The sequence below is a fragment of the Pseudophryne corroboree genome, chromosome 8 (assembly GCF_028390025.1).
Source record: "Pseudophryne corroboree isolate aPseCor3 chromosome 8, aPseCor3.hap2, whole genome shotgun sequence".
Taxonomy (NCBI): domain Eukaryota; kingdom Metazoa; phylum Chordata; class Amphibia; order Anura; family Myobatrachidae; genus Pseudophryne; species Pseudophryne corroboree.
In genome coordinates this window covers 375,101,769-375,245,947 of record NC_086451.1, presented here as the reverse complement: position 1 = coordinate 375,245,947, position 144,179 = coordinate 375,101,769, and the positions used below count along the sequence as shown (strand labels likewise).

At 43.0% G+C, this 144,179-nt stretch overlaps 1 protein-coding gene across 1 annotated transcript; it reads left to right on the top strand.

The window, feature by feature from the left end:
- Positions 1 to 40,511: 40,511 nt before the first annotated feature.
- LOC134949862 (olfactory receptor 8D1-like) lies at positions 40,512 to 68,882 on the top strand. Its single transcript, XM_063938566.1, has 3 exons — positions 40,512 to 40,598; positions 65,780 to 66,714; positions 68,759 to 68,882. The coding sequence occupies exons 1-3, from the start codon at positions 40,512 to 40,514 to the stop codon at positions 68,880 to 68,882; spliced, it is 1,146 nt and encodes a 381-aa protein (XP_063794636.1).
- The last annotated feature ends 75,297 nt before the right edge of the window (positions 68,883 to 144,179 follow it).

Here is a 144,179-nt window from a genome sequence, read left to right as displayed (position 1 = left end):
TCCAGGGAACAGTTGGTAGTCGGGGTAGCACTATCTCAAGAAGTGTTACGACAGCACGGTTGGATTCTCAATATTCCAAAATTGCAGCTGATCCTGACGACACGTCTTCTGTTCCTAGGGATGATTCTGGACACAGTCCAGAAAAAGGTATTTCTCCCGGAGGAGAAAGCCAGGGAGTTATCCGATCTAGTCAGAAACCTCCTAAAACCAGGTCAAGTATCGGTGCTTCAATGCACAAGGGTCCTGGGAAAAATGGTGGCCTCTTACGAAGCACTTCCATTCGGCAGATTCCACGCAAGAACTTTCCAGTGGGACCTGCTGGACAAATGGTCCGGATCGCATCTTCAGATGCATCAGCGGATAACCCTGTCACCAAGGACAAGGGTTTCTCTCCTGTGGTGGCTGCAGAGTGCTCATCTTTAGAGGGCCGCAGATTCGGCATTCAGGACTGGGTCCTGGTGACCACTGATGCCAGCCTTCGAGGCTGGGGAGCAGTCACACAGGGAAGAAATTTCCAGGGATTGTGGTCAAACCTGGAGACTTCACTTCACATAAATATCCTGGAGCTAAGGACCATTTACAATGCCCTAAGCCAAGCGAGACCTCTGCTTCAGAACCAGCCGGTGTTGATCCAGTCGGACAACATCACGGCGGTCGCCCACGTAAACAGACAGGGCGGCACAAGAAGCAGGAGGGCGATGGCAGAAGCTGCAAGGATTCTCCGATGGGCAGAAAATCATGTGATAGCACCGTCAGCAGTGTTTATTCCGGGAGTGGACAACTGGGAAGCAGACTTCCTCAGCAGACACGACCTCCACCCGGGAGAGTGGGGACTTCACCCGGAAGTCTTCCACATGATTGTAGACTGTTGGGAAAAACCAAAGGTGGACATGATGGCGTCCCGCATCAACAAAAAACTAAAAAGATATTGTGCCAGGTCAAGGGACCCTTAGGCGATAGCTGTTGACGCTCTGGTAACGCCGTTGGTGTACCAGTCGGTTTATGTGTTCCCTCCTCTGCCTCTCATACCCAAGGTACTGAGAATGATAAGACGTAGAGGAGTAAGAACTATACTCGTGGCTCCGGATTGACCAAGAAGGACTTGGTACCCGGAACTTCAAGAGATGCTCACAGAGGACCCGTGGCCTCTCCCTCTAAGAAGGGACCTGCTCCAGCAGGGACCCTGTCTGTTCCAAGACTTACCGCGGCTGCGTTTGACGGCATGGCGGTTGAACGCCGGATCCTGAAGGAAAAAGGCATTCCAGAGGAAGTCATCCCTACTTTGATAAAGAAAGGATGTAACCGCAAAGCATTATCACCGCATTTGGCGAAAATATGTTGCGTGGTGCGAAGCCAGGAAGGCCCCAACGGAGGAATTTCAACTGGGTCGATTCCTGCATTTCCTGCAAACAGGAGTGTCTATGGGCCTCAAATTGGGATCCATTAAGGTTCAGATTTCGGCCCTGTCGATTTTCTTCCAGAAAGAACTGGCTTCAGTTCCTGAAGTTCAGACGTTTGTCAAGGGAGTGCTGCATATACAGCCTCCTTTTGTGCCTCCAGTGGCACCTTGGGATCTCAATGTAGATTCGGGGTTCCTAAAATCACATTGGTTTGAACCACTTAAATCTGTGGATTTAAAATATCTCACGTGGAAAGTGGTCACCTGAACCAGCCTATTGTGGTGCCTGCGGCTACTAGGGACTTGGAGGACTCCAAGTTGCTGGACGTTGTCAGGGCCCTGAAAATATATGTTTCCAGGACGGCTGGAGTCAGAAAATCTGACTCGCTGTTTATCCTGTACGCACCCAACAAGCTGGGTGCTCCTGCTTCTAAGCAGACTATTACGCGCTGGATTTGTAGTACAATTCAGCTTGCGCATTCTGTGGCAGGCCTGCCACAGCCAAAATCTGTAAAAGCCCACTCCACAAGGAAGGTGGGCTCATCTTGGGCGGCTGCCCGAGGGGTCTCGGCTTTACAACTTTGCCGAGCTGCTACTTGGTCAGGGTCAAATACCTTTGTAAAATTTTACAAATTTGACACTCTGGCTGAGGAGGACCTTGAGTTTTCTCATTCGGTGCTGCAGAGTCATCCGCACTCTCCCGCCCGTTTGGGAGCTTTGGTATAATCCCCATGGTCCTTACGGAGTCCCCAGCATCCACTAGGACGTCAGAGAAAATAAGAATTTACTCACTGATAATTCTATTTCTCGTAGTCCGTAGTGGATGCTGGGCGCCCATCCCAAGTGCGGATTGTCTGCAATACTTGTACATAGTTATTGTTAACTAATCGGGTTATTGTTGTGAGCCATCTATTCAGAGGCTCCTCTGTTATCACGCTGTTAACTGGGTTTCATATCACAAGTTGTACGGTGTGGCTGGTATGAGTCTTACCCGGGATTCAAAATCCTTCCTTATTGTGTCAGCTCTTCCGGGCACAGTATCCTAACTGAGGCTTGGAGGAGGTTCATAGGGGGAGGAGCCAGTGCACACCAGGTAGTCCTAAAGCTTTCTATTTGTGCCCAGTCTCCTGCGGAGCCGCTATTCCCCATGGTCCTAACGGAGTCCCCAGCATCCACTACGGACTACGAGAAATAGAATTATCGGTGAGTAAATTCATATATATATGTGTGTGTGTGTGTGTGTATATATGTATATGTGTATATATATATATATATATATATATATATGTGCAATTAGAGCTGCACTGACTAATGATAAAAAATCTGAGCAGCCGGTTGCTCGTCATTTTGGAGAATATAAACATTCTGTTGCAAGTATACGTTATCGTATGATTGATTGGGTTAAAAAAACCAGTTAGAGGAGGCGATCGTAACCGGTTGTTATTACAACGAGAGGCTCAATGGATACACCGTTTAGATGTGTTAGCCCCTCGGGGGTTAAATGAATATTTAAGCTATGGATGTTTTGGATAAAGAACTTTTAGAATGTATATGATACATATATATGTTTGTTAGATGTCCTATCACATTATTATAGGTAGGAATATATTGGATAGAACTGCTGTTATATGTTTACTTGTTGCTATGGTGATGGGTGTCACTGGAGAATGAGGTAATCAAGCTCCGCCGGAAAGGAGGAGGGTTTAACCTGACTCCAGGTGCAGCATGAGTCACTGGTGTTTAGGTATATAAGGTATGTACTTTACTTCTTTCAATCATATAAACCTGACGATAGTGCTTGCGAGCACTGAAACGTTGTTGAAATTCATCTGGTTTCCAGAGTCTTTATTACAGAAAGCTGAGTGCCGCACGTTGGTAAATATATTATTGTACATGCAGTACATGTGAAGGCACCAGCACAGCAGTATTTTAAATCGAGGAGTGCCGGACCTATGCTGATTTATATATATATGTGTGTATATATATATATATATATGTATGTATATATATATATATGTGTGTATATATATATATATATATGTGTGTAATATATATATATATATATATATATATATATATATATATAGAGAGAGAGAGAGAGATATTTAGTCCAGTGAAGCTTTATTGTGATCATTTCTGCATTGCCTGTTACACACTCTGTATCTGCTGTGTGGTTTCACACACTGTGTTTCCCAGATATAACTGTCGCTATATTCTGTACCCTAAGAGGCTAGGTGTCTGGGTCCGCTAATATAGTGTGACACCGTATTTATCCAATACGTATTTTCTGCTGTGTACTAAGTCACATAATACCGTATTTTTCTGCAGGTATTGTACTTTGTCTGGCTTTATCGTACTAAGTCACTCTGTTGCATTGATATATAATGTCTAACAGAAAGGGCAGTAAATCAGTAGAAGCTCCTGCAGCATGCAGAGTATGCTCCAAGGATTTACCAGAGGAGGAAGTTTTTTTGTATGATCATATGTGTCATACATCCTCTAGTCAGTCCACAGCTCCGGTGCCTACTCAGGAGCCACCCTGGGCTGTGTTCTCTAACCTAATGGGTACTCTGGTAGGACGCCTTACGCCCCCTATGGGAGGCGGATTCTCACATCACCCGCATCGTAGTGTCATCCACTCTGCCTGTCACCATTGTCACTTCACTGAAGGAACCGACAGATAAGCGTGTAGAGGGATGCCTGAAAACTATACTGCTCAAAAAAATTAAGGGAACACTTAAACAACACAATATAACTCCAAGTCAATCACACTACTGTGAAATCAAACTGTCCACTTAGAAAGCAACACTGATTGATAATCAATTTCACATGCTGTTGTGCAATTGGAATAGACAACAGGTGGAAATTATATGCAATTAGCAAGACACCCCAAATAAAGGAGTTGTTCTGCAGGTGGTGACCACAGACCACTTCTCAGCTCCTATGCTTTCTGGCTGTGTTTTGGTCACTTTTGAAAGCTGGCGGTGCTTTCACTCTAGTGGTAGCATGAGACAGCCTACAACCCACACAAGTGGCTCAGGTAGTGCAGCTCATCCAGGATGGCACATCAATGCGAGCTGTGGCAAGGAGGTTTGCTGTGTCTGTCAGCGTAGTGTCCAGAACATGGAGGCGCTACCAGGAGACAGGCCAGTACATGAGGAGACGTGTAGGAGGGCAACAACCCAGCAGCAGGACCGCTACCTCCACCTTTGTGCAAGGAGCAACAGGAGGAGCACTGCCAGAGCCCTGCAAAACGACCTCCAGCAAGCCACAAATGTGCATGTGTCTACTCAAACGATCAGAAACAGATTCCATGAGGGTGGTATGAGGGCCCGACATCCACAGGTGGGGGTTGTGCTTGCAGCCCAACACCGTGCAGGACGTTTGGCATTTGCCAGAGAACACCAAGATTGGCAAATTCGCCACTGGCGCCCTGTGCTCTACACAGATGAAAGCAGGTTCTCACTGAGCACGTGACAGACGTGACAGAGATCTGCCTGCAACATCCTCCAGCATGACCTGTTTGGCAGTGGGTCAGTAATGGTGTGGGGTGGCATTTCTTTGGGGGGCTGCACAGCCCTCCATGTGCTCGCCACAGGTAGCCTGACTGCCATTAGGTACCGAGATGAGATCCTCAGACCCCTTGTGAGACCATATGCTGGTGCGATTGGCCCTGTGTTCCTCCTAATGCAAGACAATGCTAGACCTCATGTGGCTGGAGTGTCAGCAGTACCAGCAAGACAAAGGCATTGATGCTATGGACTGGCCCGCCCGTTCCCCAGACCTGAATCCAATTGAGCACATCTGGGACATCGTCTCGCTCCATCCACCAACGCCACATTGCACCACAGACTGTCCAGGAGTTGGCGTATGTTTTAGCCCAGGTCTGGGAGGAGATCCCTTAGGAGACCTTCCGCCACCTCATCAGGAGCATGCCCAGGCGTTGTAGGGAGGTCATACAGGCACGTGGAGGCCACACACACTACTGAGCCTCATTTTGACTTGTTTTAAGGACATTACATCAAAGTTGGATCAGCCTGTACTGTGTTTTTCCACTTTAATTTTGAGTGTGACTCCAAATCCAGACCTCCACGGGTTAATAAATTTGATTTCCAATGATATTTGTGTGATTTTGTCAGCACATTCAACTATGTAAAGAACAAAGTATTTAATAAGAATATTTAATTCATTCAGATCTAGGATGTGTTATTTTAGTGTTCCCTTTATATTTTTGAGCAGTGTATTTACTCCCTTACAGGAGCTGTACATAGGCCCGCTATTACTGCCTCTTGGGCTGCTAAAGGTATTGAAGCTTCGGTTCAGGCATTGGTGGAGGAGCTGCCTGAGAAAATCTGAAACTACCAGACAATACCTGTTTCACATTACCACCGCCACCTATTACTTTCAGAAGTTGTCCTCTGAGGCGGGTGTGTTGGCAGCCAAGGTATCGACTACGTCTGTCCTGGCTCGCCGTATTCTGTGGTTGAGGTCATGGAAGGTAGACCTGGACTCCAAAAAGATCTTGGAGGGTACTCCCCTTCTCTTGGGACATTTTGTTTGGGGAAAACCTAAATAAAATTGTGTCTGAATTAGCGGCGGCTAAGACTGCCTTTCTCCCAAATATAAATCCTTCTGCACAGAAGGCAAAAGGTACCACCTTTAATTCCTTCCGGACTCAAGGGAAAGCAAAAGGTCAGGCATACCCGAGACAGTCTCATGCTCCCAAAACCACCAAGCCCAAGGAAAAACAAGCCTGGGTGGCCCATCAGCCTGCTTCTAAACAAGACAAGCCTGCTGCATGATGGGGTGGGCCTCACCCTGGGGGACCCCAGGGTGGGAGGCCAACTTCTACAGTTCACCCAGGTCTGGTTAAAGACCGCTTCAGACGCATGGGTGCTGGAAGTTGTCTCACGGGTACGCACTCTCTTTCAAGAGATGTCCCCCTCATCATTTTTGCACCACGGTTCTCCCTTCAGACCTGTTTAAAGCGCAAGCTTTGCAAACGGTTGTCCGTTCTCTCCTGAGTACAGGAGTGGTTGTGCCGGTACCTCAGTCTGAGAGGCAGAGGTTATTACCCTATGTTTCTAGTCCTGAAACCAATGGGTCTTTCTGGCCTATACTCAACCTCAAATCTCTGAACAAGTTTGTGAGTGTGTCCAGGTTTCGTATGGAAACACTGCGCTCAATTGTACTGGCTATGGATCCCGGAGACTATATGGTATCCCTGGATATACAGGATGCATACCTGCATGTACCTATTGCCATATCGCATCAGCAGTTCGCTGTTGGCGACCTTCACTATCAATTCCAGGCTCTGCCATTTGGTCTGGCCATGGCACCTCGGATTTTCACCAAGGTCATGGCCGTGATGACAGCTCATCTCCGTCGTCAGGGTGTTATGCCGTATCTGGATGACCTGCTGTTTCTGGCAAATTCCCACAATGTCCTCCTCAGTCATCTGCAACTGACGATAACCTTCCTGGAAGCCCACGGGTGGCTTATCAATTATAAGAAGTCCTTGCTGATCCCAGCTCAGAGCATGGTGCACCTGGGGGCACTCTTGGACACAGCCAGCCAGCAGCTGTTTCTGTCTCTGGAAAAAGTCCTGAAGCTTCAGGACAGGATAAGATGTTTCCTTTGTCGCCCCAGAGTGTTCTGCACATCAAACCTGAAAATATAGCTAGCTTCCTGTAGTATGCTAATGATCATTCTGTCCTGCACTAAAGTTGCTCCAGTGTGTGCAGGCAATTTGAACTGACGGGGATTTGTTCTGATGTCTGAACAAATTCCTGACGCTCCAGTGTGTACCCAGCTTAAGTGGCTCAGTTAAATGGAGAACTCATATTTGTTAGCAAAATGAGTGGAATGTTATTTGAAAACCCATATAGTTGAATGTGTTAAAAAAAAAAAAAAAAAACCTGGTTATGTGAGGATGGAGCTCTCTAAATGAATGAGAACTAACTACAGGAACCAGCAGTATTCTTATCATAAGCACATATTCACATGGTATGTGTATATTCAAATGGTTCTTCACCATGTCCTCAGTAGTTATCAGAATGCGTAAAATTACAAAAATTAATTTAAAAATGTATGCTTGAGCTTTGCATATTCAGAATTTGAGTTAAACTGTTCTTCAGGGTCAATAGGCATCCACAGGGATGACATTGGGGTGTAGGTGGTTGAAGAATGGGCACCAAACAGTTAAAGCTTTTGAGATCCAAGCATGCTCCAGTTCCTCCTCCCCTATACCTTGGAGGAGGAGCGTGAGTCTACAGTGGCTGTACCCATCTTTTTACCCTCTCCAGTCTGGAGAATATGCTAAGTGGGAGGTTTCCCCTACGGTGGATTCTCACATGGCACGCCTGGTTTGCAGCTCTAAGTTGCCTATATCATCTGTGTTTTCCCTGAAGGAAGCTACAGATAAAAAAATAAATAAACTTAAATCTGTCTCTTCTCTTACAGGTGCTATTACACAACCAGTTATGGCTTCAGCCTGCATGGCTAAAGCTATTGAAGGCTGGGCATTTCTCCTAGAACACAGCATGCCCTCGGACGCTACCAGGGAACAGCTGTCCCACATTTCCTATATTGGGGAAGCAGCCTGTTATCTAGGACAAGCGGCATTGGATACTGGAGTCATCTGCTACATCTGTGGTTGCCCGCCAGGTCATCTGGCTATGCTCATGGAAAGCAGATACTCCAAGAAGGCCCTCGAGTCCCTCCACTTTGCTGGGGAAATTCTCTTTGGTGCAAGATAGTCATTGCTCTGGCACTTCTAAATCTATTTTTTTGCCACCCCCCCCCCCCCACCCCCCTGCATCTACCTCTGAGCCTAGGACATCTTCCATTTGGACCTTTCGCCCCCAGGGTAAAGCTAAAGGACAATACTTTCCTCCGCTGTCTGTCTCTATAAAGCAGAGGTTCTCAAACTCGGTCCTCGGGGGCCCACACAGTGCATGTTTTGCAGGTCTCACAGAATCACAAGTGAAATAATTAGCTCCACCTGTGGACCTTTTAAAATGTGTCAGTGAGTAATTAATACACCTGTGCACCTGCTGGGTTACCTGTAAAACATGCCCGGTGTGGGCCCATGAGGACCAAGTTTGAGAACCTCTGCTATAAAGCCTCCAAGCCCAGGCTAAGCAGGCTTGGATCACCAGCATTCCAGCTACCAACGCAGATGAATAACCCTCCGCCTGATGGGGCTGGCATTTTTGGGGAGAATCCCAGGGTGGGAGGCTGACTTTGGTTCGCAGAATCCTGGCGTAAAACCACCACAGACCCCTGGGTATGAGAAGTCTCTCACGGGTACGCTCTCACATTCTTGAGGCACCCACCAAACAGTTCTTTTATACAGGTCCTCCAACAGACCCGATCAAAGCCCTGGTTCTCCAGAATGTCATTCAGTCTCTACTGTATTCATGGGTAGTAATACCTGTCCCGTCGGGACAGCCAGGGAGGGGTTTATACTCTTGGTTCGGAAACTGGGCTCATCGGCCTATCCTCAGTCTCAATTTCCTGAACAAGTTTATCTGAGTGCCCAGGTTTTGTATGGAAACCCTCCACTCCATTGTCATGGCATTGGAGCCCGGGGACTTTATGGTGTATCTGGACATTCAGCATGTATACCTTCATGTGCCTATTATGCCCACTCATCAACTGTTTCTCATGTTTGCTGTCCTTCAGCAACATTACCAGTTTTAAGCACTGCCTTTTGGTCTGTCCACAGCTCCTCATGTCTTTACCAAATCATGTCTGTTATGGCGGCCTAGCTCCATCATCAGGGGATTAGAATACTCCCATGCCTGGATGACCTGCAGATTCTGGTGCACTCTCTCAGGAGGTCCTTCACCGCCATCTTCAGATGATCATTGCCTTCCTGCTAAACACACGGCTTGCTCGTCAACTGGAAAAAGTCCTCCCTGGCTCCTTCTCAAAGGATGTTGCATCTGGGAGCTATCCTGGACTCTAAAGTGCAGAGGATTTTCCTGCCAGCAGACATTTTCGCATTACAAATGCGAGTACGCAAGTTACTTCAGTCACTGACTGTCCATTCGCTCAGCAATGCAGGTCCTGTGGTCCATGGTCTCCATCTTTGACATGGTGGAATACACCCAGTTCCACTCCAGGCCCCTTCAACATCTGATCCTCTCCAGGTGGAATGGACATCATCTGATCAGGTCCCATACACTGGTCATCCCTGGAAGTTCACCTTTCCCTTGTTAGGTGGCTACAGACACCCCACTTGAACAAGGTTTGCCCCGTTCTAGATTGCAGATTGGGTGCTCTTCACGGATGCCAGTGTCCGTGGGTGGGGTGCAGAAACCGGTCAACACTCATTTCAGGGCTGTTGGATTCCCACCGAGTGTTGCCTGCCAGTCAACGTCCTGGAGCTTTGAGCTGTTTACTGAGCGCTCATTCTGGCATGGGACCTTCTCCAGGGCAGGCCTTTCCAAGTCCAGTATGACAGCGCCACTGTATTAGCCTTGCAGTGGGGCACTCGCAGTTTGTTATCAATGAGGGAAGTGGCACATATTCTCAGATGGACTGAATGTCATCTTCCGGCCATCTTGGCAGTGTTTATCCTGGGGATCCTCAACTGGGAGGTGGACTTCCTCAGCCATCACGACATACAGCACAGAGAGTGGGCTCTACACCCAGAAGTCTTCCAGCTCCTGGTGGATAAATGAGGCCTGGATGTGGACCTCATGGCCTCACGATGCAACCATAAGGTTCCCATCTATGGGTCCAGGACCAGAGACCCCCAAAGCAGCCTTCATGTATACTCTGGCAGTGAAGTGGACCTTCCAGCCGGTACCTCTTCCCTCTGGTCTCCCTCTTTTCCAGGGTTCTTTGAAAATTCAAGCAAGAAGAAGGTACTGTGCTTTTGATGGCTCTGGCCTGGCTTAGGCGCTGTTGGTTCACCGATCTACAAAGGCTCTCCATAGACACTCCATTTCCACTTCCTCTGCGACCAGACCTGTGGTCTCAAGGTCCCTGTCTGCACCCAGATCTAGCTTGTCTGTCTGTGATGGCGTGGCTCTTAAGTCTTCCCTCCTAAGATACAAGGGTTTCTCCCACTCTGTGATCCAAACTATGCTCAAGGCATGGAAACCTACTGCATATATTATAGAGTGTGGCTTATTTACTTCCAGTGGTGTGCTGCAAGACACTATGACCGTATAGTTTTTCGAGTCTCCAGGGTGCTTGCCTTTCTCCAAGTTGGGTTCAATGTTGGATTCTGCCTGACATTTTTTAAAATGCATGTCTCTGCGCTGTCAGTCTGGTTCCAGCAATGCATTGCTCCTATGCCAGATGTTTGAACTCACCTTCACGTAGTCCTTTGTATACAACCACCCCTCATCCCTTTGGTGGCTCTGTTGGATTTGCCTTTGGTTCTAAAAGAGCCCCCGTTTGAACCTCTGGACCCAGTGAGCCTCAAGTGGCTGAGAGTGAAGATGCCTTTTGGCTATTGCCTCTGCCGAGAGGGTATCTGATTTAGGGGCACTCTCCTGCCACTCCTCCTCTTTTTGATCTTTCATCTGGACACGGCTGTTCTGCATACCCGGGCCAGCTACCTTCCCAGGGTGGTATCCAGATTCCATCTGAATGAACAAATTGTGGTTATGACTTTCCAATCCCGCACCTCTCGTGGGGGAAGCCTCCTTGGATGTGGTGCATGGCCTTTGTATTTATGTGGATTATAGCAGCTCCATCAGGAAGATGGATTCCCTCTTTGTACTCATTGGGTTCCACAAGCGAGGCTGGCCAGCTAACAAACTGTTGACTCTCAGGCCAGCTAACAAACTGTATGACTCTCAGGCTTGCATGCAGGCTGATCTCCCTGTGCCGGGTACAGTCTCTGTGGGTCCTTTTGTTGGCAGTCTGCTGTAACACTTCTGTTGAACAACTGTGCAAGGTGGCCACGTGGTCTTCTGTCTACACCTTTCTTAGGTTCTATGCGTTTGATACATTTGCCTCTCAGATGCTTCCTTTTGCCACCGGATTCTCCTCTCTGCTCAGGGACATCCCCTCCCTTGAACAAACTGCTTTGGAACATCCCTGATGTCATCCCTGTGGATGCCTGTAGACTCTGAGGAAGAAAAGAGTTAGAGCAGGTATACCATAGTTAACTATTCGAGGTCCAAAGGAGCCAGGAAGTGCCCACCCTGGTGCACTTGGCTTCTATGGGTTTTTCCTCTTTGATCACTGGTTACCTTCTCTATTGTATGAGAGAGTTTCTTGTGTGTACCAGTGTTCCTTCTCTCCTATCCTGCCCCCTGCCTTGGGCTTGTTCACAAAACTGTCTGGCCCCGTCTGTGGGCAGAGTATTGGGGAGGAGGGACCAGAGCATCCAGCTTTAACTGTTTGGAGCCTGGTTCTCTCCAACCACCTACACCCCAATGTCATCCCGCACAAGTGGAGATGAAACATTCTCCTGCTGCAGGCTCCTGGAAGTGATGATGTGGCCCATGACCACTGACATCACTTCCAAAGTCATGTCCCAGAATGCCTTGCGAGCGATTTTCCAGGGTACATGCACCGGAACTACTCGTGCAAGGAAGGTAACTGGATTCCCCACAGTTCCTCCTGCCCCACACTCAACAAAAATGGGAGGGGCTGTAAATGGAAGGTTACATCTAAAACTAGATTGGTTATGATTCCCCCATAAAAGATTTTTTATTTGGCAGGTGGGTGGAATATATTAATAATCTTAGAAAAACAAAAGTGACATCGGGAGGGGGTGGGTGCTCTGCCAAGGGATCTGTTACTCTACCACCAGGAGGTGTGGAGCTTAATAATTCAGGGGATCTTATCCAACGAAGGGAAATATTTCTGATGAGAGCGGGAAGTAAAATTAAAATAGGGTCCTATGGATACAGGGTTGGTGTGCAAAACACCCCAGGTGTGTGTGTGTATGTATGTATGTGTATATATATATATATGTGTGTATGTGTGTGTGTGTGTGTGTGTGTGTGTATATGTGTATATATGTATATATATATATATATATATATAATAAAAAAGTGTTTTAATAAAATATTTAAATATAACTTTAAAAATACTTTTTAAACTTTATTAAATTAAAACATTTTCTGAACTAAAGACTGATTATATTCTTAGAGGCTTATTAAACATATACTTACTGGGTGTGGTTCATAGGGTCGACCACCCTTAAGTCGACAATGTCTAGGTTTACCACTATTGGTCATCAACAGTAACTAAGTTGACACCCAAAATAAGTTGGCACAAGCATTAGGTTGACATGGTTTTTTTGAGGGGGGGGTTTTGTGTCATTTTCTTTGTAGAGTGACCGGGAACCCCGATTAGTGCACCGTATTTGCTCGCCATGCTTTGGGCAAGGTGCCTCGCTTGCCACCACTGCTCGGCCCAGGTTACTGTTCCCAATTGTAGTCCACGTGGGTTGTAAAGTATGAAAAAGTAAAAAAAACATTGTGAAACTCATATCGACCTAGAAACCCTGTCAACCTAGAGACCGGATACCATGCTTACCATACTATTCCTTTAAACCGGGACACTCATGGATTACACGGGTTCTGTGGCTGATTAAAACCAGTGGAAATACAGGCTTGAAGTCAGCCAGCTACAAAACCTGTGTAATTCATGTGTCCCGGTTTAAAGTTGTATTATGGTCAACTTAAATATACAGGATGTTTGAAAATTCCCCCTGCAGTGAGCACTGTCTCTGCCTGCAAATCTCCTCTGCAGCTGTGGGCAGCAAGAGAGGGACAATACTTAATGTTGATAAGTATGTAACAATTTCTGTTATTTCATGTAAATAAAGTATTTAAAAACAATGATGTCCTATTACTTAGTATACATCCTCTGTCAGGAGATTTGCTTAGCACAGCCATTGCGCAGGGACTTGTTGTACTCCCTATACAAGTAAACACCCTAGTGAGCCTGCAGTGATCCCTAGATAATGTAGTCTGCAATCATGAAATAATTTGCAAGACAGTATTTGGCAACATCTGTGTGTGTCTCCCCAAGAGTGCTTATTAATTCTATTCCAATCCACAAGCATGAACAACATAATTTTTTACTTTGGAGTGAGTATAAAGGTCAATCCTCAATTGGCTTTGTCAACAGATTAATGAAAAATGTATTTACTTGCCCTAACATAACACAGAAGGGCAATTAAAGGCATCTAATTTATCAAGGTCTGTACATCTTCCTACAAATAATTTGAAACCCAGCAAATCAAGGTTTAACAGGAAAAAATTTAGAAATGTCTTGAAACACCTGCATTTTATTATGATCTTTTTTTGTGCTCTAGAAACACAGAATATTCACTATATAATCATAACATCCAATATCCAGATCAATATCCAATCACCTTCTGTACAACAGCAACCCATCTGAAATCTCTCCAATTCAACACTTAATTTTGGTCACCATCCTAGCAGTGTTCAGCGAATATAGACTTCATGTATGTGACAAGCACCAGCAAGTACAAAAAAAAACCAACCTATTTTACTAATCCGTTCCATGCTTTGGATTACAATTCTCAGTATATACATCAATAAATCATGATAATGGAATCTGTGCGGCCCAATATTTCATGAACATGTAGGGGGACGGTGAATTCAACAAATTTCTGACTGAATTGTTGAAATTCATTCTCCATAGAAATAATTTTACTTTTGACAAATTCTTTTTGCAAGTAAGGGGCACAGCTATGTGCTCCACCTGTGCCCTGACATATGCAAATCTTTTTCTCGGGAGATGGGAACGAGAGGAGGTCTCCGAAAAATTTGATCAATATACAACTCGTGTCATCCAATGGCTCAGGTATATTGATGACATTCTTGTTATCTGGGGCAGTGATAAAAGTAAGTTTTTGGAATTTTTAAACTTACTAAATGACAACTCCCTGAATTTGAAACTTACTTCGGAAATAAGTAAATCAGAAATGTCCTTTTTGGATCTAAAAATATAAAAAAATAAAACAGGAGAACTAACAACCAACCTATATAGGAAGAAAACGGCGACAAATAGTCTTTTACATGAGACAAGCTGTAATTTCCCTCCCACGGTGAGCAATATACCAAAGGGTGAGTACTTGTGACTCAGGAGAAACTGCTCAGATGAAACAACATTTAAAGAACAGGTGGGAGAATTAGGTAAGAGGTTGAAGAATAGAGGATATAGTAATCGCTACAGCAAGATAGCCAAATTCCTGGCAACACAGACAAACGGAGAAACTCTTGTCATTCCTAAGATTGAAAGGAAAGAAGAAACCGTTTAAGATTTATAGGCAAATTTTGTGCAGAGTGGAGAGAAGTCAAAAAGATCATAAACAGACATTGGTCTATATTACTCCTAGACACAGATTTAAAACACAATTGGGAAAGTCGTCTCAATGAGTTGGAGACGGAGTAAGAACTTACGAGATACCTTAGTTGTGAGTAATTTTGAAAGAACAAAGAAAAAAATGCCTAAACTAACAGTTACTTTTCCTTGTGGAGAGTGCACAGTATGTGAACATATTCTCAAAAAAGATCAGATAAACAACAGATTTGGTAAGGAGATATCGTTGCAGAATTTTATCAATTGCGAGACTGTTGGAGTTGTCTACTGTCTCCAATGTCCCTGCAACATGAGGTATGTAGAGAGCATTGAAAACAAAGTTAATAGAACACTCCAGCCATATCCACAACTCTCTCACAGATCTTCAAAAAATTTACTTCTGTGGCAAAACATTTAAAACACAATAGTGATCCCAGACATCTTAAAACTTTTGGTTTGGAAAGAATAAATCTGGGGATAAGAGGCATTGACTTCGAAAATGCACTTCTTAGGAAAGAGACTGAATGGATTTTCAGGTTAGGAACAGTCACTCCTGGTGGTCTTAATAAATTCAATAGCTTCAGTTCTTTCCTTGAGCATTGAGATATTGTACAACTGAGAATTTGACACTATTTTACTATTTACAGTTGGGAGTTCTTTATTCTAACCGAAAGCTGGGATGTTTCATGATTAGTATTGTGAAATAAATTGAATATACGGTTCACAATAAGACATGACACTTTTCATATTATATACAAATGACTATTACAAATATGCCAAATAGCGTTTATAGTGGCATGGGGGCAATATATACTTCCAGTTAGCTGCAATTTGGCAATTAGCTGTGTTCAGAATATGCTTAAGTAATTTCTGTTGTTGACGGGGAATGTGAGGTAATGGACGGGAAAACAGTATAGAAAGGTGAGGTTAGGACTAATAGACCAAGAATGTAAAAAATAAATGTATGGATTTTAGTCCAGTATCCTTTAATGTGTGGGCAACTCCATCAAATGTGCAGCAGTGTTCCACGTTGACCACACAGCCTCCAACATCTATCTGAGCAGGAGGGGTCGAATGAGTGAAGACGTGTAGGTACCAAGTACCAGCGATAGTATAATTTGTTAGAATTTTCTTTAATTCGAACTGAAATGGACCTTTTGGAGATTTACGTTTTGATATCAGACCACTCCTCAGTATTCAGAGTCTCACCCACCTCTCTTTCCCAGGATAATTCATGTGATTCTTTTTGGGGTAAATTTATGAGCAAGTAAAATTTGGTATATGGCAGAGAGCAGTCCCTTTAGTTGATTGGTAAGATTGGCACAGGGATTCGAAACTTGACTTACCTCCCATGGAGGAAGGTCTGGGAAGAGAGTTAAAAAAGTGATGTATCTGTAAGAATTGATAAAATGCAGAGTGTGGGAGGGAGAAGCGGGATTGTAGATCAGCAAATATTGGGAACGTATGAAGGGGCGCAATATCCAATAGGAAAAGTATATTTTTTATCAGTCCAGGAATCAAACGCAAGATAGTTTGCACCCGGTGGGAAGCTAAGGTTATTCCATAAGGGGGTGAGAAGGGGATGGAAGGAAACGACGCTGGTATAGCCATCAACAAAGGTCCCAAACGGATAGAGTAAATCATATGTTGGGCAATAAGGAGGATGCATGTGGGCGGTGTTTCGGTAGACGCCATAAAAGGCTATAAAAAGAGTACGTCTGAAGTGTGGCTGCTTCTAGATGTGTCCAGACTCTGGCCAGGATCAGCGTGCCAAATGACATACAGTTAAGTGAGTAGCTCTATAATATCTGAGATCAGGGACTCCCAGCCCTCCCGCGAGGCGGTGCTTTTGTAGAATTTGCATCTTTACCCTGGGTTTTCTCCCTGCCCAGATAAATTTGGTGATATCAATTTGGAGTTTTTTGAGAATTTTAGTAGGGAAATGGATAGAGAGAGTTTGCCACAGGTACAGCAGACGCGGTAATAAGGTCATCTTGACTGTCGTCATGCGCCCAAACCTGGACAGGAAGTATTTATTCCAGTTGGCCATGTCTGTTTTAATGGAAGAGAGCAATCTGGGAAAGTTGGTAGAATAGAGACCAGAATAAGTTTTAGTTAAGTAGATACCCAGGTATTTGAGCTTGTCAGCTTGCCAGGTCCATGGGAAGTAGGCCTGGAGAAGTCGAAGGTTCGCGACAGGTAGGGCCAATATTTCGGTTTTGTCAGAGTTATAGTTTGAAAGATGGCTGTAGGTAGTGATTGCCTCTAACAAGTTAGGGAAGGAGATATGAGGATCCCTAAGAGCTAGAATAACATCGGCATACAGTGCGATTTTATGATTCTGATTTCCTACAACAATACCCAATATATTACAATTCGATCTAATTCTAGCCGCCAACGGTTCCATAATTAGAGCAAAGAGCAGGGGGGAAAGGGGGCAGCCCTGGCAAGTGCCGTTTCTAATAGGAAGGGGATCAGAAGATATGCCATTGATTAAAGAGGCTGAGGGATTACGATAGAGCAATGTGACACCTTTGTAAAAGGCTCCATGTAAGCCCATGTTAATAAGTGTTTGCTGTATAAATGGCCAAGCCACCCTATCGAAGGTCTTCTCTGCATCAAGGGCCACCACCAGGGTCGAAAGGGATTTGTCTTGCGCAAGGTGGATAAGATCAATGAGGCGCCTGGTATTGTCTGCAACCTGTCTATACGGGACAAAGCCGACTTGGTCAGGGTGGATGAGGGAGGGTAGGAGTGGAGCAAGTCTGTTAGCTAGGATTTTTGCAAAGAGCTTCAGGTCAACATTTAAGAGTGAAATAGGTCTGTAGTTCATCTCCAGAGGATCTCTATCCGGTTTGGGGAAGATAATAATGTTGGCCCTGGTGGTGGCCTCGCCAAATGAACCCCCCTCTAGGACCGAGTTAAACAGAGATTGAATCATGGGGAGCAGAGGGGCCGTCAAATTTTTTAGAATATAAAGCGGTAAAGCCACCCGGGCCAGGGGCTGCCGAACGGCGTAATTGTTTAATGGCCGTCGAAATTTCCTCTATAGAAATGGGTGCATTAATCTTTGACACATCCAACTCAGAAAGCTTAGGGAGACAACAGGAGGATAAATATTGTTGTAGTTTGAAGGTGCGGTGAGAGTCAGTCAGCAGTAGATGGAAGGTTATACAAAGATGCATAATAGTCCAGAAATTGAGAGGCCATAACCATCCGGTCAAATGTAGTGGAACCGTCAGTGCATCGCAAAGTGATGATGCGGTTTAGGGAAGGAGATATGAGGATCCCTAAGAGCTAGAATAACATCGGCATACAGTGCGATTTTATGATTCTGATTTCCTACAACAATACCCAATATATTACAATTCGATCTAATTCTAGCCGCCAACGGTTCCATAATTAGAGCAAAGAGCAGGGGGGAAAGGGGGCAGCCCTGGCAAGTGCCGTTTCTAATAGGAAGGGGATCAGAAGATATGCCATTGATTAAAGAGGCTGAGGGATTACGATAGAGCAATGTGACACCTTTGTAAAAGGCTCCATGTAAGCCCATGTTAATAAGTGTTTGCTGTATAAATGGCCAAGCCACCCTATCGAAGGTCTTCTCTGCATCAAGGGCCACCACCAGGGTCGAAAGGGATTTGTCTTGCGCAAGGTGGATAAGATCAATGAGGCGCCTGGTATTGTCTGCAACCTGTCTATACGGGACAAAGCCGACTTGGTCAGGGTGGATGAGGGAGGGTAGGAGTGGAGCAAGTCTGTTAGCTAGGATTTTTGCAAAGAGCTTCAGGTCAACATTTAAGAGTGAAATAGGTCTGTAGTTCATCTCCAGAGGATCTCTATCCGGTTTGGGGAAGATGATAATGTTGGCCCTGGTGGTGGCCTCGCCAAATGAACCCCCCTCTAGGACCGAGTTAAACAGAGATTGAATCATGGGGAGCAGAGGGGCCGTCAAATTTTTTAGAATATAAAGCGGTAAAGCCACCCGGGCCAGGGGCTGCCGAACGGCGTAATTGTTTAATGGCCGTCGAAATTTCCTCTATAGAAATGGGTGCATTAATCTTTGACACATCCAACTCAGAAAGCTTAGGGAGACAACAGGAGGATAAATATTGTTGTAGTTTGAAGGTGCGGTGAGAGTCAGTCAGCAGTAGATGGAAGGTTATACAAAGATGCATAATAGTCCAGAAATTGAGAGGCCATAACCATCCGGTCAAATGTAGTGGAACCGTCAGTGCATCGCAAAGTGATGATGCGGTTTTGAGTGCGCTTTGCTAGCAGCTTCCGGGCCAGCAAGGTGTCCGTCTTATCAGACTTCTCATAGAACCTCTGGCGCACCCACAAGAGCGCCTTGACCGCCTTTTTGGTGAGAATTTGGGTCAGTTGGCCCTTAACCGTGAGAAGTTTGGAATATATTTTCTTCTTGGGGCGGCGCTGATGCAGATGGGTAATGGCAGCAAGTTCCGTCTCCAAGTGTCTGATACGCTGTGTCTCGATCTTCTTTTGGGCAGAGGAAGGGCTTATGAGGAAGCCACAAATGGTGGCCTTGTGTGCCTCCCACAACAATGAAGGAGCGATGTCTGGAGATACATTGTCATTGTAATTTGTCAGCGTAGTAGTGATATCAGCAATAGTGCTTTTTTTGAGAAGGGAATCATTTAGGCACCAGGAGCGGCTGAAGAGGGAGTTGACAGCTCAAATACCACAGTGGAGTTGTCTGACCAGGAGATGGAGAGCGTCTGAGCACTGAGGAGCATCCGGGTCATGTCACGGTCAACAAAGACATAGTCCATCCGAATATAGAGATCATAAGGTGGGGAGTAATGAGTAAATCCTCTCGCTAAGGGATATAAAGTTCTCCAGCCATCGTACAGGTTATAAAGTGACATATGAGATTGCAAAAGTTTAGACGGTTTGGTAGGGGTAACAGGAGCAGCACCAGGATGGGACCTGTCTAGTAGGGGGTCTATAGTAACATTACAGTCCCCTTCAATAATAGTCATACCAGTAGGGAGTCGAGAGAGGCTATCAAAAAAGGCAGTGAAAAGGGAACCCTGCTGCATATTAGGCGCATATATGGAGGCCAGAATGAGAGGAACCTGGTTATAGGAACATGAGAATTATGTAACTGCCCTGGTCATCCGTTATGGTATCATGAACAACTCTGGGAAGACCACGGCACAACATGATGGCAGTACCCCTCTACGTTTGGCAGGCATATTGGAGTAGTAAATGTGTGGAATTGTTTACAGGACATAGAGGGATGAGGGGATTTAAAGTGCATCTCCTGAAGTAAGACAATGTCAGATTTCCGTCTATTAAATAAGTGGATGGCCATGGCCCGTTTGGTGGGAGAATTAAGGTCATTAGCATTAACCGATCGAATGTTCAAAGTCATGGCGGAAAAGAATGTGGATAATGCAGAGTGGAAGGCAGGAAGGGAGCGGGCCGGCTAGGGAAATGGAATTGGGGAGGAAAGAAAGGAGGAGAAAGAAAAATGGGGCAAGAATCTGTATAGGTATACAGAAGGGAGTGACCCTTTCCTATATAAGGGCTGGGTCCAAGAAGGAAAGGTTAAGCGCTGTCCGGGCGCACCCTTCGGTTGGGGGCTTGGTCTATAGTAAAAGGAAGAGGAGAAACATAAAGGAAGGTATAAGAAATGCAACCAAGTGACGGGGATAAAAGAGGCTGAAAGAATTGCAATAGTGAGGTAAGTGTTGAAATATCAAGCAGCCTAGGCATAGGAAGACAATAATAGAAAACATTCAGTGACAACGTAAAATAAACAGATATAAATACTACCGTAACAATATGAACAAATTTAGGAAAAATAGAGCTAATCTGCTAATATCTATGCAATGAAACAGTAAAGATGGGGCCAGCCCAGTAGCGGGGAGCCCCTAGTAATATAGTAGGATAAGTATACTAAGTCGGACTGGTTGGTGTGGCATCTATATAGGGCCTCGCAGCGTAGCCGGCTATATTCAGAAGAGGCAAAGAACAGGGAGAGCAAAAGAAGTCTGAGTAACGTCAACAATCAGTCGACACAGTGCGATTAAAAGAATGGCCACAGCATGTCGCCGAGTGGGAAGGTCTGACCGGCAAGCGACACCAACCACATATAAACAGAGATACAGAACTGAAAATCAAAAAAGAAAACAAAATCAATTAAAAGGAAACAAACAATACTGTGAAAGAAACTGAAACAGTAGAAATCACATTTACAAAGGCAATGCCACTAAATACCAGGAAATGTTCATGCGATAGACCAGTCCGGGGCCTTGGGGGCAGAGGATGACAGCTGGTTCCGGATCGACTCGGGTATATCATCAATGATGCCAAGGGTCCTGAGCAGATCATATCCTTGAGCTGGGGTTTTGACGGTAAACATAGTTCCATTCTGAGTAACTTGTAGTTGAAAGGGAAAGCCCCACTTGTATTTGATGGAATGGTTGCGGAGTGCCTTAGTTATATTGATGAGGTCTCTGCGTTTCTTAAGAGTAGAGGGCGCAAGATCTTAAAAAAGCTGTAGCTGGGAGCCAGAGTAAGAAACCAACTGTACTCCTCTAACCGCAAGCATAATTTGCCCCTTGGTAGTGTAATAATGAAAACGTATGATAACGTCACGCGGCGGCTGGCTTGGAGGTGGTTTAGGTTGGAGGGCCCTATGGGCATGGTCCAAGTGAAGGAGGGACTTGGAGACACCGGGTACCAGCTATAAAAAAAAGGTTCTCCAGATAATCGGGGAGAGACTCAGATAACACACTCTCAGGGATGTTGCGGATGTGGACATTGTTCCGGCGATTGCGATTGTCAATATCCTCTAAGTGGTCTCTCTACGCTTCCGTATCTGCCCGAATGTCCGAGAGTTCCTGCTCAACTACAGTTTGACAGTGGCAGACTTTGTCAAACTTATGCTCCAAGGAGTCGGTACGGGAGCCCAGGTCAGCCAGTTCAGATCTAAATTCAGTTAAAACCGCCCTCATTTAAGATTGGATAATTTTCGTGACAATGGCCACAATATCTTGGGTAGTGAGTGGGGCAGTTAAGGTAGCAGTGTTGTCAGGTTCAGGTGACTGCTCTGCTGACTGTGAATACTGGACGGAGGAACCGGCCTTCTCCCAAGCGCGTAAGATACTAGGTTTAGGCGTCTGCGGATTTTTACGGTTTCTTTGAGACATTATTGGCACAGAGTCACAGGTCAATATAGTAGTGTATTGCAATACATGCAGTAGGGCCCTCTGTCACTGAGTTGTCGCTGTAATTAGGGAAACATAAACATCATGGGGATCACCAAACATCTAAAGAATCTTAGAAATGGCACCACAATCAGAGTGGAGTGCCTTGTACGCTGAAGACGCAGTTACTTGTTATCCATCCAAAGGATAAGCGAAAACAGCCATGGTGTGGGTGCTGCAACAGATGTAGAGGGCAACTAATACTGTGCATGGGAGAAAGGAAGCTCCCCTTACATCAGGATCCTGTGGGCACCCAGCCAGGGGCTCCAGATTGACAGAGGAACGTCTGGGGATAGTTGACAGGCCCTTCCAGGCTGTGTCAGCCTGTGGCAGGGAGTCCAAAATGGCCACCACGGCTCACCAGGAATGCCGCTCCCCCTGCTGATAATGTGTAGAGCCTGGCTGGGGTGTGTGTCCCCTGCCATTGGGGAGTGAGGTGGAGGTCTCAAGGGGCAGGTAAGGCTGGTAGGAAAGCCTAGAGGGAGACCAGTGGTTCCAAATTGTGGGATCGCGAGTCCCCCGCATCATGAAGCTCAGGAGGCGGGTCAGTGTCGCACCCGAGACCCCGGACCTCCGGCGCGACTAGGCCACACCCTGCAGGGACTGAGAACTCAGTCCCCTGGCTTTGCGGCTGTTGGTGGCCAGCTACGGGGGTCTCCAGGGAGGCAATGGGAGCCCAGGGTCCGGGCTTCAAGGCTTTATGCAGCTGAGCAGAAGGCTTTATGCAGGAGACTCCTCCAATATGGCCACCGCACGTCTCTCAGAGCAGACAGGCCAAGCTGTTTCCTGACACTTTCCGACAGAGAGAGTAGGCTGGGGTGGAGCATCAGGAGGGAGAATGAGCAGCCGCTCATCTGTTTCGCGTTACCGGAAGTCCGCAGCGGGAAGGCTTGCAGGTGAGGTATATTAAAGGCTCAAGCTGCAGGAGCTCCTTTCTGGCACATCTGGTTACCTCAGCAGCTAGGCCACGCCCCCACAAATATAGATTTAGTTACCTTCTATTCCCCTTTACAGTATTCACAAATGATTAACACAATATCATTCACTTTTAATTATTTTTCCTCTCTTCACATTAAGAATAATATATATAATTAATAATCATTAGAATAATTTTTCACATATTGATCTAAATGAGACCATTTATTCATATTTGCATGGGTCTACAACCCAGCAATCACTTTTTATATAGATATGTTTTTTAGTCACGTCACTGAATAATATTGTTCTTTGGTGTTTTTGTATAAACACCATCTCGCACATAATTGTTCTATATTAGAATTTTATTCTTCATCACTTAGACAATCAAGTCTTTATTTAATACAGGTTGAGTATCCCTTATCCAAAATGCTTGGGACCAGAGGTATTTTGGATATGGGATTTTTCCGTATTTTGGAATAATTGCATACCATAATGAGATATCATGGTGATGGGACCCAAGTCTAAGCACAGAATGCATTTATGTTTCATATACACCTTATACACACAGCCTGAAGGTCATTTTAGCCAATATTTTTTATAACTTTGTGCATTAAACAAAGTGTGTCTATATTCACACAATTAATTTATGTTTCTTATACACCTTATACGCACAGCCTGAAGGTCATTTAATACAATATTTTTAATAACTTTGTGTATTAAACAAGGTTTGTGTACATTGAGCCATCAAAAAACAAAAGTTTCACTATCGCACTCTCACTCAAAAAAGTCCGTATTTCGGAATATTCCGTATTTCGGATATTTGGATATGGGATACTCAACCTGAACTATAATGGATTAAATTTGTGGAACTGTATGCCTATAAGTACAATTATTTAAATTATAGGAGTACCATAAGTGGTATAAGATACAATGGGGAACTGCTTTATTCATCATTCCTTTCACCTTTGTTCCTTCTATCTGTCTATATATTTTAATGAGTGCAGAAATCTGGGAGTGAATTTTACACTGAGACTCTATAGTAGAAGTCCAAGTTCAGAGGTTAGACGGTTTTGGATATAAGATAGAATACAACTTTCTTTGTGATCTTAGGTGAATCTCCCATGCTTACAATACACAATCTATACAAACAGCAGTAGGATATATGGTTACTGAAGAACTAAAATATAATGTGTTATTTAAGGGATACATATTATGTAGATAAGTTCTTGAAAACCACAATACCATACTTTATTTAGTTACATCTTTAATTGTATTAATGTGCCGCAATTTCCCGTCATTACATCTCAATGAATGGGATTTAATATGATACCGATTTCTGATACTTATTGGCACATTATTACACAACTAGCCTTTTTATGAACTTGATTCTGCACACAATCTCCCTTTTATTTAATTTATCCCTTTTGTTTGATTTTCTTTTTACTTATTTTATTGTACTGTATTTTATTTTAATTTAAATATCTTTTCAATTATCACAATAACCCATTGTAATCTTTTGTGCCAGGAAGTCACGATTTATTAAGAGCCGACACTGAGTACGGACTATACAGGGCCTGCTATATGTGGCGGCCCCGTTTCCCTGTGATCAGTAATAGGTCACGGAGGAGACGGGGCCTGCAACAATGTATGGCTCCGATTCCAACTTAGCACGATTAGTAAGAGGAGATACTTAAGATGGTTATGAGAATGTGTGTATACACATATGGATGAAATGTAATCTTCCTAATTATTAAAATAACTTTTGGTATCTTGTCATATTAGACGACCCCGTCCCATTATGTTCAGCAATTGAATATGTAAAAGTTGGAGCGGGGTATGAGAAGCAATCACTTTAAGATTGGTAATAGACTGTGGATGAAACGGAGTCCGTCATGTCAGATGGCTCCAATCATTTTGTAATCAGTAACAGAGCACGGAGTTGACGACAACCGATGATGTTGAGCTTAGCTGTTTGGATAATTACCAGAAGCGCAAGGTTTAAATAGCGCTATCCGGAGACCATATTATGTGAGCTTTTCCTTCCTGTGACCAAACCATCCACCGGCGAAATGTACGTCTGGACCGACAACGGGCATGTCCGCTAATTGCGCATAGCGGACTGCCCCAGCACACAGGTTTATATAACGTCTCTATATTTAACTTTTTCCTTTCTGGTATCCCTGTTACTGCAGACACAGGCCACTATATAGTGGAGTGTATGGAACAGTCCTTTGGACTACTATAAGACACGACTCAAATACTGTGTATCTGCTGATCTATGTATATATACGTGCAGCTTTGCTGAGAGAGTGCAGCACCCTAGATATTTTCTATAGGTCCTTTTGGATAAATCTGCAACAATTACAATACATCTAAATACTATTGTGGAGACACCAGTAATTTGATTATATGCTCTAAATGTGTTCATTTATTAAAAACAATATAGATGATACATTTACCAGTGAATTTTGAGACAGCCTTTATAATATGATTTATTCTTTATACACATATGTGAAATTTGATTTATAGACACGATTCAAGTGCCGTGTGGTTGCGGTTCTGCACACACACACATCATTTTTGTTGGGATATTGCAACACGTTGGGTATTATTTATTGGTCCCTTTTTGATAAATTGCATTGTCAACAACAGTACTGCTTTGAAATACTGCTGTGGGAAATATGGTATAATTTTCTCATGTATGCGTTTATCATAAATAACACATGATATACAGTATAAAACGATCTATGTTAAAATATATCAGTTAAATTGGAGACCGTTTATATGATATAATCCACTCTTTGTGCACATGTGTAATTTAATCTAGGCACCACAACAGTTAATTTAACTAAAAGAGACTGCTACTCAATTGACTACAATAAGAGTAGCATTGTTAACAATTCATGTTGTAACATCTTTTCTTAAATTGTTTCTACAGAGATAGCATCTCTAATAGATTTGAATTTAATTTATTAAAGCTGTCCTTTTTGGGGGCGTGGCCACGGCGGCAAAGGACTAGGCAGCAGGATCGAGGAGCTCCCTGGATAATTAATCCTGCAACAATCCTGGGGCTCCGACCCTGCTCTCCTCTGGATTCCTCTCCTGCCTGGCGGTGCTGGGGAGGCGGCTGTGGGTGTGTGCGAGCGCTCCCGGCTCGCGTCGGCGGCCGCCCGGACTCCGGGCCTAGGCCACAGCTCAGTCCCCGGCCTCGATTTTGAAGCTCCGCCGGGCGCGTGCGCGCGCACACACGATCGAGCGCCCGAGGCGGACACAGCGTCCAGCGGCACCGGAAAGGAGCGGCACCCCACTCCTGCACCCCCAGGGCCCCAACCATAAGTCATCCTGCTCCCCTGAAGGCTGGTGCAGTGAGGGAAGAGGGGGAAATCCGTGTGCTGGGCGGCCGTTTTACCTGCAGCTCCCTGAGTTACTGAACACAGCAAGGTGCAGTGTGGGTGAAGAATGCACTGGGCTGGAGGTTTGGATACTGTCCCAGCTGCCCTGCCTCCTACTGCTTATACTGCTGGAATATCACACACTGGACATATTTATTTATACCATTGGACCCCCCTGGTCCCCCTTCTCCCTTCATTATAACATCTGGCTATCCCAGTGCCTGGCGTGCTGCTGATACTGCATTTACCATCCACTGTTATACCTTTTGACACTGAACAACGGGACTCTCATTACTGCTGGGCCTTCACAAGATGGTGAGGGGCGGCCAGAGTGCAGCCGCGGCTAAATTGGAGAAGTTTGCTCGACAGCCTGCATCTCAGTCGACGCAGTCATCTCCTAAGCTCTCCCCCCCCCCGCCAGAATGGATCCATCGGCTGGGGCCGACTCGGGGGCGAATACGCAGCCGTCTGCTCCCTCCATCCAGCCGGTCCTGGAGGCCATAGCGGCCAGCGAGCAACGTCTATCGGACAAGATGGAGAAGGTGCAGTGTGATTTATCACTGCTACGACAGGACGTCCAACGAGTACGGGAGAGGGTGGGCGAAACTGAGACAAGGGTCTCCAACTTGGAAGACCTCAGCGGTCCTCTGCAACAATCGGTGTCTGCAGTTACACAGCAAGTCACAACGATGCAAGCCAAACTCCTGGACATGGAGGGCAGACTCCGCAGAAACAACGTGAGGTTCGTAGGCCTCCCCGAAAAAGAAGGGGCACATCCCGAGGATTTCCTGGAATCCTGGCTAAAAGAGGCATACGGTGCTGAATCCTTTACCTCTCAGTTTGCAGTGGAGCGGGCCCACCGCGTGCCCTTCCGGCCTTTACCCCCAGGCGCCCCACCACGAACTTTTATAGCAAAATTCCTGCACTACAAGGACCGGGACTCCGTCCTGCGCCTGGGACGCGTGAAGGGCCCCCTGATCCGGAATGGAATCCGGGTGTCGGCATTTCCGGACTTTGCAGCGGACGTCCAAAAAGACCGAGCCCAGTTTCTTCCCATAAAGCGACGCCTTCGTGACCTGAACATATCCTATTCGATGCTGTTTCCCTCCAGATTGCGTGTGGTGGCGGACGGGGAGACTAAATTCTTCAGCTCGCCCAGGGAAGCGGCTTCCTGGTTGGACAGATATGCTCCGGGGGCCCGCCAGCTGGCTCCAGACTGACATCGGGTCGCCCTCCTCTATGGGCCTACAACCCGCAAGTATAAGTCCAGGGAGCTTCCTCTCATTTAGTGGTTCTGGACTTTGCTGAGAAGTGTTATAAACGTATAAACGCATAAGGGTTTAGGTATTGGGGTTGTTTGATCTGTACACCTAGTACAGTGTTGCCGTAGGCTTTGGATTCTCCAGGGCTAGAGTTCGGTTAGGGATCTAGGTATGCCACAGTTCGGGGAGGTATATGGGGAGGGGGGATGCCTGGGGGCCGCTGTTGGCCCCCCAGTAGTTTTTCTGTTTTATGTTTTGAATTTACGAAGCCTATATACTTGCTATTCAGAGGGTGTGGTGGGGTCGCACTGTTTTCAGGGGTTCGGCTCGGGGTCCGGGGCCTGTGGACGACGTGATTGCGTGAGTGAAGAGCCGGGGGGATGGGCGGTCGATAGGAGTGTTGCGCCCCAGCTGATGACTTGGCTGACATGCCTCCCTTAAAAATCTTGGCGTGGAATGTCCGGGGCATTAACAACAAAGTAAAGCGATGATGATCAAGAAATATTGCCCGGATATCATCTGTCTAAGCGAAACCCATTTGGAGGGAAATAGGCTGTTGTCGCTCCGCAGGCCTTGGGTGGGCTGGGCATATCATTCCTCGCACTCCTCATATTCCAGAGGGGTGTCGGTAATGATAAAGAGGACTGTACAGTTTGAGATGATCAGAGTAAATACAGATCCACATGGTAGATTTGTGTTCATAGAATGTAAATTGTTCTCACGTAATTTTTTCCTATTGTCTGTGTATGTTCCCCCCCCCGTTTTCATATGTCGTTCTGCAAAAGGCCGCCTTATTTGTTGCCTCCTCCCCCCACACCCCTGTCATCTGCTTGAGGGACTTCAACGCTGTGTTGGATGCCTCTTTAGACAGATGGAGGGCTCCCCGGGATCAAGGGACGGGGGGCGGCTCGATCTCATCGGGATCTAAATTCGCAGATTTTCTAGATAGTATGCAGTGGGTAGACGTCTGGAGGATTCGGAATCCTAGTCTTCGGCAATACTCCTGTTATTCGGGTACACATGGCTCTTTTTCTAGAATCGACCTGGCCCTGGTCTCGCCTGGGCTTCTGCCTGGCGTGACGGATGTCCGTTACGAGGCACGGGGGGTGTCCGATCACTCGCCCCTGGTGCTCTCAATAGATGGGGAATGTCAGAGGGGACAGTCATATTGGCGGCTACACCCTTCTTGGCTGGCCCAGCTGGGCGAATGCTCGGAGTTGGTGTCCACATGGGAGGGATTTTTTGCAGATAATGTGGGATCGGCCCCGGCCCCGGTTGTTTGGGACGCATTCAAGGCGTATTTGCGAGGTACAATGATTGGCAAAATTGCAGCCTGCAAGGTGGCTAGAAGGGCGATGGAAAGACAGCTTGAGACTGAGTGTAGGGATCTGGAGACGCGTTACATGACTGAGGGTACTCCTGAGCTGAAGGCCCGCTGGCTTGTGGCTCAGGAGGCCTGGCTGGCTCACCTTTCAGATATAAATGCACGTTCCCTTTTGTTTAGGGCCACTAACATATATATGCAGGCGGACAGACCAGGTAGCCTGCTGGCCCACTTAGTGCACTACGATCGACCTGGGACCACGATAGCGCAATTGCTTGACTCAGGCGGCTCCATGGTGGATGCCACCCCTGACATCGCACAGATGTTCCTCGGCTACTTCAGGGAGGTATACGATAGTAGACTGACATGCTCCACGGAGGAACTAGACCTGTACCTGACAAATATTCCCCTTTCTAAACTCTCCCCTGAGGCCAGGGACGCACTGGACGCACCTCTGACCCTGGAAGAGGTGGTGTCGGCGGTAGAGGTGTCTCCTAGTGGTAAATCCCCGGGTAGTGACGGTATTCCCACGGAACTATATAAACAGTACATTGAGTTCTTTGGTCCCCAGCTGCTTGACACGTACGTTAAAATGACTGCCACTAACAGCCTTCCTCCCTCAATGTCCGAGGCGATCCTTATAATGCTTCCAAAGCCTGGTAAGGACCCCAAGTTGTTGGACTACTACAGGCCGATCTCCCTCATCCCCACTGATGCCAAGATCCTGGCGAAAATTCTTGCGGTCCGACTCAACCTAGTAATTGAATCTATAATTCATCCGGATCAAACTGGCTTCATGCCTGGGAAATCCACATCCATTAACTTGCGCAGGCTATACACCATTTTGCAGGCTCCTCGCGACTTCCCCTCGGACGCGGCTGTGGTCTCATTGGATGCAGCCAAGGCATTCGACAGTGTTGAATGGCCTTACCTGTGGGGAGTCGTGAGGAACATGGGCTTCGGCCCAAACTTTATTCAATGGATCAAATTACTATACCAGAATCCACGCGCCAGGGTCTTGGTGAACGACTACATTTCCTCCTCCTTCCCTTTGACACGGGGCACCAGACAGGGATGCCCCCTCTCTCCTGCCCTGTTTGCCATAGCCATAGAGCCCCTCGCTTGCCTGATCAGATCGCACCCGGACATTGGGGGTATAGGTACCGGCTCCTGCACTGACAAGATAGCCCTTTATGCGGATGACTTGTTGTTATTCCTTCAAGACTACGCAGTAGAGATGCCCACTGTGCTGCGGGTCATTGAGACATTCGGTGGGTATTCGGGTCTCCGCATAAACTGGTCCAAATCATTCATTATGCCCATTATAGGCTCCCTCCCTCAGGTTCCGAAAATATCCCTGCCGCTGTGTTGGACAGTCCAGTTTAAGTACCTCGGAATTCTAATTACAAACGACCCATCAGACTTTGTGCCCTTAAACCTCGACCCTCTTGTACAGACAGTAGTGCGCAAATCGAGAGCTTGGGGTAAGCTACCACTGACAATGACGGGCAGGGTCGGCCTCATTAAAATGGTAGTCTTGCCTAAACTATTGTATGTTCTACTACAGTCCCCTGTATTCATCTTTCCAGCCTTCTTCAGGAAATTAAATAGCATCCTGTCTTCCTTAATATGGGCCAATAAAAGAGCTAGAATAAAATTAACCACCCTCACCAGACAAAAAAGGGACGGCGGCCTGGCCTTGCCCCACTTCCAACTGTATTATTATGCTGCTCAGCTATCACATATCAGTATGTGGCTTCGGGAGGGGCTGGGCTAGGTCGGGCGTTCCTTCAATGCTATTACCCGGACCTTTCCCCGGCACAGGTCCTGGTGGGGGGAAACCCTTCTAGATTTTTACCTCCTATTGTCTTTCAGGCGATGAGAATATGGCTAGCATTGAAGGGCCTACTCGGGTATGAAGGCATGGACCCTGATACTCCCCTATGGCACTCCACAATGCTTAATGAACTGAGGTCCCTAGAGGGCGGGGAGGTATGGGCTCCGTATTCGATAGACTCGCTGTCCCAGTTATATAGTGACGGTTCATTGAAATCATTTCAGCAATTAAAGGAGGAGTTTGGACTCCCGAACTCTTACTTCTACAGATTTCTACAGCTCAGGCACGCCTTGCAGGCGCAATTTGGAGATTCCCCCCCGGCGCTCCTCCCCTTTCCCATAAAAACATTTCTACATTCACTGGGTCGAGTCAAGGTGATTTCCTTCACCTACTCATACCTTCTTCAAACAATACATGCAGACCCGCTCTCGAATCTTCGGGAGAACTGGGAGTGTGACTTGGGTCCCATAGACGGGGATGACTGGGAGGGCGCTTTGGGCAATCCGAGCCAGGTCACCAAATCGCTGCGGTTTCAGCAGATACAGCTTTTTATTCTGCATAGATCATACATGACACCGAGCAGGCTGGCCAGATTCAGGTCTGATAGTGCTGATGTTTGCCCCAAGTGCGGGGCTGCCGGAGGCACATTCTGGCACCTCATATGGGAATGCCCGTTGCTGCAGGTGTTCTGGGCTGGGGTCGGGTCGATTCTGGAACATACGGGAACACAGAGGGGATTGCTGACTCCGAGATTTTGTATTTTGGGGGTGGGCGACTCTGATTCTGGGTCCTGATGGGAAAGCATGTATGCCCGCAGCATATGCGCACTTGCAAAAGTGTGTATCGCGCGGACATGGATGGCCCCCAGTCCTCCCACAATACCTGCTCTTAAAAGTTTGGTCAACTATACCCTATTAAAAGAACGATATGTATATATGAAATATAATGCCCTTACCAGATACGAGAAGATTTGGTCTCCTTGGATCACTTCCACATACTCCTCCCTTGCCCTTCAAATGTAGCGGGCACTGGCCATCGATGCAGAAGCGCTGTTTGGGCCCCGGGGCGTTGGGCCGAGCCTTTTATCTCCCCTTAACGCAGCTGTTTAATCATCTAGCTGTCACACCACACCATGCACACATTAGCTTGACTAGGCTTGAGTTTGTTTTAGAGGGTTTCGTTCGGGGGTAGTGGGGTTGTGGGCTATATACGGCTCACTAGACGGGGTAATTACACATAAGGTGGGGGGAGAAAATATTGAAAATGTTAAGTATGTGAACCATGACTTGTCGACAGACTACAAACAATATGCATACTGCGGGAAGACCGCACGGAAATGGTAACACGGGGAATGTCATTCGTACATGTATACTATCATAAAGTTAATATGAATGACTCAGAATACTGTGATTATCCACTATGATTCCTAATGTATACTGAAATGTCTGTATCTCTAATTTTATGGTGAATAAAAATTACTCTATTTAAAAAAAAAAAAGCTGTCCTTTTAGTGGGCTAATCTACTTTGTGTACAATCATCATATAGTGATTTTCTATTACAGGTAATTTTGGAGACAATTCTAAATAATACAGACATTTATCATTACTTCGTCATTGAGGGGGACGGTCTAGTACTTCTCTCATTGGCTGCGCTGTGTCATGTACACATTAGCCAAAAGCAGAAAAGAAAAATTGCCCGACTCTGTGACATTATTTTATTCTAAGGCCTTACATCAGTAAGAATCTCTCATCCCCCATTCACTCCTTTGCACATGGGGGACAGTAGAATTCTGAATATGTCTCTTTAGTCCTGTCTCCTATTTTCACACCACAGTCTTCTAATGCACAACTGCACCCAGCTGGCACAACATGTTTTGTATTGGGGAAGGATAGAACCACTGTTAATTTTATTTACTCACGCATGGGCAGACTGATAGAGATTCAGTATAGCTCTCCCCCACTCATCTAGTGCAGTAGTATTGTGCTGTCTATGGTACCATACAATTTAGAACAATTTTGACCACATATTTGTCTGTACTTTACTTTCTCCACCGAGGGGGACAGCTGAGTATTTCTCTCATTGGTTGCGCTGGGTCTAGTACACATCAGCTAAAAACAGAAAAGAAAAACTGCCCAACTCTCTGGTAAAACTGCATTTTCCAAGTACTTACACCAGTAAGAATCTCTCACCCCCCATTCACTGTTTAACACATGGGCAGAAGCAGAATTACAACAGTGTCTTGGTAGTCCTGCCTACTATCTACATATCTTTTGGATACCACAATATGTGTATACATATGAGATGGACATTTACATGTGAACATTTTTTTCAGCCTGTGTGCTTTTTAAACTTTGTGCATTTTACTTATATGTTTTGTATTGTCTTTATATTTCGCCGTGTGAAACATAAGTTTCTTAAATGTTAGTTTTTAGGCCGAATAGCAGGCCCACAAATATGTTCTAATAAAAGTATAAGTTTTATTGATCCCTTAGTTTATTAGAGTGCTCTACCACCCTTAGAGTTTATTTCAAGTTCTTTTTTGCTTTAAAAGCTTGACTATATCTGTTGTAATATATTTACTCTGTGGGAGCACCACCACTCAAAAAATGTAAAATTAAATCAAAACAAATATTTACAGTGGTCATTCATACTCAGTATTTGATATAACGAAATTAATCTAATACTGTTCTCTAGACCAGTACAATGAGATAATTCCTCTCCTTTTCCAATTCTCAGTATCCAAAACACGTTTATATTCCTTCCGAATTCAGCATGACTAGGTCTATTTACTATGCCTTGGAGAGAGATGAAGTACCAACCAATCAGCAGCTGTTATTTTTCATACAGCCTATAGCATTGCAGTTAGGATCTGATTGGCTGGTGCTTTACACATGGCTTAGGAAACAGACCCCTAAATCTGGGTCTGGGTTCCAGCAGGCACTGGGACCCTGCATCGGCAAGTGCTTACACACTACTAACCGATGCAGGGGGGCATCGCTAGCAATGTCTTCTGTCAGCCCTGCAGCAGGGCACACCAGAGGACATTGATAGAAATGGCTGAGGCATGCATATCAGGCATACACCACACTACACTATGGGGGTAATTCCAAGTTGATCGCAGCAGGAATTTTGTTAGCAGTTGGGCAAAACCATGTGCACTGCAGGGGAGGCAGATTTAACATGTGCAGAGAGAGTTAGATTTGGGTGTGGTGTGTTCAATCTGCAGTCTAATTTGCAGTGTAAAAATAAAGCAGCCAGTATTTACCCTGCACAGAAATAAAATAACCCACCCAAATCTAACTCTTTCTGCACGTTATATCTGCCTCCACTGTAGTGCACATGGTTTTGCCCAACTGCTAACAAAATTCCTGCTGCGATTAACTTGGAATTACCCCCTATATGCACCGATGTGAATGATATGTTGATCCAATCCACCAGATCAGATGACATATTGCATAGTATGTACCCAGCTTGAGAATCAGACTTCTTACAACTAAAGAGAACAAAATCCCTAGAGGAAGTACTGTAGGTGAGCAAAAATTGATTTTTACAGAAAAGATTGAAAGACTAGTCCTTTCAACGGTATAACACACAACAAATGAAGACTAGTCCTTTCAACGGTGTAACACACAACAAATGATGATAGGGAAGAACAGGTGTGCTTATCAAGCTAAAACAACTAGGCTCCAACATGTCTGGTGATATTTTACATAAATGTCAAAATAAGGAAAAGGAGGGTAGATAAAGAATAAACCGGGAGCTAAAGGGCCTGTCAAGCCAGCGACCGCTGGTAGTAATAGAATGAGAATCATCAAGCACTAGCATCATTGAGCAGTGCCTATGATATGAAGTGTGCTAACTACAGGTTCTAAGTGGAACTGTACAATTGCTCTGCCTGGTCTTTTATTCCACGGAGTGAACTGACCCTGTTCTGATCACATTAATGTTCAGAAGGGTTGTTTGTAAATTATCCCAAATTTGATTCTAAAAGAAATAAAGAAGCACATTCAAGCACATTTAAGTTTACATATTATATGGTCACTTATTCTAGGAGCAGGGTATTGGGGAGGAGGGACCAGAGCATCCTGGTATCACAAAAGCTTTAACTGTTTGGTGCCCAATCCTCACCAACCACCTACACCGCAATGTCATCCTGCACGAGTGCAGAGCAAACATTCTCCTGCTGCAGGCTCCTGGAAGGGGTGGTCTTCAGTATGCCGACTGTCGGGATCCCGGCGCACAGTATACCGGCGCCAGAATCCTGACAGCCGGCATACCGACACTTTTTCTCCCTCGTGGGGGCCGCCACTGTGCCCGCAGCGTGTCGAGCGCAGCGAGCCCACAAGGGGCTCATTTACGCTCGCCACACTGTCGGTATGCCGGCGATCGGGCTCCCAGCGCCGATATGCTGGTCGCCGGGAGCTCGGCCGCCGGCATACTATGCTACACCCCCTGGAAGTGATGTTGCGGCCTATGACCGCTGACATCACTTCCGAAATCATGCCCCATAATGCCTTGCAATTGGTTTTTCAGGGTGCATGCACCGCAACTAATTGTTCGAGGAAGGTAACCTGATTCCCCATTGAGTTCACCCTGCCCCACGCTCAACTATCTGTAAAAATGGGAGGGGCTGTAAATGGAAGGTTACACCTGGAACCAGATGGGTTATGATTCCCCTATAAAGATTTTTTATTTGGCTATAGGGTGGAAAATGGGGTGAGGGTGGGGGCTCTGCCAAGGGATCTGTTACTCTGTTACCACCAGTAGATGTGGAGCTTGATAATTCAGGGGATCTTATCCAATTCCGGGGAATATTTCTGATGCGATTAGGAAGTAAAATTAAAATGGGGTCCTATGGACACAGTGTTGGTGTGCAAAACACCCCCAGATACATATATTTTTTTAAAATAAAATATTTAAATATATCTTTAAGAATACTTTTTAAACTTTATTAAATACAAATAAATTCTGAACTAAAGACTGATTATATTCTTAGAAGCTTATTATACATATGCTTACCATACTATTCTTTCAAATGGGACACTCATGGATTATCATTTATTTATTTATTAGCAGTTTCTTATATAGCGCAGCATATTCCGTTGCACTTTACAATTAGAACAGTTATAGAACAAAACTGGGCAAAGGCAGACATAGAGGTAGGAAGGCCCTGCTCGCAAGCTTACAATCTATAGGGAAATAGGCATTGATACACAAGGATAGATGCAAGCTGTTACATAATGGTTCCCCAGATTGCTAGGTTCTTAGTGGGTTGTATGATATGATCACCCAGCAATGTTGGAAGACAAAATGTGAGGTTATGGGGACTGTACAGAGGGGATGTAACTGGATAGGGAAGCATTGAAGGTTATGTGTGTGGGTCAGGAATTTGATAGGCTTGTCTGAAGAGATGAGTTGTCAGGGAACGTTTAAAGGTTTGGAGACTAGTGGAGAGTCTTATTGTGATTGGGAGTGCATTCCACAGAGTGGGTGAAGCCCGGGTAAAGTCCTGTAATTTTGAGTGGGAACAGGTAATACATCTGGATGAGGGACGCAGATCTTGTGCAGTTGGAGGGGTCTGGTAGGGAGATATTTTGAGATGAGTGAGGAGATGTATGATGGTGCAGTTTGGTTAATAGCCTTGTATGTAAGTAAAAGTATTTTATATTTGACACGGTAGAATACCGGTAACCAATGGAGGGACTGACAGAGCGGATCAGCAGATGAAGAACGTCTGGTGAGGAAGATTAGCCTCGCAGCTGCATTTAAAATGGATTGAAGTGGTGAGAGCCTATGTTTGTAAAGACCAGTAAGGAGACTATTACAATAATCAGTGCGGAAGATGATGAGTGCATGGATTAGAGTTTTTGCAGTGTCTTGTGTAAGATAAGGGCATATTTTGGATATGTTTTTAAGATGCATGTAACATGATTTAGAGACAGATTGAATGTGTGGAACAAACGACAGTTCAGAGTCAAGGATGACACCTAGGCAGCGAACTTGTGGGGTAGGGTGGATAGTTGCATTGTCAACAGTTATGGCAATATCAGGTTGGTAACTACCCTTAGCTGGTGGGAAAATAATTAATTCTGTTTTGGAAATGTTGAGTTTGAGGTCGCGAGATGACATCCAAGATGAAATGGTAGACAGGCATCCAGTGAGACGAGCCAATACAGATGGTGATAAATCTCGGGAGGATAGGTAGATTTGAGTATCAGCGTACAAATGATACTGAAATCTGAAGGAGCTGATTAGTTTACTAAGAGAGGAGGTATAGATTGAGAAAAGCAGAGGACCTAAGACTGAGCCTTGCGGTACTCCAACTGATAGAGGTAGAGAAGAGGAGGTAGAATCAGAAAAGTGAACACTGAAAGATCGATTAGATAGGTAGGATGAGAACCAAGTAAGGGCTGTGTCCGGATTACACAGGTTTTGTGTCTGATTAAAACCAGTGGAAATGGAGGCTTGAAGTCAGCCAGCCACAGAACCTGTGTAATTCATTAGTATCCCAGTTTAAAGTTGTAGTATGGTAAACCTAAATATACAGGATATTTTGAAAGTCCCCCTGCAGTGAGCACTGTCTCTGCCTACAGATCATCAAAAACTAGCATCATTGAGCAGTGCCTATGATATGAAGTGTGCTAACTACAGATTCTAAGTGGAATTGCACAATTGTTCTGCCTGGGGCCAAATGTAATAGAGTGAGAGTTTCAAAAAGTGAGAGACTTGGTAAGGTTTTTCAGGTTTTTTTTTAAAGTGGCAATCATTTACACTGCAAACCCAGGTTAATCTTGCTGAGTAAATGAGTGCCACTTAAAAAAAAACCCTGCAAAACCTTACCAAATCTCTCACTTTTTGAAACTCTCACTCTATTACATTTGGCCCCTGGTCTTTTATTCCATTGAGTGAACTGACCCTGTTCTGATCACATAAAAAAAATAAAGTTCAGAAGGGTTGTTTGTACATTATCCTATATTTTATTCTAAAAAAAATAAAGAACTACCCTCAAGAACATATGTTTACTTTTTCTATGGTCATTTATTCTTATTTTTTACATTGGTCAAGGATTTTAAATTAAATATGAGACGACGATAATGAATGAATTAAAATCACCCACAATCTTTTCTAATTATCTGCCATTAATAATACCCAATCTTGACAGATCTAACCACATTTAAATAGGTTTATAAAGTACAAGTAGCTGTGGAGACCAGGTCCGAGGGACCTTCTCCAAACAATTCCTCACCCTTGTAAGGCAAAATCTACATATGCCTTTTTGAGTCGGCATCACCTGTCCATGGCCGGGTCCATAGGACTTGTCTAGCAGAAATCGACATAGCGTTGACTCTAGAACCCAGTAAACCAATGTCTCTTTGAGCATCTCTCATATATAAGACCGCATCTTTTATATGTCCTAGGGTCAATAAGATGGTATCCTTATCCAGGGTCTCAATCTCCGCTGATAAGGTATCTGTTCACGCTGCTACAGCGCTACAAACCCAAGCTGATGCAATAGCTGGTCTGAGTAAAGTACCAGAATGTGTGTAAATGGACTTCAAAATAAACTCCTGCTTGCGATCAGCAGGATCCCTTAGGGTAGCCGTATCTTGGGATGGCAGCGCTACCTTTTTGGATAGGCGTGTCAACGCTTTGTCCACCCTTGGGGAGGATTCCCACCATATCCTGTCCTTTGCCGGGAAAGGATACGCCATAAGAATCCTTTTGGGAATCTGCAGTTTTTTGTCTGGAGATTCCCACGCTTTTTCACACAATTCGTTCAGCTCATGAGAAGGGTGAAAGGTTACTTCAGGTTTCTTTCCCTTATACATGTGTACCTTTGTGTCAGGGACAGGGGGTTCCTCTGTGATATGCAAAACATCTTTTATTGCAATAATCAGTTTGGCTGTAACTTTGCATCATCGTAGTCGACACTGGAGTCAGAATCTGTGTTGGTATCAGTGTCTACTATTTGGGATAGTGGGCGCTTTTGAGACCCCGAAGGTCCCTGCGACATAGGGACAGACGTGGGTTGACTCCCTGGCTGTTCCCTAGCCTCTGCTTTGTCTAATCTTTTGTGAAATAAATTCACATTAGCACTTAAAACATTCCACATATCCATCCAGTCAGGTGTCGGCGTTGTCGATGGAGACACCACATTCATTTGCTCCACCTCCTCCCTAGGAGAGCCTTCTACCTCAGACATGTTGACACACACGTGCCGACACACCACACACACAGGGAATCCTCTTACCTGAAGACAGTTCCCCCTCAAGGCCCTTTGGAGAGGAGTATGCCAGCACACACCCAGCGCTAATGACCCAGGAAAAAACACACAATACCCAGATAGTGCTGTAATCTGTATATTGCGCCAATTATGTGCCCCCCCTTCTTTAAAACCCTCTTTCACCATGGATAAGCAGGGGAGAGTCCGGCGAGCTTCCTCTCAGCGCTGTGCTGTGGAGGAAATGATGCTGGTGAGTGCTGAGGAAGAAGCCCTGCCCCCTCGGCGGCGGGCTTCTGTCCCGCTCAAATATCGAAAAACCTGGCTGGGGCTCTTTATATATACAGTGCCCAGCTGTATATATACACATTTGCCAGAAAAATAGGTTTTATTGCTGCCCAGGGCGCCCGCCCTGTACCCTTACAGTGACTGCCGTTTGTGTGTGCTGTGCGTTACCTCAGTGAAGATCTGAAGTCTTCTGCCACCTCTGAAATCTTCTTTCTTCTCATACTCACCCGGCTTCTATCTTCCGGCTCTGCGAGGAGGACGGCAGCGCGGCTCTGGGACGGACGGCGAAGGTGAGACCTGCGTACCGATCCCTCTGGAGCTAATGGTGTCCAGTAGCCTAAGAAACAGAGCCTAATATTAAAGCAGGTCTGTTTCTCTCCCCTCAGTCCCTCGATGCAGGGAGTCTGTTGCCAGCAGGCTTCCTGAAAATAAAAAACCTAACAAATATACTTTCTTTCAGGAAACTCAGGAGAGCTCCCTGTAATGCACCCAGTCTCCTCTGGGCACAGTAGTAAACTGAGGTCTAGAGGGAGGAGCCAGTGCACACCCATACCTAAAGTTCTTTCTTAAAGTGCCCATGTCTCCTGTGGAGCCTGTCTATCCCCAGCATCCTCTAGGACAGGGCTGGCCAAACCGGTCCTCAAGATCTACCAACAGTTCATGTTTTCCAGACCTCCAGGAGTTCTGTAGAATTGTCAGTTAGGAATGAATGCAGCACATCTTAATTAGTAATGACTACACCTGTGCACCAGCTAGGTGGTCTGGAAAATGTGAACTGTTAGTAGATCTCGAGGACTGGTTTGGCCAGCTCTGCTCTAGGACATAAGAGAAAAGTGATGTAGCTGGGAGCCAGAGTAAGAAACCAACTGTACTCCTCTAACCGCATGCATAATTTGCCCCTTGGTAGTGTAATAATGAAAACGTATGATAACGTCACACGGCGGCTGGCTTGGAGGTGGTTTAGGTTGGAGGGCCCTATGGGCACGGTCCAAGTGAAGGAGGGACTTGGAGACATCGGGGACCAGCTATAAAATAAAATTCTCCAGGTAATCGGGGAGAGACTCAGATAACACGCTCTCGGGGATGTTGCGGATGCGGGCATTGTTCCGGCGATTGTGATTGTCAATATCCTCTAAGTGGTCTCTGTACGCTTCCGTATCTGCCCGAATGTCTGAGAGTTCCTGCTCAACTACAGTTTGACAGTGGCAGACTTCGTCAACCTTATGCTCCAAGGAGTCGGTACGGGAGCCCAGGTCAGCCAGTTCAGATCTAAATTCAGTTAAAACTGCCCTCATTTCAGATTGGATCGTTTTCGTGACAATGGCCACAATATCTTGGGTAGTGAGTGGGGCAGTTAAGGTGCTGACTGTGAATTCTGGACGGAGAAACCGGCCTTCTCCCAAGCGCGTAAGATACTAGGTTTAGGCGTCTGCAGATTTTTACGGTTTCTTTGGGACATTATTGGCACAGAGTCACGGGTCAATATAGTAGTGTATTGCAATACATGCAGTAGGGCCCTCTGTCACTGAGTGATCGCTGTGATTAGGGAAACATAAACATCATATGGCTCACCGAATGTCTAAAGAATCTTAGAAATGGCACCACAATCAGATGGCAGCAGGAGCAGAGGAGTGTAGTGCCTTGAATGCTGGAGACGCAGTTACTTGTTATCCAGCCAAGGGATAAGCGAAAACAGCCATGGTATGGGTGCTGCAACAGATGTAGAGGGCAACTAATACTGTGCATGGGAGAAAGGAAGCTCCCCTTACCTCAGGATCCTGTGGGCACCCAGCCAGGGCCTCCATATTGACAGAGGGACGTCTGGGGATAGTTGACAGGCACTTCCAGGCTGTGTCAGCCTGTGGCAGGGAGTCCAAAATGGCCACCACGGCTCACCAGGAATGCCCCCCCTCTGCTGATAATGTGTAGAGCCTGGCCGGGGTGTGTCCCCCCTGCTGTTGGGGAGTGCAGTGGAGGTCTCAAGGGGCAGGTAAGGCTGGTAGGAAAGCCTAGAGGGAGACCAATGGTTCCAAATTGCAGGAGACTCCTCCAATATGGCCGCCGCACGTCTCAGAGCAGGCAGGCCGAGCTGTTTCCTGACACTTTCCGACAGAGAGAGTAGGCTGGGGTGGCAGAGAGGGTCCCCGGGTAGTGTCCAGCAGCGGTCGGAGCATCAGGAGGGAGAATGAGCAGCCGCGCGTCGGATTCGCGTTACCAGAAGTCCGCAGCGGGCCGGCTTGCTCCCCAACTCTGCAGCCTCCACCTGGACACCCCATGGGGGACAATGAGGCTAGGAGAAATGGCAGGACCAGTCAGGATGCGCAGGTGAGGTATATTAAAGGCTCAAGCTGCAGGAGCTCCTTTCAGTCACGTCTGGTCACCTCAGCAGCTAGGCCACGCCCCCACAAATATAGATTTAGTTACCGTCTATTCCCCTTTACAGTATTCACAAATGATTAACACAATATTCACTTTTAATACCTTTTTCTCTCTTCACATTAAGAATAATATATATAATTAATAATCATTAGAATAATTTTTCACATATTGATCTAAATGAGACCATTTATTCATATTTGCATGGGTCTACAACCCAGCAATCACTTTTTATATAGATAGTTTTTTTAGTCACGTCACTGAATAATATTGTTCTTTGGTGTTTTTGTATAAACACCATCTCACACATAATTTTTCTATATTTAGAATTTTATTCTTCATCACTTAGACAATCAAGTCTTTATTTAATACTATAATGGGTTAAATTTGTGGAACTGTATGCCTATTATAAGTACAATTATTTAAATTATGGGAGTACCATACAGTGGGGATTGAAAGTTTGTGCACCCCAGGCAAAAAAAAGAAGCCAAGGAAAGATAAAACATTCTCCAAAAAGGCATCAAATTACAGATTAGACATTCTTATAACATGTCAAAAAAAGTTTGATTTTATTTCCATCATTTACACTTTCAAAAGAACAGAAAACAAAAAATTGCATCTGCAAAAGTTTGGGCACCCTGCAGAGTTAATACCTTGTACTGCCCCCTTTGGCAAGTATCACAGCTTGTAAACGTTTTTTGTAACCAGCCAAGAGTCTTTCAATTCTTGTTTGAGGTATCTTCGCCCATTCTTCCTTACAAAAGTCTTCCAGTTCTTTGAGATTCCTGGGCTGTCTGTGATGCACTGCTCTTTTAAGGTCTATCCATAGCTTTTCAATTATGTTGAGGTCAGGAGATTGTGATGGCCATGGCAAAACCTTCAGTTTCCGCCTCTTGATGTAATCCACCGTGGATTTTGAGGTGTGTTTAGGATCATTATCCATTTGCAGAAGCCAGCCTCTCTTTAACTTCAGCTTTTTCACAGATGGCATCAAGTTAGCGTCCAAAATTTGCTGGAATCTTATTGAATCCATTTTTCCTTCTACTCGTGAAATGTTCCCTGTGCCACTGGCTGCCATACAACCCCAAAGCATGATTGATCCACCCCCATGCTTAAGAGTTGGACAGAGGTTCTTTTCATTAAATTATGTGCCCTTCTTTGCTCATTCCGGCCAAAAAGTTTGATTTTAACCTCATCGGTCCACAGAACTTCATTCCAAAATGCATCATGCTTGTCTATATGTTCATTTGCAAACTTCAAACGCTGATTTTTGTGGTGAGGACGTAGAAGAGGTTATCTTCTGATGACTCTTCCATGAAGACCATATTTGTACAAGTATCTCTTTACAGTGGAATAGTGTACCACAACTCCAGTGTCTGCCAGATCTTCCTGAAGGGATCATGAAGTCAAACGTGGATTTTGACTTGCTTTTCTCACAATCCTGCGAGCTGTTCTGTCTGATATTTTTCTTGGTCTTCCAGATCTTGCTTTAACTTCCACTGTTCCTGATGACGGCCATTTCTAAATTACATTCCGAACAGAGGATATGGGCATCTGATAATGCTTTGCTATCTTCTTATAGCCTTCTCCTGCTTTGTGAGTGTCAACTATTCTCAATTTCAGTGTTCTACACAACTGCTTAGAGGAACCCATGGTGCTGATTGTTGGAGCAAGGTCAGATGAGTCTGGGCTTTTAAAACCTTTGAGATTGACATCACCTGGTCTTTCCAGACGATGATTTAGAACAATCCATGACACTGCCAGTTCTCAGCTGTCCAAACTGGGCAGTACAAGGTATTAACTCTGCAGGGTGCCCAAACTTTTGCAGACGCCATTTTTTGTTTTCTGTTCTTTTGAAAGTGTTGGAATGATGGAAATAAAATCAAACTTTTTTTTGACATGTTATAAGAATGTCTAATCTGTAATTTGATGCCTTTTGGAGATTTTTCCATCTTTCCTTGGCTTCTTTTTGCACATTAAAATGAATTTTTGCCTGGAGTGCCCAAACTTTCAATCCCCACTGTAAGTGGTATAAGATACAATGGGGAACTGCTTTATTCATCATTCCTTTCCCCTTTTTTAAGTAATGAGCCCACTTCTTCCTTCTATCTGTCTATATATTTTAATGAGTGCAGAGATCTGGGAGTGAACTTTTACACTGAGACTCTATAGTAGAAGTCCAAGTTCAGAGGTTAGACGGTTTCGGATATACGATAGAATACAACTTTGTGAACTTAGGTGAATCTCCCATGCTTACAATACACAATCTATACAAACAGCAGTAGGATATATGGTTACTGAAGAACTAAAATATAATGTGTTATTTAAGGGATGCACATTATGTAGATAAGTACTTGAATAGCACAATCCCATACTATATTTAGTTACATCTTTAATTGTATTAATGTGCCGCAATTTCCTGTCATTACATCTCTATGAATGGGATTTAATATGATACCGATTTCTGATACTTATTGGCACATTATTACACAACTAGCCTTTTTATGAACTTGATTCTGCACACAATCTCGCCTTTTATTTTATTTATCCCTTTTGTTTGATTTTCTTTTTACTTATTTTATTGTACTGTATTTTATTTTAATTTAAATATCTTTTCAATTATCACAATTATTCATTGTAATCTTTTGTGCCAGGAAGTCACGATTTATTAAGAGCCGACACTGAGTACGGACTATACAGGGCCTGCTATATGTGGCGGCCCCGTTTCCCTGTGATCAGTAATAGGTCACGGAGGAGACGGGGCCTGCAACAATGTATGGCTCCGAGTCCGACTAAGCACGATTAGTAAGAGGAGATACTTAAGACTGTTATGAGAATGTGTGTATACACATATGGATGAAATTTAATCTTCCTAATTATTAGAATAACTTTTGGTAACTTGTTATATTAGACGACCCCGTCCCATTATGTTCAGCAATTGAATATGTAAAAGTTGGAGCGGGGTATGAGAAGCAATCACTTTAAGATTGGTAATAGACTGTGGATGAGACGGAGTCCGTCATGTCAGATGGCTCCAGTCAATTTGTAATCAGTAACAGAGCACGGAGTTGACGACAACCGATGATGTAGAGGTTAGCTGTTTGGATAATTACCAGAATCGTGAGATTTAAATAGCACTATCCGGAGACCATATTATGTGAGCTTTTCCTTCCTGTGACCAAACCATCCACCGGCGAAATGTACGCCTGGACCGACAACGGGCATGTCCGCTAATTGCGCATAGCGGACTGCCCCAGCACACAGGTTTATATAACGTCTCTATATTTAACTTTTTACTTTCTGGTATCCCTGTTACTGCAGACACAGGCCACTATATAGTAGAGTGTATGAAAAAGTCCTTTGGACTACTATAAGACACGACTCAAATACTGTGTATCTGCTGATCTATGTATATATACGTGCAGCTTTGCCGAGAGAGTGCAGCACCCTAGATATTTTCTATAGGTCCTTTTGGATAAATCTGCAACAATTACAATACATCTAAATACTATTGTGGAGACACCAGTAATTTGATTATATGCTCTAAATGTGTTCATTTATTAAAAACAATATAGATGATACATTTACCAGTGAATTTTGAGACAGCCTTTATAATATGATTTATTCTTTATACACATATGTGAAATTTGATTTATAGACACGATTCAAGTGCCGTGTGGTTGCGGTTCTGCACACACACACATCATTTTTGTTGGGATATTGCAACACGTTGGGTATTATTTATTGGTCCCTTTTTGATAAATTGCATTGTCAACAACAGTACTGCTTTGAAATACTGCTGTGGGAAATATGGTATAATTTTCTCATGTATGCGTTTATCATAAATAACACATGATATACAGTATAAAACGATCTATGTTAAAATATATCAGTTAAATTAGAGACCGTTTATATGATATAATCCACTCTTTGTGCACATGTGTAATTTAATCTAGGCACCACAACAGTTAATTTAACTAAAAGAGACTGCTACTCAATTGACTACAATAAGAGTAGCATTGTTAACAATTCATGTTGTAACATCTTTTCTTAAATTGTTTCTACAGAGATAGCATCTCTAATAGATTTGAATTTAATTTATTAAAGCTGTCCTTTTAGTGGGCTAATCTACTTTGTGTACAATCATCATATAGTGATTTTCTATTACAGGAAATTTTGGAGACAATTCTAAATAATACAGACATTTATCTTTACTTCGTCATTGAGGGGGACGGTCTAGTACTTCTCTCATTGGCTGCGCTGTGTCATGTACACATTAGCCAAAAGCAGAAAAGAAAAATTGCCCGACTCTGTGACATTATTTTATTCTAAGGCCTTACATCAGTAAGAATCTCTCATCCCCCATTCACTCCTTTGCACATGGGGGACAGTAGAATTCTGAATATGTCTCTTTAGTCCTGTCTCCTATTTTCACACCACAATCTTCTAATGCACAACTGCATCCAGCTGGCACAACATGTTTTGTATTGGGGAAGGATAGAACCACTGTTAATTTTATTTACTCACGCATGGGCAGACTGATAGAGATTCAGTATAGCTCTCCCCCACTCATCTAGTGCAGTAGTATTGTGCTGTCTATGGTACCATACAATTTAGAACAATTTTGACCACATATTTGTCTGTACTTTACTTTCTCCACCGAGGGGGACAGCTGAGTATTTCTCTCATTGGTTGCGCTGGGTCTAGTACACATCAGCTAAAAACAGAAAAGAAAAACTGCCCAACTCTCTGGTAAAACTGCATTTTCCAAGTACTTACACCAGTAAGAATCTCTCACCCCCCATTCACTGTTTAACACATGGGCAGAAGCAGAATTACAACAGTGTCTTGGTAGTCCTGCCTACTATCTACATATCTTTTGGATACCACAATGTGTGTATACATATGAGATGGACATTTACATGTGAACATTTTTTTCAGCCTGTGTGCTTTTTAAACTTTGTGCATTTTACTTATATGTTTTGTATTGTCTTTATATTTCGCCGTGTGAAACATAAGTTTCTTAAATGTTAGTTTTAAGGCCGAATAGCAGGCCCACAAATATGTTCTAATAAAAGTATAAGTTTTATTGATCCCTTAGTTTATTAGAGTGCTCTACCACCCTTAGAGTTTATTTCAAGTTCTTTTTTGCTTTAAAAGCTTGACTATATCTGTTGTAATATATTTACTCTGTGGGAGCACCACCACTCAAAAAATGTAAAATTAAATCAAAACAAATATTTACAGTGGTCATTCATACTATGTATTTGATATAACGAAATTAATCTAATACTGTTCTCTAGACCAGTACAATGAGATAATTCCTCTCCTTTTCCAATTCTCAGTATCCAAAACACGTTTATATTCCTTCCGAATTCAGCATGACTAGGTCTATTTACTATGCCTTGGAGAGAGATGAAGTACCAACCAATCAGCAGCTGTCATTTTTCATACAGCCTATAGCATTGCAGTTAGGATCTGATTGGCTGGTGCTTTACACATGGCTTAGGAAACAGACCCCTAAATCTGGGTCTGGGTTCCAGCAGGCACTGGGACCCTGCATCGGCAAGTGCTTACACACTACTAACCGATGCAGGGGGGCATCGCTAGCAATGTCTTCTGTCAGCCCTGCAGCAGGGCACACCAGAGGACATTGCTAGAAATGGCAGAGGCATGCATATCAGGCATACACCACACTACACTATGGGGGTAATTCCAAGTTGATCGCAGCAGGAATTTTGTTAGCAGTTGGGCAAAACCATGTGCACTACAGTGGAGGCAGATATAACGTGCAGAAAGAGTTAGATTTGGGTGGGTTATTTTATTTCTGTGCAGGGTAAATACTGGCTGCTTTATTTTTACACTGCAAATTAGACTGCAGATTGAACACACCACACCCAAATCTAACTCTCTCTGCACATGTTAAATCTGCCTCCCCTGCAGTGCACATGGTTTTGCCCAACTGCTAACAAAATTCCTGCTGCGATCAACTTGGAATAACCCCCATAGTGTAGTGTGGTGTATGCCTGATATGCATGCCTCTGCCATTTCTAGCAATGTCCTCTGGTGTGCCCTGCTGCAGGGCTGACGGGCATCGCTAGCAATGTCTTCTGTCAGCCCTGCAGCAGGGCACACCAGAGGACATTGCTAGAAATGGCAGAGGCATGCATATCAGGCATACACCACACTACACTATGGGGGTAATTCCAAGTTGATCGCAGCAGGAATTTTGTTAGCAGTTGGGCAAAACCATGTGCACTGCAGGGGAGGCAGATTTAACATGTGCAGAGAGAGTTAGATTTGGGTGTGGTGTGTTCAATCTGCAGTCTAATTTGCAGTGTAAAAATAAAGCAGCCAGTATTTACCCTGCACAGAAATAAAATAACCCACCCAAATCTAACTCTTTCTGCACGTTATATCTGCCTCCACTGTGGTGCACATGGTTTTGCCCAACTGCTAACAAAATTCCTGCTGCGATTAACTTGGAATTACCCCCTATATGCACCGATGTGAATGATATGTTGATCCAATCCACCAGATCAGATGACATATTGCATAGTATGTACCCAGCTTGAGAATCAGACTTCTTACAACTAAAGAGAACAAAATCCCTAGAGGAAGTACTGTAGGTGAGCAAAAATTGATTTTTACAGAAAAGATTGAAAGACTAGTCCTTTCAACGGTATAACACACAACAAATGAAGACTAGTCCTTTCAACGGTATAACACACAACAAATGAAGACTAGTCCTTTCAACGGTGTAACACACAACAAATGATGATAGGGAAGAACAGGTGTGCTTATCAAGCTAAAACAACTAGGCTCCAACATGTCTGGTGATATTTTACATAAATGTCAAAATAAGGAAAAGGAGGGTATATAAAGAATAAACCGGGAGCTAAAGGGCCTGTCAAGCCAGCGACCGCTGGTAGTAATAGAATGAGAATCATCAAACACTAGCATCATTGAGCAGTGCCTATGATATGAAGTGTGCTAACTACAGGTTCTAAGTGGAACTGTACAATTGCTCTGCCTGGTCTTTTATTCCACGGAGTGAACTGACCCTGTTCTGATCACATTAATGTTCAGAAGGGTTGTTTGTAAATTATCCCAAATTTGATTCTAAAAGAAATAAAGAAGCACATTCAAGCACATTTAAGTTTACATTTTATATGGTCACTTATTCTAGGAGCAGGGTATTGGGGAGGAGGGACCAGAGCATCCTGGTATCACAAAAGCTTTAACTGTTTGGTGCCCAATCCTCACCAACCACCTACACCGCAATGTCATCCTGCACGAGTGCAGAGCAAACATTCTCCTGCTGCAGGCTCCTGGAAGGGGTGGTCTTCAGTATGCCGACTGTCGGGATCCCGGCGCACAGTATACCGGCGCCGGAATCCTGACAGCCGGCATACCGACACTTTTTCTCCCTCGTGGGGGCTGCCACTGTGCCCGCAGCGTGTCGAGCGCAGCGAGCCCACAAGGGGCTCATTTACGCTCGCCACACTGTCGGTATGCCGGCGATCGGGCTCCCAGCGCCGATATGCTGGTCGCCGGGAGCTCGGCCGCCGGCATACTATACTACACCCCCTGGAAGTGATGTTGCGGCCTATGACCGCAGACATCACTTCCGAAATCATGCCCCATAATGCCTTGCAATTGGTTTTTCAGGGTGCAAGCACCGCAACTAATTGTTCGAGGAAGGTAACCTGATTCCCCATTGAGTTCACCCTGCCCCACGCTCAACTATCTGTAAAAATGGGAGGGGCTGTAAATGGAAGGTTACACCTGGAACCAGATGGGTTATGATTCCCCTATAAAGATTTTTTATTTGGCTATAGGGTGGAAAATGGGGTGAGGGTGGGGGCTCTGCCAAGGGATCTGTTACTCTGTTACCACCAGTAGATGTGGAGCTTGATAATTCAGGGGATCTTATCCAATTCCGGGGAATATTTCTGATGCGATTAGGAAGTAAAATTAAAATGGGGTCCTATGGACACAGTGTTGGTGTGCAAAACACCCCCAGGTACATATATTTTTTTTAAATAAAATATTTAAATATATCTTTAAGAATACTTTTTAAACTTTATTAAATACAAATAAATTCTGAACTAAAGACTGATTATATTCTTAGCTTATTATACATATGCTTACCATACTATTCTTTCAAATGGGACACTCATGGATTATCATTTATTTATTAGCAGTTTCTTATATAGCGCAGCATATTCCGTTGCACTTTACAATTAGAACAACAGTTATAGAACAAAACTGGGCAAAGACAGACATAGAGGTAGGAAGGCCCTGCTCGCAAGCTTACAATCTATAGGGAAATAGACATTGATACACAAGGATAGATGCAAGCTGTTACATAATGGTTCCCCAGATTGCTAGGTTCTTAGTGGGTTGTATGATATGATCACCCAGCAATGTTGGAAGACAAAATGTGAGGTTATGGGGACTGTACAGAGGGGATGTAACTGGATAGGGAAGCATTGAAGGTTATGTGTGTGGGTCAGGAATTTGATAGGCTTGTCTGAAGAGATGAGTTGTCAGGGAACGTTTAAAGGTTTGGAGACTAGTGGAGAGTCTTATTGTGATTGGGAGTGCATTCCACAGAGTGGGTGAAGCCCGGGTAAAGTCCTGTAATTTTGAGTGGGAACAGGTAATACATCTGAATGAGGGACGCAGATCTTGTGCAGTTGGAGGGGTCTGGTAGGGAGATATTTTGAGATGAGTGAGGAGATGTATGATGGTGCAGTTTGGTTAATAGCCTTGTATGTAAGTAAAAGTATTTTATATTTGACACGGTAGAATACCGGTAACCAATGGAGGGACTGACAGAGCGGATCAGCAGATGAAGAACGTCTGGTGAGGAAGATTAGCCTCGCAGCTGCATTTAAAATGGATTGAAGTGGTGAGAGCCTATGTTTGTAAAGACCAGTAAGGAGACTATTACAATAATCAATGCGGAAGATGATGAGTGCATGGATTAGAGTTTTTGCAGTGTCTTTTGTAAGATAAGGGCGTATTTTGGATATGTTTTTAAGATGCATGTAACATGATTTAGAGACAGATTGAATGTGTGGAACAAACGACAGTTCAGAGTCAAGGATGACACCTAGGCAGCGAACTTGTGGGGTAGGGTGGATAGTTGCATTGTCAACAGTTATGGCAATATCAGGTTGGTAACTACCCTTAGCTTGTGGGAAAATAATTAATTCTGTTTTGGAAATGTTGAGTTTGAGGTCGCGAGATGACACCCAAGATGAAATGGTAGACAGGCATCCAGTGAGACGAGCCAATACAGATGGTGATAAATCTCGGGAGGATAGGTAGATTTGAGTATCAGCGTACAAATGATACTGAAATCTGAAGGAGCTGATTAGTTTACTAAGAGAGGAGGTATAGATTGAGAAAAGCAGAGGACCTAAGACTGAGCCTTGCGGTACTCCAACTGATAGAGGTAGAGAAGAGGAGGTAGAATCAGAGAAGTGAACACTGAAAGATCGATTAGATAGGTAGGATGAGAACCAAGTAAGGGCTGTGTCCGGATTACACAGGTTTTGTGTCTGATTAAAACCAGTGGAAATGGAGGCTTGAAGTCAGCCAGCCACAGAACCTGTGTAATTCATTAGTATCCCAGTTTAAAGTTGTAGTATGGTAAACCTAAATATACAGGATATTTTGAAAGTCCCCCTGCAGTGAGCACTGTCTCTGCCTACAGATCATCAAAAACTAGCATCATTGAGCAGTGCCTATGATATGAAGTGTGCTAACTACAGATTCTAAGTGGAATTGCACAATTGTTCTGCCTGGGGCCAAATGTAATAGAGTGAGAGTTTCAAAAAGTGAGAGACTTGGTAAGGTTTTTCAGGGTTTTTTTTAAAGTGGCAATCATTTACACTGCAAACCCAGGTTAATCTTGCTGAGTAAATGAGTGCCACTTAAAAAAAAACCCTGCAAAACCTTACCAAATCTCTCACTTTTCGAAACTCTCACTCTATTACATTTGGCCCCTGGTCTTTTATTCCATTGAGTGAACTGACCCTGTTCTGATCACATAAAAAAATAAAGTTCAGAAGGGTTGTTTGTACATTATCCTATATTTTATTCTAAAAAAAATAAAGAACTACCCTCAAGAACATATGTTTACTTTTTCTATGGTCATTTATTCTTATTTTTTACATTGGTCAAGGATTTTAAATTAAATATGAGACGACGATAATGAATGAATTAAAATCACCCACAATCTTTTCTAATTATCTGCCATTAATAATACCCAATCTTGACAGATCTAACCACATTTAAATAGGTTTATAAAGTACAAGTAAAGGAAAATGTATATTGAGAGAAAACATGTTCTACTTAAAATCAAGTTTGATTATTTTTGGCATACAAGTAATACAGCATTGAATTACATACTTGTTTAGCTGTGAAACTTTGTGTTACTTTCCTTTCTGGCATACAGTGTTAATTCTCCAGAGGTTCCCAAACTTGGTCCTCAAGGCACCCTACAAGTCCAGGTTTTAAGGATATTCATGCTTGAGCACATGTGACTTACTACCTCATTCGTTTTGATGAAACCTTCTGTGCACAACCATGGGTATTATTAAAACATGGACTGTTTAAGGTGGAGAAAAACAATAAGATTATCTGTCCAATCTTTCTGGTTGGAACAAAAATCTAGTAATGTATCGGAGCAAATGACAATTGACCTTTTGTTCCCAAACACTGGAATACAGACAAAAATAGTCATTCAGACAAATTGGTTAAATCTGTTTGATTTAACCAATTTATCTGAACACCAGATGGGAGCAAATGGTTGATTGTTATTTACTCACAGACATTACCAGATTTTCGTACCAACCAACCAGATTGGACAAATAATCTTATAGTGTGTATCCAGCTTTAGGGTGCTTTGAGGACTGAGTTTGGGTACCACTGTGAAGGGTATATTTACTAAGGTTCAAGTTTATAGAAGTAGAGATTTTGCCCATGGCAACCAATCAGATTCTACTTATCAGTATCTTGCACTTTCTAGAGATATTAGCTAGAATCTGATTGATTACTATGGGTAACATCTTCACTTCTATAAACCTGTGCCTTAGTAAATACACCCATAATACTCACCTTTGAAACTGTTGAGATAACCAATACATTAATACATAAAAAGATACAATTTAAAAAAACAAAAACATTTGTGTTTTTGCTTGTGTAAATGCTGAACAATGTCATGAAACTATTGTTTATGTTTTAATCGGCTATTGTGACCCATTATAAAACATTGGTAATTTCCATGTGTCAGATTTGTCTGCTGTACATAATGAAAGATTCATAGATTTATTATTATCTTTATTCAATTACGTGTATCTAGAATATTTGTATTATTATTTTAATATCAACATGCATCAGGAACTTGCAGGCAGGGGAGGCAGTGCCTCACCTGTCAAACTGCAATGAAAACAGCTGATTTTTCCACTGATCTGTGTTATAATACAGATCAGTGTAAATATCAGCTGCTTCCATTGCAGTATGAAGTTGCTGCACTCACTGCTCGTTTATAGGGACAGAGGAGAGGCAGCAATAGCTCTGCCTCCCTCTGGTAACCAGAAACTGCTTAGAGCTAGGAGGCAGAGCCGCACACCAGGCTTTAAGTCTGCATTGAAAACAATGCCAGAAGAGGCGGCTCTGACATGCGTGGTGTGAGAGGGGGCTTAAGGCACGCCCCTTCCCCCCATGATGCAGTGTAGCAGCTACCTCCTCCCCTGACTGGTGCTATTCACAAGCACTCCCACTGACTTGGGCTGGAGAGGTGTACAACTGTACTGCAGGAACGTGGCCACAGTAAGACCTTCCTCTCCCTACTGCTTGATCTCACACTGATCGAGTGAACTAGGAAGGGGTTACTCAAAGCATCTCTCTCTTATCTCCTCCAGCAGCCGAGGCTTCAGTGCCTGAGATCAGGTTGTTATCTCTAACAGCTCATGATCTCAGGATTTTTTTTAATGTGTAATAAGGGGGACGCACTCTGCCGCAATGTGTAATAAGGGGGACGCACTCTGCCACAATGTGTAATAAGGGTGACGCACTCTGCCGCAATGTGTAATAAGGGGGACGCACTCTGCCACAATGTGTAATAAGGGGGATGCACTCTGCCGCAATGTGTAATATTATTTTGTGGCCACACCCCTTCCCCATGAAGCCATGCCCCTATATTTTTGTCACACACCTACGATGCTCACTGCCCCTATTTTACATGAGCGGGGTGGGGGCGCCGCTGGTCTTGTTCTGCACAAAATGTGTTTGAAACCACTCGGCTGCACAGGCGTTAGCACTCTTGCAAAGCGAAAATACACGACTATGTGTTTGCACGGCTGCTAAAAGTAGCTAGCAAGTGATCCACCTAGGAATGACGCCCCTAGTGCAGCCCTCCCTGACATGCTCCTCTATCAGGTTCATATATGTCTGTGTAAATCTGGCTCTGATACTGGCCAGTGCCTTCCCAGCCATTTACCTCACTGCACGTCACTGACATGCGTTATACTATGTCATAGGTTCTCAAACTTAGGTCCTTAGGACCCCAAACAGTTCATGTTTTCCAGGTCTCCTCAAAGAATCACAAGTGAAATATATAATTAGCTCCACTTGTGGATTTTTTGAAATGTGTCAATGACTAATGAATATACCCAGAGGTTCAGAAATGTGGTCATCAAAGCACCCCAATGGTCCAGATTTTAAGTTTAGCCATGCTTGGTCACAGGTGATTTAATTAGTACCTTGGTCAATTGGATTAATCCCTCAGTGCTTAGCTATGGATATGCCTAAAACCTGGACCATTGGTGTGGCTTAAGTACAGCATTTTTGAGAACATCTGAAAATACCTGTGCACCTACTAGGTAACCTGGAAAGTGTGAGGGGTCGCATTTACAGTGAATGAACTTCAAATACTATGTATTGATCTGGGTATACATGCACTGTAATTTCAATTTAAATTAACTTTTACTGTTTATTGTAATGAGCTTCTTATCATTTAAGTGTTCAATTAAGTTTCTATGCATCTATCTTAGTCTTACACTGAAAGTGCATTTATGCAATAAGCTTTCTAAACTGTCTTTTTAAAGGAAATAGCTTAAATTAGATATTTAGAAGTATTTATTTATTAGATAGAAATATAGTTGTATTTTCAATTTGTTATCCTGTTAACTTATATGTGCTCTCTTCCATTCAATATGAGTGAACTTACTGAGAATGATATTTGAATCATTAATGAAATCAAAGTTGCAGTTTGCTGGCAGGAGGCATTTGGAGAAAAAGCACAAGGTCAGAGGATCAATTTGTCCCATCTCTGCTGGGACAGGACGAGAGCCATGTGACGGATGCATCTGCTTCCAAAAGGAGTGACTGCATTTTTTGGGGGCTTCTGAGTTCCATTGAAAAGTAGTGTTCTTGTGTGGTATCACAATGTTGGAAAAGTTATATAAGAGCCTTCTATTAGTTGATGGAACCCATAAAATATTGGATTGCTTTAATGCCAGAGGGTACTGGTCTGTCATCTATAGTCTTGGTTTTAACTGCATCTATTTGAATTCCTGGGAGGAAGACTACTGTACATGCCCTAAAAAGCTCATTGTGTCCCTCTTAAAAATGCACTTTTCTAGTATAAACTATAGGTGAAGTTGATGATGATCCTCTAAAAGAATCTAGATGTGTCTCCTGTGTGTCTAAATCTTTAGAGTATATCATGATGTCATCTAAATAGGCGACTACATCTTGAGCACAGCAAATCTCTGACTACATCATTAAAGTGTTGCAAGTGACTGGTACATTGCAAGAATCAAAGGCCTTTCCAGATAATCTCCCCCAACATTAGAAGCATGGATGAACTCGGAAATGAAAATAGACATTAGAAAAAATTCTGTAAGTGGCCTTTTGTGGGTAAGACTAAATAACAAGTACGTGGGTCCAGTACAAATATAGGCAGGATTAGCACATCATTATCACTAGCCACCTCAGTTGTTGGCAAGAAACACATAATGGTGGGTGGAGTCACATCGACAAAAGGTGGAGCCAATCACTTTGTGGACCTTCACAAAAAAAAGATAATGTATTGGGCTGTACAACAAGTATTCATGAAGAAAAGTAAAATTGAATTGCAAGAAGGATATGAACTAAAGGGCATTTAATTCAAGAAAATAAGGTATAAATATTATTCCTAACTATGTGAAAACATACGTTGCAACTTTTTAAAATGGTGCAATGCAATTTCGGATTAAGTAGAGTGGGGTAGGGTTAGTGAGGATGATCACAATCCATAGCAATCTAAAGTGGGGGAGTCAACATGATCTGTAGTAACTGCTTGTATCAGAGTTACAGGAGTCCATAGCTAAAGCATAGTCGGGAAGGTTGTCAGGAACAGTCCAGGTCATACAAATGGGCAGTCCGAACCTTCCTGTCCTTAAACATGGATATCCTTAAAACCTGGACTGTTAGGGTGCATTAAGGAACAAGGGCACAGATGTATTAACCTGGAGATGGCATAAGGAAGTGATAAACCAGTAATAAGCGCAAGGTGATAAACACACCAGCCAGTCAGCTACTAACTGTCAATTTGCATATTGGAGCTGATTGACAATTTGTATATTGGAGCTGATTGGCTGGTGCATTTATCGCCTTGCGCTTATCACTAGTTCCAGGTTAATACATCTGCCCCAATGTTAGGAACCACTACTGTAGCTGATAGCGTGCTAAAAGCTCATGCAGTTGTTTACCATATACTGTATTTTATTTGTTTGTTTGTTTGTTTGTTTTTTCTTGTAATTTGTAGGTGAAAAACATGAAGTTAAGATACACTTTTTTATCTCCATTTCAATTTTCAACTCCTTTGTGAGTAAATTAAAATATTAATACCCAGTGTAATACATTATCCATTTAGGTCTAATTAATCTTAAATAAACGATCTCTAAATGCACTCTACAGAGGTTTAACATCCTAGGAAATAAAATGTTTTGTTCTGTTTATAAAAATGGCCATGATGTCTACAGTAAATGTCTAGGTATTATGGGGCAAATTCAGTAAGGATTGTAAAAATAAAAAATTTGCAAAAATTGCGACCATTCACAAAATTGCGAAAGCACGCCCAAACAGAAAAACTGCAACACTAATTTAATGTTACAAAAACAAGGTGGGCTTGTGAAATGTGCAAATATTGCGAAGACCTAAAAAAAATGTATTATTTGCGTATAAATTTACAATTTTACGCATTTTTTGCTTGCATGTTTCTGATGTTGCAATTTTTGCCAACTGTGCTTTATCCTCAAATATTGCACTACCTACTTTCCTGGCCAAAACGAGAAAAAAAAATGGTGTTGCTGTTCTTGAACATATGTTTGTGTGTGTAGCGATAGTAAAAAAAATTTTTACCAAATGTATGTGGGTATGTTTTGTTAACAAAAAACGTAATGGTTGCTTAAAAAGCATAAAAAAATTGTTAGGAAGCTAAAAGACATTAAGCAGATCCTACAAAACAAAATGCTTGGAAATGTTAATTAACGTTTGCTTTTAAAAAATAGTGTGGTTGTCAAACCTCAATTGTTAGTAAGTGTAAAAACAATTAGGTTTTATAACATATTTTATAAAGAAACGTGTTACAGAGTTTAACGCATACTTGCCTACCTGACCCTCTCCATGAGGGAGAAAATGCTCTGTTCCTGGACTATCCTGGTAATGTATGATTGCCATCACCTGTGGTGAGCTAGTTAATGGATAAGAAAGGTGTTTCACCACAGGTGATGGCAATCCTACATTACCAGGAAAGTCCAGGAACAGAGCATTTTCTCCCTCATGGAGAGGGTCAGGTAGGCAAGTATGGTTTAAAGTTCCCTTATATGTTTAGAAGTTTCAATACAGCTGAATGAAGTGTTTTGTGGTCTGAGGTGTGAGCTTCTTCAGCTGGGTGTAATGAAGCAATGATTGCAGTATACATCGAACAGTCTACTACTGAGGTCAGCTTGTGCAGATTTTAAGGTAGACCTGTAGTCACTCAGAAACTGCACAACATACAGTAAATGTGCGATCAGTTGTAAAAATTGCATATGCACCGCTTACCGAACATCAGCATACGCCCCACAACACGCCCCTGCTCGTAGTTTTAGCGAGTCCAGCCCTTTAGTACGCCCCCTACACGCCTACCTTTCATAGTGCATACGCAGTTTTTGCTTCGTCTCAGAAGTTGCATTTTTTTGTGGTATATGGTGAAGATTTTGCGATTTTCCGCATTTACTGCAATTTTTGCTGCTTTGTGATTCTTGCTGAATTAGGCCCCATGTGTGATGTCACCTTTGTGTTATATAGGGCTTTATAATATTGCCATCAGCCTACAACAGCTTTCCACAAAGCTAAAAGTGCGTATCTTACTGAATGGAAAATTCCTGACCACTATTATGGTAAATATTTTTTTTTATATTTTTCCCAAATTTTGCTTCTCCAAAACGGTCTATACATCTTCAGAAGATTGGTAAACATAGCACCTCACCATTCCTGGTTATACATGATGTTACAATAAAGTGTACCTCTATGTTCTCCCATATTTCACTTACTGTATGCACCAGAAAAAACATTAATTGCAGGTACAGTAAGCAAAAATGTTTTATTATGGTATGTATACTAAATTCCAACATTATTTCTTCTCTCCAGCTGTGAAGATGAGGCTGCGTTAGGGTGTGTTTTAAAAAAAAAAATAGAAAAATTTCCACTTTACGTACCATTTTATGAGAAAATGAGTTAAATAGCATTATAGAGACTTAAATATAATTTAAAGGGTAATTCTAGGATCTTATATTTATTTAAAGCATTTGATTGGTCCCCACTAGATTTCAAACTCCCTTTCAAACTTCCTCCGAAATTCATCATAAAATGTATCTGTATGTGTTAGTAGTTTTACAATTTGCAGGTATACTCCAGAAGTCTCACTCAGATAAGAAAAACATGGCAAAAAGTGAAAACCTTTTTTACAATACTGCATATATGACTATGGTATGTGATGTTATTGGTATCAGACTGGGGGGGGGGGGGGGGGTAATTCTGAGTTGATCGCAGCAGCAAGTTTGTTAGCAATTGAGCAAAACCATGTGCACTGCAGGGGGGGCAGATATAATGTGCAGAGAGTTAGATTTGGGTGGGTTATTTTGTTTCTGTGCAGGGTAAATACTGGCTGCTTTATTTCTACACTGCAATTTAGATTTCAGATTGAACACACCACACCCAAATCTAACTCTCTCTGCACATGTAATATCTCCCCCCCCCCTCCTGCAGTGCACATGGTTTTGCCCAACTGTTAACAAATTTGATGCTGCGATCAACTCAGAATTAGGCCCTGGGACCATTGGAGTTTTGTATTAGACTGGAACCAGTGGTGTTTGGTAGTGGACTGGAACCAATGGTGTTTGGTGGTAGTTTGGAACCAATGGTGTTGGTAGCAGACTGGACCAATGGTGTTTGGTAGCGGACAGGAACCGATGGATCAAATTAGCTATGGAGATCTGAACAAAGATCAGAATGACTTCTAGAAGGTTAAGAGCTGTAGTCTGGAATCAGCGATGCTGGGTGGATACTCTGAGGAGCGCAGGTACAAAGCTCACATGCAGAGCTGTGTAACTTGTGGCACAGGCAACCTTGGCCATGTTGGTCTGTTGTTTTATACCGGTGGAGAGTTCTGTATTGACTGAGACTACCTGCTGATCATCAGACTGACCTGGAATGATGAGAATAAAATCACATGATCATTTGGAGGAATATGGACCATGAGCCATGACAGCCCCGCAACCAGCATCCTACCCTCTACAATCATGTGCTGCACCCCTGACACCACTGGGCTCAGCCACAAAGACCACCATTGCAGCACAAGCTGCGTGCCCCCAGACACCGGGGACAATGCACTGGGACCTGACCAGCAGTCGGCTAGGTAAGAAACGCGGTCTGATTCTGAGGTCTCTCCTTGTGGCTGTGACACATACCTTGCAACTTTTTGGAATGGCGCAATTAAATTTTGGGTTAAGTAGAGTTGGGTAGGAATAATGAGGATGATCACAATCCATAGCTATCTAAACTGGGAGAGTCAACGTGATCTGTAGTAACTGCTGGTGTCAGAGTTACAGGAGTCCATAATCAAAGCATGGTCTGGAAAGTTGTCAGTAACAGTCCAGGTCATACACAAGTAATTAAGTGTAAAAGGAGCACTGAGTCAAGGCAAGAAAAGAACAATCATTTATCCAATTGTACAACTAACTGACAGCTTTAAAAACCCCCAGGATGCTTGGCAAAGGGAATAATGTGGTAATCCTACCATGCACCAAGGAAATGCATGTTTTATAGTACAGAATATATAATGTATGATTTCAGAAATAAGATATTAAACAGCAATACATGGCCTGTTTAATATTTAAAAGACGTGGTAATAAAATATTCATCCTGACATAAGCTATATATCAACTTCATATACTTAATGTCTATTAATATTACATCATGGCATCACCTAAAGCAATGCATAGCTTTGAAAAATCATGAACGCCATCACTATGCAACACCTACATATTATTAATGTCACTTATGGACTGCTTAGTAACAGCTTGTGCTGGGCGATAACTAGATTGTAGTGAATGTGCCATACCTGGATATTTAGTCTGCTTTAGATACTTTGCCAATGTATGCAAACTTTCTTCTGGTTGGTTAGCCTATGCTTCTCTTGGCTGATGGATATAGGGACAGTGGCAGATATTAATACAATTATCACTTAATTATAAAACACCAACTTAAATTATTACATACCACTGTATTAAAGGGATCATAATACAAACGTTATTTGATACAATGACATAAAACAACAGGCATAGATGGTAGAGCCAAGCTCTACAAGTGGGATTACACAGGAGTATTGGGTACGGGATCTGACAGGATGCCAGCAGTCACAATACGGACAGCGGTATCCCAAGGGTTAAAATCCTTACACATTTAGGTAAGTAAGCTAATACTACCCCTTACCATCCCTACCCGCAGCGTAACACTAATCCTGCCCTTCCACATAATAGCCATCTCCCGCTCAGCCTACCCTAACCCCCCCTAGTGCCTAATCCTAACCTACCCTCCTGCAGACTATCCCGAACCCTCCCAAACATACTTGCATTCAGGATTGTGAACATCGGGATTCTGAGTGGTGTTGGTCTTCTGACTGCTGGTGTTCTGATTGCCGGGATGCCAACCACATTCTGCACAGGATGTAGAATCCTGAAGAATTGTATGTTCTGCTTAATGGTGCATGGATATTTAGAGATAAAATAAACATCTCAAATCGAGGACCAAATCAAATAAATGGTTCATGTGATAGGCTAAACCACAGCTGGTGGCTGCCAGTCATAAAATATATGGACAAACAGAGCCCTGTCCACCACCACATAACTGACCCTTAATTGTTGATACATAGCTCAATAAGAAAAATTTGGCCTAGGGTTTCAATTAAAATAAATTTGGATACTCTAGTACAGTGGTCTCCAACCTTAATTGGGGTGTGAGCTACTTTCAGAAAATAAAACCTCTGAAGGAGCTACCCCCTCCCCCCAATGCACGTGCGTTCCTGCAAAAGTGGGTGTGGCCTCACAAAAGTGGGTGTGGCCTCACATCTACAAGTAATGCCCCCCCGCATAGTGCCAAACACACAAGTAATGCCCCCCCCACAGTGCCAGATACACAAATAATGCCCCTCAGCAGTGCCAGATATACAAATAATGCCTCCCAGCAGTGCTAGATACACAAATAATGCCCCCAGCAGTGCCAGATACAATGCCCCCACCAGTGCCAGATACAATGCCCCCACCAGTGCCAGATACAATTCCCCCCACAGCGCCAGATAAAATTCCCCCCCCCCCCCGCAGTGTCCGATACAGTGCCCCACACATGCAGTGCGCGCCTCTCCTATGAAGTCCAGAGAGTAGCTGCGGTGAGGGTAACAGAGTCTCCGGTGGCGGGCATTTAAAATATGATGCTGGTAAGTGAGCCAATCAAAACTCGCGGTCCGGCAGCCAATCAGGTGCCGCCACTGCTGGTCCATGAGCTCTGATTGGCTCACCATATAAAAAATGAAGGGAGGAGGAGTGCCAGTGACTGCCCAAGCCCATGCGCTCTGTGAGCTACCAAAAATACTACGGCGAGCTACCAGTAGCTCGTGAGCTACGGGTTGGAGATCACTGCTATAGTGCACCATGATTCAATGAATGATTAGTAGTAATATATTGAAAATTATTGAAGAGTTTCCACTTAACTAAACATACCCAGCTATCTACACGACATTCCAAAAGAGTAAGCAGACATTTTCTTCTATGGGTGGTGGTGCTTCTCTATTGTGCATTGCTCTAGGACAGTGATTCTCAAGCCCGTCCTCAAGGTACCCTAACAGTCCAGATTTTAAGACTATCCATGGTTGAGCACAGATGGTTAAATCAAGTTGACTGAAGTATTAATTAAATCAGCAGTGCTCAAGCATGGATATCCTTAAAACCTGGACTGTCAAGGTGCCTTGCGGATTGAGTTTGGGAACCTCTGATCTAGGTCAGTGAAAAGTGCACATTTATATGATTGATTTACAGTATCCCAGGAAACAGGAAAATGTGTACGGATTGTAGATTGGTAAATGTAAATGACCTTTCATGGCATTATGTTTTAGCTAGTTTCATATATTAGCACTACTAGAGACACAATTTAATGGACATGAGATACAGTTCTACTAGTTTCTTATGGAGAGTGTAAGAAATATGTAAATACATGATACTGTTTTTAGTTCTGTTTTTTTTTTAACAAAGATGCATCAGTCAGTTTTACTTACTACTTCTTAAGAACCCAGCAAAAAAATCTGAGTGACTATTCATTACCTTTCTCACCATTAATATGTGATGTGTATAGATTGTGTGCTAATGCTTTTAGGCAGCTATTTAATTTATAAACCATTGGGTCACTGTCGTCTCTTGCATGTTGAATGATACTTTTACTGACCTTTAGTGTATGGTGTAGAAACAGCTTTTCTAAATAACATATCAGTGTATATAATAGTAATGCAATTCTCAGTACCTTAACTCAGGGTTTCCCAAAATTGGTCTACTGTAGCTGGTAGCTTGCTGAAAGCTCATCAAGTTGTATGCCATATATTTTATTGATAGTGAGTTTCTTTCTTTTTGTGTGTATTCTTTTTTTCTGGTAATTTGTAGGTAAAAAACATGAAGATAAGTTACACTTTTTTATTGTGTGACAAATCTCCATTGAAACATTTCAACTCCTTTGTGAGTAAATTAAAATATTAATACCCAGTGTAATACATTATTCATTTAGGTCTAATTAATCTTGAAAAAAAAAGGTCTCTAAACGTGATCTACAGAGGTTTAACCTCCAAGGTTTTTGTTCTGTTTATAAAAATGTCCATGATGTCTACAGTAAATGTCTGGATATTTTGTGTGATGTTTCCTTTGTGTTATGTGTGGCTTTATAATATTACTATCAGCCAACAACAGCTCTTTCCATAAAGGTAAAAGTGGGTATCTCACTGAATGGAAAATTCCTGACTACTATCGTAAATCATTTGTTTTATATTTGTCCCAAATTTTGCTTCTCCAAAAAAGTCTATACATCTTCAAAAGATTGATACACATATCACATCAACATTCCTGGTTATACATGATGTTGCAGTAACGTGTACATCTATGTTTTCCCATATTTAATTTATTGTATGCACCACAAATACCCTTTATTGCAGGTACAGTAAGCAAAAATGTTGGTATCATGATGTTGACTCACATCTGTGTATAAATAAATTCCAACATTATTTCTTCTCTCCAGCTGTGAAGGTGAGGCTGCGCTAGGGTGTGTTTTTAAAAAAAATTAACAATTTCCACTTTACGTACCATTTTAGAAGAAAATCAGTTAAATAGCATTATAGAGACTTGAATATAAATTGAAGGGGAATTCTGGGATTTTATATTTATTTAAAGCATTCAATTAGTCCCCACTAGATTTCAATCTCCCTTTCATCATAAAATGTATCTGTCTGTGTGTATAAATAGTTCTACAATTTGCAGGTATACTCCAGAAGTCTCACTTAGATAAGAAAACATGGCAAAAAGTGAAAACCTTAATTGCAGTACTGGATATACAACTATGGTATGTGAATATGTGTGTGTGTGTGTGTGTGTGTGTGTGTGTGTGGGTGTGTGTGTGTGCGCGCATTTGTATGTGTACATACTGTACAGAGAGTGACAGAGAGAAATCAAAGAAGTGCCAATGGACAGTCGTACCATAGGCATTTGGAAAATTGACCATCCTTGTATAAATTGTGCGCTAGCATACATCAGCAATGTTGGGGCAACTCTGTGCCTTTCTCAAGGCCTGATAAAGGACAGAGTTGTCCAAGATGTTTCATTTTTTATTCTATCTCTCTGTCTCTCTATCAATTTTTTTAACATGCTAATCTTTGCTTACCACCAATATAAATGTATTATTAAATTTTTATTAATTTAATGGACACCTAAGATAAAGCTCTGTGCACCACCACCACACAAAAAAACATACATTTTGACAGATTTGGTGAAATAATTAATAGTAATAAAGGCAAAGCTAAAACATTGTTAAATTAACCTTCAGCCTTGTATATATGGGCCTGTCAGCACATAGAAGTTATATGTTCTAAAACATAAAAATATAATTAATGGGGGGCAAATAATCACACACACACACACACACACACACACACACACACACACACACACACACACACACACACACACACACACAAAATAACTGCAGCTCCGAAAATGAGTATCTCTGCATTACTCAAATAGACAGTAGAAAACTAAAGGGTTAAAAATTACCTTATAAAGAATGCAGTATGTACTGTATCACAATTATTATCGAAGATTAATAAATTAATTTATACACACAAAGCACACACGCTTGAACAAACCAAATAAAAAATATATATAAACGCCACAGATTATAAAAAGTATGAGCTCATATTTATAGTTAGAAAAAAAACTTAAAACTCCTAACAGGATGAAAGAAATATTTTTGGGACTAGTAATTTAAATATGCAGTAGAAAAAAAATGCAATAATTAAATTCAGTGTGAAACCCCTGGACTGGTCAATGATCCTGCTGGGAATCTATTTTAGATTCACTTGGCTTTGTTCATGCTAATACTGGAATATTTCTACTGCATATTTAAACAAATACTGATGGATACTAACCGTAAGAACTTTTTCTGGAACTGCAAAAAAAACTTTTTTTGAGTCCTAGAGTCACAAAAATATTTTTAATCCTGTAAGGGATTATAAGAGTGTTTTTTTTTTTATAATTGAAAATATGAGCTCAAACTTTATATTATCCGTGGAGTTTATATATATTTTTTTAGTTGGTTTGTTTAAGTTTAAGTACTTTATATGAATTAATTAATTATTAACATTTGGTATTAATTGTGATACATACTATGCTCTTTATAAGGTCATTTTTATCCCTTTAGTTTTCTAAAGTTAAATGTTCTACAGTACCCTGTAACAGGTATGGTATCGGGATCCCGGAACTTGGGATGCTGGCAGTCCCGACACCCAGAATCCCGACACCTAAGCGGTAAATTTACTATCCCTAATCCCTAACCCTCACTCCATGCAGCCTGACCTAACCTCCCCTCCCCTCCCCCCCCCCCCCCCACAGCCTAGCCCCGACCCTTCTCAGTGGTGCCTATCTCTAACCCCCCTCCCCACAGCCTAAACCTAACCCTCCCTCCCTTGCTCACAGCCTAAACCTAACCATCCCCACAGCCTAACTCTAACCCTCCACCCGCAGCCTAATCCTAACCTTCCCCCCTTCCCACTGCTTACCAAGGTGTACTCCCAGCAGACGTTTGTTTGGGATCCCGGCGCCAGCATTTTGAGCCATGTCAGGATACTGGTACCGGTATTCCGAGCAGTACCGCAATGCCGGCGTCGGGATTCCGACTGCGGGATCCTAAATGCCATGATCCCGACTGGATTCCCCTTAAACTTTATGTATTTCTTGAATACACATTTTGTAGTATTTATTTTTTAGTCAATAATATATATTAAATATAATGCAATTTCTACAATCAAACCAATTTTGTTTATGCTGTCGAGTAAATTAAATTGGTAAACCTTTTTCTTTCAGATAAATTGCATTAATGAGACAAATCAGACAGATATCTACTTTATTATTACGGGTATTTCTGAAGCCCCAGAGCTTCAAGCTTTGATTTTCCTGCTGGTTCTTTTCATTTATCTCTTCATTCTGGGTGGAAATATGACTATTGTTGTACTGGTCTGCCTGGACCCTCAGCTTCACACTCCCATGTACTTCTTTCTGTGTAACCTGTCCACCTTGGACATATTCTCAAGCACAGTCACACTGCATAAGATCCTTATTAGCTTCCTGACAGGAGATAACACATTGTCTTTATATGCGTGTATGTCTCAGATGTTCATCTTCATATCTCTAGTGTGCAATGAGCTGATGCTGCTGTCAGCAATGAGTTACGATCGTTTTGTTGCTGTCTGTAAGCCCTTGCATTATTACACAGTCATGAGCCCTTGTTTATGTTCTTCTCTGGCCAGTGCCTGTTGGGCTTCAGGTTTTGTAGAATCTCTTCCTCTTTTTGTTTTAATTTCCAGGTTTTCTTGTTATAAATCAAGAGAAATAAACCATTTTTTCTGTGATATTGTGCCCATCATGAAACTGACTTGCAGTGACACTTCACTCTCCAACCTCTTGATTTTTATCTGTGGAACTTTCCTTTCCATCTTCCCATTTCTCTTTACCTTCATTCCTTACATATTTATTATCCAGACCATACTGAGCATTCGTTCAGGTGCAGGAAAGCATAAAGCCTTCTACACATGTTCCTCGCACCTCACAGTGGTCATTCTACTCTATGTGACCCTCATCTGTCAGTACCTAAGACCAACCTCAATGGACACTTTGGAATCTAGCAAGCTTTTCTCTTTATTTAATACAGCTGCTGTCCCCATGCTTAACCCACTGATCTATAGCTTGAAAAATAAAGACGTAAAATCTGCACTGAAGCGTTGGTGGTTTCAGTTGACCACGTAACTCTACAAAGGTGCAAATATTTGATTGGTAGCCTTACAAAAATGACTTATTTAATAACAACTGTGCTGTAACTGCTATAAGTAAGAAATTACCTTTATTATTATTTATTTAGTTATATAGCATCAGTATATTCAATTGTGCTTTACGATTGGTAACAAAACAGAATTAAAATATGACTAATAACAGAAAAAGAGGTAAGAGGGCCCTGCTCACAAGCTTTTAATCTGTACCTTACTACCCTTAATGAATTTAACTTAGCTTATACTGTTCAAAGCTAATATAAAAGAAATTGCTTTGGTTTATAAAAAAAAATATAAAATGCTACTTTAATTTACCCATGTTGTTTTCCTTAACAGCCCCCATACATTAGTAAAATATTGCTGCAATGTCACAATCCTTCAAATGCCTGGTCAGGAAATCAGGAATATTAAACATGTTTAAAAATGTTGATTCCCCCGATCCTGACCAAAAACGGTCAGGATTGGCAAATCAGGGATTTTTTAAATGCAGTATTTTCCTGATGAATCGCTGATCACTGATGGCTGCTGACTGGTAGATTTAATCGGAGGATTGGCATTACCGGTTAGGTTGCGGAATTGGAAAAACAGACATTAGATGTATGGGAACCTTTAAGCATGCTTCCCAACTGTCCAAACTTCTTCAATACAGTCCTGCATATCTGACTTCAAAAGGGGGCAGGGTATATATGAAAATGGGTGTAGCTTGTTTCCAAAGTGGCATATTGGAGTGGACATTGGATGAATGCAGGGTGAGGTTTGGTTTTAATCTGGGCAGGATTTGGCCAGAGGTGGAGTACAGTATACTGCATTCCTGTAAACATACTCTGCTATTATTTTTGTGCAGAAAACTACCCAGAACACTTAAATCCGAGGATGACAAACTCTGCACTCAGTATTAGCTTGGGCACTACTTCAATCTCAAGATGTCCAGTCCCCTTTACTAGTATATGATAGGAGGTGATTAAAGCTCAAACGCCTGGTGTTATATTGTGAGAGGTGATGTGATTAACAACGCTGACACATACAGTAAGTGTGAATAAGGCAGTAATTTGTTGAGAGTCACAGTGCTCTTTAATCAAAACATATAAAATGTCTCTATGATAGTGGTCATCTGGGAATGTTAGTTGACTCCTTTAGGTAGTACAGACATATGTCTTAGCTATGTGTCTCTCTTGGGTACAGTGTATCCTATGTAACCAGAGGGCTGGTGCAGGCATGACAGTGTGTGGTGTCATGAAGACACTTACCAGTGCTTTGCTTCTGTTCCCAGATCATGGGGTGATAGGGCGAGCTGTGTGAGCCTCCCTACCTCAATGCTGGTGACCTTAATCTGGAGGTTTTCTGTCCTGCTGTGTATACAAGTCTTACAGGAGTGAAGGCCAGATGTAGTAACTCTATAGGTCTTAGTAATGAGTGATCAGCTCCTGATGTAGAATGGCATCCAGGCCATCACGCAGTGGACTTGTCATAGGTGACTGTATCTCAGAGAGTTGTTGGTGTTACCTTGCTCTGGTGTCTCCTTGTGTTCAGCCAAACACACACTGACCATCAAGGACAAAGAGCTCTCCCAGTGCCTGACTTGCAGGTATACCTACGACTATCACATACTCATAGAAAACTTGCAAAATCACAAAGAACACTTATAAGATCACACATACTGTACTTGTTCCATTGAATTCAATTTTGTAGCCTATCACAGCTGGAACACACAAGCACACTTTGATCTTACCTGCACTCATAGAAGATCTAGTGGTTTGTAACACTCCTGAGCTAAACATTCCACCTTTAGGCCTGTAGAACAAAATTGCTAAAGCTGTAGTCGTTGAAAGTGGCTATGTGGCTGTAATTTTAGACTATCATAGGATGATGCATTATAATAATATAGACTGGCGAAAATATAGGAAGAAGCTCAATAATACAGCTGGTACCAAATAAAACACCAGGGTAGTCATATGTATAAATAGCAAGAAATAGCATCAGCCATGCTTAAAAATGTTAATTTCAATTTAATTTGACTTAGTTGTAGTGTTCGAGGCAAACACTCTGAAGTTGACAACAGATACAGTAAGAGCAAAGCTTTACAGTTTCAGGAACGTGTGCCTTGTAAATCTTGTGCTGAGACAGCTGCATTGCAAGCAGAGTGAAAAGTTCAGAAATTTTTAATACATAGTATCATCGTAGATGAGGTTGAAAAAAGACAAAATGTCCATCGAGTTCAACCTGAATTATAATTCTGTCACTACAACATTACAAAATGCATAAGTGAAATTACAATGCAATACACTCACGACTCCAGTAATTTTAAACTACAATGTTAAAAATGTAAACTAACAATTACAGAAGGAAAGAAACTGTTCCGCAACCTACTGGTGAGGCATCCAAGACACCTGTAACGTTTCTTGGAAGGCAATAAGGAGAAAAGCTAGTAGCATGGATGACTAGGATCAGAAATTATGTTATTAGCCTTTGCTATACTTCTCCTGCTACCGAAGTCTTCGCAAGCCTTCCCAATCAAAGCAGAAATGTGAGAAGACCACAATAAGTCCTCAGTAAAATGAATATCTAAGAACTTAATACCACTCACCATCTCTACCACCTCCCCATTCAAAAACAACTGCTGTGGGGTGGTTCTCCTAGATCTCCTAAAATCTATCACCACCTCCTTAGTCTTTTTACTATTTAAGAACAAATTATTTCCCCCCCCCCCCCACCTAAAAAGTTGCTTCACCTCTTGCCTATAACTGTTCTCACCCTTACTAATCAATCCTACTAGCGTAGTGTCGTCTGCAAATGTTACAATAAAATTGGACTCTGTATTGGAAATACCTATGCCAGAATCCCGACACAGCTTGAAATGCTGGCACCGCTATCCCGACTAGGCTCACAATCACGACACCAGAATCCTGACAGCCGGGATCACAAACCATTGAAGGGGGTGAGGTTAGGTTTAGGCTGCGAGGAAGGGGGTTAGGTTTAAACTGCTGGGAGGGGGGGTTAGGTTTAGGCACCTCCAGGGAGGGTTAGGGTTAGGCTGCAGGGGGGTTGTGGCTTAGGCTGCAGGAATGGGGCGTTAGGTTTAGGCGACACCGGGGAGGGTTAGGGTCAGGCTGTGGGGTGGGGGGTTGGTTTTGGCTGCGTGAAGGGAGGGTTAGGGTAATGGGGACATTGCAGAAAGGTAAGTATACTGACCTTGCCCCCTGTCTGCATTCTCACCATTTTTATGCTGTGGTCAGTATTCTGACTGTCGGCATCCTGTATTGGACCCAACCCATCTTTGGGTCAATGTCGTATTCCACTGGTGTGTACATTAACTCTGCCAAACCACCACCTGTATGCACATTTGCAACAGAAAAAAAACACAAGGGAACCCCAAACATTGTTGAGACATCAGACATGCAGAGTAGATACATTTGCTCCAGTCCCACCATGTCTTTTTGGCTGTTAAAACAGAGAGCAGCCTTGAAGATGCCAGTTGCCCTCTAAGGGGTATATTTACTAGATTTAAATACGCTGGCTCCACTCATGCTGTTAAGGGTAGCGGGAGCATCATTCACTGCTACCTCCATCAGCTCCTGTGAGATGTCCTGCTCCCACTCCAATACGCTGTGCTGCATCACAGGCAAATATGTAAAAGGACACATCTGTAGATTTTAAACCAATCTGTATTGATGTTGTGTTTCAGGGGCTAAAATGCACATTTACTAACAGACAATTTTGTATATTTATTTTGAAATGTTAGTAAATGTGCGATTTAGCCCCTAAACCACAATATTGTATTAGATTGATTTAAATCCATTTTAAATGTGGTTAAAATGTATTAAAAGCAATCCATTAGTAAGTATACTCCCAAGTGTTGAGTCTAATTTAGAGTAAAGTGTTGTTACATGAAGCAGCTTGGGGAAAGTTTTTGATCCTTCAAGCTTACTTGCAGGAATTGCTGTATCTGCAAGTACTACTGTTTTGGAGGAAGTAACATCACCAGAGGTTTAAATCATCCTATTTAATGGTGTAGGTGTGGAACACTAAGCTTCACTAGAACATTGTCTGCCAGACACTAGCACTGTTGTGTCTGTACCTAGTGACACATAAGTTGGTGAAGAAGCCATAGACATTAGAAACACTGGGGCAGATGTATTAACCTGGAGAAGGCATAAGGAAGTGATAAATCAGTGATAAGTGCAAGGTGATAAACACACCAGCCAATCAACTCCTAACTGTTAATTTACATTTTGGAGCTGTTTGGCTGGTAGGTTTATCACTGGTTTATCACTTCCTTATGCCTTCTCCAGGTTAATACATCTGACGCTAGTACTGACTCTGGTGTTGCAGAGGGGGATAAAGCCCCCATTTTCCCCTGTTGTTGACTCCTCAGTATGGTGGGTGCATGAAGTACTCAGGCTGCCTTACTGATCCTTTCCCAGATTCTGCGCATGCAGCATAGCATATACAGTTAATCCTAGGCATCAGGATTGTCACTTGTCTCATCTGCAATGCCTCATCGTGACAGGACAGATCAAGGCACAGCTTTACAGTCTGTGAAGTCACAACAGAGGGTCTGGTTATGACACTTCTGCATCACAGAGAAGAATAAGCCTCTAACCTTGTAAGTGGTATAGGCACTGGTCTGTATGTGGTAAACTTGGCCTTCATCTAGAGATGCCACCGTTGTACCCTCATGTTAACTATCTCTACCAGCATAGATAAAACACTTCTAGAAAGAGAGAGAGAGAGAGATAAAGTGAAAGAAGGAATCAGAAGGAGGCAACTTGTTCTGAGCAGTACAAAATGTAAAATACACTTGAAGCTTAGCAGTCCACCTGGGGCCTAATAGCACGTCATTGTTCTGCAGCCAAGTAACATATCACAAGGGTTTAAATCATATGCTTCTGTACAAACCCACAGTATCTCCATATCCATGGAACTAACCATAGGTTCAAGCACCATGTAATCTCATCTGTATTAAATGAATGCATAAAAACATATTCGGCTTTAACAGTACACATGGTTAAATCAGGAACATGTTGGTCCTATAGTGGATTGTCTGAGCCAGATTTGGCAAGGCCAGACTCATTTATCGGCAAATTGGGTTGCCAGTTAGTCCTTGAAAGAATAATAACATTTGCCCTCCTTTTTTATTTTTTACTTAGTGGCTGGAATCTCCCTGCTATGATCCTTTCTGTGTAATACTATACTGTGCATCATTTCCTTGACCCATTCCTTCCCTTCCTTATTTCACTGCCTTCATTCCTTCACATTTTACTGTTGTAAAACCTTTGATGACAATGTTGTATAGCACAGTTAAATCAGTAACCCTTCCTCTTTTATACCTCATATATAAGCAGGATAAATGAATGGCACAACTCATTCATATAAGGGGGATATCAGATGTTCCAATGCTTTATGTCCCATCTTCTTCCTGGTTCTGCCCATTTATCGCCTCACTCTTGGTGGCAATAAAATCATTCTACTACTGGTCTGCCTAAACCCTTGGCTCTAAACTCCCATGAATTATTATTATCCTTTATTTATAAGGTGCCACAAGGGATCCACAGTGCCCAATTACAGAGTAAATAAACAAATTAAGTAAAACAGGAAAGCAGTGACTTACAGTTGAAGACAATATAGGACAAGTAAAGGGTATGTAAACATAGCTGCATCAGAGGACGACACTGAAATTAGTATCAGGGTAGCAGAAAGGATTTGGTGCTGTAGAAGATGGTTTACAGTAAGTAAGAGAAGGAAAAGTACATGAGGGAAGAGGGCCCTGCTCATGAGAGCTTACATGCTACTTCTTTCTGTGTAACCTGTCTATCATGGACATGTCCTACAGTACAGTCACATTGCATAAAATCCTTCTTAGCTTCCTAACGGGATAAAACAGTCTCTGTACCAGCATGTATGTCTCAGATGTTTGTTTTCACATCCCTAGTGTGCAATGAACTGTTTATACTATAAAACATATTGAGTAGTCTACAAGCGCTGCAAGAAAAAGTCAGATTTTCATAATTTTTTCAGACTCCTTTATGTTCTTATGGGACAGGAACCTCCTTTAACTTGTACCTCCTTACGACGACTCCTCTATAAAGGGAATTTGAACCTTTTGACTAACCTCCTCTGAACAGGATATGTGCATCAAAAGGTTTCTTTTTTGATCCCTCCCATACACTTTTACTTCCAAAAGAATTGGTGACCATCCCATCCCTTAAAGGGGGCACTCACCTCATTATAGTTCCCTATATTCCTTGAAAGGTTTCTTTACTGTCTCTCCGTTTTAAGATACCAGCTGTTGATAACTGTACTTCAACCAATATGTGGATAATAAAAAAACGATGGATATCCAAAAAGGCAAAAATTGATTGCACATCACACAAATATATCCATAAAAAAACAATTAAAAACAAATACAAAAACCATAAAAAACACAGTCCCCCTAATGTTTTAAGAATTTGCGCCACTATATACCCTAAGGCAGGCATGTCCAAACTGCGGCCCTCTAGCTGTTGAGAAACTATGCATCCCAGTATGCTCTGACACAGCTTTAGCATTCTCTGACAGCAAAACTGTGTCAGGGCATGCTGGGATATGTAGTTTAACAACAGCTGGAGGGCTGCAGTTTGGACATGCCTGCCCTAAGGTACCGGAAACTTGTATTTTCCTCTCTTTTGGAGATATATTTTCCTGTACTTTGTATGATTTAGGGACATTAAATAAATTGTGCTATGAATAAGGATATGTGGATAATGATTTTATAAAATGGATCTAATATATGAATTTTAAACTAATGTTTTGTGATTGGCTGCTAAGGCTGCATGGGGAAACCAGGAGGTATAAATGGCCGACAGGGTTTGCTCCATGATACACCCTGAGGAAGAATTTTGAATCCAAAACGCGTTGGTGTGGTGCTACGGTGTACCCCAGGTTTGATTGGCTTTTCCACTTTTCCAATTCCCTAATAGGACCAGCACTTTGTTTTTTAGAGACCTCTTTTTTTATCTTTTTCACAGAGGAAAAATACAAGTGCCCGGTACTTTAGGATATATATAATGGAGCAAATTCTTTTTTTTATATATATATATATATATATATATATATATATATATATATATTCTTATTTGAATTTTTCCAATACAAATAAAGTACATTTCCAACACTATGGTGGTCATTCCGAGTTGTTCGCTCGTTGCCGTTTTTCGCAATGCAGCAATTACGTGGAAAATGCGCATGGTACGCAGCGCGCATGTGCATAGTAATTTAACACAAAACTTTGGAGATTTACACAAGCGCGAGTGATGTATTTTCAACGCTCGAGTGATCGTAGTGTGATTCACAGGAAGTGGGTGTTTCTGGGCGGCAACTTGGCATTTTCAGGGAGTGTGCTAAAAAACGCAGGCATGCCAGGAAAAACGCAGGAGTGGCTGGAGAAACGGGGGGAGCGGCTGGACGAATGCAGGGCCTGTTTGTGACGTTAGTAGCAGTTCTGTTAACCTTTCGTTCGCTATTCTGCTAAGCTAAGATACACTCCCAGAGGGAGGTGGCCTAGCGTTTGCAATGCTGCTAAAAGCAGCTAGCGAGCGGACAACTCAGAATGAGGGCCTATGTCAGATATCACAGTAAGACATTTCTTAGTAGAACACACAACATAGCAATTAAAACTAAATATAAATTTAACCCAACAAATACAGACAGAGGAGGAGGAAGGAGGGAAATAGGGAAAGAAACCTAAATAGCAAAGGTTGATCCAAAATATTCACTAGTACAAGTGCAGTATAGTATTACTGTACATCGCAAAATAGCATTTCAAAGGGTAAAATTGTCAAAAGCTTTGTATATATGTTGTTGGGCTTCTAGTTCCAGAGTGTCAATAAATGGAACCCATTTATTATAAAATGTCTTAACACCAAGAGAAAGATCTAGGCAAGCATATTTCCTCTCATAATATAAAAATTGAATAAGTTTCCATTTTACTTCTGAAAATCTAGGAGCGGATTTCTTTGTCCAATTAAGTAATATACATTTTTTACTTACTGTAAGAATCGTAACTAACAGAGAAAGAATACATTTCTTAACCCTGCCTAGAGACCATGCTGAAAAATGTTTTCCCAAACATGCGGCTGGTTCTGGAAATAGGTGAAGGCTAAACACAGTATTAATAAATTGTATGACTTTACAACAAAACTGTCTGAGTTTATAGCAGTCCCACATACAATGTATGAAATTCGCAGTAGCTAGTTTACATTTACAACAATGACCAAGTTCATCTTTGACCATATGTCTACGCTGATGTGGTGTAATATATACCCTGTGCAGGGTATGAACATGTACTTCTTGCAAGTAAGCAGAATTTAATATTTTTAAAGAAGATGCATAGGACTCCGTCAAATCCGATATAATTGTTAGTGAGGGAATGTCCATCTTCCATTTAGATAATAATACCTCCCATTGAACATGTTTATCCAAAGTAATAAGCAAATTATATAAATATTTCACTTTATAATCTTTGCGTGTAAGAAAATGAAATAATGTCTCCAAAGAATTGACCAGCGATAGTGTGATAACTTGTCCATTGAACAAGGAAGGACATGCTTTTTTTAAGTTACAAAATGTTGTACTTGTAAATACATGAATAAATGGGTTTTAGGTATCAAAAAGCGCTGGCAAATCATATCAAAGGAGGCTAAACAGCCACCCGTGTCAAAAACCTTACAAGATGCATCTAGTCCTTTAGATCGCCAGATCTTGAACCACAGGATTGTTAGAGAAGGCGGAAAAGAGGGGTTACCCCATAGGGGAATAAAGTGGGTATTGTTCGGGCTACTACTACAATATTAATTGACAGCAATCCAGGATTTATATGTGTCTGTGAACAAAATGTGAGTACGAAATTCTACCGGTATAAGGGAATATGGCGACTGTCGCAGGGCACTTGGTGAATATGGAGAAAAAAATTCTGTATCTAAAGAGAGATCCGTGTAGTGGGACTTGTTTAGTATCCATGCTTGAATGTACCTAAAGAAAACCGCATGTGAGTATGTTTTCAAATCGGGATAGCCCAACCCACCTTCATTCCTAGATGTAATAAGCTTAGCTTTAGAGATCCTAGGACGTTTGTTCTGACAAAGGAATTTGGAAAATATAGCATCCACCTTTCTTATATCTGAGTGTAACAAAGCAACCGGGAGCATCTGCATGTAGTAAAATATTTTAGGAAATATAATGGAGTGAATGACACCTAAACGCCCCAAAAGGGAGAGAGGTAAATCCTTCCACGCCTCAAGTTTAGTAGTTAGTGTATTAATTATAGGAAGAAAGTTGGCCGAATACAACTGTTTTAAGTTAGAGCAAATTTGTATACCCAGATATTTAATTTGAGAAGGGGCAATTGAAAAAGGTACAATTAGATCTTTCAAGAGGTCTGAGGTAGCCGCCCCCAGTGGGAGAATTTCAGATTTGGACATATTAATCCTATATCCTGAGACTGCTCCAAAATACTGAAGTAGGTGAATTAAAGCTGGCAAAGAATGACGAGGGTTAGATAGAAATATAAGAGTGTCATCCGCAAATAGACTCACTTTCAATTGCTCAGAGCCCACTCCTATTCCCATTATTAAGGGGGAAGATCATATAGCAACCGTTAAGGGTTCAATAGCTATGGCGAATAGGTGCAGCGATAATGGGCATCCTTGCCTCGTACCTCTATTAAGAGCAAAGGTCGAAGATAAGATCCCATTACACACCACTCGAGACTTGGGGGTGAGTAGACTGTAGTTCAAGATAGGAGGCATTCCTCCATTTTTTAAGCAGGGAGTTATAGGACAGTACATCCCTCCGTATAACGGCTTTTGCAGCAGGCCAAAAAAAGATTGGGTTACAGATTTCAGATCCATTATTGTGTATCTGAAATTCTTTCCACCAATTCCCCAAATTAGATTTAAAGCCTTTTACTTTCAATAAACGTGAAGGGAATTTCGTGTGAGGAGTAGAGCCCTCAGACCTCTTGAAATTTAAAACCATCCAAACCAGACTATAATCTGCCAGCACTGGGGGTTCCATATCAACTGAGGCTAGTTTAGGAAATAGAGATTCTACCACTAATATATAATCAATTCTAGACCAGGTGTTGTGGGTCAAGGAAAGGCAAGTATATTCCCTCTCTGTAGGATGTGTAGCCCTCCATGTATCAACTAAATTGAGAGATTTAACAAAAAAGGGGATACCTATTTTGGTAGCATAATCTGACGTTTTTTTGAGGGGGAGATCTTTCCAGGAAGGAAGATGAAATTAAATTAAAGTCACCACAGATTATTAATGAAGTAGGGTCCAGAGTATGCAATTTCGCCATTAGTGAGGTGAAAAAGGATTTGTTATACACATTTGGTGCATATACATTGCACAAGTGAAATACCATACCTTTAAAATCAAGACTAATGATCATAAAATGACCTTCTACATCTGAAATCGTATGTGATACCAGAATATTCTAATAATTTTTGCCCAGTACTGCCACTCCTTGGGATTTAGTGTTATAGGAAACAAAGCCTAATACCACCCAACCTAACATTTTAAATTTTTAACCTTCTCGGCCATTAGATGTGTTTCCTGAAGGCATATTAAGTCCACAGTATGTTTGTTTAAATAATTGAGCAAGCATCTACGTTTGGCAGGAGTATGTATACCCCAAACTTTAAGTGATCCAATCCAAAGAGACATATTTATAGTAAAAGTCAAAGCTCATATCAATCACTGTACTTTGTGAATATGACCTAAGAGGGTAAGGGTAGGGAAAACACATAAGGGAAAAAAAACCAAACAAAGAAAAAATAAAAACAAAAACACAAAACAAACAGCAATCGTGAGCAGTGAGAAATAATCCTCCTCGATGACTTCCAGTTAGAATTCAGTATTAGCACCACAGGGGTCACAGACACTGAACTCTGCTATAATAAAGTAAAGGATAACGTAGTGGCTCGGCCCCAGCTCTCCACCCCAGCCATTATGATAGTAGAATAATAATCCCTGAGAAGTCAGGGTGGTATAACAAGCAAACACAAAATAAAGAGTATAGCATTCATATCTTAACAGATCATATAAAGCTGCCATCTCAGCAATATGAAAACGTAGTACAGCACGCATCGGGAAACAAGTGTTCTCAGACAATAATAGTCTGAAGTGCCTCCCTCACCTGGAACCTGAGACATATCCATATTGCCTCCTTCTGCAGCTTCCTCTCTGAGAAATGCTTCCGCATCAGCAGGAGCGGTGAAATCAGAGAACTCCTTTCCATTATAAATTCTCAGGCGAGCTGGGTACAACATCATAAATTTAAGGTTGGCTTTAATAAGAGTTGAACATATTGGAGAAAAGCACGTCTCAGTCTAGAAAGTTTAGCCGAAAAGTCTTGGAAAATGTGTAAAGAGTGTTTTACCCATCGTACAGGATTAAATTTGCCGGATGCTCTCCAAATAGCAAGTGCATGAAGGTAATTCAAAGTCTTGAAAATAACCACTCTAGGAAGATGTAAAGGGCTTCTTGCAGTATCCCCCTAACGATGCACTCGCTCTTTAACAATATCAGCACATCTTCCCTCAATATGCAGCAGCTTGGGGAGTGTAGTATGTACACATTGCTCCAAAGAACCCCTTTCAGCTATTCTGGCAAGCCTATTATCCTTACATTGTTTCTTCTGGTTCTATTTTCAATATTATCTAGCTTTTCAGCCATCCTTTTGTTTTCAATCACTAAGGCAGAGACAGATTTTTGCAGACCTACAACATTATCCATATTATGGCTGATATGTTGTTCAGCCTCAGAGACCCTGCCAGCCAGGTGTTGTATCTGCGCAGTAATGTCAAACACCGCTTTCTGTAACAAAGGCGCCATGGTGGCCTGTATTGCTAATACCATCTCCTCATATGAGGAGGAACCAGTTGTTTTACTAGAAAGAGTCTCCCCCACAGCAACAGAGGGGTCAGCGATTGTTTTTTTATTAACCGGCATACCTGGAGCATTGTCAGCATCCAGCGCGAAATTGTGTTCCCCCCCGGCGCTTCTCCTGTCGTGGCAGCTGGGGTGATGTGGGTATTTTGGGAGTGGCAGGCGCAACCAAGAACTTCTCCATCGGTTCCTCTTTCCTCCGTGGAGACCGGGAGCAGTGTTTCCCTGAGGCGGACAGCGTGCTTGCTAGAAGGGCTGGCATGCAGAGCAGAGCCGAGGGGAGAAGCTGCTCACTCTCCCATGCCGGAACCGGCAGTCTAGTGGAGCAAATTCTTAAATCATTAGGGGGACTGTGTTTTTTATGGTTTTTGTATTAGTTTTAAAAAAATTTTTATGGGTATATTTGTGTGATGTGCAATATATGTTTGCCTTTTTGGATATCCATCGGTTTTTTATTATCCACATATCGGTTGAAGTACAGTTATCAACAGCTGGTATCTTAAAACGGAGAGACAGTAAAGAAACATTTCAAGGAATATAGGGAACCATAACGAGGTGAGCGCCCCTTTGAGGGATGGGACGTCACCAATTCTTTTGGAAGTAAAAGTGTATGGGAGGAACAAAAAAAGAAACCTTTTGATGCACATATCCCATTCAGAGGAGGTTAGTCAAAAGGTGTGAATCCCCTTTACAGAGGAGGAGTCGTAAGGTGGTACAAGTTCAAGGAGGTTCCTGTCCCATAAGAATATAAAGGAGTCTGAAAAAATTATGAAAATCTGACTTTTTCTTGCAGCGCTTGTGGACTACTCTATATGTTTTGTGGTTTATATTGTTTCAAGGAGTTGTGCTCTTGGGAGTTTGGTACCAAGCTGCAGTAATGGCGCAAGTTACTTTTCTTTTTTGTTGTTAAAGTTGTTTGTGCACTATTTAAAGAGTGTCTTGCTGCCGAAGTATGTTCTCACATAGGGCATGTAGGAAAGCCCAGAATGAGGATGTGTTTAAGAATCTGATTGAGACTGATTTAATTGATACTAACTTAGAAAATGTGATGTTGAAATTAGAAAAATTATTAATCAAGGAAAGGAAAATATGGTGGGAAATAGTAATGATAGAAAGATATGGTATGGATAAACTTATCCCGAGGGGGTTAAGGATGAATAAAGTACCATCTTTACAAAGAGAATCGGGTGAATTTATAAAGGAGTGGAATAGAATCTTGGAGTCTTGCTCCTTCTCCCTGATGGATTTAATTGTCAGGGAGAAGAGGAAATATTTACAGGAGATAGAGGAAGAGATAGAGACATTTAAATCTCTGGCAGAACCATATTCAGGGTCAAAGGAATACAAGGAGATGGAGGAATTGATTACTACTAGTATTAAGAAAAATGACAGAGATATAAGGACCAAAAAACAGAAAAAAATACAATAGGGAATAAAACAATAAGAATAAAGAAGAGGAAACCCGACAAGAAAAAGAGGTGGTGATAGAAGATAAGGAACCCATGATAGGCTTATCTAGACGACCCCCATGTCAACCTAACAGAAAGATGTATGATAGACGGGAGACTCAAAGCAATCTTGATAGAAATAATGGAGAGTTGAGATGGACAGGACTTCATATAAAGGGAGGTGAGGAATATATACAATACCCCCCTAGAAGGGAATCTGTGGTGGTCCATAGGTATAGAACTAAAATGACTCAGAAGGAAGGAGGAGGGAAAAAGGATAGTTTTGAGAGTAGATATGAAGAAAATTGCTGGAGAAATACACATTATAATAAAGGTGGAGAATGGGAAAATCCATATAGGGAAAATAACTACCCCTCTAGAAATTGGAGGAGAGATAATTCCTTAATGATACAGGATCCTGCACCTTCTTTTTTTAGAGAGGGTCATCCACTGACCTGCGAAATGGAGATAAGAACCAAATATTAAAAAGAGGGTAAAATGGGTGGAAAAATGGGCTCTTTTAATAAGAGAAGGAGGAAAAATAGGTTTAACAATAGTAAAAAGACAGATAATGTAAAAACTAGTGTAGAAAGGAAAGGCGTCCAAAGTACTACTTGTGAAGAGAGCCAGGAAACCATAAAAATTTACAATCTCAGTGATTACGAACAAAACTCACATGAAAAATCTGTCCTTGAAAAGGGTCTCAAATTTGCCCCAACAAATAGGTATGACAAGTTTGAGGTTTTTGTCGATATAGAGAAATTCATTAGATGTCTCACATGAAAAAGGTTTTTTGATGAGACACCTAAAAATGATTATATTGAAGCAATAAGCTCAAAACCAAAATTTAAAAGAAAGTCTACGTTTTACCCGAAGCATAAAATGGGCAGCTTCATAGTATCAGTTGAAAAATTGGTTAAAGCTGACTTAGAGAGTGTTAAATTTAAACCGAATAAAAAGAATAATTAGTCTAGAGATGAAAGGAATGCTATCAAGACATTGAGCGATAATAAAGAAATAGTCATTAAGCCCACAGATAAGGGCGGCAGTGTGGTTATCATGGGTTTGGAAGATTATAATAAAGAAGTGTTACATCAGTTGATGGATAGAGCCACATATCAAAAGCTGAGAGGGAATCTGATTAGTGGTGTAATTAGAAAAACGGAGGTGTTTCTGGCATTATATCTGACCATGGGCATTATCACAGAAGAGGAACATCTTTACATAACTACAGAAAATCCAGCTATACCAGTTTTGTATGTTCTTCCGAAGATGCACAAAAATAAGGAGAGCCCTCCAGGCCGCCCGATAGTGGCAGGTACTAACTCTTGTTTATCAAATTTATCCTGCTTTTTGGATCACATACTACAACCCGTGGTAAAAGCAACTGTGTCTTATTTGAAAGATACAATATCAACCATTAATAATCTTATGACAGTAGACTGGAAACCAGGCTTTCTATTGGTGACAGCGGATGTTATGTCCCTATACACGATAATAGATCATGAGTTGGGATTGAGAGCTATGTCTCATTTTATGGAAGAATGTGGGATGACAGAGGAAAAAAGGAATTTTGTTTTGGAGGGTACTTCGTTAATCCTTCACAACAATTTCTTCTGGTATGATGATTCATTCTATATGCAGTTGACCAGAACGGCGATGGGTACCAGGCTGGCTCTCAGCTACGCTCATTTATTCATGGCACACTGGGAGGAACAACAGGTGTGGAGTGGCAATGAGCTGGGAGCCACCCTGGTATCATGGAACCGGTATATAGACAACATATTGTTTGTATGGAGTGGGGATTGTACCTCGCTTGACACCTTCTATGAATATCTCAATAGTAGTCAATCCAATATAAGGTTGACTTTCAATATTAGTGAGGTAGAAGTTAATTTTCTCGATTTAAAAATATACATCGGGAATGATAGGATTAAAACCAGTAATTATACTAAGACCACAGATTGTAACTCATTTATTGATTACAAAAGTAACCATCATAAAACTGGCTAAGAAGTATACCTATGAGCCAGTTTCAAAGAATAAGAAGGAACTGTACAGATGTGGAGGTGTACTGGGAGCAGGCACAGAGGTTACAGAGTCAGTTAAAAGAAAAAGGTTACGATAAATAAATAATACAAGGTGCAATGGTGGATAGTGGCAGTAGCAATTGGGTTGATATGCTTAATAAGATGTCTGAGAATAAGGAAGAATCTATGTCATGTGTCCCATTTATCATGGGATATAGTAGTCAACACAGGCAGGTAGAACAGATAATCAGATGCCATTGCTCCATTTTGAGTAGAGACCTATCTTTAAAAGAATATATATATGATAATGGTAACATATGGAAAGATACGATGGATTCCTTTAAGAAAAATGAAACTTCCTGCTTGTGTTCCATACATCGGATCATGTGACCCGCACTTCCGGGGAAGCCGGTGATCACATGGATGCGTTCCACCAGTGTGATGCGTGCCACTGAGGGGAAGTCTAATGCTGGGTCCTCCAGCATACGGGAGAGAACGGAGTCTGTAGTGGAATGAAGCAGTACCACATAAAGTTGGTTGAAATGAAGTGTGTTATGGGCAACTAGAGCGGAAGTCACCGGCTGTTCTTCAGAGGAAGAATATATGGTGGGGAATCCAGAATCAATTTGGACTATCAATATGGGACATTATAGAAAAACGGATGTTCCATTGATGCAAGTACTTTAATTTAGTTTTACCAATTAACGTTTGGAGTTTGTAAATAGATGTATTCTCCTGTACTTTGTATGATTTAGGTACATTCAATGAATTGTCCCATGCTATGAATAAGGATATGTGGATAATGATTTTATAAAATGGATCTAATATATGAATTTTAAACTAATGTTTTGTGATTGGCTGCTAAGGCTGCATGGGGAAACCAGGAGGTATAAATGGCAGACAGGGTTTGCTCCATGATACACCCTGAGGAAGAATTTTGAATCCAAAACGCGTTGGTGTGGTGCTACGGTGTACCCCAGGTTTGATTGGCTTTTCCACTTTTCTAATTCCCTAATAGGACTAGCACTTTGTTTTTTAGAGACCTCTTTTTTATCTTTTTCACAGAGGAAAAATACAAGTGCCCGGTAACTTTAGGGTATATAGTGGCGCACATTTTTAAACCATTAGGGGAATGTGTTTTTTTATGGTTTTTGTATTTGTTTTTAATTGATTTTTTATGGATATATTTGTGTGATGTGCAATCAATTTTTGCCCTTTGGATATATATGTTTTTTTATTATCCACATATTGGTTGAAGTACAGTTATCAACAGCTGGTATCTTAAAATGGAGAGACAGTAAAGAAACCTTTCAAGGAATATAGGAAACTATAATGAGGCGAGTTCCCCCTTTGAGGGATCGGATGTTCACTAATTCTTTTGGTAGTAAAAGTGTATGGGAGGAACCAAAAAAGAAACCTTTTGATGCACATATCCCATTCAGAGGAGGTTAGTCAAAAGGTGCAAATCCCCTTTATAGAGGAGGAGTCGTAAGGGGGTACAAGTTAAAGGAGGTTCCTGTCCCATAAGAATATAAAGGAGTCTGAAAAAATTATGAAAATCTGACTTTTTCTTGCAGCACTTGTGGACTACTCCATATGTTTTGTGGTTGATATTGTTTCAAGGAGTTGTGTTCTTGGGAGTTTGGTACCGAGCTGCAGCAAGGGTACGAGTGACAGCAATGAGTTATGATCGCTATGTTGCTATCTGCAAGCCGTTGTGTTGTTCTGCTGTAATGAGCCATGGTGTTTGTGCTTGGCTGGCGGGTGCCTGCTGGACGCTGAGCTTTGTAGCACCTATACCTAATACTATTGTAATATCTAGGTTTACTTGTTATAAAATAAAATAAATAAATCACTTCTGTGACTTTTCCCTCTAGTAAAACTTTCTTACAAAGATATCTTATTTATTTGTTCTTTTTAATCTTGGAATTTTCTTTGCCACTATCTCCTTTCTCTTCACCTTCATCCCTTACGCCTACATTGCCCAGACCATACTGAGCATCCATACTGGGAAACAGAAAGCCTTCTATACATGTTCTTCACACACCACAGTGGTCATTCTCCTCTCCCTGACCCTCATCTACCAATACATGAGACCAGCATCCAAGGACACCCTGGATTCTAACAAGTTTTCCTCTCTGTTTAACACAGCTGCTGTCCCCACTCATCTACAGCCTGAAAAATAAAGATGTAAAATCTGTCCTGAAACATTGGTGGTATCGGATGACCACTGAACACAAAATAAAGAAAGAAGAGAAAGCTTAAAACACAGCAAATGCTGCCCTACCAATACAAAAAAGTGTCAGACCAATCAATATAAATAAACTGGATAAATGAATTTTGGACTTCAATGTGCTCAAATACTGTAGGTATAACCACATCCCTGCAAAGGTATTTAATCTTTGTCCTCAGCTATAGGGACTTCATATGTCGTGAAAAATGATGGTGATAATTATATGGGACGAAACATTGGATTGCATCTGATGTGTGGTATCCTACAAACTATTGGCTATAAGCTTAATCACACAGGTTTCATTGAAAGTTTAAACAGTAAACTAATGTGATGCCTTCAACAATCAAATCCTCATGAAGCCTTTCGATAATTGTGTCCTTATTGGAGGACATGTGATATGTGTTCCTTTATTCCTTTGTGTCGGTTGCACTCACTTCACAATAATCAATAAGGATTTGATTTAACTTTGCTTTTATTGTGTTGTGTATAAATGTGCAGGGACTGAGAGGCCTACTGTCAGCAACCGTATAAGCTGTTATACCACCTTGGGCACCATTAGATGCCATCATAGATCACACCATTTAAACTTGTATCAGCCCAGTGGCAGATGCAGATTTTCTGTCTGAGTGCCGCCTCCAAAGTGAACAATTGAGTGTCTGTGAACATAAATACTTCCGCAACATGCCTGCAACACTCCCATAACGTGTGCATAACACGGAACATCTATGTGTGTCAGTATAGCCAACTCCCAGTCATTGCCCGGAATGCCCAGCACTTCCAAGACATTTCTTATACTGGGCCTAATTCAGATATGTGCAATGAAAATATATAACTCTGCAAGGATATATAAAACAGGGCTACTATGGTGGTTTTTCCTAAGCAGCTGGAAAAAAAGATATAGTCAGTCTCCATATAGGTAACAAATAATAAGTATACAGCACTATACCAGTGAATTTTTAGCTATACAGTGCTGGTTAGAAAATTGATAATAAAATATAAATATCAAAAAAATGCAATGAAATACAGTACATCTGTATTGCTGAAATGCATAAGTACATATAAATACAAAATAAAGAAGACGAAAAAAGCAATTAAAAAAAGATGGAAAAAGACCTTGTCTCTCCTGCTGGCCTATTTGTGTGGGCTCTATCACTGGGTTATGCCAATAAATCCCAGGCCTGAATTTTGGAATGCAATCAAATGGTTGGTAAGCAAGTTTTCTGAGAAAAATATCCTGGCTTGTAATGCATAATTACCAATTTTGTGGCAAGAGTTGGGTTTCCCAATTAGCAATGGTCCAAGAACAGAGTAACCAAATATATTGCTATAATAGGATTCATGTTGTATTAACTGGGACTTTTATGTATAGAATTTTATTAGGATGTGATTTACAGCAAAATTTGTATTAATTGCTGTTAGATAGAATCACTAAATATGTATCTTATTCTTGGATTTACATCCAATTGGTAAGCTGCTTATGTATTATCTTTATTGCTAGCTGCTATATACCAATTGTTTGGTCCCTCTATACATATAAATGACTATTAGATAGTGTTTTATTAATATCTGCAGCGCTTTTGCTATTTCATGCTGCTTATCACATCCTTCTCTCAGCAAAAGTCCCAGTTAATACTAGAGATGAGCGCCTGAAATTTTTCGGGTTTTGTGTTTTGGTTTTGGGTTCGGTTCCGCGGCCGTGTTTTGGGTTCGAACGCGTTTTGGCAAAACCTCACCGAATTTTTTTTGTCGGATTCGGGTGTGTTTTGGATTCGGGTGTTTTTTTCAAAAAACACTAAAAAACAGCTTAAATCATAGAATTTGGGGGTCATTTTGATCCCAAAGTATTATTAACCTCAAAAACCATAATTTACACTCATTTTCAGTCTATTCTGAATACCTCACACCTCACAATATTATTTTTAGTCCTAAAATTTGCACCGAGGTCGCTGTGTGAGTAAGATAAGCGACCCTAGTGGCCGACACAAACACCGGGCCCATCTAGGAGTGGCACTGCAGTGTCACGCAGGATGTCCCTTCCAAAAAACCCTCCCCAAACAGCACATGACGCAAAGAAAAAAAGAGGCGCAATGAGGTAGCTGTGTGAGTAAGATTAGCGACCCTAGTGGCCGACACAAACACCGGGCCCATCTAGGAGTGGCACTGCAGTGTCACGCAGGATGTCCCTTCCAAAAAACCCTCCCCAAACAGCACATGACGCAAAGAAAAAAAGAGGCGCAATGAGGTAGCTGACTGTGTGAGTAAGATTAGCGACCCTAGTGGCCGACACAAACACCGGGCCCATCTAGGAGTGGCACTGCAGTGTCACGCAGGATGTCCCTTCCAAAAAACCCTCCCCAATCAGCACATGATGCAAAGAAAAAGAAAAGAAAAAAGAGGTGCAAGATGGAATTGTCCTTGGGCCCTCCCACCCACCCTTATGTTGTATAAACAAAACAGGACATGCACACTTTAACCAACCCATCATTTCAGTGACAGGGTCTGCCACACGACTGTGACTGATATGACGGGTTGGTTTGGACCCCCCCCAAAAAAGAAGCAATTAATCTCTCCTTGCACAAACTGGCTCTACAGAGGCAAGATGTCCACCTCATCTTCACCCTCCGATATATCACCGTGTACATCCCCCTCCTCACAGATTATCAATTCGTCCCCACTGGAATCCACCATCTCAGCTCCCTGTGTACTTTGTGGAGGCAATTACTGCTGGTCAATGTCTCCGCGGAGGAATTGATTATAATTCATTTTAATGAACATCATCTTCTCCACATTTTCTGGATGTAACCTCGTACGCCGATTGCTGACAAGGTGAGCGGCGGCACTAAACACTCTTTCGGAGTACACACTTGTGGGAGGGCAACTTAGGTAGAATAAAGCCAGTTTGTGCAAGGGCCTCCAAATTGCCTCTTTTTCCTGCCAGTATAAGTACGGACTGTGTGACGTGCCTACTTGGATGCGGTCACTCATATAATCCTCCACCATTCTATCAATGTTGAGAGAATCATATGCAGTGACAGTAGACGACATGTCCGTAATCGTTGTCAGGTCCTTCAGTCCGGACCAGATGTCAGCATCAGCAGTCGCTCCAGACTGCCCTGCATCACCGCCAGCGGGTGGGCTCGGAATTCTGAGCCTTTTCCTCGCACCCCCAGTTGCGGGAGAATGTGAAGGAGGAGATGTTGACAGGTCGCGTTCCGCTTGACTTGACAATTTTGTCACCAGCAGGTCTTTCAACCCCAGCAGACCTGTGTCTGCCGGAAAGAGAGATCCAAGGTAGGCTTTAAATCTAGTATCGAGCACGGTGGCCAAAATGTAGTGCTCTGATTTCAACAGATTGACCACCCGTGAATCCTTGTTAAGCGAATTAAGGGCTGCATCCACAAGTCCCACATGCCTAGCGGAATTGCTCCCTTTTAGCTCCTTCTTCAATGCCTCCAGCTTCTTCTGCAAAAGCCTGATGAGGGGAATGACCTGACTCAGGCTGGCAGTGTCTGAACTGACTTCACGTGTGGCAAGTTCAAAGGGCATCAGAACCTTGCACAACGTTGAAATCATTCTCCACTGCACTTGAGACAGGTGCATTCCACCTACTATATCGTGCTCAATTGTATAGGCTTGAATGGCCTTTTGCTGCTCCTCCAACCTCTGAAGCATATAGAGGGTTGAATTCCACCTCGTTACCACTTCTTGCTTCAGATGATGGCAGGGCAGGTTCAGTAGTTTTTGGTGGTGCTCCAGTCTTCTGTACGTGGTGCCTGTACGCCGAAAGTGTCCCGCAATTTTTCAGGCCACCGACAGCATCTCTTGCACGCCCCTGTCGTTTTTTTTAAAAATTCTGCACCACCAAATTCAAGGTATGTGCAAAACATGGGACGTGCTGGAATTTGCCCATATTTAATGCACACACAATATTGCTGGCGTTGTCCGATGCCACAAATCCACAGGAGAGTCCAATTGGGGTAAGCCATTCCGCGATGATCTTCCTCAGTTGCCGTAAGAGGTTTTCAGCTGTGTGCGTATTCTGGAAAGCGGTGATACAAAGCGTAGCCTGCCTAGGAAAGAGTTGGCGTTTGCGAGATGCTGCTACTGGTGCCGCCGCTGCTGTTCTTGCGGCGGGAGTCCATACATCTACCCAGTGGGCTGTCACAGTCATATAGTCCTGACCCTGCCCTGCTCCACTTGTCCACATGTCCGTGGTTAAGTGGACATTGGGTACAACTGCATTTTTTAGGACACTGGTGAGTCTTTTTCTGACGTCCGTGTACATTCTCGGTATCGCCTGCCTAGAGAAGTGGAACCTAGATGGTATTTGGTAACGGGGGCACACTGCCTCAATAAATTGTCTAGTTCCCTGTGAACTAACGGCGGATACCGGACGCACGTCTAACACCAACATAGTTGTCAAGGACTCAGTTATCCGCTTTGCAGTAGGATGACTGCTGTGATATTTCATCTTCCTCGCAAAGGACTGTTGAACAGTCAATTGCTTACTGGAAGTAGTACAAGTGGGCTTACGACTTCCCCTCTGGGATGACCATCGACTCCCAGCGGCAACAACAGCAGCGCCAGCAGCAGTAGGCGTTACACGCAAGGATGCATCGGAGGAATCCCAGGCAGGAGAGGACTCGTCAGAATTGCCAGTGACATGGCCTGCAGGACTATTGGCATTCCTGGGGAAGGAGGAAATTGACACTGAGGGAGTTGGTGGGGTGGTTTGCGTGAGCTTGGTTACAAGAGGAAGGGATTTACTGGTCAGTGGACTGCTTCCGCTGTCACCCAAAGTTTTTGAACTTGTCACTGACTTATTATGAATGCGCTGCAGGTGACGTATAAGGGAGGATGTTCCGAGGTGGTTAACGTCCTTACCCCTACTTATTACAGCTTGACAAAGGGAACACACGGCTTGACACCTGTTGTCCGCATTTCTGGTGAAATACCTCCACACCGAAGAGCTGATTTTTTTGGTATTTTCACCTGGCATGTCAACGGCCATATTCCTCCCACGGACAACAGGTGTCTCCCCGGGTGCCTGACTTAAACAAACCACCTCACCATCAGAATCCTCCTGGTCAATTTCCTCCCCAGCGCCAGCAACACCCATATCCTCCTCATCCTGGTGTACTTCAACACTGACATCTTCAATCTGACTATCAGGAACTGGACTGCGGGTGCTCCTTCCAGCACTTGCAGGGGGCGTGCAAATGGTGGAAGGCGCATGCTCTTCACGTCCAGTGTTGGGAAGGTCAGGCATCGCAACCGACACAATTGGACTCTCCTTGTGGATTTGGGATTTCGAAGAATGCACAGTTCTTTGCTGTGCTGCTTTTGCCAGCTTGAGTCTTTTCATTTTTCTAGCGAGAGGCTGAGTGCTTCCATCCTCATGTGAAGCTGAACCACTAGCCATGAACATAGGCCAGGGCCTCAGCCGTTCCTTGCCACTCCGTGTGGTAAATGGCATATTGGCAAGTTTACGCTTCTCCTCCGACAATTTTATTTTAGGTTTTGGAGTCCTTTTTTTACTGATATTTGGTGTTTTGGATTTGACATGCTCTGTACTATGACATTGGGCATCGGCCTTGGCAGACGACGTTGCTGGCATTTCATCGTCTCGGCCATGACTAGTGGCAGCAGCTTCAGCACGAGGTGGAAGTGGATCTTGATCTTTCCCTAATTTTGGAACCTCAACATTTTTGTTCTCCATATTTTAATAGGCACAACTAAAAGGCACCTCAGGTAAACAATGGAGATGGATGGATTGGATACTAGTATACAATTATGGACGGGCTGCCGAGTGCCGACACAGAGGTAGCCACAGCCGTAAACTACCGCACTGTACTGTGTCTGCTGCTAATATATAGACTGGTTGATAAAGAGATAGTATACTCGTAACTAGTATGTATGTATAAAGAAAGAAAAAAAAACCACGGTTAGGTGGTATATACAATTATGGACGGGCTGCCGAGTGCCGACACAGAGGTAGCCACAGCCGTGAACTACCGCACTGTACTGTGTCTGCTGCTAATATATAGACTGGTTGATAAAGAGATAGTATACTCGTAACTAGTATGTATGTATAAAGAAAGAAAAAAAAACCACGGTTAGGTGGTATATACAATTATGGACGGGCTGCCGAGTGCCGACACAGAGGTAGCCACAGCCGTGAACTACCGCACTGTACTGTGTCTGCTGCTAATATATAGACTGGTTGATAAAGAGATAGTATACTCGTAACTAGTATGTATGTATAAAGAAAGAAAAAAAAACCACGGTTAGGTGGTATATACAATTATGGACGGGCTGCCGAGTGCCGACACAGAGGTAGCCACAGCCGTGAACTACCGCACTGTACTGTGTCTGCTGCTAATATATAGACTGGTTGATAAAGAGATAGTATACTCGTAACTAGTATGTATGTATAAAGAAAGAAAAAAAAACCACGGTTAGGTGGTATATACAATTATGGACGGGCTGCCGAGTGCCGACACAGAGGTAGCCACAGCCGTGAACTACCGCACTGTACTGTGTCTGCTGCTAATATATAGACTGGTTGATAAAGAGATAGTATACTCGTAACTAGTATGTATGTATAAAGAAAGAAAAAAAAACCACGGTTAGGTGGTATATACAATTATGGACGGGCTGCCGAGTGCCGACACAGAGGTAGCCACAGCCGTGAACTACCGCACTGTACTGTGTCTGCTGCTAATATATAGACTGGTTGATAAAGAGATAGTATACTCGTAACTAGTATGTATGTATAAAGAAAGAAAAAAAAACCACGGTTAGGTGGTATATACAATTATGGACGGGCTGCCGAGTGCCGACACAGAGGTAGCCACAGCCGTGAACTACCGCACTGTACTGTGTCTGCTGCTAATATATAGACTGGTTGATAAAGAGATAGTATACTCGTAACTAGTATGTATGTATAAAGAAAGAAAAAAAAACCACGGTTAGGTGGTATATACAATTATGGACGGGCTGCCGAGTGCCGACACAGAGGTAGCCACAGCCGTGAACTACCGCACTGTACTGTGTCTGCTGCTAATATATAGACTGGTTGATAAAGAGATAGTATACTCGTAACTAGTATGTATGTATAAAGAAAGAAAAAAAAACCACGGTTAGGTGGTATATACAATTATGGACGGGCTGCCGAGTGCCGACACAGAGGTAGCCACAGCCGTGAACTACCGCACTGTACTGTGTCTGCTGCTAATATATAGACTGGTTGATAAAGAGATAGTATACTCGTAACTAGTATGTATGTATAAAGAAAGAAAAAAAAACCACGGTTAGGTGGTATATACAATTATGGACGGGCTGCCGAGTGCCGACACAGAGGTAGCCACAGCCGTGAACTACCGCACTGTACTGTGTCTGCTGCTAATATATAGACTGGTTGATAAAGAGATAGTATACTCGTAACTAGTATGTATGTATAAAGAAAGAAAAAAAAACCACGGTTAGGTGGTATATACAATTATGGACGGGCTGCCGAGTGCCGACACAGAGGTAGCCACAGCCGTGAACTACCGCACTGTACTGTGTCTGCTGCTAATATAGACTGGTTGATAAAGAGATAGTATACTCGTAACTAGTATGTATGTATAAAGAAAGAAAAAAAAACCACGGTTAGGTGGTATATACAATTATGGACGGGCTGCCGAGTGCCGACACAGAGGTAGCCACAGCCGTGAACTACCGCACTGTACTGTGTCTGCTGCTAATATATAGACTGGTTGATAAAGAGATAGTATACTCGTAACTAGTATGTATGTATAAAGAAAGAAAAAAAAACCACGGTTAGGTGGTATATACAATTATGGACGGGCTGCCGAGTGCCGACACAGAGGTAGCCACAGCCGTGAACTACCGCACTGTACTGTGTCTGCTGCTAATATATAGACTGGTTGATAAAGAGATAGTATACTCGTAACTAGTATGTATGTATAAAGAAAGAAAAAAAAACCACGGTTAGGTGGTATATACAATTATGGACGGGCTGCCGAGTGCCGACACAGAGGTAGCCACAGCCGTGAACTACCGCACTGTACTGTGTCTGCTGCTAATATAGACTGGTTGATAAAGAGATAGTATACTCGTAACTAGTATGTATGTATAAAGAAAGAAAAAAAAACCACGGTTAGGTGGTATATACAATTATGGACGGGCTGCCGAGTGCCGACACAGAGGTAGCCACAGCCGTGAACTACCGCACTGTACTGTGTCTGCTGCTAATATAGACTGGTTGATAAAGAGATAGTATACTACTAATATTATATATACTGGTGGTCAGGTCACTGGTCACTAGTCACACTGGCAGTGGCACTTCTGCAGCAAAAGTGTGCACTGTTTAATTTTAATATAATATTATGTACTCCTGGCTCCTGCTATAACCTATAACTGGCACTGCAGTAGTGCTCCCCAGTCTCCCCCACAATTATAAGCTGTGTGAGCTGAGCAGTCAGACAGATATATAATATATATAGATGATGCAGCACACTGGCCTGAGCCTGAGCAGTGCACACAGATATGGTATGTGACTGACTGAGTCACTGTGTGTATCGCTTTTTTCAGGCAGAGAACGGATATATTAAATAAACTGCACTGTGTGTCTGGTGGTCACTCACTATATAATATATTATGTACTCCTGGCTCCTGCTATAACCTATAACTGGCACTGCAGTAGTGCTCCCCAGTCTCCCCCACAATTATAAGCTGTGTGAGCTGAGCAGTCAGACAGATATATATAATATTATATATAGATAATAGATGATGCAGCACACTGGCCTGAGCCTGAGCAGTGCACACAGATATGGTATGTGACTGAGTCACTGTGTGCTGTGTATCGCTTTTTTCAGGCAGAGAACGGATTATAAATAAAACTGGTGGTCACTATCAGCAAAACTCTGCACTGTACTGAGTACTCCTAATGCTCCCCAAAATTAGTAAATCAAGTGTCTCTCTAATCTATTCTAAACGGAGAGGACGCCAGCCACGTCCTCTCCCTATCAATCTCAATGCACGTGTGAAAATGGCGGCGACGCGCGGCTCCTTATATAGAATCCGAGTCTCGCGATAGAATCCGAGCCTCGCGAGAATCCGACAGCGTCATGATGACGTTCGGGCGCGCTCGGGTTAACCGAGCAAGGCGGGAAGATCCGAGTCGCTCGGACCCGTGAAAAAAAACATGAAGTTCTGGCGGGTTCGGATTCAGAGAAACCGAACCCGCTCATCTCTAGTTAATACACATGAATCCTATTATAGCAATATATTTGGTGACTCTGTTCAGTAATAGCAAATACTTAATGTAACTACTGTTAAAGGACTGACACATCGAGTAAATCCACTAATCACTCTCAAGCTGCTCTATGATAGGTGCATTTGAAGAATACATACAGGTCCCATTGGCAGAGCACCCATAATTATGGTCTCTAGCTAGTGGTCTCACAACAATAATTTATTTATTCAATATGATATGGAAGTAAATCATTAATATACTCCTGTTAGAATCACACAGCTTACAGCATTGTAAAATAAGAATCATTTCTGCAAACCAAAACGAGGACTATTTAGATACTGAATATTAGTGGACCAATTTTATTCTCTACTGGTATACTCTTTGTAGATCATTGAATAACTCACTTTGAACGCTCTTATTTATAGTAAGATATATTCAAATAAAATATACTAATACAGATTTAACACAGGTAGCGAGTCCTTATTTTTAAAACTCACTTTATTAAGTAATCTACTCACAGTGTATAGGAAGTGTAATTTTTGGTGTATTGTATCGTTTTATTTCGAGTTTGGACAGTTTTAATATACAGGTTGAGTATCCCATATCCAAATATTCCGAAATACGGACTTTTTTGAGTGAGAGTGAGATAGTGAAACTTTGTTTTTTGATGGCTCAATGTACACAAACTTTGTTTAATAGACAAAGTGCTTAAAAATATTGTATTAAATGACCTTCAGGCTGTGTGTATAAGGTGTACATGAAACATTAATGAATTGTGTGAATGTAGACACACCATGTTTAATTCACAAAGTTATAAAAAATATTGGCTAAAATTGACTTCAGGCTGTGTGTATAAGGTGTATATGTAACATAAATGCATTCTGTGCTTAGACTTAGGTCCCATCACCATGATATCTCATTATGGTATGCAATTATTCCAAAATACGAAAAAATCCGATATCCAAAATACCTTTGGTCCCAAGCATTTTGGATAAGGGATACTCAACCTGTATCTATTAAAAGTTAAATTTTAAAATATCTAATGCGTGCCAACAAAGAGCCATTCTCTCTCTTCTTTTTTCTGTACAACATAACTTGTCTCTGGTAGCATCCCCGAGCATCCAGTAACAGGTGGATAATCTTCTGACGGATATAAGACAAGGTTTTTCTTTCAAGTTAATACTAATAATTATTTAGCTGGTGCAGAGCGTATCCTATCCCCCCACTACTGTTATGCTCTGGATCACTAGTCTGCTTGTAATAGATTCCTCCTGCTCCATCATCATACAGTGCTAACTTCTGCTTTTAAGGAAGCAGTAGTGATAGCAACCATATTTGTGCAGCTAAATCAAAACAGCGCCTTTGAGTGTACACTTTGTTTAATGAAGGCGCTGTAGGAGTTTTTAGGGATTTTAGTGCACATGCAATAGCATAATTTCGCTCAACTCCATGAACATCAGCATTGGCCCTATGGGAGAAATGTAATAGCCTGCAAGAAGCAAGCATTGGAGCGATTTCGGTGAGTCTGCCCAATGTTTTAAAGCAACAATAATTTAAAAGGCTTAACCAGGTTGGTCACTCAGAATACACAGCTGGAGTGTAATGGGCCCTACACACTCGGCAACCCACTGCCGAACTGCCTGTCGGCTGATATGGCCAACGGGTGACCCGGCGGTGGGGGAATGTACAGGGGAGTGAATTTTCTTCACTCCCTCAGGCACCCAGCTCCATAGCCGTGCATGCTAATATGGATGAGATTGTCCATATAGGCTTGCATGCATAAGCGACCCGGCACCAACGATGAACGAGTGCGGGGCCGCGCATCGTTCATCGGTGGTGCCTACACACTGAACGATATGATAGAGTTCTCATTCATTAATGATCGAGAACATTCATATCGTTCATTGAAATCTTTAAGTGTGTAGGGCCCTTTAGACAAGAAACATTCTCATGTGTAGCCTGCACAACATGTAAATGTTTAAGTTGATCTGAAGCCTAAAGGAATGTTGTAAAACCTACTACTGATCATTCTTTTGTTTCACAACATCTTCTTCAGCTAGTTGCAAAAAATAGGTAAGGTGGAACCAGGCTTCCCAGTAGTTTCCATGACCTGCTAATAATGTAATTTATTAAGTGCTAATAAAAACAGTAAAATACAGGAACAGGAAAATGGTTTTCCTTGCTGGGAAGCAAGTTGCATACATGAAGCAGTCAAAGCGTAATACAGGAACAGGCAAAGTGGACCAAGCTCAGGAGTGATAATGAGCAATCCCCAACCTAGCTATCTTGCAGGAAGAACTAATACCCCTTTCAGACTGACAGAGTGCCGGGTCACACCCAGGAATGTGTTCCTGGACACATTCTGGGACACAACCCGGGAATGACCCCTTTCACACTGCACTTAGACCTGGGATCGACCCAGGACAGCCCCGTTAACACTGATCCTGGGAAATCCCTGCAAATACATACATATGTCATTAGAAATGGACATTTTAAGATATCATGGTATTGCCACTCGATCTGGCCAACCCCACTCTGTTTACGGTTGTTGTCATGCACCTTCAAGAACTGCTTTTTCAGAGTCTTCATTTTATTAAAAACTTGCTGTTGTGTACGGATAATTCCTCTGGCTTCAAGTAGCTGTGCAATTTTCTTAAACAGTAGCATCCTTCACTGTGCCTGTTATCTGTCTCTTTATTTCCTCCTCCCCCTTATGCTGAGCAGCTCTCTGCTCTCTTGATCTGTCCAGGTTGCTATATTGCCTGTCTCCTCCACTTCCAGGGCTTCTCTACTGCTTTCCTGGGCTCTGGATGATGACATAATTTTTTCTGAGCCCAAGAAAGCTCCAATGAGAGGCCTTTTAACAGTCCTGTGTATTGAATACCGAGTAGGGCCCATTCACACTGCACCACATCCTGGGTCGATTCTGGATTCAACGCAGGTCAAGACCTGGGATGAAATGTCAGGATGCTATATCTGAGATATTCTTTCAAGACCATTTCACACTCAGCAAATTCCTGGGTTTATGCGCGTTCATGTGCACTAACCTGGGAAATATTTGTCAGTCTGAAAGGGGTATAAGTGTGTGTCCTTAACATACCCAATACATTGCTAGGCCTGTTGTTCTTCAGCCTGGTCATTGACTATGATAGTGTGTCAGGGAAGAAGACAGTGGCAGAAATGTAACAGAGGTGAAATGTAATATTTAATTGGCCCCTTTACATTGGGGCGGTATAGTGTAGGTGGTTTTGCACAGGCACCTGTATCTGACTGGGCTAGATTGTGCTTTTCTCCCACTTTCTTGAGCTACAAAAGCTTCAATTGTAGAGAGTAATCTTAATAAAAAGTCTGACACCCAATCATTGCCCTTGAAATAGGCTACCTGGAGAGATAAACCAAGGAGAGTCACCCCACTTTAATACAAACAATGCAATAAAAAAGTAGGTAATCAATGTGAATACAGTGCATCCGGAAAGTATTCACAGCGCTTCACTTTTTCCATATTTTATGTTACAGCCTTACTACAAAATGGAATAAATTAATTTTCCCTCAAAATTCTACATACAACACCCCATAATGACAATGTGAAAAAAGTTTTTTTGAGAATTTAGCAAATTTATTAAAAATACAAAAAATGACAGCTCTGCCTCTGCCTGTCACGGACTCCCTCCGAAGCGGCAGCACCTTCCCTGCACCTCTCTCCCCCTGAATATAACACATACTGGAGCTGGAGGAAGAGGGAGAAGGACTTGGAGGTGAGGGGGAGTGCAGGAATAATCATTATATGGGGGAATAAAGAAGATCAGTCGACACACCTGCTACCTTGCATAAGATCACCTGCAGGGCCTGCACAAGCACACTGAATCCTTTCCCTCATTACCCCTTGTTGTTAATCCTTTGCCCTACACTGGAAATTTCCTAGACTGTCATATAGTGGGACTGGTCATCCCCAGTTTTGGATAGGAAGGGTACTTCATCTCAGAGGACGAGACTTCCCAAGATCAATCTGGATTACGTATCTACACAGCTGGGCCTGGTGGATATATGGCTTCTCCACAACCCCGTGGAATTGGAATATACTTATTACTCTTCAACTCATAATTCTTTTTCCCGTATTGATTATTTTTTTGTATCCACCGATCTGTCCCCCAGGATCATTGAGGCAACTATTAGCCCCAGAACTATTTCGGACCATGCTCCTATTTCGATTGTACTACAGGGTAAATTCACTTTTGGCACTAATTCACATTGGAGATTCCCTGCCAAATTGTCGGCTTCTCCAGACTTTAAGTCTATGCTGATGGCTTCCTGGGACTCTTATCTTAATAACTCCGGCCATATCTCTGACCCTGCCTTCTTTTGGCAGACTGCTAAAGCTGTTCTGCGAGGGGATATAATTGCATATATAGACAGGACCAAGATGCCGCTTATAGGGCGGCACAATCTACACTTAGCTCCTCATTTCAAAATTTTAAATCCTCACCTACCTTAGCTAACAAGCAGAAATATAGGGATGCTAGGACCCAATTTGAACATACTTTAACACACATGGATAATAGATTCCTTATCGCGGGTAAATATAAATTCTTTCAGTATGGAGATAAGCCTAGCCGAATGCTTTCCAACTTACTTAAATCCGACAAGGGCCCCCAACATGTGACGGCTTTGAAGGACTCTGCCTCTACTGTACAATCTGAGGGGAAAGTGGTGATATTTCTGACTCCTTTTTTAGCGATCTTTATTCACATAGCGATATTGACCAGGCTAACAAAAGCTCCTTCTGGGAGACATTACAGTTGCCTCGGATCTCCTCTACTCAATCGGATTCCCTTACTGCTCCTGTTACTGTCACTGAGGAGACAGAGGCTATTAAAGCCCTTAAACCTATGAAAACCCCGGGACCTGATGGCTTGTCTGGGGAATTCTTTAAACTACTCTCCCCTAAATAGCTGACTCCCTGACTTTCTTCTTTAATTCTATTTTTTCTAATCTTACAATCCCACATTACTTTAACTCAGCCCTGATTCGTGTTCTACCCAAACCTGGTAAGGACCCTCTCCTCCCCTCCTCTTACCGCCCTATCTCCTTGCTTAATGTGAACTACAAATTGTTTACTAAATAGCTGAGGGACCGGCTGAAATTTATCTTGCCTGAAATAATTCATGAAGATCAAACCGGTTTTATCTCAGGCAGGCACTCTGTGACTAATATTCGTAAAGTTCTGACAGTCCTCCAGTCCCTGGGGGGAGTGGAGGCAGGTGATCCCACTTTCCTATTATCACTTGATGCTGAAAAGGCATTTGATTTGGTAACGTGGGATCACCTGTTCGAAACACTTCGACGTTTTGGATTTCCCGACCGATTTGTGGCCATAATACATACCATATACCATAATGCATCTACACAAATTTTCACTAATTGATTTTTATCTTAACCCTTAATGATACATAGGGGGACTAGGTAGGGTTGCCCCTTATTCCCTTTGCTTTTTGCGGCAGCTTTAGAGCCACTGGCTATAGCACTGAGAAAGTTGCCGGCTTTTTCAGGGATTTCGGTGGGGGGGGGGGGTGTTTAAACTTGGACTATTTGCAGACGATATGATTTTATTTGTTTCCAATCCCCATACATCGATTCCGGCTATTTTTGACACTATACACTGTTTTAGCACCTTCGCCGGTTACCGCATAAATGCCCATAAGTCCAAATTATTCCCTTTGACTAACATAAATGACCCCCTTTTCTATGCTGATTTCTCTTCCCAATTTACTCTGACCCCTACTAAGTTAAAATATTTAGGTATTTATATTCCTTCAGAACTTTCCCGGTTGTATCTATTTAATTATACTCCCATTATTCAAAAAATTAAAACACGTTAAGAAACTTGGAAGGATCTGAAACTTTCTCTGTTGGGCAGGATAGCGGTGATAAAGGCTGTTATCTTCCCCAGAGAAATACACAAATGAAGTGCGCTGTCAGCGGCAGCCTGTACTGGGAAGGTCAATTCCCTAAAATAATTTGGATAAAAATAAAGATAAGTACTGGTGCCGGCTGAGATCGAATATGAGATAAATAACTCAATTGATGAAGTTTAAAAATTATTATATTTAATAAACATTCATGAAAAAGAGGATATGTCACTCCTCTAAAATAAAACACAAGCAATTGCTGTACAATAAAAAATACACTCTTTACAATTTTATCCTAGTGGAAGCTGATAGGTCCAAAGTTTCGCTGGTCTGATGGGTGCCAGCTTCCTCAGGAGCTCCTGAGGAAGCTGGCACCCATCAGACCAGCGAAACACGTTGAGCTTCAGCCTGTAGGACCACTAATACCAGCACCCTCATCCATCTCCTGGCAAACTTTGGACCTATCAGCTTCCACTAGGATGAAATTCCGACACAAGTTCCTTATTTGTCTTGGACTCACCCCCTCTTGCCATCTGGTTCTCCACTGCAAAAGAGACCTAGGGGACTTATCTGGAATCCAGTCTGGTAAATCACCTATACCTAATTGAACTTGTGGGCAAATGTGGAATAGTGTCCTAGCCAGGAATTGTGGACTTTACCTCTAAAAGGGTTAATACAGTGGGATCCTACAAAGTGTATTTTTTATTGTACAGCAATTGCTTGTGTTTTATTTTATAGGAGTGAGATATCCTCTTTTTCATGAATGTTTATTAAATATAATAATTTTTAAACTTCACCAATTGAGTTATTTCTCTCATATTTGATCTCAGCCGGCACCAGTACTTATCTTTCTTGTTATCTTCCCCAAACTGGCTTATCTGCTTCAAATGCTCCCTATCACGATCACTAAACAGGATTCCCTGCCCTGCTCGCAATTAGTTTCAAAATGTATTTGGAAAAATGCTAAGCCTCGTATGCCCAGAGCCCGAACTTATGTTAATAAGCGAAAGGGTGGCCTGAGTATGCCTAATGTGACGATGCTCGCTAGATCTGCATTATTTAAGTTTGCCTCAGACTGGCTGCTTCAGGCAGACTTATTTATGAATCTGGAACTGGAGGAGGCATTATTTTTCCCTTACTCCCCAGCAGAGTTGCTTCACACCCCACTGTCTAAACTTCCCCAGGAATTTAGGACTAATATTTTATTTTGGGATACTTATAAGGCCTGGATCTCCATTCATAAGATGTTTCATAATAATCCTTCTGAATCACCATATATATATACCCTTGTAGGGCAACCCCAATTTCCCCTCTTCTTTAGATAATCGACATTTTTATACATGGAAATGTAAGGGAATATACACAATCAAGGACGTCTTCGATCCTGGTGGACAGATGCTCTCCTTCACGCAACTACAGGAAAGGTTTTCTTTGCCCCGCTCCAATTTCTTTATGTACCTCCAAGCGCGCCATTATATTAACTCCCTTAATGACCCCTTAGGTAAGCTCTACTCGAGCAATACTCGACACCCTTACATTTTGTAAATATAATCCGTTCAAGATTCGTTATCTTTACAATGACCTGATTGAGGTATCAGCCCCTTCCTGGTCCCCTCTCTCTGCTTCATGGAAGCGGGAATTCCCAGAGGCACCTACGATGGATGAGATTTCTGCGAACAGCGAATTGGTCTTGAGGGCTCTAAAATCCGCTACATTACAAGAAATACATTTACGGATTGTGAACAGGATGTATGTGTCCCCCTCCCAAAGACAACATTTCCACCCCGGTGAACCAGGAATTTGTCTTAAATGTGGAGTGAGTGGAGCTTTTCTTGCACATAATCTTTGGTTTTGTGGGAAAATTAAACGGTTTTGGTGTAAGATCCTTCAATATTTATCCCGTTTACTCAAATTAACTCTTCCAAGAGTAGTGGGCTCATTGCTGTTCGCGGATTTCTCACCCTGGATGTTGCGGTCTGACCTCGCTTCTGTGATTCCTTTACTGACTGTGATGGTCACGATAGCGAAGCAGGTGATACTGCGACATTGGATATATAAAACAGCCCCATCAGTGGGAGAATGGGAATCAGCTTTATTAGATGTACTATTTTGTGAGAGGCGAATGGCCACTTTCCAAATTGAAACTGGGGTGATGCTGTTCCATAAAAAATGGGGCACCTATATAGATAGTTTACCTCTGGACAGGCGTGACTGTATCTGGAAGGTTACAAAGTGGTATTTGACCAACCGTACGGCTGGAACTGTTACTTGATTTTTTTTTTTTGTGATCTGGGGTGTTGGTTTAATCTGTAGACCTTTATTATTGCATCGACTCCCCACTGTCAGGTCTCTGGGTTTGTCTGTCCCCGGCGGGGGCACTAGTGGGTCAGTGTTGGTGCGATGTACAAAGCGGGGAGGCAATATGAAAGTCCGGCGCATAAGCGCTGATGTTTATTACACAGGGATCACAGAGTGAATGGTATAGCAGTGAATGACAAACTGAAACCAGGCAATAAAGTAACAGTGATTGGTAATTGAATCCAAAACAACTGAAAAGTCTCTTGCAACAGAAATATATAGTGACTTGATGCTGAACGTAAATGAAATAAACAGAACTCCGGTAAGACTTGAAAAACACACAGTCTCTGTATAACAAAGTCCATATGGCCACACTAGGCCCAAGCAGGAGACAGTCTCTATGCAATGAGATGATATAACTTGCAGAGATGCACAGATGGTATGCAATTAGCAGTGCACAGGTAGTAATGAGTGAAACACATGAGGAAAGTCTCTTACTGCTTGATGAGCTGGTAACTGGCTGTGGATGAAGTCTGAAGAAAACAGGAGAGCTGAAGTGAGATGAGATGACAGGAGGTAACCACGGGGAATCGCTGGAAACAGGAACACAGGAGTCCGGAGAACAAGGCACACCGTATGTGACTCGTTGTCTGAGGCAATGTGAGTGAGCCACGGACTGGGAGTTATACCCATGGCTCTGCAGTGATTGGTCACTGAACTCTGGGTGGAGACACAGTGCTGGATTGCACACCCGGATCAGCTGAGTGCAGGAGTCATGGCAACGACCTCACAGGCAGGACGCCGGCACACAGCAGAATGCACATAGGACCAGACTCAGGGGTACTCAGCAAGGCGGAAGATGACGCTTGCGGTCCATACACACATGCAGCCGCAACTGGGGCCATGACCTCCGGAGGCCCGCACACCAGCGCGCTGGTAGGTGAGACGTAGCAGAGCGCCGATTCCTGACAGTACCCCCTCCTTTATGGGTGGGCACCGAACACCCACGAGGCTTGGCAGGGAAGAGTCTGTGGAAGGCTTGGACCAACCGTGGAGCATGGACATCCGTGGCGTTAACCCAACTTCTATCTTCAGGACCATATCCAGACCAGTCAATCAGGTATTGCAAATGACCATAACGATGTCGAGAGTCTAAGATCTTTTCCACCTCGTATTCCACGCCCCGATGAGTTTGTACTTTTGGAGCTGCTGGAAGCGTTCTCTGGAAACGATTGAGAATTAGTGGTCTGAGGAGAGAAATATGGAATGAGTTGGGAACTTTCAAAAAAGCAGGCAGTTTTAACTTATAAACCACTGGATTAATAACACTTTCCACCGGGAATGGCCCAATAAACCGAGGAGCAAATTTCATTGATGGAACTCTGAGACGGAGATTTCGGGTAGATAACCAGACTTTGTCGCCCGGTTTTAAACTAGGAACTGCTCGTCTCTTTCGATCAGCAAACATTTTATACCGTTGAGAAACTTTTTTAAGAGATAAATGAATCTTCTTCCAAATTTGAGCGAACCGCTGAAGAGCAGAAGCAGCCGCAGGCACATCTATGACGGGTAACTCTTGGAAATCAGGTACTCTAGGATGCTGTCCATAAACTGCGAAAAAAGGAGTTGTATCTGTAGAAGTATGATAACGAAAATTATGAGCAAACTCTGCCCAGGGCAATAATTCTACCCAGTCATCCTGTGAAGAAGAGATATACAGTCTCAAATAGGTCTCAAGCTCTTGATTTACCCTCTCTGTCTGCCCATTTGTTTGAGGGTGATAGGCCGTAGAGAATTTTAGTTTTACTTGTAGCGCAGAACACAGAGCCCTCCAGAACTTGGCCACAAACTGTACACCTCGGTCAGATATAATTTCTGTTGGAAGTCCATGTAACCTAAATATTTCGTGACAAAACAACTGTGCCAATTTTGGAGCAGAGGGTAACCCCATGAGTGGAATGAAGTGCGCCATTTTTGAGAACCTATCGACAACTACCCAGATGGTGTCATACCCTTTGGATGGAGGGAGATCTGAAATAAAATCCATCGATAAGTGAGACCAAGGGCGCCTGGGAATGGAATTGGGTAACAATTGGCCTGCGGGAGCCTGACGAGAAACTTTATGCTGAGCACATTTGGGACATGAAGCTATAAATTCTTGAATATCTATTTTCATTCGAGGCCACCAATACGTTTGGGAGAGGAACTTGAAAGTCTTGAGAACCCCAGGGTGACCATTAAATTTGGACGTATGAGCCCAGGACAGGAGATTTGAACGAAGCTCTGGAGAGACAAACATCTTGCCTGGAGGTGGAACTTGCGACACCCCTGTAGCTGTGAAAACCACAGGATTTAATACTGGTCAAGCAGCCTGTTCTGAAGATTCCTCATTTGAGCTCATAGAGCGAGACAAAGCATCTGCTTTAACGTTTTGTGAGCCAGGCCTAAACATTAACTTAAAGTCAAAACGGGAAAAGAATAGGGCCCACCTTGCTTGCCGAGGATTCAGACACTGCGCAGCTTTCAGGTAAAGAAGGTTCTTGTGATCCGTGTAGATGGTAATAGGGAATCTCGTACCCTCCAGCAGATACCTCCATTCTTCAAGGGCCAATTTGATTGCCAACAGCTCCTGGTCACTGATGGTATAGTTAATTTCAGCGGGTGAGAACCTACGAGAGAAAAACCCACAGGGATGAGTCTTACCATCAACGCCCACCTGGGACAGGACTGCGCCCACGCCAACCGTTGAAGCATCTACTTCCAGGATGAAGGCCTTATTGACATCCGGCTGTTGTAACACAGGAGCTGAAATAAAAGCTTGTTTTATTTTATGAAAAGCAGACAGTGCAGCGTCAGACCATTGGGAAGGATTCCCCCCTTTCCGGGTAAGGCAGGTGATTGGAGCTATTAACGTGGAGAAGCCTTTAATAAACTTTCTGTAGTAATTAGCAAAGCCTATGAAACGTTGAACTGACTTGAGTGTTGTTGGAAGAGCCCAGCTCTCTATAGCTTCCAGTTTAGCTGGGTCCATTTGAAGGTCTGCTCCGGAAATAATGTATCCCAAGAAAGATATTGAAGAAACTTCAAATGTGCATTTGGACAGCTTGCCATACAGATGATTCTGTCGAAGACGTCGAAGAACCTCTTTTACTTGTTGGCGATGAGAAACTAAATCATGAGAGAATATCAAGATGTCATCGAGGTAAACTACCACACATTTATACAGGAGATCTCTGAATACTTCGTTGACAAAGTTTTGAAACACGGCCGGGGCGTTACTCAAGCCGAAGGGCATCACTAGATATTCATAGTGGCCGTCACGAGTATTGAAGGCGGTTTTCCACTCATCACCACTTCGAATCCTGATAAGATTATAAGCCCCGCGAAGATCCAGTTTCGTGAAGATGGACGCACCTCTAACTCTGTCGAACAACTCTGTGATGAGAGGTAACGGGTAGCTATTTTTAATCGTGATGTCATTTAAACCCCGATAATCGATACAGGGACGAAGTCCTCCATCTTTCTACTTGACGAAGAAAAATCCAGCACCAGCTGGGGAAGAGGATGGACGGATGAACCCTTTCTGTAAATTTTCTTTAATGTATACACTCATTGCTTGGGTCTCTGGAACTGAAAGAGGGTATGTACGCCCCCTAGGCGGCTTGCTCCCTGGAACCAAATCAATGGTACAATCCCACTCTCGATGGGGAGGCAAGACATCCGCTGCTTTCTCACTGAAGACGTCAGTGAATTCCTGATAGGCCTCTGGAAGGCCAGACTGAGACTTTACACTTGAAGACTTGATTGGAAGTACTTGAGCCAGACATGACTGATGACAAGGGGAACTCCATGCTGTTAACTGTAATGTAGACCAGTCAAATTGCGGATTGTGCAATTGAAGCCAAGGCATTCCCAGTACGATCTCATAGCCAGCTTTAGGTATAACCAGGAACTCAATAAGCTCGGAATGCAGGAAGCCTACTCCCAGAACCACTGGCTTGGTTTGCTGAATGATGGAACCTTCAGGAATACGGCTTCCGTCCACGGCAGTGAGATATACTGGACGACACAGTTTAGACACTGGGAGATGAAGTCTATCCACTGCAGCTTGTGTGATAAAATTCCCAGCAGCACCACAATCCACTAAGGCGGACAGAGACTGGAGTCCATCTGGCATTTCCAAAGTGACAGGTAATGTAAGGTCTTGAAAAGAAGGAGCTTTATTCAAGGTCCCTAACTTGACTCCTCCTCTACAAGTTAGGACCTGGCGTTTCCCGACCGAGCAGGACAGGAACCAATCAGATGACAAGCAGCAGCACAATAGAGACACAGTCTTTCCTTTAATCTTCTGGACCGCTCCTCAGGTGTTAAACGAAACTTGTTTACCTGCATGGGTTCATCAGCAATAATAGGTAGAGACTGTACAGGAGGCATAGCTCGGTGCTTGCGAAGATCACCTCGAGAGCGTTCACAGGCTCGCTCGCGTAAACGTAGATCCAACTTGACGCATAGGGAAATTAGAGCTTCCAGTTGCTCTGGTAAGTCTCGGGTAGTCAACTCATCCTTTATGCGGTCAGAGAGACCATGCCAGAAGGCGGCAACCAATGCCTGGTTGTTCCACTTTACCTCTGATGCCAATGTCTGGAACTGGATAACGTACTGACCCACAGTACGTGTTCCCTGGCGGATCTGAAGGAGGTCTGAAGAAGCAGAGGTCGTACGCCCAGGTTCGTCAAAGATGCGTCGGAATGCGGCAACAAACTCTGTATAGTTGTTCAACAAAGCATCTGCTCGCTCCCACAGCGGGGAGACCCAGTTCAGGGCAGAGCCGGCTAAAAGGGAAACAATATAAGCAACCTTTGTTCTAGGTGTTGGAAAGTTCTGTGGTTGCAATTCAAAATGAACCTCGCATTGATTCAAAAATCCACGACACATCTTAGCATTACCATCAAATTTACTTGGAGTAGGTAGATGGATGCGAGACATTGGAACAGGAGCAACTGGAGAGCTAGAAACTGTGGAACTAGGAACAGGAGCAGAAACTGATGAGGACACTGAAGAAACTGAAGTTGGAAATGACTGTTGCAGAGTATCTAAGCGAGAAGACATTTCTTGCAGAAATTGTATAATCTGCTGCTGCGCAGCCTCTTGACCATCCAGTCGTGACACTAAACCTTGGAGTGTCCCTGACCCCACACTCTGACCACCGTCCGGGTCCATGGGCCTCAGACAAACTGTCAGGTCTCTGGGTTTGTCTGTCCCCGGCGGGGGCACTAGTGGGTCAGTGTTGGTGCGATGTACAAAGCGGGGAGGCAATATGAAAGTCCGGCGCATAAGCGCTGATGTTTATTACACAGGGATCACAGAGTGAATGGTATAGCAGTGAATGACAAACTGAAACCAGGCAATAAAGTAACAGTGATTGGTAATTGAATCCAAAACAACTGAAAAGTCTCTTGCAACAGAAATATATAGTGACTTGATGCTGAACGTAAATGAAATAAACAGAACTCCGGTAAGACTTGAAAAACACACAGTCTCTGTATAACAAAGTCCATATGGCCACACTAGGCCCAAGCAGGAGACAGTCTCTATGCAATGAGATGATATAACTTGCAGAGATGCACAGATGGTATGCAATTAGCAGTGCACAGGTAGTAATGAGTGAAACACCTGAGGAAAGTCTCTTACTGCTTGATGAGCTGGTAACTGGCTGTGGATGAAGTCTGAAGAAAACAGGAGAGCTGAAGTGAGATGAGATGACAGGAGGTAACCACGGGGAATCGCTGGAAACAGGAACACAGGAGTCCGGAGAACAAGGCACACCGTATGTGACTCGTTGTCTGAGGCAATGTGAGTGAGCCACGGACTGGGAGTTATACCCATGGCTCTGCAGTGATTGGTCACTGAACTCTGGGTGGAGACACAGTGCTGGATTGCACACCCGGATCAGCTGAGTGCAGGAGTCATGGCAACGACCTCACAGGCAGGACGCCGGCACACAGCAGAATGCACATAGGACCAGACTCAGGGGTACTCAGCAAGGCGGAAGATGACGCTTGCGGTCCATACACACATGCAGCCGCAACTGGGGCCATGACCTCCGGAGGCCCGCACACCAGCGCGCTGGTAGGTGAGACGTAGCAGAGCGCCGATTCCTGACACCCACTTCCTGACACTACATACTATTGCGTCCATTCCAAAACCACGATTTAATTTTCTTCCCCAGAATGTATGTTTGACTCCCCCCCCCCCCCCCCGGCAATATTTCATGTATTTAATCTATTCATTGTATCTTTATACTATTTCTATTTCTTTTCTTTCTATCTCTATTTCTTTCTTTTACTGTCCCTCCTTTTTCCTGTCAGCTGTGATGCTTGGTCTAATTTCTATAATTGTTGTTTTTATTGTTTGGTTTGGGGCAGTAATGCACCTAGGTGACTTATGCCCCCTTTGTATTTTTGCTATACAGCTGTGTTTATACTACTTGATGTTAATTCTTTCTATCTTTTTTTCTCTTTATATAAAAAAAAATTGCACAGCCTTCAATATTCTGCATTTTATGCATTTTGAACTTGATTATCTGTCACTGCTGAATGTCTTTGTAAATTGATCCCTTGTGACATAACTTTATGGCTGTCTAATAAAGAGAATTATACAAAAATATATATTTTTTTAAAATAATACAAAAACTAAGAAATCACATGTACATAAGTATTCACAGCCTTTGCCATGGAGCTCAAAATTAAGCTAAGGTGCATCCTGTTTCCTCTGATCATCCTTGAGATGTTCCTACTGCTTAATTGGAGTCCACCTGTGGTAAATTCAGTTGATTGGACATGATTTGGAAAAGCACACATCTGTCTATATAAGGTCCCACACTTGACAGTGTAGTATATAATATAGTGTAGTATTTAAAGTAATCACTAATATCTCCTCATGTGGCATGCCCAACACTCTGGTGTCCCTCTTCAACCCATTATAATCCTCCCATGCTCATAGGAATAATCAGTGTCTTCTACACACCATAAGTAATAAACTTACAAAAAGTAAATTCAGAAAGGCATGTAAATAACCATTTTCTTTAGAGTTGTAGGTCCATCTGCAGTTGGTATACTCCAATATGAGGTGGAACAGACCGGAAAGAAAATGAAAATCCAATTGTGTAAATCCCTGTACTGTAAGTTAATTTATTACATAAAAGTTAAAATATGAACAAACAAAAACAAGTAAAAGGTCAGTTGTCCTCCTACCAGTTGTAACATGTAACAAGCCTTGATGTATTACAGTGATATTTGGGATATTACAGTTTAGTCCGCCATATTAAAAAAGGGAGTTTTTAGTTCCTTGCTCCAAACTCCAAACTTTCCAACATGGTTAAACCTCAAAAAGATCAGTTGAGAGTGAAATGTGTTGGATGAATGGATTGTAGACCATTTCACATTGAATGCTTCCCAGATATGTCTCAGAGATCACAGTCATTCATCTTGGGAATTGTTGCACTATCTATTTGAGGGGGGTTCATCGCTTATAACAAATATATTGCAATCATCTCCACCACTATTTGCCAACATACCAGCATTTTATATTGCAGGATTACCCACTTGCCCTGACAGCTTATCTGACACAGAATTCCTGCAATGCATAGACTTCCTGGTCCATTACTTGAGGCTTAAAATGTCCATGTGTGGTTGCAAGCATGGGATAGGGCTCTTCTTCAGAGAATTTTGCGCTGGCACAGGCTCTGTAATGTTACACTTTCTGAAGCTTGATGCATGTGGGCACAACACAGTTCCATAGAATTGCAGATATCTCCGATATGTGCTGGAGACCTTTTTAGCACATATGGGGAGTCATATGTTTTCTTGGTAACAATAAATGGCAGTTTTGAGAGGTTTTACAGGATTTTACTGTTTGATACATCTCTCATATTGTTACCACTGTCACCTTTGTATCCAAGGTGAATTGTAGAAAACCTCCTAAGTGGTGGAAAGTAAACAATCAATTTCTAATTATAATTTTATAGACTGTACTCAATAAATGCTAGCTAGAACCTGATTGGTAGCTATGGGCAATGTTTCCACTTCTCCTCTCCTTAGATGTTTTAATATATTTCCCCCAGGTAAGAAACACTTTTTACAGGTACTTTGGCTTTTGCCATTACACTCTGGTGTCATGTGTGGCCTCAGCAGTCAGGTTTTGGCCACTATCACCAGCTGGCCTGCCATTAATTTTAGTTTAAGTACACCCCCACAGAGCTCTCACTAAAGCATGGAGCCTTGGATCTGAGGCTGGCTTGTCTCCCACAAACAGGTCACTAACCCAACAGCCATAATGTAAGCCAGTGCTCAAAGAGGATCAGACATCACTTTAGATAATTAAATCCGCCCAAGTCACCACAGTTCACATGACATGCTAGTGGTGGCATTCATCATTTGCCTACTTCTAAGGGCTAATACATTAAGTAATAATCAGCCAAAAGGGTGCTATATCTAACAAAAATAAATCTAAACATTTTTTTTGTAAACTATGACCTTTTTATATATTCAATATATATTTTATTTTCAGAATTGTTTTTGAAAACATAATTCAGAAGTTTATAGAAAACCTTTGAAATGTCTTTTCAAAAACAAGTTAGACAAATAAAAAAGGCTTATTTGGAAATTTGTTGTCTCGGTATACAACCTAATTAATCTTGAAAATATTTCCAGACTAACCTACTGAGGTTTTACCTTTGGAGGAATAAATCCTGTTTTAATATAAAGATTTCCATCATGTGTGCAGTACATTGGAAGGAACTTCATATTGTTTGCTGAGGAGCAGGTACATGTTAGGTGGTATTACCTTTTTGTCATCATCAACCTTTTCTTGCACGTCTACTCAGATGAAAAAAAACAAAAGTTGCTCCACATCATAAAACATATTTGCAGCGATTTCGAACAACTTTAATGTCATTTAATTAAAAAGTCAATTATTTCAATTTTAAATGATCTTTAGTCGTTCTCAATGCAGCTCTAAACTTATTCAAACTATAGTTATGCTTTGTCGTCCTGGTCCATCTGATAATGGGTGTTTGTATTCTGATTGATAGGGCCCATACATCAGCAATCAGTGGGGGCAATTTTGCATTTTGTGTAAATCGGCACTGTATGGGGTCAAAATGCAGATTTCGACCAAAATGTGAATTGTTAAATCAGGTTTTCCAACATGTTGGATTTCACCGAAAAATCGTCTGCAGATTGCTAGTGTATGGTAATAATCAGCCAATTTGCAGACGATTACTAGTATTTTATTATTAAACTGGGCACTTTCATGATTCATAGGTCTGATCTTTGGATGAAACTGTAATGTATCGGTAATGTATGGGCGCATTAGTGGATTGGAAAATCGTTAAATCAGGGAAAGCAATGCAGAATCTGCAAATCATTTTTTGTGATTGCTGAAGCATGGGCCATCAATGTAAACTTCTACACCTCTGTGTCAGTTCAACATTCTGTCTGGGGTAGCATGCTTGGTTTGTGGTGCTGTTAACATTTATTGCTAATTGTATTTATTGGAATTTAAATTAAAAAAGTATTGTATCACACACACACACACACACACACACACACACACACACACACACACACACACACACACACACACACACACACACACTCCTATCAATAGCATTTTATAAACTTCATTTAAAAATGTTCATGAAAACTACAGTTAATGCTGTTTGTTGTTTCTTAGTGTAATACCTGCATTATAAAACATGTCATAAATCAAACCTAATACAGACCATATATATAACTATGTGCACAGATACAGTCACATACAGTTATACCTAAAAGCAAAAAGTAACAAGTCAGATTTGAATCAAATTTGATTTAATCCATTTTAATGTAGTAAAAAAATGTCAATAAATATTTAAACTTGTTTATAGTATATTACCATGTTATTATTATGGCAAAACTTGAATACATAACTCGTACCTATCCCGTAAATAACAGCTAACTGGATTGTGCCCATAGAATTCCAAAAGAAAATAGCATGATAAATAACAAGAATATGCAACATATACCATTTATAGAACAATGGGGCAGATGTATTAACCTGGAGAAGGAATAAAGAAGTGATAATACAATGATAAGTGCAAGGTGGTAACGCACCAGCCAATGATTACGGATTTGAAAAATGACAGTTAGGAGCTGACTGGCTGATGCATTATCACCTTGCACATTTCACTGCTTTATCACTTATTTATCCCTTCTCACATCTGCCCCATTATATCCTGTTTATTTTTTTCTGTGTAGAGATAGACAGTTTGGATTAATGCCAAAATGTCAAGTTGTTTAAAAGATATAGGGGTCTATTCATGAAGCAGTGAAAAGAGTGGAGAAAAGGTCCAGTACAGTAGCAACCAATCAGCTTTGGAAGAAGCCTTTGTCAAGTACTTTCTATAAAATGTAATGGAGATGCTGATTGGTTGCCAACTTCTCCACTGGTCTGTTTCGCCACTATTTTTACTGCTTCATGAATAGACCCCTAGGGACAGATGCCTTGAGTATTCCAGTTTTCTAAGTTGATTTTCCAAAAGCCTAATTAGGGGCATGACCTGACTCAAGCTAGCAGTGTCTGAACTCACTTCACAGGTGACTATTTTGAAGGGTTTCAGTACTTTGCACAACACAGAAAGCATTATCCACTGTGTTGCAGAAAGGAACATTCCCCCCTTCTCTCCCAAAGTCATGGCTTTTTGGCCCTCATTCCGAGTTGTTTGCTTGGTGGCTGCTTTTAGCAGCCGTGCAAACGCTAAGCCACCGCCCTCTGGGAGTGAATCTTAGCTTAACAGAAGTGCGAACGAAAGGATCGCAGCGCTGCTACAAAAAAAGATTGTGCAGTTTCTGAGCAGCTCGAGACCTACTCCTAGCTTGCAATCACTTCAGACTGTTTAGTTCCTGTTTTGACGTCACGAACACACCCTGCATTCGGCCAGCCACGCCTGTATTTCCCCAGACACGCCTGCATTTGTATGTGACACTCCTGCGTTTTTACACACACTCCCCGAAAACGGTCAGTTACCTCCCATAAACACCCACTTCCTGTCAATCACTCTGCAGCCAGCAGTGCGATTGAAAAGTGTCGCTAGACCTTGTGTGAAACTGCTTCGGCCGTTGTGAAAGTATGTCACGCGTGCGCATTGTGCCGCATACGCATGCGCAGAATTGCCGATTTTTTTGCCTGATCGCTGCACAGCGACCGAAAACAGCTAGCGAACAACTCTGAATGACCACCCTTGTGTAGCTTTGGATGGCTTTTTGATGATCCTCCATCTGCTGAAGCATGTTAAGGGTGTAATTACACCTTGTTACCACCCCTTGCTTCAGTTGGTGGCAGGGCAAAATGAACTGCTCTTGTAGCCACTGCAAACTCCTGCATGCTTTGGCTGAATGCTGAAAATGTCTTGACATTTTTTGGGCCACATACAACATGTCCTGCATGCACCTGTCATTTAAAAAAACAAAAAAACCTGTACCCCCAAGTTGATTGTGTGAGCAAAACGTGGGACGTAATGCTTTCACAATATTTGTGGTGTTATCAGAAATCACAAATACTAAGAAGACTCTAAGTGGGGTTGGCCATTTTGCTATGACATCTCTTTTTCTAAGAGATTGTCAGCGGTGTGCCTCTTATTGAAGCCGGTGATACACAGAGTAGCCTGCCTCTGGATGACCTGGCATTGTTTGTTAGCTACTGCTGCTGAAGGCTGTTCACCCAACCAATGGGCTGTCACAGTCATGTAATCTTTAGTTTGCTGACTACCGCTTGTCCACATGTCTGTGATTAAGTAGACAGTGGGTAAAAGGACAGCGGCACTCCCAGGTCTTTGTGAATCAGGTCAATAATTATTATTTTTTTAATGTCCTGGTAGCCAAGATGGACTTTGGTACCAGGGATACAGGACCTCAATTAACTGTGTAAAACCCACTGCATTAATGGCAGATATTGGATGCAGATATAATACTAGCATCAGTGATTCACTGTGCGCCTGGGTTAGAGCTGTCATACTTGATTCCCCTTGCAAAGGATTGTTTCACAGTCAATTATTTTTGTAAAATGCTAGTCTTCTTGGTCCTCTTCTGGGATGAAGATGTATCTCCAGCAGCAGCAGCAGCATGCCTAGCACTGAAGGATTCTTCTGAGGAATCCTGGATAGGGGAGGAGTCACCTAGCCATAATAAACTGGATGCAAGACTACTGTACATCCGATCATTACTTAGGATACTGGGGGTGAAGGTGTTTGTGATGAAGATTGCAGGTGCTGAGATATAGTTGAGAGAAGGGAGCTAGCTGATGCTGGATTGCTTGTTGTTATTTTTTAGCACTAGTTCCTGATGTTGTCAAAAAATTTTCATGAGCTCACTGCAAATGTTGTAAAAGGGAGAAGGATCCTAGATAGTGAACACCCCTACCTCATCTTACTGTGATATTACAAATGCTACTGATGGCTTGACAAATGTTGTCAGGGTGTGTATAAAAATAATTCCACACATTAGGTGGACTTGTTGGTCCTATGCCCAGGTATGACTCTCTTTTATCATGTTCAAGAGTTGTTTCACTGGTGCCTGACATACACAAACAACATTCTCATACTCAACATCCTTATTAGCGCCAATGTCAGCTACACAAATACCCCCCCCTTATCCTATTGCACTTCCATGGTGGCATCCTCAATGTATATGTCATCAGTTATGGTTCTGCTGCTCATTCCCACATTTGCTGAGGAAGCAGCAGATATAGAGGAAGGTGGCATCTCTGTGAATACAGTATCAGAAAGGTCACACATAACAGTTTGTTCTACTGTCTTACAGGGTTTACATTTTTTTGCACCTCTTCTAGACTTTGTGAAAAGATCTTGCATCATAATGAGAAGCAGAAGATGCCACACTGACAGTTGCAGAACCACCACTCCTTTCCTTGCAACTGCATGTGGTGAATGGCATGTTGACAATTTTATGTTTTACTACACCAAACTTTAACTTTATTAGAGGTGTTTTTTTTCTTTACCACTGTATATTGATTTTTTTATTTTACATGCCCTGATTTGGATCCTCTATGCCCGTAAGCATTGGCTTTAGTAGATGACATTGAACGACTAGCATTGTCATCATGAAACAGACAAAATCAGCTGCGCAAAGTATCAGGGAAAAGACAGTACAATTTTAGGAGAGCCGATGTATGTATATAAATTGATTTATTAATGAAGCATAAATAGCAGTAAAAGATGACATTAAATTGTTGAATATAAAAAAGCACACCTTGACTCAGTTTATCCGTTTAAACAGACACCAAATTGTGTTGGTTCTCTATATGGAAGTCCACAAAGGAAATAGAGTCCAGCTGTTTATTAGAAAGCAATAGATGGTAGTAGCCGTAAGGTTAAATATTGGAAGTGAATGATCACTGCAGTAAACATCCCATAATAATTGAGAAAGTGATCCAGTGTTATTTACTGTTCAATTACCTCTCCTTAGGTGGGCTGGTCCAAAGCCGAGCGTCCTCGGCGATGTGTCCTGCAATGCCCACTATGCGAATGCCGCAGGGGAGAGGGAGCCGTGGATACACTGTAAGGTATAAGCCGTGTGCTGGTTTATCCGGCTGATGGGGAGCCGTGTGTTGATACGGGCGGCTCGTGAATTCAGATCCGCGGCTATACTGGGATCTCTGTGGAGATGAAGGACGGCTTGCGGGGAGAACAAACCCGCTGATGCTTTCAAATAGGATACCTCGGCAGGTGTGCAGACAGGAGGCGTGGTATCCTATTTGAAAGCATCAGCGGGTTTGTTCTCCCCGCAAGCCGTCCTTCATCTCCACAGAGATCCAGTATAGCCGCGGATCTGAATTCACGAGCCGCCCGTATCAACACACGGCTCCCCATCAGCCGGATAAACCAGCACACGGCTTATACCTTACAGTGTATCCACGGCTCCCTCTCCCCTGCGGCATTCGCATAGTGGGCATTGCAGGACACATCGCCGAGGATGCTCGGCTTTGGACCAGCCCACCTAAGGAGAGGTAATTGAACAGTAAATAACACTGGATCACTTTCTCAATTATTATGGGATGTTTACTGCAGTGATCATTCACTTCCAATATTTAACCTTACGGCTACTACCATCTATTGCTTTCTAATAAACAGCTGGACTCTATTTCCTTTGTGGACTTCCATATAGAGAACCAACACAATTTGGTGTCTGTTTAAACGGATAAACTGAGTCAAGGTGTGCTTTTTTATATCCAACAATTTAATGTCATCTTTTACTGCTATTTATGCTTCATTAATAAATCAATTTATATACATACATCGGCTCTCCTAAAATTGTACTGTCTTTTCCCTGATACTTTGCGCAGCTGATTTTGTCTGTTTCTATATTCTCCAACCAAACACCCACATAGTGTTTTTCAGCCGCGCATATATCAGGGTAATTTGATTATTAGCCTCCTGCAATTGAGGCGCTGTAGAAGCAGTTTTCGTTTTTTTCTTTTAGCATTGTCATCATGACTGGTGGCAGCAGCTACAATGACAGTATTTGGTTCTCTAAACTGATCAGAAGACCTGATGAAAGTGTCACACCAATAAAGGGCACTGAAACATAGCCTAAACTTCATGCCACTTACATTGTTATTATTTAAGATGTCAGGAGTGCTGCACCAGCTGGACAATTGTGTAACTATTCGTGCGGGCACGCAGTGCAGCAGTGATCATGCAGAGGGAGAGGTGGACACAACGCTACACACATATATATTTATATATATATATATATAGAGAGAGAGAGAGATTTCTTTTTAAGTTGCAGCTCAATTAAAACTGTGGCAAAGGGCACCAAACAGTACAAACAATAGAATGTAACTATATATATATATATATATATATATATTATATACATATACACACACAATGTTTGTTGGTCCGGCACACACTGTAATCTGCGGTGTTACCCTGGTGCCCTCTGTGAAGAAAGTAAACTGGATACATAAGACAGCGGCACTCCCGGGTCTCTGTGAATCAAAAGTGTATTTCAAAGCATATCATGATTACAGGATTCCAATGTTTCAGAACCCGAAGCTCCTTTGTCAAGGCACGGTGAGAACAAAGTGAATAAAAAAGAGCTTACCTATACAGATGAGAAGCCCGCCAGTGTAAAGGCATTTCGCCCATGATGTCTGCTCCATAAGACTTCCGGAATAGTTCCCCTGTGTCCCGAGAAGGTGACACCACTCCCCTCAGAGTGCGGGTTGCCATGGCAATGCTCTACACCAGATGGGAGCTCGCAGGGTCCATGCTGAAAAAGAAAACATAGAACATGCAGTGTTTTGCAAGAACCCGCACTGAAGTGTATCTATGTGTGGTGAGAAAGGACTGTGAATGAATAAAGTTGGTGAATTAACTTGACTATATAAGAATGTGATTGAATGTGTTCATCAAATTTAAATTTTTTTTAAAAATACACAGTTTTACAAATTCTCTTTGTATGATGATTTTAGTTTATCATTGCATGAGGTGGCAGTGCAAGTACTGGTACGTGAATGTGTGTTGAGAGAGAAGGATGGGTGCACTATTATAAGCGTAATATTGGCCAATCAAGATAAGTGGCCGTGTATACATCTAGAAGTATCTTGATTTCAAATAGGGGAAGTACAGAATCCCAACGTCTCAAAAACTTCCTTAAAAATAGGGGAATGGTGAATTCTGTTTATATAGTGTTATGATTCCAGTACTTCTGACCAGAGAAGATCTTATGACAGAGGCCAGAGTACTGGAAGGAAATGCTGGTTACGGGAGCGGGAAAGCCTAGTAACCCCTGGCGCCCTAACTCCGTTGTCTCGCCCGTGTAATCAGAAATCCCCTGCGAGACTATGGTTGCTTGAGCCCATGGCAGCCGCGTTTGAAGGGCGGATTATGTCTGCCCAACTCCGATGCCCCCTCAGGTCTTAATGGGAGACAAAGGGAAATCCGAGACAGGGTGATAACAAGGGGCCCTCTGACTAAGCAACCAGGCCAGGGGCTACAAGCTAACTAACTTAAACCAGAAGTATGTGCGGACAAACCGCCAGGGAAAAGGACAACCAAAAATCCACTAATCCGTTACTCCTATCCAGCACCGCTGGATACCAGAGTGGATTTGTGGGAGCGGAATCCTCCGCAAAAGCTCCGAAACACAATATAACCAAATAATAAATAGTAAGCGGTCAAGCCGCAACACACGGCTACGCCGCGACTCACGAACACCACAGGATGTTAAAGGTGCTCGGTCTGGACTCCAGGAAAAGATGACAACTTCCGAGTACTGGACCACTGAGGACAGGAACGACCGGATAGAGCAGGACTGGAAAACTCTCTGCAACTGACACAGCAAACAGGAAGCTATTACCGGCGTCTGTGAGAAGTCCTGAGAGTGCCTTTAAATGGGAGCCCTCCAATCAGGAGCCAGACAGGGCTAATTACAACATGCCGTGCAGCTGCATGCTGCACGGCCAGGAACCAGTGAGGTGATTAACTTAGACCCAGCAATGGGGAACGCGGTCCGACAGTGGCGTCCCCGTTGCTAGGGTCTGTGCGGCTCCGTGCGCCCGGCGTCTAGCGTTGCTAGGGAGCCGGCAGCTGTCCGCATGCGGCGTCCCTAGTTGCTAGGCGCCGGGCCGCACTGACGAGCGGACCCTCGGCGCCTAACAGTACCCCCCCCCCCCTTGAGGAGGGGTCAAGGAACCCCTAAGGCCAGGTTTCTGAGGAAATTCTCGAAAAAATGCCCTCTTGAGCCTCGGGGCATGGAGATCCTGATCCAGGACCCAAGACCTTTCTTCTGGACCATAACCTCTCCAATGCACCAGAAAATAAAGCCGACCCCGGGACAACTTGGAATCGAGAACCTTCTCCACCAAGAACTCCTGCTGACCCTGTACATCTACTGGTGATTTCCCCTGAGAGACCTTTCGAGGAAATCTACTGGAAGAAACGTATGGTTTCAACAAGGAGCAATGGAACGTATTTCCGATCCGGAGAGTTCTTGGTAAACGTAACCGGAAAGCAACTGGATTGATTTTTTTAAAAATATGAAATGGTCCAATAAATTTGGGGCCCAATCTGGCTGAGGTTTGTCGAAGTTTAATGTTGCGAGTCGACAACCATACCCTATCTCCTACTTTAAAAGTGCAAGGCCGCCGGAGCCTGTCAGAAAATTTTTTCTCCCGAAATGCCGCTTTTCTGAGAGCAAGGTGCACTTTTCTCCAAATGAGTCTGAGATGAGAGGTCAAGGTCAGCGAGGAGACAGAGGAATGTTGAAAAAAGGAATTAGCCCTGGGGTGAAAACCGAAAACTGTAAAAAATGGAGACACATTGGTGGAGGAATGACAGGCATTGTTGTAAGCAAACTCCGCCAAAGGAAGAAACTCGGACCAATCATTTTGGAGTTTGGCCGAGTACAAACGCAAATACTGTTTTAATGATTGATTAACTCGCTCAGTCTGCCCGTTGGATTGGGGATGGTAGCCGGACGTTAAAGACAATTTCATCTTTAATGAGGCACAAAAAGACTTCCAAAATTGTGCAATGAATTGTGGACCCCGATCAGAAACAATATCAGTGGGTAATCCATGGAGTATGAAAACATGGCGGAGGAACAAAACTGCCAATCCCTGGGCAGATGGCAGTCGGGGAAGAGCAATGAAATGGGCCATCTTGCTAAAACGGTCCACTACTACCCATATGACTCGGCATCCGGCTGACAGAGGGAGGTCTACCACAAAATCCATGGAAATATGAGACCATGGCCTGAGAGGAACATTTAAGGGCATAAGTTGACCGATAGGCAAGGAACGGGGAACTTTATGCTGTGCACAGACTTGACAAGAAAAAACAAACTCCTTAATGTCTTTGGAAAGACCAGGCCACCATACTGAGCGGGAGACTAATTCCAAAGTCTTAGAGATCCCCGGATGCCCGGCAACTTTGCTATCATGAAACTCAGTCAAAACAGTTGCTCTCAAAAACTCAGGGACATAAAGACGACCAGCAGGAGTATTTCCAGGAGCTTGATGTTGAAGCTGCTTTAACTGGGTGAATAAATCTTGTGTGAGACCTGCCCGAATGACTGAAGACGGAAGTATGGGAGTAACAGGACTGTTATCATGAACTGGAAGAAAACTGCGTGACAGGGCATCCGCCTTGGTATTCTTGGAACCTGGCCTGAAGGTGATAAAAAACTTGAAACGAGTAAAAAATAAAGCCCAACGAGCCTGCCGGGCATTCAGCCGCTTAGCTGATTCGATGTACTGAAGATTTTTGTGATCAGTCAAAACTGAAATGGTATGTGTTGCTCCCTCAAGCCAATGCCTCCACTCCTCGAAAGCCCATTTAATAGCCAGTAATTCCCGGTTACCAACATCGTAGTTGGATTCAGCAGAAGAGAATTTCCTGGACATAAAGGCACAAGGATGTAATTCTAGAGAGTCCGGATCCTTCTGAGACAGGATAGCCCCTACTCCAACCTCCGAGGCATCAACCTCAACAATGAAAGGCAATTCTGGGTTGGGATGTCTGAGGACTGGGGCTGAGATGAAGGCTTGTTTCAAGGCCTGAAAAGATACTTCAGCTTCACGTGACCAGTTGGTTGGATCCGCTCCCTTCTTAGTCAGTGCCACAATGGGAGCAACCAGGTCGGAAAAAGAATGAATAAATCTTCTATAATAATTCGCAAACCCTAAAAAGCGCTGAATTGCTTTTAAGTTGGTGGGTTGCGCCCAACTAAGGATGGCTTGGAGCTTCTTTGGTTCCATACAGAATCCCCGAGGGGAAATAATGTACCCTAAAAAGGATACCTCCGTGACATGAAATTCACACTTCTCCAGCTTGGCATATAGGTGATTTTCACGTAATTTTTGAAGAACCTGACGCACCTGGGTAACATGTTGTTCAATAGAGTCAGAATAGATCAAGATATCGTCTAAGTAGACGACTACGAATCTTCCAAGAAAATCACGGAGCACATCGTTAATGAGATCCTGGAAAACTGCCGGAGCGTTAGACAGGCCGAATGGCATAACCAGATACTCGTAGTGACCCGATTGAGTACTGAATGCCGTTTTCCACTCATCTCCTGACTTGATTCGGATGAGGTTATACGCTCCTCTCAGGTCAATCTTAGAAAAAATCACAGCCGAACGTAGCTGATCAAAGAGGACAGAAATCAGCGGCAAAGGGTAAGTATTTTTTACTGAGATCTTATTCAAGGCTCTAAAGTCAATGCAGGGTCTGAGTGATCCATCTTTCTTCTCCACAAAGAAGAAACCTGCACTTAAAGGGGATTTAGATGGCCTGATAAATCCTTTCTCTAGGCTCTCTTTAACATACTCATTCATGGCCACAGTTTCTGGTCCGGACAATGCATATAACCTTCCCTTTGGCAATGTGGCACCAGGAATTAGCTCAATAGCACAATCATAAGGCCGATGGGGAGGCAGAATGTCCGCATTGCCCTTGGAAAATACATCAACAAAATCCTGGTATTCCACAGGAATGGGTGCGGGAATGACAGCAGCAATTCTGAGGGGAAGCGTAATACATTCCTTATTACAGATGGTACCCCATTGTAAGATCTCCCCCGACTGCCAATCAATGATGGGATTATGAAAGGCCAGCCAAGGGTGACCCAGAACCACTGGAACTGCTGGGCAATGGGTAAGGAAAAATTCAATTTTTTCGGAATGAAGAGCTCCTACCGAAAGTAGAACAGGGGGTGTACAGAGAGAAATAACCCCATTGGATAAGGGACTCCCATCTAAACCATGCATGGTGATATGCCTACCCAAGGTTATCTGAGGAATACCTAAGGCCTTGGCCCACGTTAAGTCCATAAAGTTCCCTGCAGCTCCACTGTCAACGAAAGCCGACACCGAAGAACAGAGGCTGCCAAAGGAAACTTTAGCTGGGACTAACAGGGAATTATTCGAGGAGATAAGCTGCAGACCAAAGTGAACCCCCTCACAATTCACTTGGTCGAGGCGTTTCCCGACTTGTTCGGACAATTACGGGCAAAATGTCCTTTACCCCCACAGTACAAACAAAGACCAGAATTTTGCCTTCTGGTTCTTTCTTCAGGAGACAGCTTGGAGAGACCCATCTGCATGGGCTCCTCTATGTCCACAGGAATGGAAAAGACACAAGGGGTAGACCCGACAGGTGCTCCTTTTTCAGCCCTCCGCTCTCTGAGACGACGATCAATCTTAATAGAAAGCTCCATGAGTTTATCGAGAGTCTCAGGAGCGGGATACTGAAGGAGACTGTCTTTTATAGACTCAGATAAGCCGAGGCGAAACTGACTGCGCAGGGCTGGGTCATTCCATCCACAGTCGTTCGACCAACGGCGAAACTCCGTACAATAAATCTCTGCGGGATTCCTACCCTGTCTGAGAGCACGTAACTGACTCTCGGCAGATGCCTCTCTATCAGGGTCATCATACAATAGCCCTAAAGACCCCAGAAAGGCGTCTACAGACAACAATGCCGGATCCTCTGTTCTTAAACCAAAAGCCCAGGTCTGGGGATCCCCCTGAAGTAAAGAAATAATAATTCCGACCCGCTGAGATTCCGTACCTGAGGAGACTGGTCTTAAACGAAAATAAAGTTTACAAGACTCTTTAAAATTAAAAAACTGCTTCCTATCACCAGAAAAACGGTCAGGCAAATGCATTTTCGGTTCAGGAACGACCCTCGGGGAAGTCCGTAAAAGATCTTCCTGTGACCTCACCCGAAGGGAAAGATCCTGAACCATCTGAGTAAGTTCTTGAATCTGGCTAACTAGAAGCTGGCCAGGATTTGGCCCTAAACCAGTGGGATTCATGAGGCCGACAAATCTTCTAAACTGAATAAGGGAAAAAATCAAACCCTGTTTAATTTTAAGTTTTGGTCTGGCCGGTAATAATGTTATGATTCCAGTACTTCTGACCAGAGAAGATCTTATGACAGAGGCCAGAGTACTGGAAGGAAATGCCGGTTACGGGAGCGGGAAAGCCTAGTAACCCCTGGCGCCCTAACTCCGTTGTCTCGCCCGTGTAATCAGAAATCCCCTGCGAGACTATGGTTGCTTGAGCCCATGGCAGCCGCGTTTGAAGGGCGGATTATGTCTGCCCAACTCCGATGCCCCCTCAGGTCTTAATGGGAGACAAAGGGAAATCCGAGACAGGGTGATAACAAGGGGCCCTCTGACTAAGCAACCAGGCCAGGGGCTACAAGCTAACTAACTTAAACCAGAAGTATGTGCGGACAAACCGCCAGGGAAAAGGACAACCAAAAATCCACTAATCCGTTACTCCTATCCAGCACCGCTGGATACCAGAGTGGATTTGTGGGAGCGGAATCCTCCGCAAAAGCTCCGAAACACAATATAACCAAATAATAAATAGTAAGCGGTCAAGCCGCAACACACGGCTACGCCGCGACTCACGAACACCACAGGATGTTAAAGGTGCTCGGTCTGGACTCCAGGAAAAGATGACAACTTCCGAGTACTGGACCACTGAGGACAGGAACGACCGGATAGAGCAGGACTGGAAAACTCTCTGCAACTGACACAGCAAACAGGAAGCTATTACCGGCGTCTGTGAGAAGTCCTGAGAGTGCCTTTAAATGGGAGCCCTCCAATCAGGAGCCAGACAGGGCTAATTACAACATGCCGTGCAGCTGCATGCTGCACGGCCAGGAACCAGTGAGGTGATTAACTTAGACCCAGCAACTGGGAACGCGGTCCGACAGTGGCGTCCCCGTTGCTAGGGTCTGTGCGGCTCCGTGCGCCCGGCGTCTAGCGTTGCTAGGGAGCCGGCGGCTGTCCGCATGCGGCGTCCCTAGTTGCTAGGCGCCGGGCCGCACTGACGAGCGGACCCTCGGCGCCTAACATATAGGCTCAAGTAATTGTCCTAAGAACTAAGGCTGGCTGTATGAAACTTATGGGGTGGTAAAGAATCATGTTTATGTAAGTCTTTATGTAAAATAAAGTGTCCTTGGTGCCTTGTGTCAGCCAATGGTGAGAACCAGCTAAAAGAAAGCTTAAGAGAAATAAGAGAAAGAAAGAAGACAAAAAAGATGAAAGATCGAAAGAAGAAAAGAGAGGGAAGAATAAAACGTTCAAAGCTGTGGACATGCAAAGATGACATTAATGTCCGAATGGGTCGTAGGTCTTTGGTCCAGATCCACAGGTGACTCAGAAATGTTTTTATAGCTGATGAGGTTAGACTCTGGATCTTCATGTTGCTAAAATAGAACATTCCATGATATTCTTTCATTAAGACCATGTGGTTGAATTGTGTTCAGATTGAAAATCCAACGTGCTTCCAATTTTAATAATTGATTGTCACGGTCTCCTCCTCTAAGAGTGGCTGGTACATGGTCAATAATAATGTGTTTGAGGGATGCAAGATTGTGTCTTTTCTCCCTAAAGTGCAAGGCAACCGGTTGATCTGAGGACTTACTCTCTAAGGCTGCTTTGGTGGCTGAACGGTGTAAAGCCATGCTCTCCCTTAATGTCCTGGATGTCTGTATATTAGAGCTGTGCGGCGGGCACTTTTCGTGTTTTGTGTTTTGGATTTGGTTCTAATTCCACTTTCATGTTTTGGTTTTGGCTTGGTTTTAACAAAACCACCCTTTCGTGTTTTGGTTTTAGATCTGGATGATTTTTGGAAAAAAAACCCTATAAAAAACAGCTAAAGTCACAGAATTGTGGGGTAATTTTGCTCCTACGGTATTATTAACATCAATAACAATCATTTCCACTTGTTTCCAGTCTATTCTGAACACCTCACACCTCACAATATTGTTCTTAGGCCAAAAGGTTGCACCAAGGTTGCTGGATGACCAAGCTAAGCAACGGAAGTGGACAACACAAACACCTGGCCCATCTAGGAGTGACACTGCAGTGTCAGACAGCAGGGCAGATATAAAAAAAAGGCCCCAAACAGCACATCATGCAAAGAAGAAAATGATTTGCAATGAGGTAGTTGTATGACTAAGACAAGCGACACAAACAATTGGCCCATCTAGGCATGGCACTGCAGTGGCAGACAGGAGGGCAGATATCAAAAAAAGGCCCCTAACAGCACATGATGCAAAGAATAAACAAAAGTGCACAGAGGTTGCTGTAGGCCTAAGCTAAGCGAAACAACCACCTGGCCTATCTAGTTGTGCCACACAGTGGCTGAATGTCGAGAGTGGGCCGCAATTGTTCGGTCCACTGACAGCATCTCCAGCACGCTCCAGTCACTTTTAAAAAAAGTCTGCAATTGGTGGACTTATACGGCAGTACCCCAGGACTAATACAGCAGTACCCCTGGACTCATACTACAGTGTCACACAGGATGGCACTTTTCAAAAACTCGGCCCCAAACAGCACCTCATGCAAAGATGTCGAAGAGGTGCAATGAGGTAGCTGTATGACTAAACCAAGCGACACAAACAATTCCAACTGGAATTATATGTCCAAATCACTGGAATTAACTGGCAAGATCACTGGAATTGATAATTATAAATCACTGAAATTAATTAGCAAAATCACTGTAATTATACGTTTAAATTACTGGAATTAAATGGCAAAATCTCGCTATTGCCTGCCTAGTGAAGTGGAATCTAGATGGGATTTGGTACCGGGGACACAATACCTCCATCAATTGTCTAAATCCCACTGCACTAATGGCGGATACCGGGCGCATGTCTAACATCAACATAAGTGTCAAGGCCTCAGTTATGAGGGCTTCCATCGACACTCCGTGTCGTAAATGGCATATTGGCAAGTTTACTTTTCTCCTCAGACCATTTAAATATTTTTTTGGGGTCTTTTTGCTGAACTTTGGCTTTTTGGATTTTACATGCCCTCTACTATCACATTGGGCATTGTCCTTGGCAGACGACGTTGATGGCATTTCATTGTCTATGTCATGACTAGTGGCAGCAGCTCCAGCACTAGGAGGAAGTGGTTCTTGATCTTTCCATATTATATCCTCCAAATTTTTGTTCTCCATTATTTATTTGGAGTTATATAACACAATAGCGGCACAGGAATGACTGATGGCTGATGGCCAAGACACTACCACTGGTCTGATGCATAACAACACAACAACACTGTAAGAGACTTGTAGTTGTTATAATTATTATAACCTCACCCTATCTGTGCTGCACTACTCTCCGCTGGAACATTGTTTATGCCTCTTCATTTCTGGGAGGACGCTGCTGGTCGGTCCCCCCGCTGAAGGGAAAATTCAAGTCTCTCAGTGATAGCTATCAATATCTATTCCTGCGGATGTCAGTGCTCTTTTACATTATATAGCACACAGTGGTGCTTTCTTCATGTACCTGTACTTTTGCTTCAATGTAACATATATGGAGTAGTGCCCTGCTCTCAGCGGCAACCGTGAATATCTCTCAAGTTGCTCATATTCTTGGAAATACTCCGATCTGATTGGCCGATACTTGCAGAGCTTCTTGAACGTGTTATGGACAAATTTATTACTGTGTCGGCCCCTAAACCTCAACGTCTTAAGGGAGGTGGAAAAAGAGCGGCACCTTCTCCTGATTCCCCGTCCCCTCCGGAGCTTTGTTTTAACCCTGACCTATTACCTGATGGTTTCGGCATCATACCACCTAAGGCCCCTCCTACACCACCCTCCTATGCTGAAATTGTGAGGGCTATAAAAGAAACAGTTGAACCTCTACTTCAAATACAAGCTGACAAACTCATGTCGGCGGTCTCCGACATTAGATCAGAGTTAAATTACATGTCCCGCAGAATATCCATTAATGAGAACCACATAGGTGCCAATTTCCAGGAGATTGATGATTTGAAACAACAGGTATCCCAGTTATCCTCCTCACGACAACATATGATGTCTAAGCTAGACGACCTGGAAAACCGTTTGAGATGAAATAATCTGAGGATAGTCGGCCTTAAGGAGTCCATCAAGGGCCCTGACTTGCTCAGATTTCTGCTTTCTGATCTTCCTGACCTGCTTGGAATTCCTGATGAATTATCATCCCTTGAGATTAAACGGGCCCACTGTCCCACTGTCTGGGTCCACCGAGGGACTCTAATCAGGACCACCCTGTGATATTTCGTTGTTTAAATTTCAGACATAAGGAACTGATTTGGTCCGCAGCCAGATCCAAAGGTGCGCTGACGTGGGACGGTCAGAGGATATTTCTCTTTCAAGACTATTCGGCGGAGGTGTCCAGATCTCAGAGGGAAATGTCGGTTGTATGCTCCCAATTGGTGCAGTCGGGTACCAAGTTTGCAATGCTTTAACCTGCCAGGCTGTGCATCTTCTTGCCTCAAGGTCCTAAGGACTTCACGAATGTGGAGGATGCCAAGGCATTTCTCCTACGTGAGGCGGAGCCCCCGGAATCTTCGACAATGGAAGAAAACGAGTGAGATTGAAGATGAATTGATTGTTTCGACTTCTTACCTCGACAATCCGAGTTGTGACATTCTGCGATACAGACTGTTCTATGGTTATTATTTTCCATAAGTTAATGTCTTCTGTTTCCTTGATATCCGAAAGCTCAGGTTGGAGCCTCCGTGCTCTGTTTCACTGTTCAGTATTGGTCAATCTTTCATAGGTTTATGCCCCCTCGTAATAATGTTTTGGATATGTGGGTCTTCATTATAGTTTGCGGGGGGCAATGTTATATTGGGTGTTTCCGTATTTCTTGTTTCTCTCACAGGAGAGTATTCGCGGTTGCCGTGGTTCTATGTAATATGGTTGTGAACTCATTGTTTTGTGACATCTTGTTTATTTTGTGTCTATGTTGTTTGTCTATCACTCCTTTCTTTATTTTCCTCTTCTCTCTACCCCCTTTCGCCTAGGGAGCTGGCGAAATATCCCCACTGGCATTCTGCAGTTGGTACTTGTGAGTATACCTGTACAAATGTTCCATTTTGATGTTTTACATTGTAAATGTGGATTCTCAATTCGTGTGAAGCTATTACCACCTGTCTATTTTGATTATGGCTGCTTCTCTTAAAATTTACTCATGGAACGTCAGGGGCATACAGTCCCCTGTTAAGCGTAGGCGGATACTCACTTACATGAACAAAGTGAAGGCTGACATTATCCTGTTACAGGAGACACATCTGACTCCTGAAGAACACTTAAAGCTTTCCATGCTTCATCAGAAGCTGGTTGCTTCATCCTCTTACACATCAAAGGCGAGAGGGGTAGCTATCCTCATCGGTAACGGGATCTCCATTGAGATCCATAGGCAAAACATTGATACACAAGGCAGATTTATTATATTAGACATCACTTTGGAGGGTTCTAGGTACATTTTATGTCATGTTTACGCCTCTACTATCTACGACAAATCGTTCTATATAAAACTTACTAACTTACTTAGACCCTATACAGATACTCCTATTATCCTAGGTGGTGACCTAAATCTAGTCTCGTCTGTAGTGTTGGATAGGAAGGCAGCTTCTTCCCGCAAATATAGCCTTTCGAAGACCAACCTGACATAACTGTCCACCCAGCTTGGTCTTGTTGACATTTGGAGACTCCACAATCCTATAGAACTGGAATACACATATTATTCTGCCACTTTCAACTCATTCTTTCTCTTACACTACTTTTTTGTTTCTGACGTTTTGTCAGATAAAATCACAGATACTAGCATAGAACCAATACTAATTTCAGACCATGCACCTATCTCCATCACGCTTCAAACTAAATATGTACTGGGCTCGTCCTCTCAGTGGAGGTTCCCTGCCTGCCTGGCGGGTTCCCAACATTTCCAAGATATGTTGCTTACCGCCTGGGATTCATATTGCCTTAATAATTCCATACACAAATCGAACCTGGCTCTGTTTTGGAAGACTGCCAAGGCGGTGCTGAGGGTAGAGATTATTGCGTTTGTCAATAACTTTAAAAAGGAAATGAATTCCACCTATCGTGCTGCTCAATCTAATCTCACTTCCTCCTTTCAAGATTTCAAAGCTTCCCCCACGTTAGATCGGAAAACTGCCTACACCAAAGCTAAACAACACTTTGATCAAGTCCTAATGCAAATTTCAAATAAGTTTTTGGGGGCGGGTAAGCATAATATATTTCACTTTGGCAATAAATCTGGGAAATTACTGTCTAGTCTTCTCAGGGCAGATTCTGGTCCACATCATATAGCAGCTTTGAGAGATGGAGAGGGAAAGTGTCATTTTCAGGGACACAAAATCTCTGATATTTTTCATAAATTTTCCAAAAATTTGTATTCCCAAAACCCGATTGACACCGTGGCTAAACAAGACTTTTGAAGGGGAATATAGTTGCCCCAACGTAATCCCAAACATTCGGAGTCAATCGCAGCCCCCATCACCGCGCAGGAAGTCCTAGATACCATTCATTCTTTTAAAAATCTTAAATCTCCAGGCCCTGATGGGCTGTCTGGAGAGTTCTATAAGATTCTTAAGTAGGGAGGCCAATCCCGGGCCGTTTTTTTAATCCCGGGATTCGGGATTGAAAAACGGTCAATCCCGGGATTCCCGGGATTCCCGGTATTGCAGTAGGGACCAGTTAAAGATGTAGGGAGCAGCGCTGGAGGGACGGTGTAGGTAACATTGCGGGAGGTAGGGATGTGGTAGGTAGCGGTGCGGGAGGTAGGGAGGGGGAAGGCATAGGTATGCGCAGACACTGACAGGCGGATGCCGCTCAAGACCCCCCCCCCTCCACGGCATTATAGTGTTCTCTCACCTCCCCTGTCCTGGATATAGACTGCTCACCTGGGCGGCCCAGGTAAGCAGTCTATGTCCAGGACAGGGGAGGTGATAGAACACTATAATGCCGTGCCGTAGAGGGGGGAAAGTCCGGAGCGGCACCCGCCTGTCAGTGTCTGCGCACACCTATGGGGGTAGGTAGCGGTGCGGGAGGGTGGGTGTAGGTAGTGGTGCGGGAGGGTTGGTAGCAGCGTGGGAGGGAGGGAGGGAGGGAGGGTGTAAGTAATAACACTTACTATTAGGCGGGTGGCCGCGGCCGCCATGGACACACTGAATGCAGCGGCATTTCAAATGAAGCGCCGGCCGCCAGCCAATCAGAGCTGGTGGACCGGCAGCCAATCAGGGAAGCTGCCGCAGCAGCCGCTCCTGATTGGCTGCCGCTGCTGCAGCAGCTTACCTGATTGGTTGCCGGTCCGCCAGCTCTGATTGGCTGGTGGCCAGCGCTTCATTTGAATTGCTGCTGCGTTCAGCGTGTCCATGGCTGCCGCGGCTGCCTGATAGTAAATGTTATTACTTACACCCACCCGCCGTCCCGCGCAGCTTCCAACCCTCCCGCACATGCGCACTGTAATCCCTTGAATCCCGGGATTGGAGGCTTCAATCCCGGGATTCAAATCCCGGCATTTTTGGGCCCAAATCCTGGGATCCCGCCGATCCCGATCCCGGGATTGGCCTCCCTATTCTTGAGATGAAAGTTAGTGGCCCCTTGGCGTCTTTGTACAATTCCATTTATTCCCTCCACAAGGCCCCACAATATTTTAACTCGGCCTTGATTAGAGTACTGCTCAAACCGGGGCGAGACTCGCTATTGCCCTCCTCGTATAGACCTATCGCACTACTTAACATCGATTATAAAATCTTTACTAAACTCTTCTCGGAGAGGATAAAAAAAATGCTTCCGGACCTCATTCATGAAGACCAAACTGGTTTTATATGGGGTAGGCATTCAGTGACAAATATTAGGAAGATTCTTGTTGTTATGCAGGCCTTGGAGCTCTCTCGGGCGGGTGGTCCTGCCTTCCTGCTGTTATTAGATGCCGAGAAGGCTTTTGATTTGGTTACGTGGGACCACCTGTTCGAGACTCTCCGGAGGTATGGTCTCCCTCTTACATTTGTATCTACGCTGCAGGCCCTTTATCAAAAACCCCTCACCCAAATTTTCACCAATAAGTTCCTGTCTGCCCCTTTCCTTACCCGAAGGGGTACTAGGCAGGGCTGCCCACTCTCACCCCTCCTGTTTGTATTGGCTCTGGAACCCCTGGCTATCGCGCTTAGATGCCTTCCCACTTTTCTGGTGTTGAGGTGGGGGATGTGCAAATTAAGTTGAGTTTGTTCGCAGACGACATGCTCTTGTTTGTGCGTGACACCCTGACTTTCATTCTGGCCATATTTGATATCATAACTAAATTTGGATCTTTTGCAGGGTACAGAGTGAATGCCAGAAAATGTGATTTACTCCCCATAGGCCCCCATTTGGCTTCGGTAGACCTCACAAATATCGTACCTCGTCTCAAACTCAACACAGCTTCATTAAAATATCTAGGAATAAATATCCCCAAGCATACCTCTCAAATTTATTCTTATAATTACACGCCAGTCATCCAGAAAATGAGGCATGAATTAGAGAACTGGATTGATCTTCCCCTCTCCATCCTAGGCAGGACCATAGTGGTGAAATAAGTGACCTTTCCAAAATTGTCATATTTGCTCCAGATGCTACCTGTGACGATATCTAGTTCAGATGCTCTGGTTTGTTCCAGAATGTTTTCCAAATTTATTTGGAGAATGGAAGACAGCGCATGCCCAGGTCTCGCACGTTCCTTACTGTCAGGCCCGGGTGTTTTTGTGAATCCGTTAACCCGGGACCAACCACAGGTGTAGGTGCTGGGCTATGAAGAAAGCAGGGAGGACGAAGAAAGTTCCGATTCATATATTTATTCAAAATAACAATTCAGTAAAGAGTTAACTGACAAGTTGTTAATCATCATATTATACTGAAGTATTGCAGGAATAATATGCAAGAGAAAACTCAAAAATAAATAAAAGAAATGTTCATGAAAACATATGCAAAACAAGCTGATGAATAAATGTTGGATTGTCCAAATATAAACAAGCTTTGATGCTGAACTGCAGAATGTGATTAACTGGATAATGCAGACATGAAGAGATAACTGTAAGGATTTGCAATGGAGTTTTGAGAGTTAACTGAGAGACTGTGAAGAATTATCCTTGTTATGACAACATAGCAAATATAAACAAGCTTTGATGCTGAACTGCAGAATGTGATTAACTGGATAATGCAGACATGAAGAGATAACTGTAAGGATTTGCAATGGAGTTTTGAGAGTTAACTGAGAGACTGTGAAGAATTATCCTTGTTATGACAACATAGCAAATATAAACAAGCTTTGATGCTGAACTGCAGAATGTGATTAACTGGATAATGCAGACATGAAGAGATAACTGTAAGGATTTGCAATGGAGTTTTGAGGGTTAACTGAGAGACTGTGATGAATTATCCTTGTAATGACAACATAGCAAATAAAAAGTACTGAATTGGGTTACTTGCGGGTTCCGGAGATCACTGTGAAACTGTAGTAGAAGACAAGGTGATGAATGGGTTAAATGCAGAGTTGAACAAACGAACAGCTGAGAGAAACGGAATCCTCCAGACTTTGAATGATAGGCAGACTGACAAGGTAACCTCATGCAGGACACTGGGAATCCAACTATTTCCAATAGGAGTGCAATTAACTGACAGCACAGCGGAGAGCCGGTGGATCTTTCAGCAGTGAAGGCTGCAGACGGACCTCTGGGAACGGAGGCGATATCTGGACCACGGGAATCACACAGGAATGCACGGAGAGAGCTCAGAGCTAGAGCACAGCGTTGATACAACAAAGCACTGGCCCAGAGTAACATAATCCCAGCCTACTTAAAGGCAGCACAAGCACGGGATTGGCTTACACCTGCCCACAGGTGTTTTCACAAGTGCTCTGTATTAGCTATTTGGTCTCCAACATGGCCACCTCCTATACAGCAGACACACCGCAGTGCCTTAGGCCATTTGGTCCCCGCACTCACAGTTCCCAGACTCTGCATTACCTGTGCCATTGATCATGCCGTGTCCCCACATGGGCGCACAGCACCGCGAGCAACCGCACTGGCAACGGATGAACCCCAGAACCCGCAAAGGTGAGAGACCGGTTCGTGACAGTACCCCCTCTTCTACGGGTAGTCTCCGAACACCTTTGAACCTTGTCAGGATTTTTGGAGAAGTATTTCTGTACCAGACTTGGAGCTTGAACATCTTCAGAGAAAACCCAGGATCTCTCCTCCGGACCGTAACCCTTCCAGTCGACCAGAAACTGTAAACGTCCATATCGGAAACGTAAGTCCACAATCTCTTTAACTTCAAATTCCTCATTCTGCAAAGAGTGAACTTTAGGAGATTTGGACTGGGTAGTACGGAACTTATTGAGAATCAAAGGCTTCAGTAAAGATGTATGAAAGGCGTTAGGAATTCTCAAAGACGGTGGCAACTTGACTTTGTATGACACAGGGTTGAGTACCTTTACAATGGGAAATGGACCAATGAACTTGGGAGCAAATTTCTTAGAAGGAACTTTGAACTTGAGATTGCGCGTAGAAATCCAAACTTGGTCTCCCACTTTGTAATTCGGTACAGTTTTACGTTTTCTATCTACAAAAGATTTATAACGAGCGGAAGTTTTGACCAAGGACTTACGTACACAAGTTCAGATGCTAGATAGACGTTGAAGCTCTTGATCTGCTGCTGGAACTTCTAGGGCTGGCAATGGATGAAACCCTGGTGGAGAACTTCTTGGACTCTTATGTTGGGCACATTTATGACATGCTGCTATAAACTCTTGGACATCGGCTTTGAGACGTGGCCACCAATAAGACTGTTGAATAAATTTGAGAGTCTTTAGAACCCCAGGATGACCCATGAAGGAAGAGGAGTGAGCCCAGGTAAGCAGCCGTTTTCGGAGACTTGTGGCGACAAAGGTCTTGCCAGGCGGAGGAACTGGAGAGGTTCGAGTCATTAAAAAGGATGTAGGATTCACAATGGCTTGATTCGTGGTAGCATCATTTAATTCAGAAGAAGCAAAGGACCGGGAAAGGGCATCTGCCTTTTTGTTCTGAGACCCTGGACGATAGGTGAGTTTGAAATCAAATCGTGAGAAGAAAAGCGCCCATCGAGCTTGTCGTGGATTCAAACACTGAGCTGACTGCAGATACAGAAGATTCTTATGATCAGTATAAACTGTAATGCGATGTTGAGCTCCTTCTAGAAGGTATCTCCACTCCTCAAGTGCCAACTTGATGGCAAGTAACTCTTGCTCACCGATTGCATAATTACGTTCTGCCGGGAGGAACTTACGGGAGAAATATCCGCAGGGATGGACCTTTTTATCTTCAAAGACTTGTGACAACACAGCTCCTACTGCTTCTGTAGATGCATGCACCTCTAGTAGAAAGGGACGATTCAAATCAGGCTGTCGAAGAATGGGGGCTGACACAAAGGCTTGCTTTAAATCAGAGAAGGCTTTGATTGCTTCAGAAGACCAGTTCGTAGGATTTGCTCCCTTGCGAGTTAGGGCTGTGATAGGAGCAGCTAACGTAGAATAATTCTTAATGAATCTCCTATAGAAATTAGCAAAGCCAAGAAATCGCTGAATCCCCTTGAGAGTTGTAGGAGTGGACCAATCCCGGATAGCTCGCGTCTCTGGGATGGATAGCGGATGAATTTGTCCCCTAGGAGGGGTCTTGCCCGGAACCAGGACGACTGGGCAGTCCTATTCACGATGAGGAGGTAGAGAGTCTGCTGCTTGCTTACTGGAAACATCCGCAAGGGATTGATACACCGGAGGTAGATCGGAAAGGCTAATTGACCGAAGAGGTACAATTGTAGCTACACAGTCCTTGGTACAAGATTTACCCCATGAAAGGACTTCCATGGTTTGCCAATTAAGTTGAGGATTATGTTTCTGCAGCCAAGTTAAACCAAGTATCACATCTTGAGAGGCTTTGGGAATCACGTAGAAGGAGAGGTATTCGGAATGGAGCTCACCAACTTTCATCTTGAGACATACGGTTCGATGAGTAATTATACCATCTGGAATTCGACTTCCATCCACTGCTGTAACGGCAACTGCTGCTTCCAGAGGCTTGGTTTGAACTTTAGACCGTATGACAAAGGCTGAGGAGATGAAGTTCTCGGCTGCCCCGGAATCTAGGAGAGCTGAAACTTTCACTGTAGAACTTGGAACTTCTAATTGAATAGACAAGGTCGGCTCTTTCCCAGAACGTGATTCTAAAGTAACTCCTAGCTTAACCTCTCTTGAATAAGCTAGGAGGCAAGAGTTTCCCGGTCGGAGTTTGCAGAATTTAACTAAATGTTCGGAGGACCCACAGTACATGCAGAGGTTACCCTGTCGACGACGAAGTCGTTCCTCCTCTGTGGGGCGAGAGCGCCCAATCTGCATAGGTTCTTCAGTCATTACTGGAGACTGTGATGGAGAATCTTGTCGAGGTCTAGGATGATCACGTGGACTGGATCGCTCTGCCCTGGATTTCTCTAAACATCGCTCCCTGTAACGTAGATCAAGTTTGTTACAGAGAGAAATCAATTCATCCAGTTTAATTGGCACATCCCGGATAGTTAAATCATCCTTGATTCTTTCTGAAAGTCCATTCCAAAACGCGGCGATCAGGGCCTCCTCATTCCAGTTTAACTCTGAAGACAACGTGCGAAACTGAATAATATATTGACTGACAGGACGTAAACCTTGACGTAGACGGAGAATCTCCAAGGATGCTGAGGTGGTCCTGCCTGGTTCGTCAAAGATTCTCCGGAAGGAAGATACGAACTCTTTGTAATTCGAGAGGATAGGATCACCTCTCTCCCATAATGGTGATGCCCACTCCAGAGCCTGACCGGAGAGGAGGGCAATAATATATGCGACCTTAGAACGAGCTGATGGGAAACTGGCGGACATCAGTTCGAACTGGATCTCGCATTGATTCAGGAATCCTCTGCAAAGTTTTGGAGTTCCGTCAAACTTACTCGGAGAGGGTAACTGCAAGCGGGACGTAGGCAGCGTCACAGGAGAAGCTGTAGTGGTAACTGGACATCCGGGGTTGGAATCTGGACTTGGGACGTTTTAATAGCCGTATGGAGAGTCTCTAAACGGTCTGCCATAGTTTGCATAAACTGCACTATTTGTGTCTGTATAGACTCCTGGTTTTCCAGACGGGAAAGGATATCTAACGTAGCACCGCCTCCTGCGAATTGGTCACTTGACGGATCCATGTGGCCAGTGCTTACTGTCAGGCCCGGGTGTTTTTGTGAATCCGTTAACCCGGGACCAACCACAGGTGTAGTGCTGGGCTATGAAGAAAGCAGGGAGGACGAAGAAAGTTCAGATTCATATATTTATTCAAAATAACAATTCAGTAAAGAGTTAACTGACAAGTTGTTAATCATCATATTATACTGAAGTATTGCAGGAATAATATGCAAGAGAAAACTCAAAAATAAATAAAAGAAATGTTCATGAAAACATTTGCAAAACAAGCTGATGAATAAATGTTGGATTGTCCAAATATAAACAAGCTTTGATGCTGAACTGCAGAATGTGATTAACTGGATAATGCAGACATGAAGAGATAACTGTAAGGATTTGCAATGGAGTTTTGAGAGTTAACTGAGAGACTGTGAAGAATTATCCTTGTTATGACAACATAGCAAATATAAACAAGCTTTGATGCTGAACTGCAGAATGTGATTAACTGGATAATGCAGACATGAAGAGATAACTGTAAGGATTTGCAATGGAGTTTTGAGAGTTAACTGAGAGACTGTGAAGAATTATCCTTGTTATGACAACATAGCAAATATAAACAAGCTTTGATGCTGAACTGCAGAATGTGATTAACTGGATAATGCAGACATGAAGAGATAACTGTAAGGATTTGCAATGGAGTTTTGAGGGTTAACTGAAAGACTGTGATGAATTATCCTTGTAATGACAACATAGCAAATAAAAAGTACTGAATTGGGTTACTTGCGGGTTCCGGAGATCACTGTGAAACTGTAGTAGAAGACAAGGTGATGAATGGGTTAAATGCAGAGTTGAACAAACGAACAGCTGAGAGAAACGGAATCCTCCAGACTTTGAATGATAGGCAGACTGACAAGGTAACCTCATGCAGGACACTGGGAATCCAACTATTTCCAATAGGAGTGCAATTAACTGACAGCACAGCAGAGAGAGCCGGTGGATCTTTCAGCAGTGAAGGCTGCAGACGGACCTCTAGGAACGGAGGCGATATCTGGACCACGGGAATCACACAGGAATGCACGGAGAGAGCTCAGAGCTAGAGCACAGCGTTGATACAACAAAGCACTGGCCCAGAGTAACATAATCCCAGCCTACTTAAAGGCAGCACAAGCACGGGATTGGCTTACACCTGCCCACAGGTGTTTTCACAAGTGCTCTGTATTAGCTATTTGGTCTCCAACATGGCCACCTCCTATACAGCAGACACACCGCAGTGCCTTAGGCCATTTGGTCCCCGCACTCACAGTTCCCAGACTCTGCATTACCTGTGCCATTGATCACGCCGTGTCCCCACACGGGCGCACAGCACCGCGAGCAACCGCACTGGCAACGGATGAACCCCAGAACCCGCAAAGGTGAGAGACCGGTTCGTGACACTTACTAAACAAAAAGGAGGACTCAGTGTCCCTAATGTCCGATGGTTTGCCAGAGCAGCCTTATTCCGCTATGCTTCGGATTGACTCCTCAACCAAGCGTCTTATGTTAACCTTCCTCTGGAGGAAGCGCTTTTTTCTCCATACTCTCCAGCTGCACTTTTACATACCTGCCTGAGAGATGTCCCGAAAGAAATCAGACTTAATGTTTTATTTCACAACACATATAGGGCCTGGGTTTCGATTCATAAAAATCTGAAGACTGATCCACATGTCACTCCTTACATCCCTATTTGGGGAAACCCTAATTTCCTTCCATCACTACACAACAAAATGTTCTACACATGGAAATTACAGGGCATTTCTGCAATTAAAGATGTCTTCGACCCCGGCAGACAAATTCTCCCCTTTTCCCAACTACAAGACAAATTCTCCCTACCGCAGAGACAATTCTTCATGTATCTTCAATTTAGACACTATGTTATAGCTCTTAAGGGTCCTGTATATCTGTTCCCCCCTTCTCATGTAATACTGAACGTCCTAGTTTTTTGCCGCTCTCGCCCATTCAGAATTAAATACTTATATGCTGACTTAATTGATACTAATACTCCTTCATGGCTTACCCTTTCATTAGCTTGGAGAAGGGAAGTTCCAGATTTCCCAGACATCACACACATATTAAGTTACACGAAACGAGTTCTTAGAAACATGAAACCGGCCAGGTTACAAGAAATTCATATTCAGACTATTAATAGAATGTATGTTTCCCCGGCACAAAGGAAACATTTTAAGCCCTCAGAATTAGAGTTTTGTGTTAAGTGTTCCATGCTGAATGCTAATCTGACTCACAATTTCTGGTCTTGCTGTAAGATTAACAAATTGTGGCATAAACTTTGTACCTACCTTAACAAACTGTTTGCTTTGAATTTATCGGTAAATGTTAGAGCAATGTTATTTGCTGATTTTTCAGACTGGTTGCGAACCTCCGACATTTCCAATATGGTCCCGGCCTTGACGGTTATGGTAACTGTGGCAAAGCAGATGATACTTTCCCATTGGATATACCCGACGGCCCCGACTATACAGGAAATGGAGCTTAGTTTTAAATAATATGTCTTCCCATACCCAAGATCAGCTGCACAAGCTTTTTGACCCTGTTTCCAAGCATGGGCAGCAGGCACTTATCTCTTGATGTATGTAGTTAAGAATGTGCCGTTCAGCATTGATGTTGCCTGATTGTTATCACCATATTTCAGATATGCGACATGGTTTTTTTTTTTTTAGACTCCTTGTGTACGCAGGGGCCGTAGGAGTTTTTAGGCATTTTAGCGCACAAGCAGTAACAAACAAAAACATTCAACTCCCGTGAACATCGGTATTGCCTGCTGCTATGAATCAGGCCCTATAAAATATATGGGGTGTAGTATGGTATGCCAATGGCCGGGCTCCTGGCGACCAGCTACGCGCGCCACGCTGTTTCATTCTCCCTCCAGGGGAGTCGTGGACCTCCACGAGGGAGAAAAAGTCTCAGTATGTCTGCTGTCGGGATTCTGGCGCCGGTATACTGTGCGCCGGGATCCCGACAGTCAGCATACTGAAGACAATAGCAAAAACAAGAAATAGCGCTAAAAATGGTCACAAATGCAAAGGTGGATCACTGGTAAATTCAAGATTTAATAAAACTTATATCTGGGTATAAAACATCAAGAATGCCATACTTGTGAGTGGTCAATACCACATAAAAACTGTATAAGAACAATTGCAGAATCGTAACTGGTATAGCTTCCAATGCCGGATATTGATGTTGGAAATATCAGAAATAATGAACCTGTTCCTATAACAGTCCCCTTTGGTTAATAGGGCCCAATGTCCTATCCGTGGAATAGAGTTACCACCAAGATCTTTAGAGGTGTTTAGGCGAATCTGCGTCCGCAAAGGCTGCTCCTCATCATGTGGTGGAAATTGGTTTCCCACGATGTGATAGGAATGTCCAGTAGGGTCAAATGCAAATTTCCAAATGGGGACTTGGTCCAGGTCCAAAATAGCCGCAATGAGGGAGATAACACAGTCAGGCAGATCTCACCAACGCGTTTCGTTGCTTCAGTGCAACTTTTTCAAGGTGCTTGTAGTCCTGCTGGTGATGGTTTATATACCCTACCAATATGGTTGCTCATTAGCATATTATATTGCAAGTGACCACCTGTTAACATTTTGTGACCATAAAATGACAGACACAGAGGGTTCATATCCTTAATAATTCATGACTGTTAACATTTCTCATTTCACAAATCATTTTGTAATAAATCAGCAACTATCTTTTAATAAAAATCAGTCACTAGATTGTTCCAAACTTGGTTCTTTAAAAAACCGGGATGGTGGAGTCTAACTGACACTTAGATATTCTATATAAGATTTCCAAAATCTACTCCATGTTTTAGGAGTCACATCTGAGATGGGAGAACATCTCTCCTAATCTCGCGGGGGGTGAACAGCTGGTTGTCTTAATTACATAAATGTTCGGTCCGATCCCCTCCCCCTCATGAGTCACGTGTGTCTGACGGTAGTGGGGTGCGGCATTAAGCCGCGTCATCTATCCGCGTCTATCGGCATCCAGTGTATCTAGGTTGCTATGGTGACGGCATCGTGTGTCTCTCCTGCCACCGGCCCCAGAAGTGACGCGACCATGGGAACCCGTGACCAGAAGTTCTAGCTGGATCACCCTTCTGTCTGGATAAGTTGTCATAGTAACGCTCGTAAACAGGCGCTGTGATCCAGCTAGAACTTCCGGTCACGGGTTCCCATGGTCGCGTCACTTCCGGGGCTGGTGGCGGGAGGGGACCGGACTGAACATTTATGTAATTAAGACAAACAGCTGTTCACCCCCCGCGAGATTAGGGGAGATGTTCTCCCATCTCAGATGTTACTCCTAAGACATGGAGTAGATTTTGGAAATCTTATATAGAATATCTAAGTGTCAGTTAGACTCCACCATCCCGGTTTTTTAAAGAACCAAGTTTGGAACAATCTAGTGACTGATTTTTATTAAAAGATAGTTGCTGATTTATTACAAAATGATTTGTGAAAATGAGAAATGTTAACAGTCATGAATTATTAAGGATATGAACCCTCGGTGTCTGTCATTTTATGGTCACAAAATGTTAACAGGTGGTCACTTGCAATATAATATGCTAATGAGCAACCATATTGGTAGGGTATATAAACCATCACCAGCAGGACTACAAGCACCTTGAAAAAGTTGCAATGAAGCAACGAAACGCATTGGTGAGACCTGCCTGACTGTGTTATCTCCCTCATTGCGGCTATTTTGGACCTGGACCAAGTCCCCATTTGGAAATTTGCATTTGACCCTACTGGACATTCCTATCACATCGTGGGAAACCAATTTCCACCACATGATGAGGAGCAGCCTTTGCGGACGCAGATTCGCTTAAACACCTCTAAAGTTCTTGGTGGTAACTATATTCCACGGATAGGACATTGGGCCCTATTAACCAAAGGGGACTGTTATAGGAACAGGTTCATTATTTCTGATATTTCCAACATCAATATCCGGCATTGGGAGCTATACCAGTTACGATTCTGCAATTGTTCTTATTAGTTTTTCTGTGGTATTGACCACTCACAAGTATGGCATTCTTGATGTTTTATACCCAGATATAAGTTTTATTAAATCTTGAATTTACCAGTGATCCACCTTTGCATTTGTGACCATTTTTAGCGCTATTTTTTGTTTTTGCTATTGTTACCAGGGGCCTGACCAGCCCCAGTTTTTTAGCTGCTGTGGAGAACCTCACATCCAGCGCCTGAGTAGTTATACCCTAGGGTATTTCCTTTTCTTTTTTTGCGGCATACTGAAGACCACCCAAATAAATGTAATAGCCTGTATAATGCAAGCATTAGAGCCATTCCAGTGAGACAGCCCGATGTTTTAAAGCTGCAATAATTTAAAAGACAAAACCAGGTTGTTCACTCAGAATACTCATCTGGAGTGGAAGTCAAGAAAAGTTCTCATATGAAGCCTGCACAACATGCAGATGTTTAAGTTGATCTGAAATCTCAGGGAGGGTTGTAAAACTTACTAGTGTGAATTATGTTATTTTACAACATCTTAAGCTAGTTGCATGGATTTGGGTAAGGAGGAACCAGGCTTCCAGGCAGCTTCCATGGCCTGACAACAATGGGCCTAATTCAGACCCGATCGCAGCAGCAAATTTGTTAGCTAATAGGCAAAACCATGTGTACTGCAGGTGTGGCAGATATAACATGTGCAGAGAGAGTTAGATTTGGGTGGGGTGTGTTCAAACTGAAATCAAAATTGCAGTGTAAAAATAAAGCAGCCAGTATTTACTCTGCACAGAAACAAAATATCTAAATCTAACTCTCTTTGCAAATGTTATATCTGCCACTCTTGCAGTGCACATGGTTTTGCCCATTAGCTAACAAATTTGCTGCTGCGATCAGGTCTGAATTAGGCCCAATGTAGGGGGTACTTAGTGCTAATACAAAGTAAAATGCAGGAGCAGGAGAATGGAGTTCCTTGAGAGGAAAACAAGGTGCATACATAAAGCAGACAAAGCATAATCCAGGAAGAGATGTTTTTAATTAGTATGTGTCCTTGCATTTGCTGTCTACATATTAGACAGGGCTATGATAGGTAAGACCTGGATACATTTATATAATATGTCAGTATTAGGGATGTTAGGGACCCATCTGATGAGGTCACCATAACGTGGTAGGTAGGCCCCCATTTTTTGGCAAAAAATTGTGCTAAGAATCTCAGTTTTTCCTCCATTTTAAATTGTAGAACCTATTAAAATTATTTTGATTAAAGTTGTTCTTAGTGCTTAGAATGTGCACCTGTATTTTCCTTCATTTTCTCTATATAATCCAGGAATAGACCAAGTGGGCCAGGTTCGAAGTGATGAGTATTACCCAACTCAGGTATCTTACAGGAAGAACTCTTAACATGCTCAATAAATTGCTTGGCTTTAGTCTGGTCATTGAGTCTGGCAGTGTGCCAGGGGAAGAAAACAGTGGCATAATTGTAACAAAGGTGATATGTAATATTTAAGTGGCCCCTTTACAAAGTGTAGGTCATTTTGTACAGGTACCCCCTTTGTGGGGTTTTATAGGCTTTCGTTGTAAAGAATATTTTTAATAAAAGGTCTGACACCCCAAAAATTGTTCTTGAAATAGGCTGCCTTTAGAGGTAAACCAAAAAGTGTCACCCCACTACAATACAAACAATGCAATAAAAAAGTAGGTAATCAATCCTAGTGCCACAGGTACATGTGAATACATGAATTAGCAAATGCTTATCTTTTATTATCTGCAATCCATTTGGGTGTGGTCAAGTCTCTAATGATCGGGACATGATTTTTCTCATGTAGTTAAAAACATGAAAATATACAGTATAAACCAATATTGTTTAGTATTTAAAGAGGATACGTTTAATTTGCCAGCTGTCTGGATCCCAGTGGTCAGAATACCGATGCCGGAATCCCAACAGCTAGAATACTGGTGCTACAGGACGATTCCCACCCGTGGGTGTCCATGACACCCATAGATTGGGAATAGACCATGAGGTGAGTGCATCAAACCACCAGGCCCAGAGCGTGGCAAACGCAGTGAACCCATAAGGGGACTCTTTTTACTCACCCCGCTGCTTGCATTCTGGCAGCTGGGACGCTGCTGTCTGTATATTGACAGCCAACATACCGGCCGCTGGCAAATCAAACTGAATCCATTTAAAGTTATCAATCATATCTCCTTATGTATCATGCACAACACTCTGCTGGTACTCTTTAATCCGTGCTCATAAGAATAATCCTGTCTTCCTCACCCCATAAGTAATACACTAACAAGAAGTGAATTTAGATGTGCATGTAAATTAACCTTTTTTTTGCAGCTGCCGATTCATCTACTGTTGGTGGAATGGACCCAAAAGAATATGAAAATCTAATTGTGTAAATTTGTATAAGTACATTTATTGAATACAAGATAAAATATGATCAAATAAAAGCAAGGAAAAAGATAAGTTGGACTCCTAGCGGATGTAAGTCTCGGGATATTACAGTATAGTCCGGCTATATTAAAGAAGAAAGTCCTTAGTTCCTTGCATCTAATGTCCAAATCTCCACCAAAAAAGACCAGTAAAGGTCGAAACACGTTGGAAGATGGACATTCGTCACTTGAGTTAACAAAGATGCAGTAGAGCTGTACAGATACAGTCATTGAAATACTTGATTTCAGACCATGCCACATTGAATTCAAACTTTATTATAGTATTAAACTTTAATATAGGCTCTTTTTTGCTAAATTCTTTGAGCAAACACAAGTTGTTTAACGTTAAGCTTCCTGGATCTTGATTCATGTGGGGGGATCGGTATGGGATCACGGCAGTCGGGATCCCAGAGGTCAGGAAACAGATGCCGGGAACCCAATAGCCAGAATCCTGGCTATGCTCACCACACTTCAGACCTGGTGGCGACCTTTGATGACCACACTATTATATTCCCCATCGGGTGGTGGCATGGACCACCACCCATGTGGAAATACCGGGCTTGGGTCGGGATTCTGGCCGCCGGCATTTCCTCAACTGTCCGGATTCCATCATCGGCATCCTGACCGCCGGGATCCCGACAGCTGGTAATTTAACCGCATATCCATGTGGGCACAACATAGTTCCATAAAATGCTATGGGGCTTGTTGTGCCATAGGAACCCAGCAGATATATTTAATATCTGCTGGAAAACTTTTTTTTATACATTTGGGGATCGATATGTATTG

Coding starts and splice junctions, on each gene's coding strand:
- LOC134949862 (XM_063938566.1), top strand. CDS start 40,512: ATGGCCACAATATCTTGGGTAGTGAGTGGGGCAGTTAAGGTGCTGACT. Junction 40,599..65,779: donor ACCGGCCTTCTCCCAAGCGC/GTAAGATACTAG, acceptor TTTTTCTTTCAG/ATAAATTGCATTAATGAGAC. Junction 66,715..68,758: donor TGGTGGTTTCAGTTGACCAC/GTAACTCTACAA, acceptor AATTTGACTTAG/TTGTAGTGTTCGAGGCAAAC.